At 37.1% G+C, this 144,179-nt stretch overlaps 1 protein-coding gene, 1 long non-coding RNA gene and 3 pseudogenes across 2 annotated transcripts; 3 read left to right on the forward strand and 2 right to left on the reverse strand.

Moving 5' to 3' along the window:
• The first annotated feature begins 6,971 nt into the window (after window positions 1–6,971).
• Window positions 6,972–75,720, forward strand: LOC149233176 (cytochrome P450 71AU50-like). Its single transcript, XM_089382117.1, has 2 exons — window positions 6,972–7,922; window positions 75,577–75,720. The coding sequence occupies exons 1-2, from the start codon at window positions 6,972–6,974 to the stop codon at window positions 75,718–75,720; spliced, it is 1,095 nt and encodes a 364-aa protein (XP_089238243.1).
• Window positions 75,721–75,897: 177 nt separating this feature from the next.
• On the forward strand, window positions 75,898–76,647 carry LOC149233177 (cytochrome P450 71A26 pseudogene; annotated as a pseudogene).
• Window positions 76,648–84,031: 7,384 nt separating this feature from the next.
• LOC149233178 (cytochrome P450 71AU50 pseudogene) lies at window positions 84,032–84,625 on the forward strand (annotated as a pseudogene).
• An 18,972-nt stretch (window positions 84,626–103,597) lies between these two features.
• Window positions 103,598–104,369, reverse strand: LOC149233179 (uncharacterized). The gene is made up of 3 exons (XR_016247603.1): window positions 104,242–104,369; window positions 104,047–104,116; window positions 103,598–103,965 (listed from the first exon to the last, which is right to left on the reverse strand). It is a non-coding gene; the product is annotated as an uncharacterized LOC149233179 (long non-coding RNA).
• Window positions 104,370–107,675: 3,306 nt separating this feature from the next.
• Window positions 107,676–115,423, reverse strand: LOC149233180 (cytochrome P450 71AU50 pseudogene; annotated as a pseudogene).
• Between the last annotated feature and the right edge of the window lie 28,756 nt (window positions 115,424–144,179).

A 144,179-nucleotide genomic window follows, 5' to 3' on the forward strand; every position in this document is an offset into this window, starting at 1 on the left:
AGCATTAAAGACTTATTGTCTCTATAAAGACATATTGTCTTTAATCCCAACTATTGTTTGTGGAGAGACAAAAATGAAATTGTCTCTAAGAGACAATAATATTTGTGTTATATATAGAAACAAATTGCTATGACTAATTTGCCTGCTTAAAGACAATATTTAAGACAATACACTTTGTCTCAAGTTAAAACAATTTACCTAAACATTGTCTCAAATATTATTTTTTAAACACCCATTGTGTAGTAGTGTACTCTTAACCAAAAAATACTTATTGCTTAAAAAAACATTAATTCTGATATGATAAAATAAAATATAAGATGTTTTATATTAATTTGTACTTTTCTTAAAAGGAAAATTTATCTAACTAATTTGGTAACAATTTATTTCTTTAATTGAGCAGGTTCAAGTATATGACACTTCTAAAATAGTTATATCCGATATAATGATGATAGTGATGTAGTTTGTCTAAATGGCATGGCGATGATCTGTTTGATGCGGTGAGGATAGTCTAAGTTCAAATATATGACATTTTTGAAATAATTATATATAATGAGATTAAGTATATAACATTTTTAAAATAGTTATATCTGATATAATAATTTTAATATATTTTAAAAATTACCCATTATTTTAATTCTGATTTCCATTAAAATAGGAAATCGTGATTTCCATACTTCATAAAGGTTGTGATATGATTCTGGGCAGAAAATGTTTTTAGATAAGAATTTGTATGCAGGGCACTGTTACTTTCTCAGCCTTCAACGCTCGAGGTTTCGAAAAGACTTTGAACGAAAAAATCCAAGTTCTAGAAGAGAAGAAATAGTTCAACACCCTCGATATGTTTTGTAATTTAGAGAATGGCAAAATTTCCATGATAATTATTATTTTAAGAACATTAATTCAGATGTTTTTATGTAAATTTGTGTTTTTTTTGTTCAGAGGACAATTTGGTTGAGTAGTTTGGTTATCATTAGTTTCTCTTTAGTTCAGTAAGTCAAAGAATATGGCATTTGTGAAATAATTATATTATATAATATGTAATAGTGACATAGTTTGTTTAAGTGGTTTGGGGTGATTTGTTCCTTCAATCCGGTAAGTATGACACTTTTGAAATAATTATAGCTGTAATATCGTGATTTCCATATTTCGTGAAGGTTGAGATATGATTCTGCGCAGATATTTGCAACCTTTTCAAGACATGCAGAGAGACCAGTGGCAGGATTAATGGAGGCCCAAAGTCTAGCTCGCGTGCAGAGAGAATCGTGGAAGGTGATTTCCGGGCCCCAACTGGACCATAATTTCACGTGTGTTGACTCTGACCATACCCCCATCCTGTAAGTAATGAGACCAGTGTTGGGAATTTTTTCAATGGGAAAATACCAAAACCTAACAAAATAAACATCACAGAGCCAATGCTATGTTCCATTTCTTCCAGGACCTTTGCACAGCGAAGCTATTAAAAACAAAATGACTCATAACAGTCCGTTACACAGCCATAAAACATTTCTATTGATTTAAAAACAAAACTGTTACAAACTTCATCCTCTGCGCAGAGAGAGATTCACTGGAGAAACTCTGTCTCCTCATTTCTGGTCTTCCACTGCTGTGGGTATTACAACAACAATTTCTTGCTGCTCCTATGTTTTACAATGGCGAATAAAACCATTACATCCCTCTTTTCTTTAACTTCTCGCATTGCTGTGCATTCAATACATTTCCATGAACAAAAAAAATTACAGTCCTATTCTAGTTGAGCCCTTGCACTCCTGTGCATTCTCCATATAAAGAAACGGGTTTATCACCGCGCGCAGGCATATATCACAATACATTTCCATAAAAAAATACAATGCACCATCGTGCGCAGCCACCATACATATACATAAAAACTAACTCACGTCGGCCTTTTTCTACAACATAAAAAAAACATATATAAAAAAACATATATTAAAACATGCCCATACCCATATTAAAAGGGCCTCCACCTAATCTACGTAAAACATTAAAGACCATTGAATTCCCTTCTCGGCGGTCAAAAAAAAAAAATCGAACACTCCACGCAAAATCTGATTTGACGTGGGCCGGAAAACTGTGCGTTAACGTCCTCGCACGTTGGGCAAAATCTCTGTCCGGTGACCTGATCCGACGTAATTCGCACACCATCTTCAGGCAAACCAATCAACCCTTAACGTCCGGGGAGCAAGCGGTAAAGCTGTTGTAAAGGGGACGCGTGGCGCGTCCTGATTGTGTCGGGGCCTCCTCTGCAGGTACAACCTTCTGCCAAAGGCGGTGCGGGGAGACCGGGCCGGTTTTCCAAAACCATTGTGCAGTTGGAATTAATATTCCAACACTCCCCTTTAATTTCCACTGCTGGGCATTAGGACATACCCAAACACTTCCTCTCGTAGAGGGATTCCTCAATACTGCTGTTACAAAGATATCATCCTCACATAGAGGGATTCACCAACTGCTTCTGATGCAGTTCACAAACAAACAAAGTTGTCTTCCTCTTAATAGAGGGATTAACCTGAAACTGTGCTTAAGATCACCTTCCTCATGACAGAGGGATTCACCATAACAATGTGCTGAAGAGCACCTTCCTCTTTAACAGAGGGATTCACCAAGAACTTCACTTCCTCTCACAGAGGGATTACTGCCAAACACTGCCTTAGATGCAGTTTCAAAACAATAAAAATTCATTGCACTGTTGTGCATACTCATTACATTGTTCTTTTATGCTGCTGCATATTCTCTGCTGCACTGTTGTGCCATCTTCTTTACTGTGTCTACCCCACACTGCTGTGTCTACACTTGCACTGCTTGTGCACTTTTCAAAGACAAAATACTCTGTCTTTTCTGGAACAATTACACTGTCCCAACTTACAAATTTACACTGCTGTGTGTAAATATTTCTTACATTCACTGCTGTTGCATATATTGCATTTCAATTCAATGAACAACACATTCATTACAGTTACATATACTGCTGTAAAGAAAAAAAAATTCTTTTACATGTGCTGCTGTCCATTACCTTTCATTTCTTCAACAAAACTTCATGCTGCTGCATTTTCTTATTTGCATTGCTGTGTGCTTCTCCTTCTTGCCATCATGCTGTTGTCCATAACTTCTTGCTGCTGCATTTTTCATATTCACTGCTGTCCATACCCATAACCATAGACTGTCATCCCTGGGTTTTTATTTGCTGTTGCGTTGCCTCTGCAATTTGCACTGTGGCTGCCTTTTGTTTCATCATACTGCTGTGTGCCCATACACTAACTCTTTACTCTCCATTACTTGCACATAGAGAGAAATCATCCTCACGCTGTTTTGCGCTGCATTCTCCACACAACAAAAAAAATTAACACGGGCTGCTGCCTTTTCTTTTTACACCCTTGCTTCACACAATCTTCATCTTCATTTTTTTTATTTTCATAATGCACTGTTGTGCAATTCCTTTCGATTTTCTGCTGCCACACACATTCTCATTCACCCATGTGCATTAAAAATCTGCTGTCCATGTTTTTCTTTAGGCATTTCTGTGCATGTTGCATTGCATACAAAAAAAATATTACATTTTTCACTGCTGTGTGAAAAATTTCATTGCATTATCAGCCACTGGGCATTTATGCTCTGCTACGTTTTTCCTTCTTCTCATTTTCTTCTCATTGCTTTGCATTTTCATTCCCAATACAAAACATTTCCATCTGCTGTGTATTATACGCACTTTGCTGTGAGTATATTCTCTCACATTACATAAAAGGAAAACTACATTCCATTGCTATGCATTTCAATGCATGTGCTCCAAAAAAAATTTCAAACTGCTGTTTTATGTTCTATCTTCCCACTGCTGTGAGGGTCTCCATGCTTTGCATACTTTTCTTATTGCACTGTTGCACTTCACATTTGAGCGCTACCCCTTTTTCTTCTCTGCTCTTATGGCAAATTTGATTTCATGTCTTTCCTTTATAAAAAGAAGTCTTCATTAAAGAATGACTATTAAGACAGTTCAGCAAAAAAAATTACAAGCTCCCCTTTAATGTATGCTTGTCTTCTTTTGGCAGACTCTTCTCAAAACAAATTTAGATCCACTAGGGAGTTCAAGGGGCTTTCAGATTGCCTTTCCTTTCTTCTCCATACTTTTGTAACTTTCTTCTTTTGCATGGGTCTAGCTTGTGTAAGAGACCATGTCAAGTTACAATCTCATGCCATATGCCCAATGTTATGACACTTGAAACATTCAACATTGTTCATGAATAACATTTCATGATTTCTTCTAGTGAAATTATTTCTTGGAGATTGTCGGGGACCACAACATCTATCTCCATGAAATGCTCTACAGTCTTTTGCCATATGACCAAAGTTTGAGCAAGCATAACAATAACCAAAAAATGAACTTTGGTACCTGGGAGATGGAGGTTTCCTTGATGCACTTCTGAAGCCTTGCTGCCTTGAGATCCTTTGATGATCACCATTGCCTCTTGCCTTCTTGCCATCAGCTACATTTCTTCTTGGAGCTGGATTTCTTCTATTGCTGCCTTCATTTTTCTCCTTGCCTTTGCTGGAACTAGGAGCATCACACCTTCTTTGTGGCTTCTTCACATCTCCTTTGCTTAAAGCATCCTCATGCTTGTTTGAGGGTTCACCTACATACCCAAGTCCTGATTTATCAGATGGAGATCTATGATAGCTAAGCATGTCATCCAAAGCTTGAGAGCTCTTCATGATCTTGTTCATCCCTTCAACCTTCTTCCTGAGGAGGACAATCTCTTCTTCTAACTTTTCACATTCATTATTTTTCTTTGCTAGTTGTCCCTCAGTTTCTTCCTTGCTACGAGTAGCTTCAGCTGCTACTATTTTGAAGGAGATAATATCTGTCTTCATTTTGGAGATTTCTGCTTGACTGCTCTCCATTTTCTTTTCAGCTTCTTGTGCCTGCTTCCTGGCTTCTTGTAGTTCAGACTTAAGGGAGGAGACCTCTACCTTGTACTGTCCAATCTCTTCCACAAGCTTATTCACTCTCTTGTGTCTTTGTTCAAGTTGACTTGTCAAGACATCTGCTTGCTTCTTTGCTCCATTCAGCTGATTTGTCATGGATATGATTTCTTCATGGTGTTTCTTCTTGCATTGGTCAAGCTCCTTCTTAAGGTTGGCAAGCTCTTCATCCCTTTCTCTTACTTGAAGCTTGATGAGGTCAAGCTTCTCATTCTCAGCTTCTATGATGGGTTCATAACTTTCTTCTTCACTCATGGTCATGGTCAGTGTTCCCTTTGCATGAAGGTCATGCAGTCTGTCCCATATATCCTTTGCTGATGTATATTTTCCAAGATTCCTCTTCATTGAATCAGGCAATCCATCCAAGATAGTCTTTGCTGCTTGTGCATCATACTCCATGGATTCTTTATCCATCTTGCTAACATCAATCACTGATTCCCAGATTTCACTCCCTTGAAACTGTAAGAAAGCCCTCATTTTTATTTCCCATACATTAAAGTTTCCATCAAACTTTGGAGCTTCAAATAGAATGTATTCAAATGGATTGCCTTCTAGTTTAGTAGAGGAGGGAGACACATTTTTAGCAGGTTTGGAGGCTTTCTTCTTTGACCTTGCCATTCTTAACTAGGCTTCAAATACTTGACTGTGTTTTTTTTTTTAAATCACTGACTGTTTCTTCAACAACAACACAGAAAAAAAACTTTGAGGAATACCTGGGTTCTTTTTCCTGAGACTTCACACTGCTAGAGAAGCTTTTTCCGCTGCAACAAGAGTCTTTCCTTCAGCTTCCTTGACACCTTTAAAGAGCCTGAACCAGCTCTGTCACCATCAAAGAGCCTGGACTAGCTTTGATACCACTGTTGGGAATTTTTGCAATGGGAAAATACCAAAACCAAACAAAATAAACATCATAGAGCCAATGCTCTGTTCCATTTCTTCCAGGACCTTTGCACAGCGAAGCTATTAAAAACAAAATGACTCATAACAGTCCATTACACAGCCATAAAACATTTCTATTGATTTAAAAACAAAACTGTTACAAACTTCATCCTCTGCGCAGAGAGGGATTCACTGGAGAAACTCTGTCTCCTCATTTCTGGTCTTCCACTGCTGTGGGTATTACAACAACAATTTCTTGCTGCTCCTATGTTTTACAATGGCGAATAAAACCATTACATCCCTGTTTTCTTTAACTTCTCGCACTGCTGTGCGTTCAATACATTTCCATGAACAAAAAAAATTACAGTCCTATTCTAGTTGAGCCCTTGCACTGCTGTGCATTCTCCATATAAAGAAACGGGTTTATCACCGCGCGCAGGCATATATCACAATACATTTCCAAAAAAAAATACAACGCACCACCGTGCGCAGCCACCATACATATACATAAAAACTAACTCACGCCGGCCTTTTTCTATAGCATAAAAAAAACATATATAAAAAAACATATATTAAAACATGCCCATACCCATATTAAAAGGGCCTCCACCTAATCTACGTAAAACATTAAAGACCATTGAATTCCCTTCTCGGCGGTCAACAAAAAAAATCGAACACTCCACGCAAAATCTGATTTGACGTGGGCCGGAAAACTGTGCGTTAACGTCCTCGCACGTTGGGCAAAATCTCTGTTCGGTGACCTGATCCGACGCAATTCGCACACCGTCTTCAGGCAAACCAATCGACCCTTAACGTCCGGGGAGCAAGCGGTAAAGCTGTTGTACAGGGGACGCGTGGCACGTCCTGATTGTGTCGGGGCCTCCTCCGCGGGTACAGCCTTCTGCCAAAGGCGGTGCGGGGAGACCGGGCCCGTTTTCCAAAACCGCTGTGCAGTTGGAATTAATATTCCAACAACCAGAATTCAGTTACCTGACGTTTATGCATGTTCGACCAGCCTATAAGTATTTCCACCACTCTACAGAAAAATATGTCCAGTAGTTCATTGTGTTGGAAGTAGTGAGCGTGCGCAGTTGAGATTGATCATGGCGATGGAGTTGGGTTTTCACCAGTTCCCAGTTTCGTGGAACGTAGGTAATTACTTTGATATTAAACTACTCAGTGCTTTTATCTTTGTATTGACAGTGGCGGCATGGAGTTTCCTTTTCAGGGGGAGGAATGGAAAATCTGGTAGCATGCCTAAGGGGAGGCTGCCTCCGGGGCCATTTCCGTTGCCCATCATCGGCAACCTTCACCTGCTGGGAGACCTTCCCCACCGCGCTCTGGCGGCGCTATCTAAGAAATACGGGCCTCTCATGTCTCTCCGCCTCGGCTCCGCCCTCACCTTGGTCGTCTCCTCTCCAGATATGGCCAAGGAGTTTCTCAAGACCAATGACCGCATTTTCGCCAGCAGGTCTCCATACGCCGCTGCAAAATACTTGACCTATAATTCGTCGGATGTGGTCTTTGCTCCGTTAGGGCCTTATTGGAGGCAGATGCGCAAGGTCCGTGTTTTACAGGTGCTCCACTCTAAGCGCATAGAATACTTCCGCTACATAAGAGAAGAGGAAGTCTCCGACATGATTCGCTCTCTTCTGAATTCAGTTCATCAACCTGTAAACATTACTGAGATGGTGTCGGGTCTGGTGACTGACATAATGTGCAGGATGGCCTTCGGTAGAAAATATAGTGACCATGACATAATTGGCAACATAGGGTTTGTATCAATGGTGAAAGAAATTGTTGCATTGTCTGGTTCTTTTAACATCGGAGACTACATACCATACTTGGCCTGGATGGATCTCCAAGGCTTCAGCCGTCGCTTCAAGAAAGTAAGGAAGTCGCAGGATGATTTCTTAGAGAAAGTAATTGATGATCACGCTGCGCAGAATGACGCCAACGCTCCACGAGATCTTGTGGATGTTTTAATTGCAGCCTCTGTCGATAAAAATGCAGAGTTCCAACCTTCACGAGATAATATTAAAGCCGTTCTTCTGGTAAGTATGTTTGGCTTGAAATTCATCTTCTCCCAGATTCATTCATCACATTGAGGTTAGGTTATATTTTACTTTTCCTTTTTTGGCAAAAATAATTGATGTTTGGAACCATATAGTGTGATTTATCATTTTATGGGTAAGATAAATATTATTGGAGATGAACAATAATAATAGGTAGTTAGAAATGTCAAAAAAATATTGGCAAAAATAATTTCAATGTAATGGACGGGAAGGGATGATATTAAAGTTGTTAGTGTGGTAAGTATGTTGGTTTGAAATTCTTTTTCATGATCTAGATTTATTATGGTTGGTTATTTTATTTCAAAGATAAATATATTAGTTGGTTTAAAGTAGTGACAAAAATAATTTTCATGTGTTAAAAGATAATATTAAAAATGTTATTTAGTAAATCTGTTGATTTGAAATTTTTTTCACAACCAGATTATTTTGCCCATGTTTCAAACCATTCAATGTGATTCATCATTTTAGTGTGATAGATTTAGAAAAGATAATATTAAAGTTGTTAAAGATAATATTAAAGTGGTTATTCTAGTAAATATGTTAGTATGAAATTCTTTCCCTGATCTAGATTATTTTGCCAATGTTTTGAACTATCTAGTATAATTCACCATTTTATTCCAAAAATAAACCATACTGGATGGTTCTTTGACAAAAATAATTTCAATGTGATAGATTCAAGAAAAAATAATATTAAAATTGTTATGATAAGTATGTTAATTTGAAATTTTTCTCCGTGATCTATCATATTGAGATTACTTTGTCAATTTCTCAAACCATCTAATACGATTCATTATTAATCATTTTATCTGGAAAATGAATCACACTTAAAGTTCAAGGTTCAGAATGTTTATCATATTGAGATTATTTTATCTATTTCTCAAACCATCTAATGCTATTCATTATTAATCATTTTATCTGGAAAATGAATCACACTTAAAGTTCAGGGTTCAGAATGTTGGGAAAAAAAGTTGTCAACTAAAATACTAATTTCAATATAATGAGCAGAACTATGTGCTAACTCTTCCTTCATTCTTAGGAATCACACAGGGAATATATATAGATGGCCAAGAAAATAAATTTCAAATGAATCCTAATCATATATATATATATATATATATATATATATATATATATACATATGAATTAATTCTACGAGGAACAAGAATTGAAGTAACTCCATTGAGATACTAAGGAAGGTGGTGTGGGAGGCTAGGGTTTTGAACAGGGAGCGACAGGTGCAAGCTCGCAACAAAGGAGGGGCACAAAGGGGGGAGCTCCACTCCCTCCTACAGTAATGTGGTATCAAACAGAAGAAAGGAGGCGAGTCTGAACAATTTCTGGAAACCAACGGAGGCAGAAACAAAGAAAACAAGCACTCAAAATTCGTAAAGAAGAAAATCCCATAAACAGGAAGGGATCCACAAGGAAGTCAGGAGAGAAACAGAATCAGGAAACAATAGTAAGAGAACTGAGAACACATCTACAAAGGGACCCTGTAAACCCAAGAAAAACATTAAACCTTGGGTGGTCCTAAATGACCCTGCACTACAGGTGCATAGAGATTACATGGTGACATACGCGGTCATATGTAATTTTATGGGCATATGGCCTATGGAGAAGGCTCTGTACACTTGGATAAGAAACAACTGGAAACCTAAGGGAGAAATAAATCTGCATCTTGGGTCCAAGGGTTTTTTCACAGTGGTTCTCACTAACCTAGAGGACAAAGAGAGAGTTTTGAAGGAGGACCCTACTTCTATGATGTTGATGGCCTTTACATGTGACCATGGGTCATGAACTTTGTCCCGAAGCGAGAAACACTTCCGTCCTGGTATGGGTTAGAGTATACTCCTTACCTTTAGATTATTAGCATCCTGAATCCTTAAAAGCTATCGGAAATAAACTAGGGCATTTTATAAAGATATCAGAGGTGACTCTCCGAGGTAAATATAACTCCTTCACCCACATATGTGTAGAGATGGACCTATCGGGAGCACTCCCTGATGAAGTCATCCTAGAGGATTATGATGAGGAATGGCTATAGGCAGTAGAATAAGAACATGTCCCATTCAGATGCCGTAAATGTCATGAACATGGGCACCTCTTCAGAGAGTGCCCACTCAAAAAAAGGGAGGACAATTTTAAAGTCAACACAGGAAAAGACCCTGAAGGTTTCACCAAAGTGGGAGGTAGAGGGAAAGGAGGGGGTAAAAAGTACCAAGAGAAACCTAGTGAGAACAAGCCACCAAGTCATAACAGTTTCAAGATTTTAGAAGAAGAAGGGGATGGGGGAAATGGAATGGACATGGAACCGAAGGACAATCATGCAGAGAAGGAAAAAGAGGATAACATGGAAATAATACATGGAAACAATGAACAAAAGGAGGAGCTACCAAGCACTATGGAACTCGGTAGGGACCATGAGATGACCCCAAGTTAAGGAGGCATGGAGGACCACGACCTTCAAGAGATTCTTGAAAGGGAGAATATTGATCTAGAAAAGTTTCTAGAGCAAGGAACCAACAAAGGGATTGACTCTCTACCACAAGAGGAGTTTGATAGAGTACAACAACTATTACTCTGAAGATCTCAAACTAAGGCTGTTGGAGTCAAAAGGAATCACGAGAGCTAGGAGAACAGAGGGGTTAAATCTATGGAGGTAACATTAGGACACTCCACCAAGAACCCAAGCAAGAAAAGAGGAAGGAAGAGAGGGAACGAATTGTTGATAAAGTGTGGGAAACTCATGATTAATTCAAGCAAGATGAAAGATCTTACCAGTTACTCTTTTACAAACCCATCATTATGAAGCTCATAACCTGGAACATGAGGGGACTAGGAAGTAAAAGGAAACAAAGAAATCTCAGTAATAGAATAAAAGAAGGAAAACCAGATATGGTGTTTATACAGGAAACAAAATGCTAAATAGATAAAATCAGAGAAATTCATAACAAATGTCCTATTAAATATGAGTACTTGGAAGTCAAAGCAAATAATACAACAGGAGGTATTCTCACTCTTTGGAATCCTTAGAAATTTGGTATCCTGGATGCTGAGGCATCTAGGAACCATCTTTCAATGGTTATCCAACCTTTGGGGGACAAGGAATGTTACATGATCACAAGCGTCTATGGTCCTCAAAAACTTGAAGACAAATTTAGTCTCCTCACCTCATTGGAGGAGCTTTTACAGGAGGGGACTTCAATATGATTAGATCTCTCATGGAAAAAAAAAGGAGGGACCAAAACACTAGGAAGAGACTCCATTGCCTTCCAGAACTCCTAATCAACATGAGGCTGGTAGACATGGAAACAATAAATGGCACCTTCACATGGAACAATAAGAGATGAGAAGCTTCTCAAGTTGCCTCGAAACTAGACAGGTTCATAATCTTGGAGGACCTCCTTCTCAATGGCCGTGTCCTAACTGCTTTTATCCTCCCTTTCAGAGGCTCGGACCACTGGCCTATTCAGCTAGAAGCTTCATGTATTGGCACTCTGAGGAACAGACCTTTCAGGTTTGAAAATGTCTGGCTTACTCACCCTGACTTCATCACTAACATTAGGAAATGGTGGGTGGAAGACATGCCCATACAAGGAACAAAAATGTTCCTCCTGCAATAGAAACTCGAACTCATCAAGGTAAGGCTTAAATAATGGAACAAAAATGAGTTTGGCAACATTTTTAAATCCAAAAGAGAAGTGGAAAAGAAATTACAGGAAACTAACCAAAGTCTCATCACAGAAGGCTTCACAGAGGAAAGGAAAATGCAAGCTAACTCTCTTCAACAAGAATGGGACGACAGATGCCAGCAGGAGGAAATCTTCTAGAGATAGAAATCAAGAGTGCAATGGATTAAAAAATGGGAAATAAGCACAAGGTTGTTTCACAAGTCTACCATGGAACACAAGGCACATAATCAGGTCACAAAACTCATAGATCCTCAAGGGAAAGAACTAAATACTCACAAAGAAATGGAGCCTGTACTGGTACAACATTTTCAAAGCATAGCAGAGGAGACTATCATAGAAATATCTCAATTTATTAATAGCTTCACTCAGCATATTCCAAAACTGGTAACCGGGGAAGATAAATTATAATCTTAATAGGCCAGTGACTGAAGAGGAGGTTACTGAATTAATCAAAGAGATGCACAATGGGAAAGCCCCAGGCCTGGATGGTTTCAATGTAGACTTCTTCAAAACATGTTGGGAAATAGTCAAAAATGATATTCTTGATGTGGTGGAGGATTCGAGAAAATCAAGAACAATTCTAAGAGTGCCTAATGCATCCTTCATAGCCTTAATCCCTAAGCAGGAAAAAGCCATGACACCAGACAGATTTAGACCCATAGGTCTATGCAATGTGGTGTACAAAATCATTTGTAAAATTATTGCTAACAGACTTAAACCCCTTCTTCCAACGCTCGTGTCAAAGGAGCAGACTGGATATGTGGAAGGTAGACAAATTCTCAATAATATCATTCAAGCTCACGAAGTGGTTCATTCTCTCAAGAATAATAAGCAAGTGGGCATGATCATACAACTTGATGTAGCAAAAGCTTATGATAAGCTTAGATGGTCTTACATCAGAGAGGTTCTAAAAGCGTATGTCTTTGACCACAACTGGATAAGATGGGTCATGGCCCTGGTTACCACAGTTGATTGTTCAATCCTTCTTAATTGCTCTCCATCCAGAACCTTTTGGCCTTCAAGAGGTCTCAGGCAAGGAGATCCACTTTCCCCTTTCCTCTTCATTCTCATGATGGAAGGATTAGGCAAAGTGATCAATTTAGAGAAGGCGGAAGGAAGAATGCAGGGACTCAAACTAACCCAGAATGGGGACACATTGACTCATCAACAATTTGTGGATGAAACCATGCTACAAGGCACACCCATAGTCAAGGAAGCCAAAGCTTTCAAACAAATCCTGTACGATTTTGCCATGGATGCTAGCACAGAGGTAAGCCACACAAAATATAAAGTTTTTTTTTTCAATACTAACATTTCTATTCAGAGAAATCTCTCAAGAATTCTAGGCTTTCAAAGAGATCATCTTCCCTCCAAATATCTGGGAATAGCTCTCACTGACAAACCTCTGAGTAAGGAAGTTTGGGAGCCAATGACTAATAAATTGAAGGACAAAGTCAGTAAATGGACAAGAAGATCTTTGAATTTAGCAGGTACGTTAGTTCTTACAAAGGTTGTCCTGCAAACCATTCCAATTTTCATGTTCTCAGCTCTCCCGGTCCCAAAAGTAGTTACTCATCAAGTCAAGAACATCCAAAGAGATTTTCTTTGGGGTAAAGGGGAAGAGAAAAGGAGATGGGCTCTAGTAGCTTGGGAAAAGCTATGCAAACCCAAAACCCATGGTGGTTTGGCCCTCCATGACTTGGATACTCTAAGCAAAGTTTTGGGGGCACAACTTTGGTGGATATGGATAAAGGAAATGAGAAAGCCCTGGGCTAAGCTCTAGAAACAGAAATATGCAAAGGACTGGCAAGAAAGGGACCACATTTGAATGATAGGACACATCGGGGGCTCCCACATTTGGAAAAATTCCTGGGAGAACAAAGCCTTAGTTCAGAATCATAGTTTTTGGGAAATCAGAAGTGGCAATCTAGCGTGGTTTTGGGAGGATAACTGGTAGCAGGAACCTAACCTATGTAGAGAAGGACTAGACATTATCAAATAGGATACCATCAATAAAGGACTGAAAAGGGTAAGTGACTTTTGGGATCAGACAAAGGACAATGGTAAATGGAGAATATGGAAGGTACCAGTGTACAATGAAGAGACCCCTTTGAAGGCCCAAGCTGAAGTTCTTGAAGCAATCCTGGAAAAGAGGAAAATTTTGGTTTCAACCTCAAATGACCAACTAATATGGGGGAGAAACAGTGAGCGCAACTTTAACCTCAAAGAAGCCAAAAGAATTGCCACCGGACTTAACTATCCAAGCCCTAATAAGATATGAAAGGAGCTATGGCAGAACCCACACTGGATGAAGATCAAAATGTTCATGTGGCCTGTAAAACAGAAGAAGATTCTGACTTGGGAAAATCTTAGAAAGAAAGGTTTTGTCGGCCCATCAAGGTGCCAGTTATGTGGTATGCAGGAAGAAACTATGGATCACCTTCTCAACCTTTTCTCATTCACCTCCACCTTATGGAACTGGGTGGCCTCAATATTCAGACGAACTGACAGGAACGAAAATGACATCACTGGAAATTTAAAGAATTGGAGCAAATACTTCTCAAATTATGAGACAGTCAACACAGCCTGGACTCTGATTCCAGGATTTTTGATCTGGGATGTTTGGAAAGAACGTAACAACAAGATTTTCAAGGATAAATCTGGCACAACCCAAAGCATCATTATGTAAATCTTAAAGCAAGTCAAAGAAACTATTAATGCTAAAGCATCCCCCCGAGAAACCCCCTTGTCACCAGGATGCTCACATTCTAGGATTGTTGGGGCTCCAGCTCCTTGCCCCTTAAGGCATGAACAAGACCGCAAGACTGACTACAGAGGGAAAGCCTTTCTGGCAACCCCCTCCCCATGGCTTTTTGAAATTCAATATAGATGGAGCCTCAAAAGGGAACCCTGGGGATGTTGGTTATGGAGGAGTCATAAGAGATGAAAATGGTAAAATAAAGTCATATTTCATAATCATTTGGGGAATGCCACCAATGATATGGTGGAACTCATGGTCATGGAGCAATGCTTAGAAATTCTGATTGATTTCAATTTACAGAACACAATCATAGAGGCAGACTTTGAATTAACAATTAATTCGGTCAAAAAGATAAGCACTGGCACAACACTAGATAAAGTTTCAAACCACTGGAGACTTCTGCAGGTCTATCATTGCATTCAATCTCACCTAAGATTCCTTAGAACTCTTAGATTTTTTCATGTTCGCAGAAACGCCAATATATTGGTGAATCGGCTGGCAAATGAAGGGGTGCTTTGTATAAGAGACAACAAGAGTTCATGGGAGTCGATTCCCTTAGGGAAACTATGTGAGGATTGCTACACTTTGGCAAACGCAGACAGGGAGCACTATCAGTGTAGGAAGGAGAAGAAGCCAATTGAAAATCAAGTAGATGGACGATAAGGGTTCATCAAGCAGAAGACCCAAAAAGCAGAGTAAATGGAAGAGCATGAAGCAAAACCACCGCAAAAAGAGTTTTGCTATAGTTAAAGTGGTTTTCGAGCGTCCTAATTACCCTAAGTGGTTTAATAGGAACGCGCCCGATGCTAAATACCTTCAGCATGTGGCTCACGGAGGAGAGAGAATATCGCCCTTATCGAGCGGGTATTCCTCATACTTCTTGTCAGCCCGATATTCGTTATAGCCGCTGGATCTAGTAGAAGCATACCAACGGCTGAGGTTCGTTGTGCAAGTTGGAGGGCCCGAGTTATCTTCCTCATTCGTTTCTCCTCAAGGTTGGGATCAGTGGAATTAGGGTTGACAACTTGCTCGATGATTATCCCCATAGCAGACCTAAATTCTTTTCATTGCGGTCTCTATTTCATCATCGGGTCCGCTTGAAGACTTTTTGAGTTTACTTTTTTTCGTTTTGTTAGAGATCCCCATCCGTCAACTCTCAGAAGACGGATCGAACGGTTTAGGCGGTTTGTTTTGTTTTGTGGGCTCTTGACCCGGTTTTCGAGCTGTTGGCTCAGTACCCAAAGTTCAGGGTGCTAGTTAACTCTTAGACCCTCTTGAGCTTTGGGTTGGTTATATTATATATAAACTATTTTTTAGCTAAAAGTGAATAGAAAAAACGACTCTTACTTCAACAATATATATATATATATATATGAAATATAATTCAATTTCTAATAAAAAAATATAATTCAATTTCCAATGCCAAAATATAGATATCTTTATTAGAGTTATATATTTTTTTTGACTACATAAGAAATCCTATGATTTAAATTAAAAAGATATATACATATATAAATTTTTAATTAAAATCTCAAATTTCAATATGCCTTTAAAAATATGATTTAAATATTTTACATTAAATTAAATTAAAAAATAAAAATCATATTTTACTTTCCTTATTTGTGTCAAAATGATTGTAAATTTGATTGATAGCAAAGCCGGCGTAAAAAGATATTTTATCAATCCCCTTTCAACAAAAAATTAATGGTCATTTCATTAATTTTGAATTTTAAATATTAAAATTTAATTTTCTTTCACGATTTTCATTCAAAATAATATTTTCATAAAGCTTGGTAAACATTATGGAAAATTTTGCAAGTTGATAGAAGTCAAAATCACACTTTCAATCCCTAAGTTATTTCCCATGCAGCCAGGAACAAATAATGGAACGTGATCGAAGAATTATATGAGACAAAATGCATCATCTTTTGGTTCCCATGATAGTTTCACGATGGATTATGTTTCTCGTTTGAATTGGCGATAATTATCAAAGTTCAAATTTTGTTTGTGTAAGTTAAAATTAAAAAAACAGAAATTAATAATAATAATAATAATATAAATTATAAAAAAAATTGCACTCAAAGAAATTGGATTCCTTTCGACTAATATTAAATCAGTATTTAAGATGGATTTATGCTAGTCTTATTTTCAATATTAACCATTTAAATCTATTTAAGATAATCTTAAAAAATGAAAGATAGAAAATGAGAAAACATGTAAGTAATATTTTTTAATATGAATAACAAAATCCTAAAACTCAAGTGTAAGGTAAAAAATGAGATAATAGATATCAATAAGCTTCAAGTGATCTCCATATACCAAAAAATTTATATGTTAATCATTATTCTTTTTCAATCTAAATTTATTCATCAATAAATATGTCTAAATTAATCCTTATAATAGATCACAGAAAAAATCTTTTAATTGAATTCCAAACAAATTATCATTAAATTAACAACTATTCTCCAACAAACCAATTTCTATTCTTGGCTGAGAATAACAACGGGGACAATGTGAAGTCCGACTAGAAAAGGGAAGTGCGCTCGCTGCCAACTTCAACTAATTTCATAAATCAAAATCTCGTACCATATTGAAATCAACGTATTAGGTTGCGAACCGAATCAACCTATTAGGTTGGGTATCAACGAATCTTGGTAACTATGGATTGAAGACGTTGAAATATTGACCAAACGAAATTCAAAATCTTGAAAAATTTCAACTATACTACAAATTTTTAATTATTTAATCAAAATCTTAAAAAATTATTCATTTTTATTATTATGGGAATAAAAATAGTGGTAACCCAAACTAGTAGTTGAGACTAGAGAAAAATGGAGTTGTTTTAGTGGGATTTTTTCATTTTTCAGTGTTTGAATCATGTCTAAAAATTTAAGGTGAAATCTTGATTTGTGTTATTTAAATTTATTTGTTGACTATATATAGATTTAGCACCTTTAAAAATCTCTAGATATCTTCCATTGTGGGGGTGTTACCCATCAAACTTATGATTTCAATAAATTCCTGTCAAATTTTACAGAAATTAGACAAAAAAACCCATCTGAAAAATTTCAAAAAATTCTCACTAAAAACAACTTAAAAACACACCACTTAACATTGACTCTAATGGATTCTGGGTCAGAAAGCATCATTGATTGTCTTATAATTGAACCTGAAAATGACACGTATTCTTGTCATGATCTTACATGTGTTCAATAATTTTGACTGGCTACCAAAAAAATCCAATGCCCGTGAGGACGTGCTGGTCGACTAGGGTTCCAGCAACACTTCGACTGAGGAAAACGCACGATCACGAAACACAATTGCAGCGTGAGCAGGCACATGACCGATGCGAAGATCTGATGACGCCGGGGACCATTAGAAAATAACAAGAGTAGATGTACGTTCATCAAAGATCATTAAACAGATTATCATTCTCTCCTCTAAAATTAAATAAATAGTCTCAAGTTAGAATGGAACCATAATTAAATAAAAGTAATATAGTAGTTATTATTTTCGATTTAGTTTAAATAGAGTTTAATAAAATAAAAAATAATAAAGATAAAAATTTCATCACAAAAAATAAAATTATTAATAAAATATTGTATTGTTGAATATCATCACCAAAAATTAAAAAATTGATTAATTAATGTTGTTTATATTAAGATACATATTTATTTTTATTGATATATCTAATTGTTTATAATTAAATTTATTAAAATATGTTTTTAATATAATAATAAATTATTTTAAATTGAAAATATTGTGAAAAAATTAAAGAAAAATAAATAAAATTAGTAATTAATAGAAATAGATGTTACTAAATAATCCATGATAAAACTTTAACAAATCACTTTACAAATAAATAAATTTAAATAATGATAAAAATAACAAAAATTAAATTCACCATATTAAATTATGGATAAACAACATAAAATTTTAATCTCACACTAATACCTAAAAAACTAAATACCTGCAACAAATATAATAAATAATCTCAGATCATAATGCTTAATTAAAACCAGTAACACGTTAGTTAGAATGGAACGCCGCTGTTTAGATTACAAGGTAGGATTGGAACGTCATTTCTGCTATCAGATTCGTATCTACGTATGTAATGATAAAAAGTTTGTGACATTTGCATTTATTTATTTAGATTTATTAATTTAAAATTTATAAACTTTTAAAGGAATTTTATTATTATAAAAGTTTTACATCTACCATACCAAAGAATTCATCGTAGTTTTGTATTGTGAGACCCATTCATCAAAATCAAATTTGAAAATGACTTGACACGTGAAAAATAATAATAAAAAGAGAAAAATCAAATTTGAAAATGACTTGACACGTGAAAAATAATATGAAAAATAATAATAAAAAGAGAAAAATTGAGAAAAGAGGATGTTATGGCTTCGTGACTCTGATCCATGGGCAGGAGAATTTAAACATAGATTATAATAGATCAACCAATAACAATGAACAAATACTCTTAACTCATCTCCTCAATTAAGGCTTCTAAAACATCATATATTGGTTCAATGTATGTTTAGTATTGTGGGCAATTTTGGTATGAGTGTTAGTGTTTGATTGAATGTCATTCAAGTTGCTAGTTGAGTTGTTTGATTGAATGTCTTTGAAGTTGCTAGTTGAGTTTATGTCTTGCCTTGGATATTCCGGAGGAAATAATTGAATTTGTGCTTTAGTTTGGACTTTTTTATTATTGAAGATTAGTTTATGTTTAGGTTGAGTGTAATTCAAATTTTGTTTGTTAGTTTAAATTGTCATGGATGAGTTTGGTTTTAATAGGATAATTGTTTCAAAATATTATTGTATAAGTTATTTTTGAGTGGATTCTTAGGTAAATTTTGCAAGAAAAAAGAGATTCAAATATTTTCTCGGCACAAGCCTAAGCCTTAATCTCTCTTAAAATATTTAGATGCACTTATGTACCTACAAATTTAAAGGGAGAGGTTTGATCCCCTAACCTCTTCCTACCTCACCCTTTTTCACTTGGAAATTTCCATAAAACAAATCAAATTAGAGGAAGGGTTCAAACCGGTTACCTCTTCCCCCTCAAATTTTGGTATTGAACTATAATGAAAACCCCGTTATTCGAGGATTAGGGGTGGAAATATGTGATTGCTCGTGACATGAAAACCTCCTTCAGTGATGGTTTCTACAACCCATTGCTTACCCACCACTCATCAACCATCATTTCCACTTCTCTATCAGTTATTGCAATGCAGAGGGGTTAGGGGAATATCTTACCACTTGTGTGAGGCCATCATAACTACTCTTGTCCACCACCAAGGATTTAAGTTTTTGTTTATTTAATATGTAGTTTATTTTTTTATTCATGTTAATTTTTTATTTTTTAATATATATATATATATATATATATATATATATATATATATATATATATATATATATATATATTCCTAAGGAATATATATATATATATATATATATATATATATTGCTTAGGAATATATATATATATATATATATTCCTAAGGAAAATTCGTAATTTTATTAATGAAAACTAAATTACATGTTACAGATGCTTGAAAGCATTCCATCATCTAGTCAATGACTGATGATCATAAATTCATAAAAAATAATAAACTAGTCGAATGAAGAGAATATATTAAATTTTTCTGCATTTCCTTTTTTCACCCTTTCGCCATTCTCCTTGAGATGGCGATGGGGAGACGATGGCTAGCTGATTTCCTTCTTCTATTCTTGGATTTCCTTATCTGAATCAAGATTATCTAATGTGTGATGACATTTATATCCACTAGAATCCTTTGCTTCTGATATCCTGGCTAGCTATGTCGCAGTGACCTGTAAATCAGTTGGTTCTTGGGATACTTCCCCCTTTCCTTCATTGTCTTGTGATTTCTGATTTTCCACATTGGGAGTGGGTACTTTTTCTGTTGTTCCCTCTTCCTCATCTATCTCATTTGGTCGAAATTTCCATCCTTTGGGTTTCTTCCTTGGTTTCTTCTTCCTTCATGACTATTTCTTGGCTTCAGGGCACAAGTTTTCTAGATGTCCTATTTGTCGGCATATTCAACATCTAAGGTTGTGTTCTATAAATATAGGAGATGAGTCCAATTCTACTTGTTGTGTATCAATTGTATGCAATCCCGCATGCCTTTACTGAGGTCCAATTATACGCATATTTGAGAAAAAGTGTAGATTTGTTCCTCGATTCTTTTTGTATCTATATTTATGTATCGTCCTAAAATATTCACAATGCCTTCTATCACTTGGTCATGCCAGAAGTGTAGGGGGAGGTTATGAAGTCTAACCTCAATGGAATTTTTTATACAGTCACGGCGTTTGCATCAAATTTTTGGAACCATGGGGTAATGAAAAGCCCCATAGATCCCCAAAACCATGGGCCTTCCTAATCCTCTGATGATGCAAACTTTACGATGAAGAATCCTTTACAACAAAGATGTATTTCATATCTTTTTGTCCAATTTGTGAAGATCCACTGGAATAGATCCATTGGTTTTGGCCAGAAACTATTAAATCTGCAGATGATGGCTTGGGCTTCATAAGTTGTGCATAGAATGATTTTTTCTAAAATATGTATGACCAATTATGGAACGTAATTCACTTGTTCCACTGTGTATGGACTTGGAGTGTCAGGAATTTTTCCTGGCCATGTTGTAGTTGTTGGATCTCCTTGTTGATCCAAGTGGATATTGGTGGCCACCCGCCAATTCCACTTGGACCCTCACCATTGTTTCTTTCAGTTTTTCAGTTTCCTTATTTGTAGCACAACTTACTATTTTTGGCAGTTTTTTGGGTCATGAACTCTTGGAGCCATTTTGAGGCCCTAAACGACGTTTTTTGGGAAACTAGGAGCAACATGGGTGAATGGATCGATGATTTTCATCCAAAAGTTGTAGTCCTCGGATAAATATTTCTAACGAGGTATTGTGCGCATCAAACGAAGATAGTATGAAAAAGTTATGACCTTGGGAAGTTGATGTACCAATTTATCTAAAACGGGACCCATAGTTTGGTGCTTCATCTCCTAGGGTTAGGGTTTTGGATGTTTAGGGCTTTCCATGGTTTCTCAACAATAAATAGGCATTCGAGCTGTAGGTTTTAACCCCGTACAGAAATTACCTACATATGAATTCTAAAACACAAAGAATAAACAATGTGAGAGCATAGCACATAAAACAAATATATATAGAGATTTTCCCCTAGATCCCAAAACCTAGACTACTAGCTCGATTTTTCATTATATTCCCTTCAATGTCACAATACATATATATACATGCTGAAGCGTCCAATACCATGGACCAAAAAGCATCGCGTCCAAAACCATGTGTGAAAACCATTCACAAAACCATAGGTAGGTCTGCCCAACCTAATATAAGGTCCAAAAAAAAATTCCCAGGGGTGCTGCCTTGAACCCCGTAGAGGGGGGATTCTCGGCCCTCTCAAACCCCCTATGACCCCCCCGTTGTGCAATTCGCGCAACGAAGAGGGGGCTTTGCCCCCCATCTAACCCCCAGATTAACTCGGGAGGCTAGTCATGGAAAAAATATAACACAACCCAGCACGAGCCTCATTGTAAGACAGTTCAAAGGCATGTAGCCGCCACATCTCTTCTCAGAGATAAGATACCATCGCCCTACCGAGTTTATTTCCATATCTGTTTGTAAGCATATTTCAGTATTTCACATTAAATAAATGAAGTATTATTTCCGTTGCATCTTTGTATTTATGGTTAAATCTGTAATTTGTTTCATTCCTGTTTAAATCTAGATCACTTGTAGAATGTTTTTGTAGAAGAGACCACCCTTGATATGTTCCTTGTATGGTTTTCTACGCTTGGGTAAACATGATCCGAAAACCTCACTTGCTGGCTTTGACTTACTTCCAACAACCTTCCATTGTCGCATATCACCAACTCCTCAGATGCTCTGTTATTGTAGATCATTGCCATCACAGATCTATTTTTGATATCTTCCTATCTTAATTCAATTCTCTTTGTTGTTGCCTTATATATGTGTATGTGTGTGTACGTGTGCATGTGTGTGTGTGTGTGTGTGTGTGTGTGTGTGTGTATGAATTTAATAAATAAAAAAAATTGTATATATACTTGAAAATCTATATTAAAAATTCATTTTTTCTTGCATCCTCAAGGTTATTGGGCAAAGTAATATTATATTTTCCAAAGGTGGTTTTTTTACCATGTTCAGGAAATCACACAAAAGCATTGAAGGCATCTACAACCATATTACTTAGTAATTCAACCTATATTCTCATAAAAAATTCAAGAGTTATATGGGCAATAAATTGCTCCTTGAGGTAGGTGTTAGAAGGGGGCATAATTGGATGCCTCCATGAACAAATTTCACCAAATCAAAAGGAATCTATTTCAGTTATATTGTAGCAACATATCAATTCTAGAATTTGTTTCAAACTTTTGGTTTAATTTAGAATCCTGCGAATCCCCACCTAGATTGGCCTTTCAATTATTCTTCTGCGTAACTTTTATAAGCCCATATCTCACTCATCATAAGTTGATTTGGCGCGAAGGGAAACGCACATGGGAGATGGTGTGAAACAATACAACATGAAGGCAACACTTAGGTCTCCATAAGTTCGACAACACCTGAGTCAAATGAAAAGGCTTCATAACACTATGACTAAGTGATCATTTAGTCTCTTCACATCATGGCTTTATTTCTTAACCTTGAGTTTAGTGGGAAGGAAAAATTGGCACTCTTTTTAGTATATATATTACTTATTTTTCACTTTTTTCTCTTCCTAAAGGGCCGCACCTACTAAAAAAAAAGAAAAACGCAAAAAACCCCAAAAACATTAAAAGCAAGAGGTTGGGATCCATCCAATGAGAGAAAACAAAAATATCTAGTTATTGTATTTGCATATATACATATATGTTATATGTGAGTCTATGCATGAAGTTGGGTTACACTTTTTGGCAAGAAAGGGCACATTTTGGGTGTAAAACAACAACTCGATCAAGCCATTTTAAGTACTTGATTGAGCAATCTTTCAACCTTCGATCGAGTTGTTTCAGGGCCTAAATATAGCTTGATCAAGCATTAAAACAAACCCTCGATCGAGCTCTTGTGTAACCTGAGGTTATCTAGGAGCTTGATAAAGCCTTAAAGCTAGATTGAGCATCCGTTTAACCCCATTAAGGGCTCCATCAAGGTTTTCCTAAACCCTTAATCGAGCTATTTGAATTTTATAACTCAAGTTCTTGATAGAATGTTTTAAGTGCTTGATTGAGCTCCTGTGGTCCCTAAAAATCACAATTTTAATAGCCCTTTTGTATATTTCTCTGCAACACCATTTTTTACCCTAACGGACTTAGGGTGGAATTTGTAATTAAGTTGAGGAGTTGATCATGTTGGATTCGTGAAGGAATCCTCTATCTAATGACATATGAGTTTCACATTTTTAAATTCACGTGATATTTTTCATCTATTTTCTTTTAAAAATAATCTTTGAAAATTTTTGGATATTTTCAAAGGGGTTGAATAAAAAATCAATAACATAAAATATACATAATGAAAAAATTCCAAAAGATACTAATATCTCGTTTACAAGTCCTTTTCAAAAGGGTACTCTTGGTTTTTCAATTTATTTAAATAGTTGAAAAAAACTTACTTGAACAACAACAACATAATTCTTTACAAATTTTCTTTCTACCCCGAATCAAAATTCATACCTCTTGTAAGAATTTTGAAGGTTTCAATTTGAGAAAATAGTAAAATTTTGAAATTTCATTGCCACATTTAGCCCATAAGTGTAAACTTATATTCATGAATTCACCCATTAATTAGATACATTTAAATTTTAGTTTTTTTAACAAAGAGACATGATTGTAAGAGCAATGCATGATCTTACCACATGGATGGTTTTCTATTTTCATTTATGCATCAACAAACTTTTAGAATACTAACAATTAAAGCCAGGGAATTCTCATGAGGGGTCCCTTGAAAAATTGTCTTTCCTATATGAATTGAGTGAGTTCTTGATTCAAATTGGTTTTACTATATATTTTCAATCCTTTGAACTCTGAATAGTTTAATCCAAATTAGAATACTACACTACTTAGGTAATATCAACCAAAATCCCTTGTGGTGGCCTTGAGCCCCTTCCTTCGCACATGTATCCTATTTTCATCTATGAAACTTTAAGATCCTGAAAGAGTTAGTGATGAGAAAGGACCAACCCCTCCTTTAAATTGTATGGAGAACTCACTGTTCCCTTAAAGTGGTGTATGCCAACTCACTCAACTTATACTAGTTACATGATAAAAGATATGTGCCTACTCAAAATGACCTTCATAACCAGGTGGTAGCTTGCTTGCTTAATTATCTAGATTGAAATCATAAAACAACACATAGTTAAAATACCAAAACTTGCATTAGTCCACCCAACATCTTGATAATCTTATTTTGGAAGCCAATTACCCTTTTTCCATAGCTATAATAGCTTATTGAGTGGATGGAATTGAGATTTGAAACCCAATTTTTATACACAACTACCCATATCATTTTCTTAGTGATTTTGATTATTTTTAGGGTAGCTTAAATCCATTTGAATTGAAAACACTTTCTATTCACAATCTCTAGTCATGTTAAATCGTGTTTCTATAGCTTTCCTAGGTATTTTTTAATCTCGAGTTTGATAATTTCACACAAGCCATTTACTATTTAATTGGTTTCAAATTCAATAATTGACCTCAATAATATGTTTAGACTATCTTTCCAATGTCACATGTGAACATATTTTTTTTTACTTATTTTAGTTCACAGGTTTGAAAATCAACAAGCTCATTCTCACAACTCCTTCCCAAAAAAAAATCATATTGTCCTTTTTGGCAAACTAAGCAGCTAAGGGAGGACAATATCTATGTTGGGCGGTCCTAATAGGGCATGCACACAAGTCCTCCACCTCTCTTTCTTCCCCTTTTCGTCACCTTAAACACAATACCATCTAAGGTATATGTAGCTGATCTGAGTTGTGCTAAGTTACCAAAGAGATTGTAATTGGCCTCACTACAAGATAAGTGGAATTTGTCTCAATAGATGATTTTTTGTTATAACAAACACTAAGGGATTTATTAGTACTTCCACATTTTAAGTATTTTATAAAGCTACATCATTCTACCTATTCATATAAGAATTCTAGTAGTGAAAATTCCACAAGAAATTCAAGAAAAGCCTAATGATACAAAAAATTAATTGATTTATCCATACGTAACAAACCAAATAAAAAATACAAGAGGATAAATGAAAAGAGGACTATGGGAGATATGAGAAGCTTGATAATCCTTGGATAAGGTCTTCTATTATACCTAATTTCTTGAAGGTAAAAATTCTTATTCACTACAAAATTTATAAAAAAAGGTTTGAGGGCATTTATGAATGACACTTTTATAGATATTTTTTTATTTATTCATTTTTCAAATATATATTAAAAACTATACGAGCACAAATTTTATTTTATTTTAATTTCTTAAATAGTATGTTTTTTTATTATTTTGAGTTTGTAGTTTTGAAGTTTTAAATCTCAATTTTTTTTTTTCTACGCACTCTTTTTTATTGAACTTTTTGAATTAAACAACTTATTTTATTGAAAAACATATTACTAAAAATCAATTCGATATGCATTCTAATAAAATTATCTCTTAAATATTATTATTTATTTTATTTTATTTTATTATTTATTTATTTATTTATTTTTTTCAGCAGGAGAAAAACCATCTGTTTTATATTATGATTAAAACAATACATATGTATGATGGACGAAATGTTAAAATTAGAAACTAGGGCCAAAATCAATGTGGGTCATCTTATTCATAGCCGATAATATTTTTGTTAGATTCCTCTCGTCAAGAGGTGTAGGATTGATCTAAGGATCATCCAATTCCGATAAGTATTTATGGAGATATGAATTTATTTTGATTAAGGAACAATTATCGAGCCGACCAGCGACTCATGTAGGCTCAAAAGCCCAACAGACGCATCTATTCATCATCAACATTTGCATATAAATACAGGAGGTCTTTTCCTCATTTGGACACTCACTCTCATCACATCTCTCTCTCTCTCTCTCTTGCACAGAAAAGAGGCTCTTCTCCTACTGCGCAGAGAGAGACTCTTCTCTCACACGTGTGGAAGGAAGGACACATAATTTAGGGCTGCAACTGCAGATCAAAAGTTTTACCAGCATTGACCATCAGACTCTCTCTCAGAACTATGTTGTAGGTGGAACTGACTCTCCTCAAAAGGCCACATTGTTTGGTGAAGGAATCAAGCTGATCTGATAGTCGGTTTGCAAGATATTGTCTGCCCTAGTTTAGGGCTGATCTAGGGTTTGTTGCTGCTGATGTAAATCGGATTTATGTAATATTTCTCTCTACTGAATTATTGAAGATAAAGGAAGATTTGATCAAAGGGTTTCCCCATATTGAGGTTTGTCCCTAGCTAGCTGCCACATCTTGTGTCTCTTGTCTTGGCTTGTTTTCTGTCGATCATTTAATTTTCTATCTGCACTTTACTTATTGTACATGTGATTTCTAATCTATGGATAATAATAATAAAAAGAAGTAAACTGCTCTAAGCATAGAACATACCATAACTTAACATGGTATCAGAGCTGAGGTGAAGACAAAACCCGAGCAAGAGCAAGAGCAATCACCGAAGAGAAGATTGGCAAGGCTATCCTAAAAGAGCTATGGGGTCCTCAACACTCTTCCCTGCGGAAGACAAGCTTTGTGAGAAGTCTGACTATCACGGATGGAAGATGTCTCTTGATCTAACCTTAGAAGATCAAGGAGCGTTGGACCATGTGAGAGGCAATATTGTTGAGCCTTCATCAAACACGCCTGCTACTGCCAAGAACAAATGGAAAACCGGTGAAGTCAAAACAAAGAATATCATCCGGGACTCTATCAACAAGTGCTTGGTGGCCTACATCTCCGACCTAAACACCTCCAAGGAAATCTATGATAGACTGGTGAGTTTATTCAAAGTATAATGATGCAAATCAAGTCTTGTTTCTTAGAAATAGGCTGAAGGAAATTAAGAAGGGAAAAGATGATAATATGCAAGCATACTTCCTAAGAATCACCAAGATCAATAATGATCTCCTATCTATTAGGGAGATTATTACTGATACAGAAATGACACTCATGACTCTTGAAGGATTACCATCCAAATGGTACGTGTTTAGGACTACTCTTCTCAACAATAACATAATTCCTGGATTCGACGAATTAATGGCAAGATGTATGCAAGAAGAAACAAGGATAGAAGAGAAAGAAATGCCCATGCCTAAAGGTCCTCATGCGGCCTTTTCTTCTCATGCTAAGAAAAGAAATAATTCTGGAACTAAATCAAAAAGAAAGGTTGGACCTAAGGGTGGAAGAAAAGGATTATGTTACATTTGCGATAAAGCAGTTCACTATGCAAGGGAATGCCCTGATAGAAGGAACTCTCACCAGGATGACGATCAAAATCCCTATCATGGCAATCAAAGGAATGGAAAATCTAATAGCAGAGGTAAAAGGAGTTTTGGAAATCAAGGACGAGGACAACCATTCGAGAAGGCTAGAAATTCCAGGTATGAATCTAACATTGTTGATAAATAGGAGGAATATTATCTACTAGCTGCTTTATCTACCTCTGCTCCTCCAGACTTGCTGGGAAATTGGCTTATTGATAGTGGTGCCTCAAGGCATTTCACTGGTCACAAAGAAGTTCTCCATAATCTGATAGAGAAAGAAAATAACCTGGAAATTTTCCTTGGAGATAATATGAAATATCCCGTGAAAGGTGTAGGCAATGTCTCTCTTAAATTGAATCAAGGTAATATGATCCAATTACAGTATGTTTATATGTACTTGACCTCAAAAAGAACCTAGTGTTCATCTCGGCAATGGAAGATAAAGGCTACAAGGTGACCTTCGGCAATGGCAAGGTACGTGTATGGAAAAACAATGTTAAAGATGCCTTTACTCTTGGGTTTCGAGTTGATTCACTATATCAGGTCGGTGGAAGTCTGCTAGGTGTCATGTCTTGTGACACATCTCTTCAGTCCAAACTTTGGCATCAGAGGTTTTCCCACCTTCATTATAAATTTCTACCTGATGTAAGACAAATGGCGACAGGGATGCCCGAATTCCGGGTAGAGAAAGAAGGTGTATGTCTGGGATGTGCTGAAGGAAAGCTCAAAAGGGGACCATTCCCCTCAAGCCAAAGCAAGACCTCCGATATATTACAGTTGGCTCACTCAGACATATCTGGTATGATGCCTGTGAATTCCTTGGGAGGATATTCATATTACCTTACTTTTACCGATGACTATTCTCGAAAGACTTGGATATACTTCTTGAAAAAGAAGGATGAAGTGTTCTCTTGGTTTCGACACTTCAAAGCCTTGATTGAGAATCAAACTAAAAAGAAGATCAAGATCTTAAGGATTGATAATGGGACTGAATACGAATCTAATGAGTTTCATGACTTTTGTAAAGAGGCTGGCATTAAGAGGGAGACTACTACACCATATACTCCTTAACAGAATGGTGTGGGGGAAAGAAAGAATCGTACGATTGTGGAAGTTGTCCGTGCCATGCTCCATGATCAAAGACTTCCAAAGTTTCTATGGGCCAAAGCTGCAAACACTGCCGTATATGTACAAAACTGATGCCCTCATCAAGCATTGGGTTCCAAGACTCCTGAAGAAATGTTCAACGGTAAGAAACCTAACGTATCTCATTTTAGTATTTTTGGAAGCCCTGTATATTTTCATGTGCCGAAAGAGAAAGGAATACATTGGGTGCATCTGGAAAGAAAGGAATCTTCGTGGGCTATGTTGAAAATACTAAGGGCTATAGAATCTATGTAGCCAGTCAAAGGGAAGCCATGACTAGTCATGATGTCACCTTTGATGAAGATATGGCTCTCAGCAAGGTGAACAATCTTCCTACTTTAAGGAGCTCTCAAGAAGTTGACACCAGGAAACCAAAAGAAAAAGGTGATGTAACAATGTTCGATGTGGATGAACCCATGGATCCTATTGATCCACCTTAGCCTTCCTCTTCTAGGAAGATGCCCTCTTGGCCTAGGGGGGCTACTCGATGATGCTGAAGGACACATTGCACCCTAAGGAACCTTCTGTGAAAGTAAGAAATCTAACACGTATTAGGGATACCTAACCATCATGAGCACGATCATACAAAATGAGCCTTCATCATTCTCAGATGCTGTCAAGCATAAAGTATGGAAGGATGCTATGACCGAAGAATATGAGTCTATTATGAAGAATGATGTCTAGGAAGTAGTTTCCAAACCCCAGGACAAGATAGTTGTCACTTCTAAGTGGCTTTACAAGATAAAGCATGCAACAGATGGAAGTATGGAAAAGTATAAGGCTTGTTTTGTTGCTCGTGGCTTCTCCCAAAAGGAAGGTATAGAATATGATGAGATATTTGCACCTGTTGCTAGATATACCACCATCCACTCAATCATAGCCCTTGCAGCTACACAAGGATGGAATCTACATCAGATGGATGAAAAGACCACATTCCTTCATGGTTCGATCAAAGAAGAGGTCTATGTGGAGCAACTCGAAGGATTTGAGATTCATGATTGAGAATCTCGTGTGTGCAGGTTGAAGAAGGCCCTCTATGAGCTGAAGCAAGCACCTCAAGCATGGTATGAGAGGATCGATAGCTACATGATGAAGCTAGGATTCACTAGGAGTGAAGCCGATCCTAACCTTTACTTTAAGGTTGTAGATGAAAAACCTCTCATACTGGTGCTATATGTTGACGACCTCTTCCTAACAAGTGCAGACCCTCTCATTCACAAATGTAAAAGCGAGTTGGATTCTAAATTTGAAATGAAGGACCTAGGACTGATGCACTATTTCCTAGGACTTGAAGTTTGGCAGAAGCCAGGGGAAATTTTCCTATCTCAAGGAAAATATGTGGTGAAGATTCTAGAAAGATTCGGTATGGTGGACTGCAAGCCTGTAACTATGTTGATGAAGCTTGACTTCAAAAAGTTAAGCGGTAGTGTTGCTGGACCTGTTTTACGAAATGCCACCGAGTATCGGCAACTCATCGGAGCATTAATGTTCTTAGTGAACTCCCGTCCAGATATATGCTTTGCAGTCAACATATGGTTGAACCTCACCACATACATTGGATTGGTGCCAAGAATCTATTAAGGTATCTTCGTGGCACAATTACTTATGGGTTGAGATACACTACTGGAGATGTGAGACTACTTGGATACACTGATGTTGATTGGGCAGGCAATGTGGTGGATCGTAAGAGCACTTCTGGGTGCTATTTCTCCTTGGGATTTGCTTCGATATCCTGGATGAGCAGGAAGCAGAAGTCGGTGGCTTTGAGCACCGCCGAAGTAGAGTATATTGTTGCTAGCATGGCCTCCTGTGAGGCAGTCAGGTTGTGAAAGCTCTTCAGTGAGATGTTTGGATTTACATTGGATACCACCATGATCCTATGTGACAACTAGAGTGGGATTCATTTGTCAAAGAATCCCGTATTTCATGATTTCTCCAAGCATATCGATATCAGGTACCACTATATTTGAGGTATGGTGCAGCGAGGAGCAATAAGGCTCCAACATATCGATATAGATGAACGGGTCGCTGACATTCTGACAAAGCCCCTAGGGAAGGTCAAATTCCTGACTTTCCGAGAACGACTTGGTGTCATTCAAAGACCCTTTGATGAGGGTCCTGTATGATGTATTTAGCTCTAGGAGCTCTGGGAGAGGCACGAGGTACTTCTTGGAGCGACATATGACCACAAGGTGACACACCATCCCCTGGTGGTACACCTTGTGCAAGGTAAAAGGATCAAAGTTTCCCTGTGACACCTCGTGGCGACTGTGGAATAGGATGATTAGTTCTCCTGTGGGCCTGGATGATATGTTCTCCATGGTGATTGTGGACAAGATGATTCGTTCTCTTGTGGGACAGGATGATTCACTCTCCTATGGACATGATGATTCGCTCTCTTGTGGACAAGATGATTCGCTCTCTTATGGGACAGGATGATTCACTCTCCTATGGACAGGATGATTTGCTCTCCTGTGGACAAGATGATTCGCTCTCTTGTGGGACAAGATGATTCGCTCTCTTGTGGGACAAGATGATTTGCTCTCCTGTGGATAGGATGATTCGCTCTCATGTGGACAAGATGATTCACTCTCTTGTAAGAAAAGATGATCCGTTCTTGTGGCAGAGGATGATTCGCTCTCTTGTGGATAGGATTGATTAGTTCTCCTATCGAGGCATCCTACCCATGCAGTCTGGGACTCATAAGAAGTACCTCTCATTTGATCAATGAGCAGGGAAATGAGGATAGGGACCATAGTAGTACCTATGGATGCATCACTGTATCTACCATACTCCCTATGCTAGGATGACCTTCATTGATCTGGGATCAATGATATTGATCTGGGACCATTGGTAGGAGTTGTACCCACTATGACACTGACTTCAGGTCGGTTAAGGACTGGTCTAGGACCAGTGGTACACACTTTGAGACTAACTTTGAGTCAGTGGAAGATGGTATGATACATCCTCGATCATTTCTTCTTCTTCATAATTCGAACAAAGCAGAGCAGAGCAAAGAAAAACAGAGCATAGCAGAGTAGATTAGAATAGGGCAGAACAGAATAGAGCAGAGCAGGTAGAATAGAGAATAGTAGAGCAAGGGTCAAGCTATACAGGGCAGTCCATTTGATGGATGAATAGTAGCGACCGACAGATGAATTGCAGATGGAGTTCTCCCTGGTTGAGAGGGAGTGTTAAAATTGGAAAATAGGGCCAAACTCAATGTGGATCATATTATTCATGGTTGATAATATTTTTATTAGATTCCTCTCCTTGAGAGGTGTAGGATTGATCTAAGGATCATCCGATTCCGATAAGTATTTATGGAGATATGAATTTATTTTGATTATGGAATAATTATCAAGCCGACCAGCAGCTCATGTAGGCTCAGAAGCCCAAAAGACGCATCTATTCATCATCAACATTTGTATATAAATACAGGAGGTATTTTCCTCATTTGGACACTCACTCTCATCACATCTCTCTCTCTCTCTTGCGCAAAAAAGAGGCTCTTCTCCTACTGGGCAACAAGGGACTCTTCTCTCACACGTGTGGAAGGAAGGATGCAGAATTTAGGGCTGCAACTGCAGATCAGAAGTTTGACCAAAATTGACCATCAAACTCTCTCTCAGAACTACGTTGTAGGTGGAATTGACTCTCCTCAGAAGGCCGCATTTTTTGGTGAAGGAATCAAGCCAATCTGACGGTCGGTTTGCAAGAAATTGTCTGCCTTAGTTTAGGTTTGATCTAGGGTTTGTTGCTGCTGATGTAAATCAGATTTAAGTACTATTTCTCTCTATTGAATTATTGAAGATAAAGGAAGATTTGATCAAAGGGTTTCCCCATATTGAGGTTTGTCCCTGGCTAGCCGCTACATCTTGTGTCTCTTGTCTTGGATTGTTTTCTGTCGATCGTTTAATGTTCTATCTGCACTTTACTTACTGTACATGTGATTGCTAATCTGTGGATAATAATAATAAAAAGAAGTAAACTACTCTAAGCATAGAACATACCATAACTTAACACGGAACGTCATCATAAATATGATATTGTATCCACAATATGACTACACAGGGAATTATAATTCTCAACATTCACAAGCTATAGCTATATGCTAATAAGCAACAGAGAAATAGTTTCTACAACTAATCTTCCCCTTCCAAATATTTCTTTGATTCACACAATGGGAACGAGAAGGCTTAAATTCACATCTAGTCTCTAACATGTTCTACATATAGCTACATATAAGTGATCTTTTTTCTGTTTTTTTATACAAGACCATATACAAAACTTTTACAAAAAATGGTACAAAAAGTTCTAAGGTACTTAAATGTGCAGACATTCTTATCCTTTTTGTTGATCTTCAAAAATCTATCCCAACAACTTGACATTTCCTACTTTTGTCACAGCTGATCCCATTTTTATCTGGATATGCATACCTTCTTCTGTGGCTAGTAATCCTTTCTTCAACATTTCATCCGCTTTCCTTTTGTGTACCCTGCCAATGTGTTGAATGGAAGATTGATCAAGAGTGTTCCATAAGCTTTGTATATGTCTCAACCAGCCTTGCAGATAATTTTGTTGAATATTATTCTTCCCCAAAATGTGATCAATCATACCTCTCGAATCTCCATATATTTGCATTTGTGGGATATCCAAAAATTTGATAAACCATAGTAATCCCCACAAGGCTATTTCTTCTGCTTGCATACGTGTTCCCTCTCACACATTCCAGTGAATCATGTACTCTTGTTCTTCTTATACTTTTAGCCAAATTCCACACCCACATCTCCCTCCTTGTGCTGCCCCATCAAAAAAGCATGCCGAGTATTTGGTAACCTGTACCCTCCCCTTTTCTGCCTTCTCTTTTTGCTTGGTGCCGTCTCTCTGATCTGATATAAACCACCGTTCTATGAATTTGCAAATTACATTCTCTCTCCATCTATTGGATCCAAAAATCAATTGATTTCGACCTTTCCAGATCTCCCAGAAGACAACCAAGGCGAGCGTTCGCCAACTTTTGCTTTGTGTACTCCACCTTTTTAAACATTCCTCAATTGTATTAAAATGTATGTATGAGATCTACATCTTGGTGGTGAAGTGCTTCAAGATGCTTATATATCTTGGACAGTGTAAGAATAAGTGGCAATTATCCTCACCATGTTTTCTGCATAGATAACAAATTCCAGGACCATGATGATTCTTCTTTTGTAAGTTTTCCCATGTAAGATTCTTATTCTGCGAAGTTAACCAAAGGAAAATGATGATCTTTATAGGGATATTAATTTTCCAGAACTTGTAAAACCAAAAATATTCCTCATCACGAAGCCCCTTCAAACATAACTTGAGATAGAAGTTTTCCACCTCAATCTCTCTGGATTTCTTCTTTCTACCAGCCCATGTGATGCAATCCCCTTTTCTGTCATAACATATCCCTACATCTTTTAGTGATTTTACAAGCTCAAACCAATCCAATTCATACAGTCCTATAAGGTTCAATTGGATGGAGTCACGCCAAATTGGAATATTACCATTCCTGTCATGGATCATCTGACTTAGGACGAATATGCCCTTTCTATTCAGGTGGTTTATTAGTTCCACTGTACCAAGTGGAATCTCACTAGATCCTATTATGTTGTCTTTACCCAAAATAATACTATTACCGGATCCAAAAATCCACGAGATGTTCTGGAGTAGGATATTCTTGACCCTGTTAAAACTGTTCCATATCTGAGAACCATATTTTTTCCCAATTACACCATGTCCCATCCAAAAGGAAAAATCCTTATTCTTCATGTACTTAAACCAAATCAAATTTCCCCATATGTCAATACTATTGATGCCCCATCATAATGATTTTAAAATCAACGCCCATCCAAAAATTTTAAGATTTAAAGCACCCCATCCACCAAACTTTTTTGGTCTAGTAATCTTCTCCAACTTAACCAAGTGATATTTGCAGCTCCTTCTTTCTCCTGACCAAATATAGTTTTCCATTATGCGATTCAGTAGTTTTATTATCATCTGCGGGATGTGGAACAAGTGTGCCCAATATATCCCAAACTGCGTGAGAAATGAATGTATGAGGGTGATACGACCTCCCATTGATAAACATCTATGTCCCCACCCCTTAATCTTGGAGTGGAATCTTTCCACCAACCACATCCAATCAGCATTTTTGTAGTTTCCTAGCTTTAGGCGGTACCCCAGATATTTCATTCCATTATCTAAATTTACTACATTTACCCCAAAGCACCTCTGGATATAGCTGATATCGTCATGGTTACATGATCCATATAATATGATGGATTTGTGTTCATTTTGAACAAGACCAGTAGCTTTTCTAAACTTCTTTAGAATTAATGAAAGTTCATACCACTTAAGTCTGTTTAACATACCCATCAACAAGATATCATCAACAAAGAAACCGTGAGAGATAGAAATATGACTGTTGACTTTTAGCACTTCAAATTGACCTGTGTTCATAGATTTTTTAATTTTCAAGCTTAGTCCATACATCGCCAGTATGAAAATAAGGGGGGATAAAGCACATCCCTGTCTAAGTCCCCTGCCTGCAACAAAAAACTTTGATGCGTATCCATTAATTATCACATCATAACGTATTATTGTTACACATCCCATAATCCATTCTGCCATGTTTGTTTTTATTCAAAATTTATGAAGGACCAGAACTCCAATCTAAGCAGTCATAACAGTTCCAAAAACATTCCTGCTCTTTGTAAGGAGAATACAGATTAAGGATGTGTGTTCTTCCTTGGATATCTCTAATGTTACCAACCAAAAAAATACTCGCCGAGTATTTTTCCCACCTTGGGTCCCAGAAAGCTGCTAAACCCCCAGATCTTGTTGTGACATCAGTTGCCACAATATACCATGTCGGAAACATCCTCCTAAAATAATTGATTTTTTGTGATGTAGAGTGCATTGGTTCTTGGATGAGAATAATTTTGGAATGAGATGTGAAAAAAAGGTCTCTTAATGCGAGGAATTTTTGAAGGGCCCCCAAACCCCTTATATTCAGTGAAAGGATGGAGTTCATTTGAGCCTGTAGGGATGGGAGAGGAAATGGGGATATCAATGAGAGATGACGAGTTTGTCAAGGTTGTATGGCTTTGACATGAGCAACCTCTGAAGTGTCTGGTGCCTATGTTGTTTATACGTCTCACAGTGATATTCCCTGTCGAGGAGGGACTTATTTGGCTTATGAATAGTGAACGATTTGAGGTCAAGGGTTTTCCTTTGAAGAAGGAAGTTGAGATCGTTGTCCACAAAGTTATTTGGTGATGAGACCAGAGATATTTGAGCAACTGATTTAGCAATGGGAGAATTTGGTTTTGTGGCAAGAGAATGGAGCCTTTGGGCTTGAGTATACGTGGCATATGAGGTAGATGGAATATCTACCATAGTGTGTTGTGACAGCACTGATGGCGGAGGCAAGACTGGAGTGGAAAGAAGCTGGTGATGCTCCCGATATGGAGATTTGGCAGCAATATGAGAGCCAGACTGTTATGACGTCAGGGAGGAGGAGTGAACATGAATAGGAGTAGGAGCAAATACATTTTTTATAGAGCAAGGAGAGGGCTCAAAACAATCCACATTTTCCTCCTCATTAAACATTGTAGGGTATTCATTTACTGCCCCCACCTGTGAGTCTGCTTCCTCCACTTCCATTCTTTTATATGCCTTTTTGAAATATGAAACCGCCAAGGTTGTAATTTCCAATTGTTTCTTATAACAGTTCCCTTCACCATCACTCATCTGCCAAATCATATTTTGTTTCCTTCTGTGATTGGCAAAGTGATGAAATAACTTGGTATTTTTATCCCCTTCACTAATCCAGATGGTTGTTCTTTCAATCTCCATGTCATCTCTCTTACTTGAAGAATCTTCTTCTTTTCTACTTCGAGTGCATGGATCCTCTCCCTTAATTTAGTAGGAAGGGAATGGGCGGCCATTTGGCTATGCATGGTCTTTAAGGCCTCCTCAATATCTATCATCTCCCTTCTCAATTTGCATTCTTCTTCCATTCCCATTTTTTACCTTTGTTTTAAGAATTCGAAGCCTACTCATAAACCTTTCAGTATACGAGAGGTCTTCCTCTGTATCTCTTCTTTCTAGCCAAAATGATCCGATAAGAGAATCAATATCTATGTCTTCAAGCCAGACTATATTAAACTTAAAAGGCAAGCAGCTCTTATATCAGTGTTGCACAAGAAGAGAGTGATTGGGCGATGATCTGATACATAGTTTTCAATAATGTGAGATCTTACATCCCGCATCTTTTCCACCATATTTTATTGTATAGGGAATCTATCAAGTCTCTTTGATATATAGCTATTTCCACTTCTTCCATTATCCCAGGTAGGAGCATTATTTGGTAGACAAATATCTATTAAGTTGTATGAAAAAATAATATCCCTTAGCTTTTGTGCCATCTTATCCACCACCCTAGATTGTCCCCACAGCTCCTCAACCCCTAGGGTATAATTGAGATCCCCAACTAAAATCAAAGAGGATGAACGAAGGATCCCAGTTGCCTCCATTGTATCCAAAAAACATTCCCGCTCTTTGTAAGGAGCATACAGATTAATGATGTGCATTCTTCCCTGGATACCTCTGATGTTACCAACCAGAAAAATACCCATCGTGTAGGAAAATGCCTTCAATTTTGCCCACCTTGGATCCTAGAAAGCTGCTAAACCTCGAGTTCTTCCTGTGGCATCAGTTGCCACCATATACCATGTCGGAAACATCCTCCTAAAATAATCAATTTTTTGTGATGCAGAGTGCATCGATTCCTGGATGAGAATAATGTTGGAATGAGATGTGATAAACAAGTCTTTTAATGCAAGGAATTTTTGAAGGGCCCCAAAACCCCTTATATTCAGTAAAAGGATGGAGCTCATTTGAGCCTATTAGAGGGCATACATGCTCTAAGTACCTTGGGAGAGATGGGAGAGGAAATGGCGATATCAATGAGAGACGGCGAGTTTGTCAGGGTTGTATGGGTTTGACGTGAGTGACCTTTGAAGTGTCTACTACCTCTGTTGTTTGTACATCTCACAGTGATATTCCCTACTGAGGAGGGACTTATTACAGGATAACCAGATCCCTTTGGCTTATGAATAGTGAGCGATTTAAGGTCAAGTGTTTTCCTTTGAAGAAGGAAGTCGAGATCGCTGTCCACAGTGTTATTTGGTGATGAGACCAGAGATATTTGAGCAGGAGATTTAGCAATGGGAAAATTTGGTTGTGCAGCGAGAGAATGGAGACTTTGGGCTTCAGTATATGTGGCATATGAGGTAGATGGAATATCTGCCATAGTGTGTTGTGATAGTATTGACGGCTGAGGCAAGACTGGAGTTGAAAGAAGCTGGTGATGCTCCCAATATGGAGAGTTGGCAGCAATATGAGAACCAGACTGTTTTGACGTTGGGGAGGAGGAGTGAACATGAATAGGAATAGGAGCAAATACATTTTTTATAGAGTGAGGAGAGGGCTCAGAAAAACCTGATTAGTGTGAAAGGAGTTACCTGAGCCCGAAATATTTCCAATATGTTTCGTGGCATATCCATGATGTGGAGAGGGGAATTCCAACTTGTTCTCCTTTTGTAGCCTTTGATGAGTCCCTTTACATTCCCACGAAGGCCGCCACCCTCCTCTTGCTTTGGGACAATTAGCTATTAAATGTCCAGTTTGATGACAATTGAAGCACCATAATGGAATTCCCCAAAAATCCAAGCGTTGTGTGAGATTTATGTCCTCCCACCTTAGATCAATGTGATACAAAAAGGCCTCGCTAAAATATTTTTCTATAAGGACCCTTGTTATCCTTTTATCCCTAGCTCCCAAACATCGAGGATCAACGTATATGAATTTACCAATGGCATTGCCAATATCAGTAAATACTTCCTTCGTCCAAAATTATAAAGGTAATCCGGGAAATTTAACACAGATAAGCTTGTTTTCAAGCATTTTCTTCAACAGATTGAAGCCTACGTACCATGCATACATTGCCAAAAATCCATGGTCCTTGACCCATGGCATTGCAACGATTTCTCTGACATCCTCTTCACTCAGAAAATGAAAGTTGTACTAGCCTCACCACCATGCGGACATAACCAAACAAGATTTTCCATTTTTTTGCCAGCCACTGCCTCATCTCAGCTTCTTCTATCTTTGTAAAAGACCACCTTCCTACGAACGCCCTCTTTTGGAGACTCGTTACTCTATCGAGGAGAACATCATGGCCGAAAGAATGTATAGGTGCATGTGCTGTTATCTTGATAGCACATTGTTTTTTGCCACCTTGCCTTTCACCACTGTTTTTCCCTTCCAAATTATTCTGAAGCTGGAAGTAGGCATCTGCCCACATGTGTCTTCCGTCACCCACGGTTGTCAGCCGAGGGGAGCGTGCCGCATTCCATTTCACGTCTAGGTTTGTGTGGCATTGTGACTCAGCCGCCAATGTGGCTTGGATGAATGCTTCGTTTAAGGATGTTTCAGACTCAAAAGGGTACATCAACATATATGGAATAAATGGGACTTCCTTCAGGACTTAATGACGTCCCTCCTACCAAGACAAGTTATAAAAGTCGCGATAGTTCCCACGTCCCAACCCCCCTGGAGACCACCTCCAAAGAGAATGTCAACGTTGCCAGGTAGGCTAACCGTAAGGATAGGTACATCCCCTTGGAAAATTTATATTCCCAACTATAGGCTATGCCATGGCAGACAATAAAGATCACCTGATCGCATGCAGTCGTGACAATTCCCACTTCTCAACCCTCCTGGAACTCGCCGCTAGATCGAATGCCTGAATTTGGAAGATATCACCTCGATAACGTAGACTGTCCGAAAACAGTAATTTTACATGTATGAGGGACAGGGGCAGATGTCAGGAAGGGTGTGATAAGTGTAGGGGCAGGGAAACTCCTCACCTCCAACGGGCGCCAACAATTGGATCCAATTATAGTTTTAAAAACTCCCCCGGAATTTCCAGTGTCGGAATCCGGTAACAACACATTCCCGGAATAACTAGTAAGTGTGAAAACTGACTTCTGAGCCGATTCAAGACTCAGGACCCTCACAACAGTAGAAGCATTACCAACCCTGTCAAAACCACCACCTATAACAAATTCGAATGGCAAAGATGTTGCAAGGAAGTGATACAAAGAAAATGTTAATCCACTTATACCAACATGTGTTTAGGGGATGAGACTGTAAACATGAAGTATCTATTTGGAGAAAGGAAGGGAATGAGGGAGCTATAGGTTAATTGCAGGCTATCATTTGGACTGTGAGAGGAATGAAAGGATCATATCTAATGAATGCCTTTCAGAATGGCCCTAGCGAAGAGAATAAGAGTGAGATATCATTATAAAACCATTATAACCGGACACAGACATACGATAACCAGATACGGGGGGGTTTTAAAAAAATACTACACAGGATTTTTACTTCATTTAATTGTAAACCACCCTCAAGAAAACATACATACAAAAGCTACACTATGTCCTATTTTTTGCATACAAGCGAGATTTAATTCCTAATTAACAAGAAAACTCCAGGTTCAAATAATTCATCCCACACCCATTAATACAACATAACTTTGCACTATAATTTCTAGAAGACATACCTTTTCCTTTTTGCGCAGTGACTATGTTGTTCTTGGCCTGTTTCAAGTTCTCATCACCAACAAACCAATGTGTATTTCAGGACAAAGCGGTATTTAGTTCCGTCACGACCTTTAAACGTTGATTACCACCACTGTTGTTGGAATTTAATTCCAACTGCAACAATGAACAGCTGGATTTGCAGTAAATACTCCAGCCTGCTCAATGCCTTAAAGTCAAACCCGATATTTTTTCACATTAATATGCATTAAAGTTTCAATTGAATTCCCCTGCAGACAGCCGACTTGTTTTTTGATAGAAGCATCATCGCCTTGCTGCATTAAATTCAGAGATAGGCATTAGAAGATATTTTGTAATTCTTTATTGTTTAAATCAGATATGTTTTAGCATATATATACAACACACAGCAGTTTTGTTTTAAGGTGAGCAGCAGATTGACAGAGATCAGAGGAGAGCACGCAACAGCGTGAAGAAAATACTTGCCAGATAGTGAAACGCACAGCAGTGCACAACAGAGTAGACGCAACAGCGTAGCAGAGAACAGCAAGGGAAAAATGCACAGCAGTGCAGATATCTTGAATGTAATTTTGTTTTGTGGTTGTTTGCTGTGAGAGAAGGACAAACCTATAACAGTTAGTTTTATTTTTAATAAATACAAGTTATTTTTCCTGTTGCTGTTACACCGTCACCGTTGCTGTTACACCAGTTACAGCGTTGCTGCAACACCAAACTACGTTGCTGCAACACCATTTCTAGAGAACGAATTTTTCTGTTTTCTGAGTTAAAAACAAAGTATTTTTCTATGTCAAAAACAGAGTGTTATTCACCGTTGCTGCAACACCAATCTACATTGCTGCAACACCAAACTGTGTTGTTGCAACACAATTTCCAGAAAACAATTTTCAGTTTTTCTGTGCAAAAACAGAGCAATTTTTTATCTGTCTGTTATGGAATTTATCAGAAAATTCCAACATGGTATCAGAGCTAGTCTAGGCACTCAGTGAGTCAAAAACAAAGCTTGTTTTTCACTGTAGGAGCTGTAAGAAGCTTGTTGAGTAGATTTTTCCAGCAGAGAAAGTTTTTGCTTGTTTTCAAAATACAGTCAGTATCTTTTCTTTACCAATACAAGTTAAGATGGCGGATGCTGGAACAGGTTTGACAAATTCCCAACTACCACAGTTTAATGGGAAAAATCACAGTTATTGGTCCATAACAATGAAAGCATTGTTTGTTTCTCAAGGACTATGGGAGCTGGTTGAAACTGGCTATGCTGAACCTGCAGATGCAACAACACTGGCTGCTTTGACAGTAGCAGAAAGAGACCAGTTGAAGGGCGACAGAAAGAAGGATGCCAAAGCCCTCTTTTTCCTCTTCCAATCAGTACATGAAAGTGTTTTTCCGCAGATTGCAGTAGCAACAAAATCTAAGGAGGCATGGGATATTCTCAAAACTGCCTACCAAGGCATGGAGAAGGTGAAGACTGCAAAGTTGCAGATGTTGAGAAGAGACTTTGAAAATCTCAGCATGAAGGAATCTGATACAATAGATTCATTCTTCACTCAGGTTATTGGTTTGATAACCCAGATAAGATCTCATGGTGAGATTCTTGAAGATAGAAGGATTGTAGAGAAAACCTTGAGATGTTTACCCTCAAGGTTTGAATCTATTGTGGTAGCAATAGAAGAAACAAAAGATCTCTCACAGTTCACGGTAGATGAGCTGAGTGCTTCACTTTTGTCTCATGAACACAAATTGACTAGAGGAACAGATTCCTCATTTGAGCAAGCATTCAAGACTCAGATGTCTTTTGGCCAAAGAAGAGGTCGAGGCAGAGCAAATAACAAAGGACATGGAAGAAGCCAAAACAGAGGCAGAAATTATCCTGCTAGCACAAGCGGAAGGAGCTGCGATCAGAACCAAGCTGAAGGTTCAAGCAAACAGCAAGCTCATGGACAAAGGTATGACAAATCCCAAGTCCAATGTCATTATTGTAAGAAATATGGGCACTATGTGTTACACTAAAAAATGTCACCATGACCACTTACAGTTAGTATGGCTCAAATCAACAGTCATGCTACCCTCTTAGGCAAGTCTTATGCCTCTGTTATCCATCTCAAACTCAAAGAAGAGAGAAAGTCTTGTAAAAAATATGTTTATCTCTGGGGTCGCAGGTTCTCTCTAGCCTTACCTGCGGGGACGCTGACCATGTTCACAAAAGGTGCGTCTTTGGACGCTCTGTATGTTAAGGGACAGGTGCGTCCTTCTGTAAAAGGCAAAATGCGCGAGTTTCATCTTAAAAAAGTTACTTGTGGTTACTTCTAGAACTTTCTAGAGGTCGGTTTGATGAATTGGATGCGCCTCCAGTTGGTTCATGTATCTCTATTAAGGGGGAACTTATCCCATCAATAAGGGAGCTATCCCACCCAAAGAGGGGGATTATCCCATTGATGGTGGACCTGAATAACCTCTTTACAACACTATAAATAAAGACATTGAGCCAGAGGGAGAAGAGGTTGGAGCTATACATTTTCTTTGGGTAAATGCTGCAGGAATTAGGACTCCCATTTAGAACCTTGTGAGGAGAGATTGTCTTTGCTTGATTCTACTTGGAAGTGGGTGAGCTTTGTCAAAGTAGAGGAAAACCCTTGATGGACCCTGGGAGGAACTTGCACAACACCAAGGCCAGGTTGTAAGAGTTTCTTTGTTTCGTTATTAATACAAACTGGTTTATTTTTCTCAATAGCTTGTGTTAATGAGTTATTTCATGTGTTCCTTGGTCTGCATGTTAAATATATGTTTTATTATATGAAATGCAAGTGCTTGGTAATTGTTTGATTGTTTGTGGTTGCAGGAATTGACTTGAAGGAGGAGCTCATCCGGATTGGCAAGGACGGACTACAACAACCGCGTTTTGGAATAAGGTAAGCCTAAACACTTGTAGTTTTCATGTTTTAAAAGGTATATTTAGAGAAAGATCACTCCATTTTGTCTTGTTTGTCGCTAGAGAGTTTAGACTCCTAGAGAGGTCAGTTGTGTCCGCACAAACGACTTTTTCCGCCACGACAAATTGGCGACTCCGCTAGGGAATCCATTAATGAGAGAGTCTTTTCCTTTGTGTGAACTTTGCTCTGTGAAAATCACTTTTATTTTCTGGTTTTTGACTGTGAGAATTAGTATTTGGGTGGCTTAGCTTCAGATTTAGTTAGATTTGGTTTTTCTCAACTTTTCCAGAAGGACGCACCCTCTGAGTACTGCACAGTGCGTCTTTGGACGCGCTGTTGCCGTTTGCACAGAGCGGGCCCGCACCTGTTATAACGGGTTGCCTGCGTCTTCCTGTAAAATTTAGGAAAAGTCCATTTTTTGCTTTAATTGCTTTTAGATTTTGATTTTTCTTAGTGTTTTCTACCCAGATCCTTTAGTACCCTGTCAAGAATTTTCACCTAGACTTGTTTTGTGAGCTTTGAGTGTTTTAGTGGATTTCAACGAAGTTTAGGCCTAGGGTTTGATTTTTCAATAGGTCCTGTAGTGACTTTGACGGTAGAAAGTTGTCCAGCCTTAGATCTCTCTGGTTAGTCAGCCTTCTTAGAAGTCGGGCCTGTCGTAAAGTCTCCTTGTGTGAGCAGCTTGCCATTTAAGTTGTTTTGGGTCAAATTTCGAATTACTTGTTTATAAAGTGTTGATTTCCATTTTACAAAAGAACAAAAAGATTAGAGTTTTGTTTTGACTAGTTTTTGGTTCTGCAATAAGCTAGTCCTTGATTTGATTGTGATCAAGTAAAACACCTTAGAATAATCATTGTTGGTTTTGGCCTCGTTAAGATTGCTTAGAGTAAATTTACCTTTTAGTTTGCTTATGAGTGCATTTTCATAGATTTTAATAGGTTGTTAAGATTGATTTTTGGTTATATTAGATTTATTTGCTTTATTAAAAGAAAAATACAAAAACATCTTCTTTAAAAGTCTTGTTTCAAGTAGCTTTTTGTTTTTGAAAGAGAAAAAGAGTTTTTTCGTGCATGTAAAGAGCGGTCATGTTTTTTATGCTTGGAAAAGACAAACGAATTGTTTCTTTGATTGTCTTCAATTAAGAAGTTGCTTTTATAAAGATTGCATTCTCTCAACTTTTTAGTTAAGCAATTCATCGAAAAAGTAAAGTAGTGGGTAAATCATCCTAGGTGCATTTTGTAGTGGTTTCGAGTCGAGTCAACACACCACTGGTTTCACTTCCATCACCTTTTGACTTAAGAAACAACCTTAAAAGTAACGCTTAAATTAAAATCAATCTAGTAATTTTTATTTTTCTAGGGCTCTGAAACACCAACATAGCTTAGGCTAGGGTCTTGGAGTAGGTGAGTACTTAACTCTCCAAGACTACAAAACCAAACAGATAGTTTATCTTGAGTAGATTAAATCCAATTGTTTCAGTTATACTCTGGGAAAGCTCCTCTTAAAGGAGAAGCACGAGCTCGTGTCCGAACCAGTGAGGGGATCATTCCTCCCTCGTTGGGAACGACGCCAGACAGTACGTATTACAAACGGTAAACCTCGGATTAACCATTGTCGAGGAGCCAGGGGTCACTTATCGGTAAACCTTGGATTGTTGTCAAGGAGCCGGTAAGGGGATTGGAGCTTGTTACTCTGCCCTTGCGTGCTGTCGGAGTTTAGACTGTTCCCCCAGGTGTAATTGTTGTGATTGGTAACTTTAGTGACCATAATCTTTAGGGTTCTACCGAGGTGACGGTGGAGGGAAGGTCCCACTGTACCTGGAGCAGACGTCGGTTATACTCACTTGGATTTTCCGGGGGGTTCACTTCACTTCGAGACGGTTAAAGTGGAGGAACTTGTGCCGGTCTATTCATTAAGCAGGTTGCCGGGGTAACTGTTCCACCCGCCATTTCTGTACTGAATCCTGCGAGGTTGGGCCTAATCACCAACTAGCGCTTTTGGTCCGGAAGACTACTGTTTGTGTGTGGTTTGACGCTCTAGATTATTTAGGCGTGTGCTTCAAATTTGTTTGCTTCTTTAGAAGACTTTAGGTGGTTTGATTTGAAATTTTTACTTTGTTTTCGTGTGTTGTAGTTAAAAATCTTTAATTGTGGCGGAATTACCGAGACAGTCCCGTAGACTCCGGGGCCAGTCTCCTGAAGTTGTTTCTGTGGCCGAATTGTTGAGAAGATCCCGTAGACTTAGGGGATCCCCTCCTCGAGACGACCCGGGTAATTTAGAAGGGTTAAAGGTCCTTGTAACTCCTCCTCGTGACAGTAGAGTAGGTTCACCTGAAGAAGGAGAATCTTCCTTGGTAGTCCATCCAGATTACCAAAGTTTAGAAACAGGTTACAATCCCGAAACTGTTACAGTTTCCGAGCTTGCTGGTAGTTTTTCATCTGCCAGTGAAACAGGCGAAGAACCTGAAATTTCCGAACCTGTTACTCCAACTTCTAGTGTCCCTGATTCACCGAGAATAGAAAGAATTATCACCGAAAATCTACCTTCTGGTTTGATTGCTATAGAAGAACTTGCTCCAGAAGAAGATATAGGTGTCTCTCACCTTGAAGGTCAACTTACTATTGATCTAAGGGAGCGTGAATCCATCTTTTACAGTCCTCCTAGAAGTACTTCTTGGTACCTTGCGTTAACCAATTTTTTAGACAACTCAGTCGGTTTTTCCACACCTCGTACTCCTTTTCCACCTGGAGGTATTCATACTCCTGTAAATATGTCTGGTCAGTCGTCCGTGTTTACACAAAGTCCTGAATCTTTTTTACACGGCGGTCCTTCTGTTCCCACTGGGTATCAGTCACTTTCTGGTACCTTTGCGGGGGCATCTCCTCAACCCATTGATCATGGGTTATTTGCTGGAAACAGTGGTAATATACCATTGGGTGTAGGAGACATTTACATGATGTCAGGTTCAGTTCCCGTTTCCCAACCTCAAGGTGGCCAATTACCGCCTGGGGGGCAACCGCAGTTAACGCCTGGGGGACAACCTCAAGGTACACAAATTGTGTCTGGGGGGCAACCTCAAAGTCAGTATGTACCTATGGTGCAATACTTACCTCAAGGTCAACCTCAGCCTCAATATGTACCCCAAGGTCAACCTCAGTATCAATATCAACCTCAAGGATGGCAACCTCAAGGATGGCAACCTCAAGGGTATCAACCCCAAAGTTATCAACCTCAAGGGTACCAACCTCAAGGTCAAGGTCAACCCCAGTATCAGTATTTACCTCAAGGTTATCAACCCCAAGGTCAATACTCAAGTCAAGGTTATCAACCGCCTCAAGGTCAGTCATATGTTCCAAGTATGGGAACTGCACCTTACAATTATCAATCCTACCCTCAATCTGGTTATGGATCTCAGTACCCTCAACCTGTTACGGGTCAGTACCCTGGAATGTTAGTGTGGGATCCCTCACAGGGTCAACAGGTGTTGCAGCCAAGTGTACAAATGCTTCCTCAAGCTGGACAACCCGTAGTTTCTGGTCCAACCCAGCAACCGCAACCTGTCCAGCCCAATGTTCAAGCTTCTGTAGCTTCGGTAGTTACTCAGCCGCAATTGCACCTAGTACTCCATCTCAAACGGCTGCTGCAACTACTGCTACATCTACCATACTTACTTCTGGAGTATCGACGGCTCCAGTTTCTACTGTCCCTGTTACCGCACCTCAGACATCTTTACCGTTGTCTGGATCTACGATTCAAACCACGGTCCAGATGCCTGTAGGTCAGCCTGGTATAAGTACGGTTGTAACTACTCAACCTCAATTTGTTCAACCTCCGTACCAGGGACAGTACCAACCTGGGCAAGCTGTCCAACAACCGGTTTACCAGTATCAACCGTATCCTGGGTACACTTATCAACAACCTCAACAACCCCAGTACGGTCCGGTTAATCCTGGTTTTCCAGGAGGATATAATATCCCAAATGCGACTCCTGTTCCTAGTTATCCTGGATATCCTCCTCCTGGGGCTGGTATTGTGACCCAGAGTTTTAGAGATCCTAACCGGCAGTTACCGTTTATTGCAACTTTAGATTTACCCGACTTGACGCGCCTAACGAACGATCCAATTCAATATCTTCAGTTCTGGCCGCCAATGCCAAATAAGTTGCCCAGTGATATACCCAAGTTCGAAGGTAAGTCTGGAGAGGATCCGTCCAATCATGTGATGACTTACCACCTCTGGTGTGCTTCGAATTCTATCTCAGATGATTCCATCCGCTTACGTCTTTTCCAGCGTACACTCATTGGTCTCGCGGCCAAGTGGTACATTGAGTTACCACGGGCCTCTTTTTACAACTTTAGCCAGTTAGCTACCTCGTTCTTAACTCACTTTCAGTTGCCGGTCAGATACGATAACGGCACGGAGTTATTAACTTCACTAAAACAATCGACGTCCACGTATATTTCTGATCACATTCATGAGTGGAGACGTCGAAGGCGATTAGTGAAAGTTTTTATCCCGGACCAAATCTTAGCTGAATGGTTTGTCAAATCATTATTACCGAAGATTACTGAAGATGTCGCTAAGGCCGGAGTAGTTACTGAGGAGCAAGTCATTGCTCAGGCACAATACCTTGACTTAGTTTACACTCAGTCGGGTACGTTACACGAGAAGATTCCGGATCTTCCAAAGTCAAATCAAATCGCTGCTGCTCCTTCGGGATCTCATGCCGCTGATGGTATGATTGGTATCGTGACTACGAAGAGTAAGAAGAAGTCTTCCAAGGCCTCCAATACTCCAATAATCACTTTGCCAGATTCTCCGACAGGAGAGTCTTCTCCTCCTGAACTTACCGCCGACATTCACGCTGTAGAGTCATCTACGGCCAAATCAAAAAACGGTGGAAAGAAGAAAGGAAAGAAGAAGGCTAAAGCAGACAAGGCTCCAAAGGAGAAAACTGAAAAGTCGGAAACCAATGACGAAAAACGCAAACCTCGATATCCTTGTCTTATTTGTGAAGAGGATCATTTTACGCGAGATTGCCCTCATCGGGCCGAGGTTGTAAAAATAGTCAAAGGTTCTCCCACTCCTGCTGTGTTAAAGAATCCATTTCCAGAGCAGGAGAATAAGATGATAGGTTCTTCTTCGAATGCCAGTGAAGAACCCATTTTGATGATGTCTCATGTGAGGATTGCGACTCGATCGCAAGATTATGGTAGTAAGGCTCCTGTTGATGGTAAGGAAGCAGAATCTTCTCACTCTAACCCATCAACCTCAGCTCCTGGTTCCGATCCACTACAGATCGAAAAACCTAACCCAGACTTAGTGATTAAGCCGCCCGCCAAGGGTGTACTTCGAAGGTCTGCTTTCAATCCACATGCGAGAGCAGCCCAGAATTACAACATTGTTGAGGACTTAGCTGTTTCACCTTCAGCAATGTCGGCACTCGAAGTGCTGCAATCATGCCCAGCACAACGAAAATTGCTTTTGTCGGCTATCGGAGCTGTCGATGTTCAGGACCCGAACCTAATGATCTTTGATCTAGAAAATAGTACACCACGTCTCCCCCATCAAATGGCTTTCCAAATTCCAGTGATAGTCAAAAACAGGCCTATTCATCGGACTGTGATTGATGAGGGAGCTTCTACGTGTATTATGTCGATTCAATGTTGGAGATCGCTTGGTTCTCCTTCGTTGAACCAATCCCCCACCATCCTTAAGGCCTTTGATGGCCGTGGGTTCCGTCCGTTTGGTATTCTACAAGAATTGCCTATAGGGGTTGAAGGTAAAACCGTTAGTCTGGATGTGGAAGTGGTTGATGCCCCTCTAGACTACAACCTTCTTTTGGGTCGAAGTTGGTCATATGCTATGACAGCGGTCGTTTCATCGGTCTTCAGAGTAATTAAATTTCCACATAACGGTAAGATCGTGACTATTGATCAGCTGACATACTTTTCATCCGATCCAGCCTCTTCAGAGAGTATCCAGCATGTTGGTAAAACGACAATCCCTTATAGGGATGTTGGTGTAGGTTTAGTTAAGGATTCCGGTTTACTGGGAACTTTTCCTCTCCCTCCACTCAGCGCAGATCCTTCGTTTGCAACCATTCATATGATTACTTCAGAAAACATTATTTATGATGATCCTTGGTTCGTCCCATCTGACTCTGAGATAGACTCACTCGGTGATGTTATGCCTTTGAGTCCATATGAAATTGCTTATGAAGCTCTCATGTCTTTTACTGACTTTCATTCAACCGAAGTCGACCAAATGAATGTGGTCAGTGAAGAGTCACTTTTCACCTCACCCTTAGAACGGATAACGTTTCCCGAAGTCGTGTCATCTGACGAACAACTTCGCGAAATCCTAAGTGTAGACGATCTACCATGGGAAGATCTCCATCACAGATCTTCGTTTTTACCTAAGGATGATGCATTTGAAAATGATTTTTCATCTATCTTTACCGCTGAATATGTCAAAGACGCTCAGGATCCAACGAAACATTCTGATTCAGAGCTGAATTTAGGGAATATTTCTCGTACTATTCCCATTGATATTTCAGTGAAGCCCGGAATCGAGGAAAACATTCATATAGGTGCCGCATGTACTGAAGAAATCCGAACTTACAAGGCCCTATTCCAAGAATTCCGCGACGTGTTTGCCTGGTCTTACGAGGAAATGCCGGGAATTGATCCTGCCATTGTTATTCATGAAATAAAGACCTACCCGGATGCTAAACCCGTCCGGCAACGGTTGCGTCAAATTCACCCTCGAAAAGCGGCTGCGATTAAAGCAGAAGTCGAAAAGCTGTTGAAAGCAGGTTTCATTTATCCGATCCCGTTAACGGATTGGGTATCGAATATTGTTCCGGTCAACAAGAAACAAGGAACAATAAGAATCTGTATCGACTATAGGGATATAAATCGAGCTTGTCCAAAAGACAACTATCCTACGCCTTATATCGATCAAATTATTGATGATTGTGCCGGAAGTGAAATGTTTTCCTTCATGGATGGTTTTTCGGGCTATAATCAAATCAATATTCTACCTGCCGACCAACCAAAAACGGCATTCATTTGTCCATGGGGGACATTTGCTTATTGCAAGTTACCTTTTGGGCTTAAGAATGCCGGAGCCACTTTTCAACGGGCGATGTCTTATGCATTTCATGATATCAAGCACATTGTGCAACCCTATCTCGATGATTTGCCTGCTCATTCTTTACATCGAGCTGATCACCTTGTCCACCTACGAGCAATCTTTATGAGGTGTAGGCATTATCGAATTCGGTTGAATCCCCACAAGTGTGTTTTCTGTATAGAAACAGGTCGATTGCTGGGATTTGTTGTTTCAAAAGCCGGCATTCGCGTCGATCCCTCGAAAGTCGAGGCTATCATCAAATTGCCTCCTCCTTCGAGTTTGCGCCAACTCCAAAGTTTGCAAGGGAAAGCGAACTTTTTACGCCGATTCATCCCAAACTACGCCGAGGTCACTAAAGGTTTTACACGGTTGTTGAAACAGAACGCACAATTCTTTTGGGACGAGATTGCCCAACAATCTTTTGATGCACTTAAACACGCGTTGACCCATGCACCGTTATTGCATCCTCCCAACTACAACCAAGACTACTTCTTATACCTCGCAGCTTCGCATTCCACCATTGGAATGGTGTTAGTTCAAGAAGATGAATTCGGAGCGGAGCATGTGATATATTATCTTAGTAGGACCTTGAATCCAACTGAGCTAAAATATTCGCATGTGGAGAAATTGGCCCTGGCAGCCGTTCAAGCTGTCCAGCGTTTCCGTCACTACATTCTTCTCCGCAAAACTACAGTTATTTCGGATTGCAACCCTATGATTTATATTTTGACAAAACAACTGCTAGGGGGCAAGTACTCTAAATGGATTGTTATCCTGCAAGAGTTCGACTTGGAGTTCGAGAAGTCCAAGTCTAAGAAATCCTTAGTTTTTGCGGAATTGATGTGTGATTTCCCGAGTGCTGACACAGAGACTGTGGCAGAGGAGTCCATTGCGGACGAATCTTTGTTTCTTATCAGTACTGTAGATCCGTGGTACGGGGATATAATCATTTATCTCCAAACCCAAACCTTTCGGCCTGAAGCTTCCAAAGCGGAACGTCGAAAAATTCGGTTTCAATCCCAGCCATACAAAATTATTGGAGATACACTTTATCGCCGGGGGGCAGACTTAGTTTTTCGACGTTGTTTAACTCACGAAGAGGCTGAGAGGGTTTTGAATGATTGTCACTCTGGAGCATGTGGCGGTCATATGTCTGGGTATGCCACAGCTCAGAAGGTGTTGCGCGCTGGTTATTTCTGGCCGTCTATGTTTAAAGATTGTATCATTGCAGTCAGGAAGTGCCACAACTGTCAAGTGTTTGATCGCAAGATGCGCGCTCCACCTGCTCCTCTCCACCCTATAATTGCCGTTGGTCCATTCGCCAAATGGGGTATCGACTTTATTACTTGTAACCCTCACTCGGCCGGGGGGCATGCGTATATCATCCTTGCGGTTGATTATTTTACTAAGTGGGCCGAGGCGATGCCTACATTCGACGCAAGCGGCAAAACAGCTGCAGTTTTCGTATTCAATCATATCATAACTAGGTTTGGTGTCCCACAAGCAATCATTACTGACCATGGGAGCCATTTTCGAAATGTCATGATGACTGAGCTTACAAGCCAGCTTGGTTTGCGCCACGATAGCTCTACTCCTTATTATCCGCAAGCCAACGGTTTGGTTGAGTCTATCAACAAAGTTCTAGTTACCATGATCCGACGAACCATTGGTGTTCATCGGTCGAATTGGCACAACATGTTATTTTCAGCACTATGGGCATACCGAACCTCAGTGAAAAATTCAACAGGGTTCACTCCTTTCCAGCTAGTTTATGGCTTAGAAGCTGTGTTACCCATTGAATGCGAAATCCCATCACTTCAAATGGCTGTCGAATTACTTCCAGCTACTTCCGAAGAGGAGACACGTTTATTGTACTTGGCTAAATTAGATGAGACTCGACGTGACGCTACATTGGCAATCGAGACTCACGCGAAACGAATGAAAGCTCAGTATGATAGAAATGTAACCCCTCGAAGTTTTTTGGAAGGAGACCTAGTACTATTATATGATCAAGCTAACGATAAGCTAGGTGCCGGAAAATTCGTTCCCATGTGGCATGGGCCCTACATTGTAAAGCGAAAGCTAGCAAAAGGGGCTTATGAGCTAGTTGACTTTGATGGGGACTCTTTGGGTAAACCCAGAAATGGACTTTACCTAAAGAGGTATTATGCTTAAATGAGGGGAATGGAGAAATTTTTAGATAGGTTAGATTTTCTTTCTAGCTAGCAAGTGTGTTAGTTTAGTCAGTGTGCTTAGCTTAGAGAGTGTGGTTTTTTCGTCGTTATTCTGGCTTATCTTGGTTTTACTCTTGATATTGCAGATGTCGACGCCTCTCCAAACATATATTGGATTTGCTGATGGTGCTTGTCGTAGTACACGGAACATCTCTTCCGCAGCTTGGGTTATCTATTCGCCCTCTGACGAGTTAGTTTCTATGCATGGGGTAAGCCTCGGTCAAACAACGAACAACATTGCAGAATACAGTGCAGTGATTGAATTATTATCCGAATCTATTTCATTTGGAATTCGACGTTTGACAGTGAGGTTAGATTCTGAACTTGTTGTATTACAGCTTAATAGAGTTTATGCCATTAGGAATCCTGTGTTATTAAGGTTGTTTTTGAGAGTGCGTCTCTTGGAACGTGAATTTGATTACATTGAATATCAACATATTCCAAGGTCTTTGAATACATTAGCAGATGCAATTGCTTCTCGAATGTTGGACAGACATTTACGATAATCATGCAAGTAAATTTAAAAACATTTCATCACATATGTTAAACAAGATAAGCCGGTAATAGTGATATATATAGATAGAAGTGTGTCAAAAAATATATACATCGTCTTCGATCATAGGTTGAAAACACCTTATGATCGGCAAAATGATAGTACAAAAAGTCAAAATGTCACATGTGACTACAAAAGTGACTAGTCAATCACTGGTGGTGCTCTCTGTATGACACCACTGCGCGGGCTACCTTACGCAAAAATCTCCTAAACGGTCCAGGGACCGCGACTACAAAACGCTGAAGCCTGATAGGAATGTCGTCCATAGTAGTCTCAGGTATGTCTGCCGTGAGACGCTCTAGATCATGCTCCAACTCAGCTAGTACGTCTGCAGCCGCGTCCTGTGGGGCCGGTACCGGTGCAGCTGGATGTAGTCTATCAAAAGGCCGGAGGTTGGCTGGACGCTGTGGACCAACATCTGCATTTTGAAAATTTTACTGTTAGTTTTGAGACGATATATATGAAAAATAAAAAATACATAATTAGAAAACTTGTGAAAATAAAAGTACCTCTGTCGTCCCATTGTTCTCCCTGTGGAAGAACCATGTCCGGATCACCTCTGAAATCCATTCCGGCATACGGAAAGTCCTGTATCGAAAAAACCTGGTCCTCTAACCAGTGAAAGTAACTATCTGAGAATCGAACCACTGTCGCACCCTCGTCAGGATGCCGGGCCATCACCGCAACCCATCGTATCAGCTTTGGCTGCCGAGGACCCAAGATATCAACAGTGAGTTGCTGAGGGATCAACATTGGAACTCTCTCCAAGGCAAAGCTCACGACTATAGGCCCATATCCAAAAGTCTTTAGTCGTCCGTTCTTTGCCTTGGTCAGTTGGCTCTTCATATGAGCCGACACAGCTTCACACCAGTTGAAAATGGTGCCTTGGTAACAATCAATTGCCATCCGCATTTGGGATCCGGAAGCAATGTGTAAAGCGGCCGCGCCGCAAATTCTGGTAACCGTGAACGCTATGACTTTGAGTTCCGGTAGAGTGATGTGTTTTATCTCTATGCCTTTTGAATGGTGAGCCCCACGTGTGCACCAATCCTCGCGGAGACTATCAAGGGATTGGCCACCCGGCCTAGTCCCCGCAAGACTGAGTTGCTCACCTCTGTTCGGCAAGCCAGTGAGAAAGTATACATCCGAGGGCTCTATCTCGAGCTGGTGCCCTCCTATGTAAAAGCATTGTTCTTGAACGTTCCATCGCTCAACCAGCCATTCCAAGAATCTTACCTGGCCCGTCATGCCCGGTATGGTCCAATATTTGTATAATCCGCATGCTCTTAGGGCATCCAGAGAAGGTTGGTGATTTATTGCAGCTTCATCTTCCTCTACATGCTCTCTTTCTCTCCAGTCTAACATGATTAATGCCCTGCATATCAAAAATAGCAATTAGAAATTGATTTGGGAATTTTTGGTGGTTTTTTGAGGGAGTTGGGGTTTTGAAATGCGCACTTCTCGGAAGACGCACCCCGGCTTTGTAGCACAGGGCGCCCGGACGCAGCTGGCCTGAAGGCGGGCTGCGTCTTCCGACCGTTTTCCCGTATGAGAAAAAGTCGGGGGACGCAGGTCACCCGAAGGGCACCTGCGTCCGCCGAGAGGCGCATTCCAAAACCAAAACCCCCCCAAAAAATGAAACTAAGACCTAAAAATTAATTCTAAACGGATAGAAATGCAGAGTAGGATGTGTAAAATACCTGGATGAGACGGCGTTCGATTCCGACGGTCAGATTTTCCGCAGCGACCACGGGAAGTTTCTTGTCAAAAGCTCCTTTTTCAACCTCCAAGTCAAACGGTAAAAATGACATGGTAAAAGGTCTTTTTATAGGTTTTTTGGGTGAATTAGTTCATTTTTTACCATGAAAAGATGTTTTTCGATGTATTTTTGCCTATTTTAAACAGGTATGAGTAATGTGTCGCTTTTGTGCAGGACAAAGGGATTTCGAGGGAAATTGTAATTTTTTCACAAATAAAATATCAGAGTCATCTTTTAAGCCCTTTTCTGACTCCTAAAAAATGAAAAGATCGCCGAGCGTTTCTTTTACACTCGTTAAAACGGAATTAAAAGACGGTCCCCTTTTAGCTCTTTTCTGACCGTAAAATCAGGAAAAGATTGCCGGGTTTTTGTCGTTTCAAACTCGATAAGGAAATAAAACGACGTGTCCTTGATCGCTTTTTACTTTTCAGGTCGACGACACTATTATGAAAGTACTCCTTGGTCGCAAGATCAAGCCGTTCCCCCAGGTATTATTTTATACTTTTTCGGGCTTGAGGGACACAAATTTACGAAAAAGTTCAACGTGGAGTTTCCTTAAGTTTTTCAGACTCTCTAAAATTGAAAAACGCCGAGTTTCTCCTATACTGGGCTCGTTAAACTTTTACAGTAAAGGACCTGTTCAATTACAAACAGGAACGAACCACTCCTTCCTAGGGTTCGAATTTAAACTAGGTTGGACTCGTCCGAAGGATGAGCTTATAATCAAGCATATGTTATCCTCCTCAAGCTTGTTAAAAATAAAGAGGTACTTGCCAGAAATGGTGGGGGAAAAGAGAGAAGAATGAGCCTATTTGTTACCTTTTATCTCAAAAGAAACTTTATTACCACTCTTGAACACGACACTTTTCATTCACCTGGGTTGGGAAATCTTTTACCTCACAGTTGACCAAACCACTTTGAAAGTCTTTAACCGGGTTTCGGGGATTAACTTTGAGTTATTCGTCACCAAGCCATCTGTCATGTCGTTATGTGTTCAAGAGGTCTGCAAGCAAAAACTTTCATCTGCAAAATACTTGTCATCCATTTGACCATCCCTGAGTCAGTCCTTACAGCAACATTTCTTCAACTTGAACAATGATTTCGTGTTGCGGGCTTGCCTGCAACGGGTCGCTTTCTATCGACATCGACACATTATCTAGAAAGATGACTTAGGAATCGACAGCACCTTGAAGTCTGCATGCATCAATGGTAGGTTTCTCGCCTTTGACGTCAGTTTACATCATTGACTTTCGATCAAAGGATTCCGTGAAGTGTTCGACATCAAAACATCTATTCACATTTCACGGGTTGTGCTTGGTACTTTGAGAACCATTGACATTACTGGTGGTTTCTCTCACGCTTGTTAACAGTTTACATCATCGACTGGTAATCAAGTGGTTTCTAACATGTTCGACATCGAATCATTTAATCACATGGCTAGAATCGTACCAATTCGGGAAGTAGAAGTGAAGACCCTGGATCTAGTTTCTACCATCCAGGCTGCGAGGAGTTTTGTATTCATTATCTATGTAGACTAATCATAAACAGATGGCTGCGTCCATACTGTGTCTACAAAAGTCTATAAAAATGATGTACTGCAAGATCATTCCTGTATCAGAATAGTTAGTCCATTAGTTAAAATTTTGAATCTGAGTATGGGAATGCCTACCTCAGTGATGATATAATCTTATCCATGTATTTTGTGTTGAAAATTGCAGGTTCCAACCAGGCCATCCACAAGACAATCCTTGAAATGATAAAGCGCTTCACCCTTCCTAGAATTACAAAACCCTAAATCTATTCCAGGCTTCGCACTTTAGGGGGCAATCTGTTACACTAAAAAATGTCACCATGACCACTTACAGTTAGTATGGCTCAAATCAACAGTCATGCTACCCTCTTAGGCAAGTCTTATGCCTCTGTTATCCATCTCAAACTCAAAGAAGAGAGAAAGTCTTGTAAAAAATATGTTTATCTCTGGGGTCGCAGGTTCTCTCTAGCCTTACCTGCGGGGACGCTGACCATGTTCACAAAAGGTGCGTCTTTGGACGCTCTGTATGTTAAGGGACAGGTGCGTCCTTCTGTAAAAGGCAAAATGCGCGAGTTTCATCTTAAAAAGTTACTTGTGGTTACTTCTAGAACTTTCTAGAGGTCGGTTTGATGAATTGGATGCGCCTCCAGTTGGTTCATGTATCTCTATTAAGGGGGAACTTATCCCATCAATAAGGGAGCTATCCCACCCAAAGAGGGGGATTATCCCATTGATGGTGGACCTGAATAACCTCTTTACAACACTATAAATAAAGACATTGAGCCAGAGGGAGAAGAGGTTGGAGCTATACATTTTCTTTGGGTAAATGTTGCAGGAATTAGGACTCCCATTTAGAACCTTGTGAGGAGAGATTGTCTTTGCTTGATTCTACTTGGAAGTGGGTGAGCTTTGTCAAAGTAGAGGAAAACCCTTGATGGACCCTGGGAGGAACTTGCACAACACCAAGGCCAGGTTGTAAGAGTTTCTTTGTTTCGTTATTAATACAAACTGGTTTATTTTTCTCAATAGCTTGTGTTAATGAGTTATTTCATGTGTTCCTTGGTCTGCATGTTAAATATATGTTTTATTATATGAAATGCAAGTGCTTGGTAATTGTTTGATTGTTTGTGGTTGCAGGAATTGACTTGAAGGAGGAGCTCATCCGGATTGGCAAGGACGGACTACAACAACCGCGTTTTGGAATAAGGTAAGCCTAAACACTTGTAGTTTTCATGTTTTAAAAGGTATATTTAGAGAAAGATCACTCCATTTTGTCTTGTTTGTCGCTAGAGAGTTTAGACTCCTAGGGAGGTCAGTTGTGTCCGCACAAATGACTTTTTCCGCCACGACACTATGCCAATGAATGTAGGAAAAAGCAAAGTGACATGAATAATAGGTAGAATGCTAATTTTGCAAATGAAGAAGATAAGAACCCAAAGAACGTGCTGTTAACATGTAACATAGCACAAGACAAACAAGAAGATTTTTGGTTCTTAGACTCAGGTTGTAGTAATCACATGACTGGAAATATTGCAATGTTTGCCAATCTGGATGAAAATATTAAATCTGAGATAACAACAGGGACTGATGATAAGATATCTGTCAAGGGAAAGGGCAGAGTCAGTATTTGAGCAAAAAATGGAGAACATATGATTGTGCCAGAGGTATATTATGTACCTGGTCTGAAATGTAATCTTTTGAGCATTGGACAGCTCATTGACAAAGGTTACAACGTGTTCTTGAATGATGATTTGTGTACTATCAGAGACATACCTCCAAGTAAGAAGTTCATTGCACAAGTGCAAATGACCAGCAATAGAATGTTTCCTCTCAAACTCATGGCAGATTTGAAGGAAGGAAGAACTATTGCGGCTATAACACAAGAAGTCTTTCAGGAACAGGTGAAGGATGTGAATTGGTTTCTGCATTTGAGATTTGGACATCTCAATTTCGGAGGCCTGAATCTGTTGCACAGAAAGGGAATGGTAAAGGGATTGCCGTTGATTGAGAAACCGGATAGCCTTTGTGAAGGCTGCATTTTGGGCAAGCAACACAAAGAAAGCTTTCCAGCAGGAAAGAGTATAAGGGCAAAAGCACCCTTGGAAATTGTTCACTCTGATGTGTGCGGATCGATGCAAATACCATCATTTTCCGGAAATAAATATGTTTTAACCTTCATTGATGATTACACCAGAAAGACATGGGTGTATATCCTGAAACAGAAGAGTGAAGTGTTTGAGAAATTCCGCCACTTCAAAACTCTTGTTGAAAAGTAGAGTGGACATTATATCAAAGTGCTCAGAACAGATAGAGGAGGAGAGTACATCTCCCAAGACTTTCTTCGTTTTTGCAGAGAGAATGGCATACAAAAGCAGTTCACCACAAGATATACACCTCAGCAAAACGGTGTTGCTGAAAGAAAGAATAGGACCATTCTTGACATGGTCAGAAGTATGCTAAAGGCAAAACACTTGCCGCATGAGTATTGGGCAGAAGTTGTTACTTGCGCAGTTTACATCTTGAATAGATGCCCAACTAAAGATGTCATGAACAAAATACCAGAAGAGGCATGGAGTGGTCAAAAACAAACTGTCACTCACATGAGAGTATTCGGTTGTGTAGCATATGCACATGTACCGGATTAGCTAAGGAAAAAGCTTGATAGTAAGGGGGAGAAGTGTGTCTTTATTGGCTATTGTGATGAGTCAAAAGCATACAAACTCTATAATCCATCCACCAAGAAATTAATAGTAAGCAGAGATGTGCAATTCATTGAAGATGAAGCTTGGGATGGAAGCTTGGAAAAAACAGTGAATGTGAAGACAATTGTGTCTCATGAAGAACAAGAGGAAGGGACAGCAGCAAATAATCCTTCCTTGGTGGCTCCTCCTCCACCACAGCAAGTACAAAAAACCACACCACAAGCTGGAATTCGAACAGCCTTAAGAAGTCAAGGAAGTGCTTCTCCAAGCACACCACAGGGATCAGATATACCCTCAAGTTCGGATGGAACTCCAAGCACACCCAAAAGACCAAGATTCAGAAATCTGAATGAGATTTATGAACAAGGAGAGGTAAGTAACAATACCGGTCTGAATTCATTATTCGCTTTGTACTGTCATGTTGATGACCCAATTCATTTTGAAGATGCTGTAAATGAAGATAAATGGATTGAAGCAATGAATGAAGAAATTGGTGCAATTGAGAAGAGTAAAACATGGGAGTTAGTGGACCTCCCTAAAGGCAAGGATGCCATTGGAGTTAAGTGGGTCTATAAGACCAAAAGCAATGCTGAAGGCAAGATTGACAAGCACAAAGCAAGGCTTGTTGTGAAAGGCTACAAGCAGCAGCAAGGCAAAGACTATGATGAAACCTTTGCACCAGTAGCAAGGATGGAAACAGTGAGAACAATGTTTTCTATTACAGCACAACACAAATGGAAGATTTATCAAATGGATGTTAAATTTGCATTCCTAAATGGAGTGTTAAAAGAAGAGGTTTATGTTGATCAACCTCCGGGCTATGAAGTTGAAGGCCAAGAGCATAAAGTTTGTAAACTGAAGAAGGCTCTTTATGGGCTGAAGCAAGCTCCAAGAGCATGGTACAGCAGAATTGATGCTTATCTGATTGAGAATGGGTTTGATAAGTGTGATGGTGAACCCACACTCTACATAAAACAGAATGACGATAAGATTATTATTCTTGTTTTATATGTAGATGATCTGATTTTTACTAGCAATGATGCTTCTTTCATTGCTGATTTTAAAGCAGTCATGAAAAGTGAATTTGAAATGACTGACTTGGGCTTCTTAAGATATTTTCTTGGAATTGAAGTAGACCAAAGTGAAAATGGTGTTTTCATTTCTCAAGATAAATATGTAGAAGCAGTGTTGAAGAGATTTAACATGCAGAACAGCAAAGCAGCTGTGACTCCAACTGTAGTGGGGTTGAAATTGACCAAAGAAGACAACAACAAATATTTTGATCCAAAACTGTACAAAAGCATAGTTGGCAGCCTTATGTACTTGACTGCAACTAGGCTGGACATTATGCATGCTGTGAGTTTAATTTCCAGATTTATGGAAAGACCGAAAGAGACTCATTGGCAGGCAGCCAAGAGGATTCTAAGGTATGTGAATGGAACGAAGGGGTTTAGTATTTTATACTCCTCTTCTGAAAGTTTCATGTTGACAGGTTACACTGACAGTGATTGGGCTGGAAGTGTTGATGATAGGAAAATCACATCAGGATATGTGTTTCATATGGGATCGGGAGCCATCTCATGGGCTTCCAAGAAGTAACCAGTTGTGTCTTTGTCAACAGCAGAGGCAGGGTACGTGGCAGCAACAACAGCAGCATGCCAAGGAGTATGGCTGAGAAGAGTTCTCAAAGATTTGTGTCATGAACGAGAAAATGGCACAACCATTTACTGTGACAATAGCTCAACAATAGCATTGTCTAAAAACTCTGTTTTTCATAAAAGAACAAAGCACATAGACACCAAATTTCACTTCATACGTGAATTGGTTAACAATGGTGAGATTGTTTTGCAGCACTGCAGAACAGAGGATCAGCTTGCTGACATCTTGACAAAACCATTAGCAAAGAAAGGTTTTGATCATTTCAGGAAATGTCTGGGTATGCAGCAGTTGAAATTAAGGGGGAGTGTTGGAATTTAATTCCAACTGCAACAATGAATAGTTGGATTTGTAGTAAATACTCCAGCCTGTTCAATGCCTTAAAGTCAAGCCCGATATTTTTTCACATTAATATGCATTAAAGTTTCAATTGAATTCCCCTATAGACAGCCGACTTGTTTTTTGATAGAAGCATCACCGCCTTGCTGCATTAAATTCGGAGATAGGCATTAGAAGATATTTTGTAATTCTTTATTGTTTAAATCAGATATGTTTTAGCATATATATACAACACACAACAGTTCTGTTTTAAGGTGAGCAGCAGATTGATAGAGAGCAGAGGAGAGCACGCAGCAGCGTGAAGAAAATACTTGCCAGATAGTGAAACGCACAGCAGTGCACAGCAGAGTAGACGCAACAGCGTAGCAGAGAACAACAAGGGAAAAATGCACAGCAATGCAGATATCTTGAATGTAATTTTGTTTTATGGTTGTTTGCTGTGAGAGAAGGACAAACCTGTAACAGTTAGTTTTATTTTTAATAAATACAAGTTATTTTTCCTGTTGCTGTTACACCGTCACCATTGTTGTTACACCAGTTATAGCGTTGCTGCAACACCAAACTACATTGCTGCAACACCATTTCTAGAGAACGAACTTTTCTGTTTTCTGAGTTAAAAACAGAGTATTTTTCTGTGTCAAAAACAGAGTGCTATTCACCGTTGCTGCAACACCAATCTACGTTGCTGCAACACCAAACTGTGTTGCTGCAACACAATTTCCAGAAAACGATTTTCAGTTTTTCTGTGCAAAAACAGAGTGCAAAAACAGAGCAATTTTTTATCTATCTGTTATGGAATTTATCAGAAAATTCCAACAACTGTGTGATCTAAAATCAAATAACTAATACCAATTCATGAAATCACCATTAGGTGAGGAGACAAAGTGGTATTGTTTTGTGGAAATTACCGTCAATCCTAACCAAGGACATTGATAAGCTCAGTGGCAAGCTTAAAGACGTGGATATTGTTCATCTGATAAGCTTGGAGAATTCCGAGAAGAAATTTTCAATTGATGCTTTCTTTTTGTTGGTTCAAAAAAATTGTTGATACTTTCTATTGGTTCGTTCAAACAAATTGTACATTCGCTTGACATCTTCATATGGTGAACATGTTGATAGATTTGTAAGTGAAGTAAAGGATATTTTTAACTCACTTTGGATGGAAGATGGAGAAATAATCAATCCTGTTAACTCACTACATGCATAACCTAGTTAATGTCTTCGGTTCAATAATGAAGGTATAATGGTGGTCATCCGCATTTCTGATGGCATCCAAACAAACAACCAATGCGAGAATAACGATCTCCTGATATCCTCAACACCAAAGCTTCATTGCCTGTACCATATTCTGCATGAAAAATATTTTCAAATGTTTGGTTGTCATAATGACATACATTGAACTCTTATACTTGATTTAAGCTATCTGTATACCCAGATTTTTAATCATTACTCAAACCAACTATAACTCGCGATTCAGTAGGAATCCCATTGTCTCTTAAATATTTATATGGCTTACCCTTTCATGTTTTCTTTTTAATAAATTTTTAGAAATTTTAGTTGAATGTATAATCTTTTTATTTAGAACCAATAATTCTTGATATTACTCTTTTGTGTATAAAATCAAATTATGGATATTTTATAAATTTTCATTTCCATTAGATAATCATCCCAATTTGACTTAAAGAGATACCACTTAGCTATAAAATTAATTTTATATAAATATAGTATGAAAATGAAATTCAATTCAATTTTTAATAGATAAATATATATCTTTGGTTAGAATTATAGATTTATATTGACTGCATAACAAAATATATGGTAATAGAATGACTTCACTAACACTATCAACACACATACAAAATAACACATACAAAATAAAGAAATATTGAAAATACATAATTGACCTACTTATATAGAATTTTTAAATGTAACTCTGAGATTTCAATATGCTTTTGATTGAAACTCTGAAATTCCAATATGCTTTGAAGATAATGTTTTGAGTATTTTCCACTAAATTAAATTATAAAAATAAGAAATATATTTAGATTTCAATTATTAAATAAATATTTATGTCAAATTGATTATAGAGAATAAATTTAATGAATAAAAAATCATTAATAAAAAGAAATACTTTTTATTTTATTTTGTTAAGTAACTATTTACTATAATATAATTATTATATTTTATATTTGTATGTCTATTATTGATAAAAATGATAATAGGTAAATAAAATTAAAACATTTATACAAAAATTCAATATTTAATATTTAATATAGTTTTATACATCATTTTATCATAAACCTATTTAATATATTATTTGGGATGTTGATAAAATTTTTATTTTTTATTAAATTTTAATTTGTAAAACAACTATTAATATATATCTGAGATACATAACATTTACTCTTATTTGAAACCCTCTTAAAAAAGAAAAAGACACACATAAATTCTCATCATAACTTTTTATTAAAGAAAAGGAAATATTAAGTTACATAGTAGCCAAACAATTTAAAGATGATATATAATCATAATAATAACATAAAAACAAGATAATTTTCAATTGTTTATGTAAACTATACTCTCAATGAGGCACAAATTTTAGTTTACGGAGGCAGAGGAATTGCTTGGATGGTCAAAAAAATTCAAAAAACCTTGTAGATGTAGTGTTTGAATATGTTTTTGATAGTGGAAATATATTCAGCACCATTAAAAACATTTAAAGCACCTAAAATTATGAATTTTGACAACTTTTACTTAGATTTACAAAAATCCTTGCTAGATTTTTTCAACATATAACTGAAAATTTTATAACTTTCGAAACAAAAAACATAATTTTTAAACTAAAACTTAGCTTACTCGTGAAAGCATTTCCATTTGAATAGCTTTCATTTGATTTTATCAACATCTTGCATTAAAATATCAATTTTTTTCTCAATTATAACATTGAAATTGGGCATGGCCCTTGACCTAGATCTTTTAGTCTCATCACTATGCGTATCTCCCTCCACGTTATCATTCCTTTTGGACGTCAATGTTTCTTCCTTGCTAGCTCATTGTCTAGGAGACTTTCTTCCCTAGTAACTAAAACATTGAAGGCATAATTCAAGTGGAAGGGAATAATTCATCAACATTTCAAGTGGATAAGCGCAAAAAATTAACAACTATTTTTTAAAAGTATTAAATTAAAATTTAATCTTAAACATATACTTATTCAATCTTGAAAGTAAAATGAAAAAGAAATGCCTATCATATGAATGCTCTTAATAATCCAATGCTCATTTGCTAGTTAATAATTATTATGCGTTTGGAAGTTTGAAAGATAGATTAATGGATAATCTTACACATTTAATGCTTAATTCATGCGGCATGTGAAAATTTGTTAAGGACTCCATTACCCGATAAATTAGGCATTGAACTACAATCTTTGATGCTTCGTGGAGAAGAATCATCCCCATTTAGAGCTCGATGTTACAACAATAATTGATTTTACACAATTAATGATTATATATTAAGGGAATTGTCTTCATATGAGGATATTATCAGGATTATTGTTAAAGTTCAATTAAATTCTAGTTTAAATATTATTATGATTATTGTTAAAGTTCGGTTAAATTCTAGTTTAAAATTCATTTTTGGTAATATCTGTGAAAGGAGATAAAAGTTTGATTAAGTTTAAAGAATTATTTTTGACTAATCATAAATATATATGTAGAAATTTTAAATATGGTGAATAAAAAAACATAAAATAATTGTTGAAATTAAAGTAAGTGTATGTTAAAATAATTCATGAATATATAATTTGAGTGGACTTAATGATTAAGAGCATGTGTTTGTTAGAGGTTACAAGTTCAAAATCACAAAGGGGTAGAGTATGTATGTGTTCATAGACTTAGTAGTCAATTTGATAGACTTAATAGTCAATTTGATACCAATTTGATATCTGGCTTAGTAGTCAATTTGATATATGGTAGTCAAATCTCTGCACAAACAAAGAGGTCTCCTACACCAATTTGATATCTGACTTAGTAGTACCAATATGTGCACAAACAAAGAGGTCTCATACACCAATCTCTGCACAAACAAAGAGGTCTCATACACCAATTTGATATTTGGCTTAGTAGTCAATTTGATATTTCGTAGGCAAACCTTTGCACAAACAAAGAGGTCTCATACACTAATTTGATATCTAGCGTAGTAGTCAATTTGATATCTAGTAGTCAAATCTTTGTACAAACAAAGAGGTCTCATACACCAACTTGATATAAATCCATATCTGGTAGTCAAATCTCTGCAAAAACAAAAAGGTCTCATACAACAATTTGATATCTGGGTTAATAGTCAATTTGATGTCTGGTAGTCAAATCTCTGGGCAAACAAAGATGTCTCATACACCAATTTGATATATGAATTAGTGGTCAATTTGATATCTGGTAGTCAAATCTTTGTACAAACAAAAAAATTTCATACACCAATTCGATATAGTTTGATATTTTGTAATCAAATCTCTGCACAAACAATAAAATTCTATATATCAATTTAATATCTAACTTTAACCGTAACCATAAAATCAAATAATAATAATAAATAATTAAAAAATAAAAGCTAAATGACATAATTTAAAGCTCGCTACCTCATGCTTTGTAAATCCCGTATCCAATTTACATGAAATTTCGTAGTAATTGTGTTATATGAGATACCATTGATGGTATACTCAAACCTAGATTTCTACGACCCTACGCTGATCACTGTCTACCATTTGTTCTTCAAAATCGCCCCCCCTCAAAACCAATTTTCTGCAACAAAATTAATGAAAAAATACCAGTCATATCAGAAAAAATACAACTACAGCAATGTTGAAATTTTGGAGGTTTAAGATGATCTGAGTGTCACTTCTCAAACTTTGATGATTATTTGAAAACTTTTATAAGTAGTCCACTGTCCTCAAGGTGTACAAATTTAACAAAATAACAGATTAAATTTTCATTCTGTTTAAACTTTGATTTAGTTAAATATATTTTAAATTTGATTTTTTTAAATGGTAAATATCTTTATGGTTTAGACTTTCATTTAGTTAAAATTATTTTAAATTTGATTTTTTTGAATTTTATATATATATAGATTTTGTTAAATTTATTTTACATTTGATTTTTTAAATAATAAATCATTTTTTTTTCCGTTATATTTAAAATAATAGCTTAAATTTTCAATTTTGATTTAGATTTTAAATTTGATTTTTTAAATGGTATATATATTATTTATTTATTTTTGATTTATATTTATTTAAAATTTGATAGTTAAATTTATTTTAAATTTGATTTTTTAAATTGTATATATATTATTTATTTATTTTTTACTTATGTTTATTTAAAATTTGATAGATTGTAAATATATATTTTTAGAAAATAATTGGTGCATAAAAAATTGTCAAAGAGAGGTGTACTTTTTTTTTCAAATTTTCATTTTACATTAAATATGGATCTATGTTAGTTATTAATATGTCACTTGTCAACTCTATGTTTATTACAAAAAATATTACACTTCTATATCATGCTAATTAACAGTTCATTTAAATGTATTAGCTACCATGCATTGTGAGGGATTAAGTTCTTAATTCTACAAACCTTTCCTCAAATTTTGATCTTTCTTTATGTGTGATGAATCTAGAGTTAACATAGATTTAAGTTGATTCTTAAAATGTTATATGTAAACTTCATATTATTTATAAACATAATTATACATCTCCCTTATTTATATTAAGCAACACATTATTCGAATATTTTATATTTTAACTATAAGAATCTCTATTGTATATTTAAAAAGATAATTTAATTTACTTCACATATCTATGTTATCTTCTTAAAAATTACTAATAAATCCCTTAATATAATGTGATTTTTTAAACAATAATAATAAATCAACAATAAAAAACATGAAGTAATACCATTGATAATCACTTTAATAATTAAAAGTCAAACTATAATAATTATTATAGCTATTCAAAAATTGTAAATTTATTAAAAAGTTAGAAATGTGAAATATAAAATTAAGCATATTACCAAAGTTTACCTCATGGACTTTTAAATGATTAGTGACTAATTTAGTAGCCACATGCCAAACAACCTAGTGACTAATATTTTTATAATGTGATTATTCTTAATATAATCATTTAAACCAACTTGTTTATTGTTGAAAACATTTGTCTATTTACGATTTTAGTTATTTATTGATTTTATTTTAATTAAGTTGTCAATTTCTTTTTACATAAGAGACAAATACAAACCATCAACACTCCATATTACACTTGTTTTCTTATTGATTTAGATACCATATTTGAATTACACTTGTTTTCTTAAATACCATTTTTGAAATGTTTCTACTACCCAATAGCTAGAAATCCCTTAATAAAGATTTTTTTATTACATATTTCAATTTTCCTATAGGAAATTTTTATTGGTGAATTTATTACTAGAAAATTTTATCATTCCTCAACTCACACTACTTCTTCTAACATTTCTTTCTCAACTTTCAATGTATTGTTTTATAATGAGATATAATAATGAATATACTATTGATGACACACTCTTAGAGTTTATCTTAGGATATCATAGTCCGAATTGGTAAGATATGCCAAATATTTATCCAATGCCATCCATGATCAATTTGCCTAGTTTTATTCACTAAAATATTTTAGTTATCAATCTTACTTGATTTATTTGATTATGTATTACCAATTTTCTAATTTTGAGCATTTAGGGTTGTACACAATTTATTAGCATGGTAAACCTTTTTTGGTTTTAGAGTGGACAAGGATTGTTCCAAAACCAAGGTTAAAAAAAGGATTTTGAATATTTTATAGATGATATCATATTTATTGTTTGTACATGTGTACACTATGAGTACACACTAAGATTATATTTAGAATGACAACATTTGTTTCAATTGAATCTTGATTTTAGAGTAAGAGAGTAGTTGGTTTAGAGATCAACCACCCCTGCTTCAAGTTTTCATAATTCTTAATTTTTTTCTTTGGAGTATATTAAGCAAATATTAAACTCATTCTTTGTTATTTTGCTACAAAAATTTAAAATATTATTTTTTCTTACTTACTAAAGTTTTCTCTTTTGTGATTAGAATAAAATATGCTCTACCCATGGTGGAGAAAATTATGAAATCTTTTAATTTATACAAGGGAAGGGTTAGACTTGTCATACATATAAGGTTACTGTTGAAAAAGGCAACAAGAAATGCTAAAAATAGAAATTCTATAAATAGCATTTCAGGTACCAATGTTGGATATAGCAACAAGGAATGATAAAATAAAAATGCTAAAAATAGTATTGCTATAAATAGCATTTCGGGATAGATTCCAATTTTAGTTAATCCTTGAACTAAAATTGAGAATTAAAATCGAATTTGATCTTAACAGTTGTTTGTAAAATAATTAATTAATTCATCTTGAATTAATTATTGTAGAAAATCAAACATGAAGTTTATGTGAAGACATGCAACAGTTTCCCCGTTGATTAAGGAAGTTATCCCTTGATTAAAGGAGATCAGGATGAGTTGTACTTTGAGTAGTAATTAGTTAGCTGAGTTAACTGAGTTAAGTCCAATTAGATTAGTTCCAACAATTTGTGGAATTGATTGTGAGTTCAATTAGTTAATGCATGCATGCATGTAACTGCTGCACTTCATATATTTTAATATTCTCTCATAAATAACTCATGCATGTCAGTTCAGTCAAAGACCCAGTTGATATTAAAGGAAGGGAAAATGTACTATCAGTTGGAGGAATTTTCTTCTAAAGGAATCTCATCCATGCAGAAGGAATTCACTCATTCAGGATTGTGCAGTTATTTAAAAGGCGAGAGCAGTGAGTGAGGGATTATTACACACAGGTGGCAGCTTGAGGACCCAAGAGAAACTGCGCAAGGAAATACGAGGCTTGCAGGACTTAAGGAAGGCATATGTCTTGTCTATTCTGTCTATGAGCAGCAATGAGGGATTGTACTGAGAGCTAGATAGCATGTGAGGTAAAGCTTTGTGTAATCCTAAGATATTTCCACTTGTATGATAATACAGATAGCCGGATTTTAGCTGAGGCTTTCCCCAGAGTATTCTTTTGTGTTTCATGTGTATGATTTCTTCTTCTCTGTTATATGTGTTCCTATTTGATCTTGCTCAAAACTGATTAAGCTTTTGCAAGTTTGTTTGTATAAGTAGATCAAGTATTTTTCTTTAGGATATTGCATTATCAGGTGATCTATAGTGAGAAATTCTACAGTTACTTCTAACTTGAGAGTTTTCATTATCTTCGCGCTTTATATTCATCATGCTAATATGAAAATAGGGATATTATCAAATAAGAAGAGCTTGTTAGAATTTCAAGAGGTTCTACAAACTCATCACGTTATATCAAATGTATGACAAGCTAATTAAAAAGAACTAGCCCATAAGAAGTAGATATTGAATGGGATTATTTCAATCAATGATGACCATCCTTCAAGCATAGTAAGTTAAATAGTGAGTTCTATTGCAACAATGGTATTGGATCCATATAATGGGACAACAATGAAAGATATGGATTATATCATGGAGACTACAAGGAAAGTGTAAGTACTTAGGAAAAATATACAAGAGTATGATGCAATGGAGCAATATAAAAGTGATTCAACATAAAAAAGAATGAGAATAAATTCAAATTTAGAATTAAGGGAATACTCACATAAACAAATTATTGAGAAGTAGAAAGAAAACAAGAAAAATGTTGGTGGACTGATTCTTCGAAAGTCTATGATTTCAATTTATTCAGACTCCATCTATTAGTATGATTTGAATTTGAATAGGAATGCAACAAATTACACATATAACCATAAATATAGAGATGCAGCAGAAATAAGACTATCTCTCATTAATATCTAATAATGAAATATGCTTACAAACAGAATGGAAATGAGACTAGCTCGGGCGATGATAGCTTATCTCTGAGAAGAGATGTGGCAGCTACATGTCTCTGAACTGAGTTACAATGAGGATAAAGGGCCTTTTTATTATTGAACAATAAGAAAAACCCTAAACAACCAAAACCATAACCCGAGGAGATGTAACATCAAGAGTTTATGGGCCCCGTTGGGGTTAGTTGGGCAGACAACTGCCCAGGGTCGTAACTTGGTCATATTATCTTCATTTGATGTGCATGATACCTTATTGGAAATATCTCTTAGATGAATACATCTTAAAATTCAATTTCATTAAAATTTCTTCGAGAGATCTTTCCAAAAAAAACGTCATTTAGGGCCTCAAAACAACTCCAAAAGTTTAGGACCCGAAAAACTACCAAAAATAGTAAATTGTGCTACAATTAAGGAAACTAAAAAACTAAAGAAGCAATGGTAGGGGTCCACGTGGAATAGGTGGGTGGCCACCAATATCCACCTAGATCGTTCCTCGCCCCTTAGGAAGCAATGGTCTCCTTTGCGTTGAGTTCCTCCATGAGATGAGGAAACCTCTGTTGACCTTGGTCCCTAGTGAGCCATTTTCCTTGGTGCAAGAGTTGGTTGGATTTGACAACTCAATACAGTTGGATCTTCTGTTCGCGAGTGTTCTTGATCTACGTGTCCATGATCTGATCAGTTGCAACTAGCCATATAGATATTATTCTCTTTATTGGCTTTATATATCATATCAAAGTCATATCCATCTAACCATAAAGCCCATCTTAAAATTATGGAATTACCTTGTTCAAGCAATCTTTTGTTTTGCAACATTCCTTTCATGTGCCTGAGGTCTGTCTTAGCAATGGAGTGGACGCTTTTAAGGAATAATCTGATTTTTTTTATAACTTTCTTTACTGGTAGAATTTATTTATGGGAAGAAGGATAATTTTTTTTAGTGTCTAAGAATGTGCTTGAGGCATATGCACACACTTCTTCCTTTTTTCCATATTTCTGCAATAAGATTTTTTCCCAACAGTAATCTTACGCATCTGTTTCAAGAATGAATGGTAGGTCATTGTGGCGAAGAGCCAAATGTGGTAGTTGTTTGATTTTCTAATTTATATTTCTTATGCCTTTGGTCATCTAGTCATTCCAGTTGCTTCCCTTTTTTAGCCTTTGTTGCAGAAGCATTATATCTATGGCTTGCTCTAGATAAAATTGCTTGATAAAGAATTCAACACATGTGGTTGTAATTATATTATGCCTTGGGATATGATTAAACCCAAGTACTCATTCCATGTTTATGCAATAATGAACTTATCTAGAGAGGCAGAAAGAACTAGACCATGCTTGAAAACAACTTGATAAAATATCTCTAAGTGTTTTTTATGTTCACTAATATCCTTGCTGAAAATTAACAAATCATCTATGTAGACAATGATAAAAGAATAGTCTCAAAAAAGATCTTCCATTCTCTTTTGGAATTCGGATGGGGAATTCTTCAAACCAAATGGCATAATTTTCCATTGAAATTGTCCTCCAGATAGCAAAATTTTGTTTTATATCTGTCTTGAGGATTAATGCCAATTTTCCAAAACCCACTTTTAAGATCAAACTTACTGAATGCATTTTCTTTGGTGATCTTTGATAACAACATTTCTTTATTAGGTGAAGGATATTTAATGGGCACAAGAGCTTCATTCAGAGCTTTGTAGTTGATAACTAACCTCCTTTTTCCACATTTTTTTCTCTGAGTGCTTATTGACATACAAAGCTGGACATGCCCAAGAACTCTTGCATGGTTCTATTAGTTTTCTCTTTATCAAGTCATTAATTTCTGCTTTAAAAAGCTCATGTTCATACGACCTCATGCGATTTGCTGATGGCTTTTTGTCTTTGACATAGCCTTCTATCTGAAATGGAAGTGAGACAAAATATTTTTCCCTGAACTAGAATGCATCAGGGTGTTTGATTGTACAATCATTTTTCAACTTATTTACAATATCAAATAGAACAGTAGGGCCATGGATTTCTGCATGCTTGACAATTTTCTGTATCTTGGAAAGATCTGTTACTGCTTCATCGAAATTGCTTACCTCATTAGGTTTTTCTCTGAGTGTGTATTTACTATTAGCAGGGACTTGCACCTTTTCGTCTTGAGTGCTGAAAATTATCATGTCCTTTTCAATGCTAATTGGCATGATTTTTTTCATAAAATCATGTCCAAGCAACATATCAGCACTAGTATCATTATTATATAAAGTGACATATGCTTCTTGTGATCCTAATAATATTAGAAAGTCTAGAGCAATATATGGAATTTTTATTAGTTGTTTGTTAACTACCCTAAACTGGACTTGAGTGGGTTTCCAATAGTAAGCAGGAATGGCCTTGAATTAGCAATAGTTTCTCACAGCTTCAGTATCAATCTAAGCATCAAGAATGTATTCTTTGTAACCTGGCACTTTTATTTTTACATGGATGACCGTCCTATCATCAATACCACTGATGTGATGAATGTTTTCATTACTGTGTTGATTAGCCAATAGTAATGGAGTTTGATACGAAAGGAAAGTAGAAGAAACAAACTGTGAGTTCAAACTATCAAGTTCTTACATGTTGCCTTGAATCCTTTATGCAAGCTCCTTCATCTCATTTCTGTCTCTTTGGAGATCTTCTTCTACCCTTTTAATCTTATCCAATAATTTTTCTGCAATATTACCAGTGGATCCTTGTGATGCTTCTGTTGTTATATGCCAATCTAAAATCTCAAAGTCCTGTCCATCAGTTATCTTGTGAGGAATAGAAGCCTGCAAATGGTCAATCTTTTCTTGGAGGCGTCTTCGAGGAATAATTAGTCTAGGATGAAGAGAGGCCTTTTTTCTCTAGATTTCTTCAATTTGATGTTGGAGATCATAAAGAAAACATGAAACAATTGGATAAATATGTACACTCACTACTGTCACTATTATTCTCTAAAAGAGAAACCTTTTGGAAATTTTCATCAATGTCATAGCTATTATCTGAATGAGTATTATGTACAGAAAAACATTCAAAATCAAGATCTGTCTGAGAAACTAAATCCCAATCAGCTGGATCATAAGAGGATTTAAAAACTTCAACAATCTTTTATGGATTCCTTTCTTTCCTTTGTTGGGACATCTGTTGGTCCAATGACCAGTCTGACCACAAAATAAAGCATTTAGACTGTTTTGTTAGTTTAGACCTTTTCTTGAAAACAAATTGTGATCTTCTGGCTATAGAAGATCTTGACCTATATTTGTTTTTCTTAATAGTAAGAGGTCAAGACCTACAAGAACACTTAACACTTTGGTATTTTTTAGAACCCTTTCTGAAGTGGTTCTTATAACATCCAAAATGATATGTTTTAGTAAAGGAGTCACAGATGGTGGGGCTGAAATGCGACCGCTTTTTGACATTCTTACGAGATTTGTTGGCGGCACATTCATTCTTCAGAATGGTAAGAATGTGTTGGCGAAGCGCGGATAGAGACCATGTATCTATGGAAATGTGTTGTGAAGATAGTGGTTGTTGAAATAATTCAGGTATTTTACCTGGCATGGAGGCTATGTAGCGTGGGAGATAAGCCACATTATGGTGATCAGGGATTTTATAATAAATATTTTTCATTGTTCCTTAAAAGTGCCCACTTCATTGTTAAGATAAGGAGAAACATATATGTTGTAAGCAAAATCCGAAGGTGTCTACCGCGATAAGTGCCATTGTTGTTGAGGAAAGGTGTTGTTGGGCATAGGACATGACCCATGATTACAAATATGCAATTTTTCAAGTGCTTTTAATCCTTTTATCTTCATCATTATGGATGCTAGGAGAAGTTTTAATTTCTCTAATGAATCTCATGAAGCAACACATGAGAAAAAATGGGTATGGCTTACAAAGATTTTGAACAAAAGCAATAGAAATGTTTTGTTTGATATTAGAGTCGTAGAGCAGGAATTTAATCCACAACCTAATTGGGAACTACCAAATGTTGAGATGGAAAAGATATATAAACTCCCAATTTTTTAGTTCCATGCTACTACACTATTTAGATTTTCCTCTGTAAATGTTCTTGTTTCTGTTGGTCAAAGTGTATATCAAATTCCTCTCATAGAAAGGAAGATGTAGAATGGGGTCTGAGTCATGATTACAAATACATACATATTGGACTCATACAATTTGGGATTAATCCTCTTGTATGACCAGAGTTAGATAACTCATGTCTAACTTGTGTTCTTGTTGCCAAACACAATAAGTTTGAAGACTCATTGATAGGAGGATTCCAAATTCCCTTAAATAATTGGTCATGGTAGTTTGAAGACCCATTGATAGGAGGATTCCAAATCCCCTAAATAATGGTCATGTTTGGTCTTCAGTCAGTGTCTTGAGCTGAGGCTAATGCTTCCTTATATAGGAGGAGCCCTCTGAGTGATAATCAAGCTTTTTATTCTTTCCCATTCCCAAAGTAAAGTATCATATCCCACAAAAGCTTCATGATATGATACAAAGTGGAGATTCCAACTGGAGGAACCCACGAAAGCCATAATGTATGTACTAAAAAGTTATATAGAGTAGATATTCATTTACAAAAGATATCATATATGTACCTTTTATCTTCATCAGTATGGATGTTAGGCAAAGTTTTAATTTCTCTAATGAATCTCGTAAAAAAGCACATGAGAAAAAATGGGCATGGCTTACAAAGCTTTTTTTAACAAAATCAATACACATGTTTTGTTTGATACTAGAGTCGTAGACCAGGAATTTAATCCACAACCTAATTGGGAAATACCAAACATTGAGATGGAAAAGATATATAAACTCCCAGTTTTTCAGTTCCCCGCTGCTACACTGTTCTGATGTAACAGTGACATAGTTTGTTTAAGCGGTTTGGGGATGATTTGTTCCTTCAATCGGGTAAGTATGACACCTTTGAAATAATTATAGCTGTAATAGTGATAATCTATCTTTAGAAATTACCGATTATCTTAGTTCTGATTTCCAACCAAAAAATATCGTGATTTACATCTTCCATATTTCGTAAAGGTTGAGATACGATTCTGCGCAGATATTTGCAACCTTTACAAGTCATGCAGAGAGACCAGTGGCAAGATTAATGGAGGCCCAAAGTCTACCTCGTGTGCAGAGAGAATCGTGGAAGGTGATTTCCGGGCTCCAACTGGACCATAATTTCACGTGTGTTGACTATGGCCATACCCCCATCCTGTAAGTAATGAGAGCCAAATTATTTTACCTGACGTCTATGCATGTTCGACCAGCCTATAAGTATTTCCCCTACTCTACAGAAAAATATTTCCAGTAATTCATTGGGTTGGAAGTAGTGAGCGTGCACAGCTTAGATTGATCATGGCGACGAAGTTGGGTTTTCACCAGTTCCCAGTTTCGCGGAACGTAGGTAATCACTTTGATATTAAACTACTCAGTGCTTTTATCTTTGTATTGACAGTGGCGGCATGGAGTTTCTTTTACAGGGGGAGGAATGGAAAATCTGGTAGCATGCCTAAGGGGAGGCTGCCCCCGGGGTCGTTTCCGTTGCCCATCATCGGGAACCTTCACCTGCTGGGAGACCTTCCCCACTGCGCTCTGGCGGCGCTATCTAAGAAATACGAGCCTCTCATGTCTCTCCGCCTCGGCTCCGCCCTCACCTTGGTCGTCTCCTCTCCAGATATGGCCAAGGAGTTTCTCAAGACCAATGACCGCATTTTTGCCACCAGGTCTCCATCCGCCGCTGCAAAATACTTGACCTATAATTCCTCGAATGTGGTCTTTGCTCCGTTAGGCCCTTACTGGAGGCAGATGTGCAAGGTTTGTGTTTTACAGGCGCTCCACTCTAAGCGCATAGAATACTTCCGCTACATAAGAGAAGAGGAAGTCTCCGCCATGATTCACTCTCTTCTGAATTCAGTTCATCAGCCTGTGAACATTACCAAGATCGTGTCGGGTCTGGTGACTGATATAATGTGCAGGATGGCCTTCGGTAGAAAATATAGTGACCAGGACATAATTGGCAACATAGAGTTGGTATCAATGGTGAAAGAAATTGTTGCATTGTCTGGTTCTTTTAACATTGGAGACTACATACCATACTTGGCCTAGATGGATCTCCAAGGCTTCAGCTGTGCTTCAAGAAAGTAAGGAAGTCGCAGGACGATTTCTTAGAGAAAGTAATTGATGATCACGCTGCGCAGAATGACGCCAACTCGCAGAATGACGCCAACGCAGCACGTAAACTATATTTATGTCAACGTATATAAAAACATATATATATATAAAAATATAAAACATATTAAAACGTGCCCATACCCATATTAAAAGAGCCACCTAAATCTACGTAGCAACATTAACTTCCATGACTCTTTCACCTACGACGGTCAACACAAAACAACAAAAATTTGATGTGACACGGGGAGACAGCACCTACGGGAAATCGACGGCTGAGATAGCGCGCCCAGCTGATCCGACGAGGTTCGGGAGCCAACTTCTGACAAAACAAACGGACTTTAGCGTCCGGGGAGAGCGGATTTGGTGTTGTACAGGGGACGCGTGGCGCGTCCTGATTGTGTCGAGTCCCCTCCGGCGGATACAGCCTTTTTCCAAAGGCGGTGCGGGGAGACCGGGGCGGTTTTCAAAAACCACCACGCTGTTGAAATTACAAATTTAACACTCCCCTTTAATTTTAACAGCCGCACGTTCGGTCATTCCCAAGCATTTTCTCAAAAATTCGAAACTCTTCTGAACTAGTGGCTTTGTTAAGATGTCTGCAACCTGTTCTTGAGTCCTGCAATGTTCTAGGACAATTTCTCCATTGTTCACTAATTCTCTGATGTAGTGAAACCTTGTATCAATGTGTTTCGTTCTCTTATGAAACACTGAATTCTTTGACAAAGCAATAGCGGAGCTATTGTCACAAAAAACCACTGTCGCTTTTGCCTGTTCTTGGCCTAAGCTTCTCAACATTCTTCTCATCCATACTGCTTGACATGCTGCTGCTGTCGCTGCCACATATTCAGCCTCTGTTGTAGACAATGCTACTATGGACTGCTTCTTAGAAGCCGATGAAATGGCTCCTGAACCCATATTAAAAACATAACTGGAAGTGCTCTTCCGATCATCTACACTTCCAGCCCAATCGCTATCTGTGTATCCAACCAAATCTGAATGTTCTGAGGCATGATATAGAATTCCAAACATTTTGGTACCTTTAACATACCTCAAAATTCTCTTTGCTGCCTGCCAATGTACCTCCTTTGGCCTCTCCATGAATCTGGAAATTAAACTAACAGCATACATAATATCAGGCCTAGTTGCTGTTAAATACATAAGGCTGCCCACAATGCTTTTATACAAACTAGGATCAAAATCCTTGCTGCTGTCCTCTCTGCTGAGCTTTAATGCCATTACTGTGGGAGTGATGGTTGCCTTGCATTCTTGCATGTTAAATCTACCCAAAACTTGATTTACATATCTTGCTTGAGATATAAAAATTCCTTTTTCATTTTGATCTACTTCTATGCCTAAGAAGTATCTCAACAAACCCATGTCAGTCATTTCAAATTCATCCTTCATGACTGATTTAAAATTTTCAATAAGATAAATATCATTTCCAGTGAAAATAACATCATCTACATACAAGACAACAATTAAAATTTTACCATCCTTTTCCTTGATGTAGACTGTGGGTTCTCCTTCACCTTTTTCAAATTCATTCTCCAATAGATATGAATCTATCCTGCTGTACCATGCTCTTGGCGCTTGCTTCAGCCCATAAAGAGCTTTCTTCAATTTGCACACTTTGTGCTCTTCACCTTTCTTCTCATATCCAAGAGGCTGTTCCACATAGACCTCTTCCATTAACACTCCATTTAGGAATTCTGATTTCACATCCATTTGGTAGACTTTCCATTTGTTTTGAGTTGCTATGGACAGCACTGCTCTCACGGTTTCCATTCTTGCAACCGGGGCGAAAGTCTCCTCATAATCTCTCCCATACTGCTGCTTGTAGCCTTTGACAACCAGCCTTGCTTTATGCCTTTCAATCTTGCCTTCAGCATTGCTCTTGGTCTTGTAGACCCATTTCACACCAATGACTTCTTTGCCTTTTGGTAATTCAACCAAATCCCATGTTTTGTTTCTCTCTATGGCATTCATCTCCTCATCCATAGCTTCTATCCATTTTCTATCTTTAATAGCTTCTTCAAAATGAATAGGATCATCAACATGACAAAACAAGGCAAATAAGGAATTCATTCCTTCTTCATAAATGTCACTTAGATTTCTAAACTTCTTACCTCGTTCACTTGGTGTGCAAGTGCTTGAAGACGCACTTGAATTTCCTCCTTGTGGTGTGCTTGGAGAAGCACTCTCATTGATCCTCAATGGTGTTCCTTGCTGTCCTTGTGTTGGTGCTGCTGTTTGGGGATTCATTTCAGCCACCTCCTCTTCATCCTCATCATGAGACAAACAGTTTTTAACATTCACTGTTTTCTCTATGCTTCCATCCCAAGCTTCCTCTTCAATGAATTGAACATCCCTGCTGACAAAGAACTTCTTGGTAGATGGAATGTATAGCCTGTAGGCTTTGGATTCATCACTGTATCCAATGAAGATGCATTTCTCCCCTTTGTTGTCCAACTTCCTCCTTAGCTGATCTGGAATGTGTGCATAGGCCACACATCCAAAGACTCTCATGTGGGTGACTCCTTGCTTTCTCCCACTCCATGCCTCTTCTGGCACTTTGTTCATGACTGCTTTTGTAGGACACCTATTCAGTATATAAACTGCACAATGTACAGCTTCAGCCCAATACTCATTTGGCAAATGCTTTGCCTTCAACATGCTCCTTGCCATCTCCATGATGGTTCTGTTCTTCCTTTCAGCAACTCCATTTTGCTGTGGGGTGTACCGAGTTGTGAACTGTTTATGTATTCCATTTTCTCTACAAAACTTTAGGAATTCATTGGAGATATACTCACCTCCTCTATCAGTTCTCAATACTTTTATGTGCAGCCCACTTTGGTTCTCCACAAGTGCTTTGAAGTTTTGGAATTTCTCAAAGACTTCACTTTTGTTCTTGAGGAAATATATCCAAGTCTTTCTTGTAAAATCATCAATGAATGTCAAGAAATATAGACTGCCAGCTAATGATGGAGCTTGCATTGGTCCACACAAATCTGAGTGGATAATCTCTAAGGGTCCCTTTGCCCTTATACTTTTCCCTGATGGAAAACTCTCTCTATGTTGTTTGCCCAATATACAACCTTCACAAAGGTTGTCCAGCTTCTCTATCAATGGTAATCCCTTTACCATTCCTTTTCTGCTCAATAAGTTTAGACCTCCAAAATTTAGATGCCCGAATCTCAAGTGCCATAACCAGTTCTCATCCTTTGGCACGCTTTGGAAGGCCTCTTGGGTGACTGCTGCCATTTCCCTTTTGTTCTTCTTGTCTGCCCTGATCCGGAGAGGGAACATCATGTTCCTTGTCATCTTCACTTCAGCAATGCATCTTTTGCTGGGTGGTATGTCCTTGATGGTGCACACATCATTTACAAAGTAAACATTGTAACCCTTTTGGATACGCTGTCCAACACTCAATAGGTTACATCTCATTCCGGGGACATAGTAGACATCTGCTATGGTTTTCCTTTCTCCTTGCTTTGTAAATATTTTTACCTCCCCTTTTCCCATAACAGACACTTTACTATCAGTTCCTAGTGTGACCTCTGATTTCAAATTCTGATTTAAGGCTGAAAAGAGGGCTATATTCCCTGTCATATGGTTGTTGCAACCTGAGTCTAAAAACCATATGTCCTCACTATGTGTTTCAGCCATGTTACAAGCTAACAGGACATTTTCTTGACTGCTGTTTTCTCTTGTAACATTTGCATTTTGTCTACTATTCATATCATGCTGTTTCTTTCTACAATCACTAGCATAATGTCCATACTTTTTGCAATAATAGCATTGAACATTAGATTTATCATACCTTTGTCCTTGAGCCTGATACTGATCTCTTTGTTGGCTGCTGCCTTGACCTTGGTTCTGATTTGGATTGCTGCCTCTTCCTTGTGCATTTGATGGGCTGTTCCTTCCACCTCTGTTCTGGCTTCTGCCTCTTCCTCTTCGGTTTCCTCTTCCTTGACCTCTTCCTCTTCCAAAGGACATCTGGGTCTTGAAAGCTTGCTCAAGGGATGAGTTTTCATTCCTACTCAACCTCTGCTCATGAGTTATCAGTGATGCATGTAGCTCATCAACTGAGTAGTTTGAGAGATCCTTTGTCTCTTCAATGGTGGTGACTATGGCACCGAACCTTGAGGGTAAGACCCTCAATATTTTCTCCACTATTCTTCTATCTTCAATTGTTTCTCCATGAGTTCTCATTTGTGTGATTACACCAATCACATGAGTGAAGAATGAGTCAATGTTATCTGACTCCTTCATGTTCAAGTTTTCAAAATCCTTTCTCAGCATTTGCAATTTTGCTGTCTTCACTCTCTCCATGCCTTGATAGGCAGTTTTTAGGGTTTGCCATGCATTGTGTGATGTTGTAGCTGCTGCTATCCTTGGGAATATACTCTGGTCCACTGCTTGATACAACAAGACAATGGCCTTTGCATCCTTCTTCCTATTGAGCTTCAATAGGTCCTTCTCTCCCTGAGTTAGGTTATTAAATGCTGTTTCATCTGCTGGTTCCTCAAACCCATATTCTACTAGTTCCCATATATCTTGAGAGATGAACAAAGCTCTCATGGTTATAGACCAGTAGTCATAGTTCTTCCCATTAAAGTGTGGGAGCTAGGTGTTGAACATACCCATGCTTGTGCTTGCCATTCCTTGCATCTTGAACTATGGTTTTAAATCCTTGACTGTGATTTTTTTTTTTAAAAACTGGCTATCTTCAGCAATAACAAGAGAAATGCTTTTGGGGAATACCTGAATCCTTCGCTGTCTGAGTCTTCTGTCTGCCTGAGAAGTTTTGCTGCAGCAACAACCTTCTCCCTTCAGCTTCTTTAACTTCTTTAAAGAGCCTGAGCCTGCTCTGATACCACTGTTGGGTATTTTTCAATGGAGAAAATACCAAAAACCAATAAAATTTTCACCACAGAGACGATGCTCTGTTTACTCTGTCCAGGATCTTTTGCAGAGAACCTCTTTAAAAAAAAATTAATTCAAAACACAGTCCATTACACAGTCACAATAAACACTTCTATTGACTTAAAACAAAAAGACTGATACATATTTCATCCTCTGTGCAGAGAGGGATTTACAAACAAACTCTGTGTCGCTCACTTCTGATTTTCCACTGCTGTGGATATTACATAAACAGTTTCATACTATTCCTGTGTTTTACAATGACCAAAAATTACATGCCTCCCCTGTTCCATATCTCGCACTGCTGTGCGTTCAATACATGTTCTATATAAACCACCGCGCGCAGACACCATATACATTAAAAAAAAACTACAGCACGTAAACTATATTTATGTCAACGTATATAAAAACATATATATAAAAAAATATAAAACATATTAAAACGTGCCCATACCCATATTAAAAGGGCCACCTAAATCTACGTAGCAACATTAACTTCCATGACTCTTTCACCTACGGCGGTCAACACAAAACGACAAAAAATTGATGTGACACGGGCAGACAACACCTACGGGAAATCGACGGCTGAGATCGCGCACCCAGCTGATCCGACGAGGTTCGGGAGCCAACTTCCGACAAAACAAACGGACTTTAGCGTCCGGGGAGAGCGGATTTGGTGTTGTACAGGGGACGCGTGGCGCGTCCTGATTGTGTCGGGTCCCCTCCGGCGGATAGAGCCTTTTGCCAAAGGCGGTGCGGGGAGACCGGGGCGGTTTTCAAAAACCACCACGCTGTTGAAATTACAAATTTAACATTTTTGTAATCTATAATGTAGATAAGTGTTTTTAGGAGTAATCATATTTTCAGGATTGGGTCTATCTTTTGAACCAATTAATGTGGTTCATATTCAATTTTGAAGATATGATTAATCCAAAAAACATTTATCTATATATTGGATAGTTTTAAATGTCAAAAAATATTGACAAAAATAATTGAAAATAAATGATGTTTGGAACTATACAGTGTGATTTATCATTTTATGGGTAAGATAAACATTATTGAAGATGAACCATAATATATAGTTAGAAATGTCAAAAAAATAGTGGCAAAAATAATTTCAATGTGATGGATGGGAAGGGATAATATTAAAGTTGTTATTGTGGTAAGTATGTTGATTTGAAATTCTTCTTCATGATCCAGATTTATTGTGGTTTGTCATTTTATCCCAAAGATGAACCATACTAGTTGGTTTAAAATATTGACAAAAATAATTTTCATGTGTTAAAGATATTATTAAAGAAGATATTCTAATAAATATGTTGATTTGAAATTCTTCTTCCCCAACCAGATTATTTTGCCGATTTTTCAAATCATCCACTGTGATTCATAATTTTAGTGTGATGGATTTAGAAGAGATAATATTAAAACTGTTAAAGATAATATTAAAGTCGTTATTCTAGTAAATATGTTGGTTTGAAATTCTTCTTCCTAATCCAGATTATTTGGGTAATATTTTGAACCATCTAATATAATTCATCATTTTATCCCAAAAATGAACCATACTAAATAGTTCTTTGACAAAAATAATTCCAATGTGATAGATCGAGAAGAAATAATATTAAAATTGTTATGGTAAGTATGTTAATTTGAAATTTATCTCCCGGATCTATCCTATTGAATTTTATTTTTTTCAATTTACAACATTTTATCCCAAAAAATGAACAATACTAGATAGTTAGTTTTCTGAAAAAAAAAAAAACAAAAACAAAAACAATTGCAATGTAATAAATTCAGAAAAAATAATATGAAAACTGTTATGTTAAGTATTTTTTTCAATTTACAACATTTTATCCCAAAAATGAACAATACTAGATAGTTTTTTGACAAAAATAATTGCAATGTAATAAATTTAGAAAAAGTAATATTAAAACTGTTATGGTAAGTATGTTAATATGAAATTTATCGCCTTCCATCATATTGAGATTATTTCGTCAATTTCTCAAACCATCTAATACGATTCATTATTAATCATTTTATCTGGAAAATGAATCACACTAACAGGTTTAGGGTTTAGAATGTTTCAAAAAAAAATGTCAGCTAAAATAATAATTTCAATATGATGAGCAAAACTATGCACTAAGTCTTCCTTGATTCTTAAGAATAACACAGAGAGTATATATAATATGATGGACAAGAAAATAAATTTCAAATGAATCCTAATCACAAAGAAACCTTCATTCTAAAGTATGTTGATTTCGGATATATTATTTCATCAATTATTCCAATGGTTTCCGATAATTCAATAATTGTGACCCCGAACTTATGTTTACAATGGTGACAGGATATGTTGGCCGGTGGCACAGACACGTCTTCTACAAGCTTAGACTGCACAATGGCCGAACTAGTGAAGAACCCTCCAGTGATGAAGAAGCTTCAGGAGGAGTTGGAACGTGTAGTTGGATTCAATCGCATGGTAAGCGAGTCTGACCTGCCTAGTCTCGTTTACTTACAAGCTGTGGTGAAAGAAACACTTAGACTCCATCCAGCGGGGCCGTTTGGGGTTCCCCACGCTTCTGTGGAGGACTGCACTATATTGGGTTATCAAATACCCAAGGGAACTCGCGTTCTGGTGAACCTTTGGGATATTGCAACGAATCCGGAGTCATGGGGGGAGGATGCAGATACTTTCAATCCAGAGAGATTTATGAAAGCTGGCTCCATAGATTCTAGAATTCAGAACTTTGAGTGGCTTCTGTTCGGAGGAGGCAGGAGGGGATGTCCAGGACAGCAACTGGCAACTCTTGTTGTCGAGTTTGCGGTGGCCCAACTCGTGCACTGTTTCAATTGGAAGCTTCCTGAGGGCATGGATGTGAAGGACCTAGACATGACCGAAAAGTATGAATTTACGATGCCCAGATCCCACAAACTCTTTGCGGTTCCAACTACTCGAAACTCTTTGCGGTTCCAACTACTCGATTTGCCGTAGCAGTGTAATTACGTATTGTGGGTTGAGTATCTAATCTCTTGAGCCTTGTAACAACTTAGGGTCCCTGGAGATAGTCGATTGAGATAGGATCCCTAAATCCCTATAACAGCTTGGGTCCCTAAAGGCTATGGGTTGAGACAAAGGTATTTGGATCCCTATAGCAGCTTAGGTCTCTAGAGACTATGGGTTGGGATGGAATCTTTGGAGCCCTGTAACAACTTGAGTCCCCTAGAGGCTGTGGGTTGAGATAGCAGACTGTTGAGCCATTTAACAACTTTGGAAGAGACCATCCTAGAGTAGTAGTAGAGGAAGACTAGATTGAATACTTATGGTTACTGCCCTGATCGAACAATGGATTTTGGACTCATTAGAAGGGGGAGAATCACTATGTGTGTAATTGGGGCTGAGGTTGGGAGCCTCTGGACTCCTCGTGTCTACCAAGCAAGTATTTATCAGTTAGTGGGATTGAGGAAGGAAGTCCTACGAGGTCCCTGATTCAGTGGCAGTTGATGTCCTAGTCGTAGAAGTAAGCAACCCCCCAGACTCTAGAATTTGGCTTGGGGGTGACGACTGCAAGTAACTGTGGTTGCAACTGTCTATGGTTGGGTGGAGAGTCCTTGTCCTAGACTCAGTTTCCCATCAAGTTCAAAGATAAGTATCTTTGTATGTCATTTATCTTCTAATGAATCATGTCGAAGTATTATAGATGATGGTTCTAGATTCAGGGACTACACTATGTTGATTATGCTTGCATATGTAGTACATTTTCCTTGGGGATATGTTATTTATATGTATATACATATATGTGTTGATCATATAGATGCATGTGTGTGTGAAAGATGAAAGCAAGAATGCGTGAAATGATTGTGAATGATGGTCACAAAACATATGATGTATAATAGGCATAAAAAACTACATGATAACAAAGGCTAAGCCACAACACTGAGCTGAGCCTAGACCTACATACATGTATAATAAGGTGGAAAGTAGCACATACATAACTTATTAAGGAAGAGATAGAAATCGTTACATGTCATGACCGAGCTATGAGAGCTTGGATTAATAGTTGAAAAATAGTGGGTTCTGAGACCCCTTTTATCAATATGTAGATTACATGGAAGACCCTCTGCATACTAGGGCTTGTATTCACTTATATGTCATTTGTTGTCCAGTTACAAGTTGTTGTGTTGGATGGCAAACAATGCATTAATGACAATGAGAGTTTTCCCCTAGAACCAATTGAGCCGCCAGCTTTGCTTGAATGTCTTTTAGCCTGACATTTTCAGCAGGTTAGATACCTATTGTTGGAATCATTGGGTGGTTGTTGAGGCGCCCGAAGGCTCCATGTAGTGTCATGTAACTTCTCGTAGGCTCGACACAGGGTCCACTACCATTGGTGTGTGGTAGAAGAGGTAGGAACCTCTCAAGACTACATACAAATCCCGTGGTAGGTAATTGACGTAGGAGCACCTATGTCACCTTGGGTAGCATTCCCTCCCAGTGGGAAGGGAAGAATTGTGGGCCAAGTACCCAATGGAGAATCTATCAACTAAGCTCAAGCATGATAATGTTGTAGACAACCCTAAGAAACCAATGACATCATCATGAAACCATGAAGCACATCTGTAGTCCACCATATTCCTAAAATAGATCCATTTTCACCAAGACTGACTCAAGGAAGCCTGTGCGGTGGTAGAGCGGGTAGTCGAGGATGTTGCAGATATCTTTGTCTAAGACACTATGTGATACAGAGTCGAGTTCCCTTGAATGATTCATGGCAAGAATGAGGAGGAAGGCCTTGTTGTGGTGTAGAGGAGCGAGGCCATGAACTTATAGGTAAAGTGTGAGCTAACCTTATCCTTTGCTCGGTCAAAACTCTAGTCAAGGGAGGGTTTCAATTGGTAGAACCATATTCCCCCTCACATGATTGGTCAGAATGACGAGGCAAAAAATATGTAGAGCCAATGCCCAAAAGATAATTTAATTTGAAGTCAGGGACTTGAGGGTAAAGGGCACCAAAGTTCTATCAAGTGTTGGTGACGAAAACTTCTTCCTTCACTCGAATCCATTAGGCAGGGAAGCTACTAGAGGTGGCCACCCCAGAAGCCGAGAAGGTTGGAACCCTGGAGTGTTGTTAGATGGATTTCTTAAGGGGCTCCGGGTTCAAGGGTTCTCGTTTACTTAGCAAAACCAAGTGTCAACCTAGTCATTGGGGAATCCCTCACTTTCCTTAAATAAGGCAAATGACGACTTATCGTCAAGGTTGAAATGACATCAACATGACACTATGAAGGACACGTCATAATCATTTTGGGAGTGTTTGGTAACCAAAGCAGCCACACAAGGGTGACATGTGGACCTCTTGCAAAACGACACAGTGTGGATGATGTTGACATGATGTCTTCCGAGCGATGGTGAGACCCTAGAGGTCAGAAACCTTGTAATTATGGATGGATGAAGGTCCTGAGAACCGTAGGTAGCAGGGATTTTCAGTTGAAAGTGCACTGGTTGACAGATAAATTCTCTGTCACTTGGGACCATTAACCCAAAAGTATTCTAATAAGGGCATCAGGGTTGTGGAGCCCACAGGGGCACTAGTGGATAGTGTGTGGATGGTTGCGTGGTAGCTAGAATATTGGAAGTCCTTAACCATTACAGAAAATAATATTGAAAGTGTCAGGGTAACAAGATGGATAGAGTATGGGTGGTCAGACCCACACCAACATGGCAGGTCATTGATGGGAAAGAAGGTCATCATCGTAGAGTAGTGGTCTGTCAATCGAAAGGTAAAATTTGGGGGGGAACCTCAACTTTAGAGTTCAAGACACGCTGAGCATCCTAGAGTCGTCACATGCCAGCCAAAAGATCGAGATTTCGAAGGCGACTCTGGATTGCAATTTCAAGGTGTGTTGAGGACCCAAAGCTGCATCGAATTAGTTAGTGAATATATATATATATATATATATATATATATATATATATATATATATATATATATATATATAATATATATATATATATACCCCCATTCCTTAAATGCAAAATGAAGGGATCAAGTACATTACAATATTTTATTTTAGAATTTATTATAGGTCAAAATTCGTATTCATTACAAAATATTTAAGGGGAAAGTCTAAGGGCACCTATAAATGGTCACATTCCAAAACATTATTTTATTTATGGATTTTTCAAATATATATTAGAAAAATATTACATCATTGTAAATATTTTTCTTTTAAAATTTTTAAATAAATTTATTTTTCTTCTGAGTTTGTAGTTTTTAAATGGAAAACTCAATTTTTTCTTTGGCATATTCTTTTTTTTGGAAAATTTTGAGTTAAATTACTTATTTGGCATTTTTTTTTCTAGACAAAATAAATTAAATGACTTATTTTGCAAAAAAAAAATCATTAATTTGATAAATTTAAATGAAATTATATATGCTTTAATCAATTTCAGGTTTTTTAAAATAATTTTTTATAAAAATTTCAGTTTTAAAAATTATCTTTTACAAAACTAAAAATAGTTAATCTTTTTAGATTTTTATTTTAATTATTTATTAGAACGATTATAAATTTTACTCTTTTGGGATAAAATCAAATTAAGAATATCTAAATATATAAAAACATTTAACCATTTCCATTTTACAAAAATTCTAATACTCCCTCATACAATTTGTAATCAACAAATGAAATACATGCGAAATTTTCTATAATCAACATATTAAATACATATATATACTCATACAATTTGTAATCAACAAATGAAATAAATGCGAAACTTTCTATAGTCAATATATTAAATACATATAAGAAATATAATTCAATTTCTAATAGAAAAATATAATAATTCAATTTACAATGGAAAAATATAATTCTATTTTTAATGGAAAATATAAATATCGTAAATAGAATTATATATTTTTGTTGACTACATTGAAAATCTTATGATTTATGGAAATTTATATATATATATATATATATAATTTTAATTAAAATCCCAAATTTCACTTTGCTTTTAAAAACTTGATTTAAATATTTTAAATAAAAAATTAAAAATAAAAAATATTTTACTTTCCTTATTTCTGTCAAAATGACTATGAATACTAAATTTGATTAATAGCCAAGCATGAGTAAAGGGGTATTTCATCAATCCCCTTTTACCAAAAAAAAAATTAATTGTCATTTCATTAATTTTGAATTCTAAATATTTAAATATTAAAATTTATTTATTTTTTAATAAAATTTTCATTAAAAATTATATTTTTATAAAGCTGGGTAAACATTATGCAAAATTTTAGAAGTCAAAATCACACTTTCAATCCCAAGTTATTTCGAACAAATAATGGAACGTGATCGAAATATTATATGAGACAAAACATATCATCTTATGATTCTCATGATAGTTTGATGACGGATCATGTTTTTGGTTTGAATTAGTCACTATTTTTTTCTCGTTAAGACTAATTCTATTAAGCAGTAAAATATTGTACAAGAGGATACATTCTAGAGAAGCAAGAAACCGGCAACCGGAAATGATAGGATTATCAACCTCGGTTCTGGGAAAAGAGTGAGGCAAGCAGGGAGCTACAACTAGACACTAAAGCATGAGAAGCAATGAGTGTTATCCTAAAAGAGTAGGGGATTCAACACGAAGCTTTTTCCCTTTCCTTTTTTTAACTTCAACCCAGCCACTTTGGGGTGGATGGGCGATTACAACTTGCAGATTGGGGTCCTCCACGGGGGGGCTCTCCTTTTCTGAGTCCGAGGAAGAGGACAAATGGACACGTTTCTAAGCAATAGCTGTATCAGGAGAAGGTTCCCGGCCATCGGTGGAAGGGGCCACAGAGTGAGGGGCCTGAAACAATTCTTCATCGCTATCTTCATCTTCAGAACTGGAGGAAGCAGAATCCCCGACTGGAGGGGGAGAGCATGGAGCCCATCGTTTGGACTTGGGCTTGGATTCGTTGGCCTTGTTCTTTTTTGCCGGGCGAGATGGACAAGTATTCTGCAAATGCCCAGATTGTTGGCAATGTCTACACCGAAATGCAGTGTTCTCGTAATCCAGCGTCTGGGTCCAGACAAAGTCATTTATCTTGAGATTGATTTGTTCTGGAAGACCTTTGCTTAGGTCTAACTCCACACACACTCTAGCAAATGAGTAGAGACCTTTGGATTGCCGCCACAAATCTCCATGGATGAAGCTGCCCAATGTGTCTCCAATAGCTCTGAAGACCCGAGTATTCCATAGATGAGCAGGTAAGTTTGGAAGCCGAATCCATACTGGTGTCTTGGTAATGACCGCCATGGCTGGATCAAAATCTGGGAACCAGGGAGTCAAAAAAATCCCTACAGTTCCCATGAACCAAGGACCCTCTTCTAAAGCCTTTTCATAGTGCTTAATGTTATCAAAGAGAACAATGAAATAACCCTTCGAGCAAAAAAAGATCTTACAGTGATGTGTCCAGTTTGCATGGATCCATGCATAGAGATCCTGAGATCGAGGCCACAGACCATTAAATCTGCAAATGATGGCTCTTTCTGCAAAATCTTGATGCTGGGAAGCCAGCTCTTCATGCATGAGTTCAATAGTGGGAACTTCTTCAGCTTTTTCAACCAAGAAGGCCTTAGATTTAAGGGCTTCCGGGGGTTTGGGGATCTCGGAGTGGACTGCGTCCTTGTATGAGAAAGGCTTAGTGGAAGAAGATTGTCCCGCAGCACCTCCTCGCAAACGAAGGGTAGCCACCACCGAGCTGTTCCTGGAAATGCTGTAAGTAGAGAGGGGTAGAGGGTTTTCAAGTTGTTTACCTTGAAAGATAAGCCGCAGAAGGCTAGAAGGGATCCCTATTCTGCTCTCTACATTTAGAATGAGGTCCTGCACCAGGTCTGAAGGGCAAACCCAATGCATGATGGTCCTACCTACAGGCTGCGTTATCTGGATCTGAAAGGATTCAGATAAGGGCTTTGACCCCATGCGAGGCTCTGGATCTAGCCACAGCACAGGATCTGGCAGATCTGATTCCGATCTGAAACAGAGACTGTGATTCAGATAGCTTAAGGGTTCTGCATGGTCATCCTTGGCCGCTGCGCCGTCATTCTGAAGAGGGCCATAAAAGCTCGTTGTGGAAGCAGGGGGTCGAGGCCCTGCTACCCTAGATTTCGCGGCAAAGAGATCTGCATACGCCTTCGTTTCTGCGGCGCTGGCGTTCATGGTGTGGCCCTTTTGCGAACCTGCATAGGGGAGAAAGCTCCTTATCCCTCGCCTGAAACTCTCGAACCCATCCGCTGCAGGAACGCGCAAAGACCTGACGGCGGCCGAGGGCATGGATGTGGCAGTGCTAGGGTTCATCGTGCTCTCCTCCCGTAACAATGAGGGTCCTCTTGAATTAGCCACTATTATCAAAGTTGATATTTTTTTTTCATGTAAATCAAAATAAAATAAAATAAAAATCTAAAAATAAAAAAATATATATATAAACTTGTAAAAAAAATAACACGTGAAAAATTGGATCCTTCTCAGCTCATATTATAAGATGGATCTATGCTAGTCTTCTTTTCAATATTAATCATTTATGTTTATTTAAGATAATCTTAAAAAATGAAAAATAGAAAATGGAAAAAACATGCAAGTAAAATCTAATAATATGAATGACAAAACCCTAAAACTCAAATGTAATGTAAAAAATGAACTACTAGATATTACTAGGCTTCAAGTGATCTCCATATACCAAGAAATTTATAGGTTAATCATTGTTCTCCTTCCATCTAAATTTATTCAACAATAAATATGTCTAAATTAATCCTTATAATAGATCACAAAAAATAAATCTTTTAAATGAATTCCAAACAAATTATCATCATTATAATAATAACTATTCTCCAACTAACCAATTGCTATTATCAAATTAAATTATAACAATGAAAAAATATATCTTTTAAAATTTTTACAAATTTTTAAATATAAAGGTTAACCTCCTATGTAATTTTTTAATACAAAAATTCCAATTTTTATGAAAACTTACCAAAAAGGAAAAAAAATGTATTGTAAATCTTCGTCAGCCGTAGATGGATGCATGCTACTAAAAAAGAAAAAAGAGAATTATAAGTTGTTTGAGAGTATCTTGATTGGAATAAAATGAGTGCAATATAAAAAAATGAGTGTAATATAAAAATGAAGTTGTTTTTAGTGTGATTTTTCAGATTTTTTAGTCTTTGAATTTTAATGGAAAAATTTGAGGTGAAATCTTGATTTGTCTTATTTAAATTCAAAATTTGAGGTGAAATCTTGATTTGTGTTATTTAAATTCATTTTTTTGACTGTATATATAGATTTAACACCCTTAAAGCAATTTTATCATGCTAGGTTACCCATCAAACTTATGATTTCAATAAATTCCTACCGAATTTTACAAAAATTAAATCAGAAAAACTGACCTAAAAAATTTCGGGAAAAAACAACTTGAGAAAAATTACGTGTCCACACCACTTAACATTGACGCTAATGAATTCTCGGTCATAAAGCATCAATGATGTTCTTATAATTGAACCTGAGAATTAACGTATTGCTGTCATGATCTTGCATGTGTTCAATAATTTTGACTGGCTACCAAAAAATTCCAATGCCCGTGAGGACGTGCTGGTCGATTAGGGTTCCAGCAACACTTCGACTGAGGAAAACGCACGACCAAGAAACACAATTGCAGCGTGAGCAGTCACATGACCGATGCGAAGGTCTGATGACGCCGGGCACCATTAGAAAAAAACAAGAGTAGATCTGAAGAGTCTCTGTGGCAAGAATGCATGTACGTTCATCAAAGATCATTAAACAGATTATCATTCTCTCTCCTAAATGTAAATAAATACTCTTTTCAAAGTAGTGTTAAATAGAGTCAATAACAAGTTAGAATCGAACAATAATTAAAAAAAGACTATATAGTAGTCAGTACTTGCGATTTAGTTTAAATAGAGTTTAATAAATAAAAAAATAAGAAGTTAGAATCCAACAATAATTAAAAAAAGACTATATAGTAGTGTACTTGCGATTTAGTTCAAATAGAGTTTAATAAATAAAAAAATAACAAAGACAAAAATTTCATCACAAAATAAAACTACTAATAAAATATTGTATTGTTGAATGTCATCACCAAAAATTAAAAAAATTAATTAACTAATATTGTTTATATTAAGATACATATTTATTTTTACTGATATATCTTATTGTTTATAATTAAATTTCTTAAAATATGTTTTTAATATAATAATAAGTTACTTTAGATTGAAAATATTGAGAAAAATTTATAATGTATGAAAAAAAAAATTTAAAGAAGAAAGAAATAAAATTAGTCACTAATAAAAATGGAAGGCATTTTTGCTATCAATTCCTTATTTGTAATGATAAAAAAGATCATGACATTTAAATTTATTAATTTAAAATTTATAAACTTTTAAAGAAATTTTATGATTATAAAAGTTTTACATCTACAAGGACACAGAATTCATCATAGTTTGTTATTGTAAGACCCATTCATCAAAATCAAATTTGAAAATGACATGACACGTGAAAAATAATAATAAAAACAGAAAAGTTGAGAAAAGAGGATGTTATGGCTTCGTGACTCTGATTCATGGGTAGGAGAGTTTCAACATAGATTATACTAATCGACCAATAACAACGAACAAATACCCTTAACTCATCTCCTCAATAAGGCTTCTAAAACATCATATATTGGTTCAATGTATGTTTAGTATTGTGGGCAATTTTGGTATGAGTGTTAGTGTTTGATTGAATGTCTTTGAAGTTGCTAGTTGAGTTTATGTCTTGGGTCGGATATCTACGAGAAAATAATTGAATTTGTGCTTCAGTTTAGATTTTTTTCAATTTTATGTTTAGGTTGAGTGTAATTTAGATTTGGTTGGTTAGTTTAAATGGCCATGGATGAGTTTGGTTTTGATAGAATAATTGTTTCAAAATATTATTGTTGTTTATAAGTTATTTTTGAGTCAAATCTTGGGAAATTTTGCAAGAAAAAAGAGATTCAAATATCTTTTGGGTACAAGCCTAAGCATTAATCTCTCTTAAAAATTTTAAATGCACTTATGTACCTATAAATTTAAAGGGAGGGGGTTTGATCCCCTGACCTCTTCCTTCCTCACCCTTTTTGAATTGGAAATTTCCATACAAACAAATCAAATTAGAGGAAGGGTTCAAACCGGTGACCTCTTCCACCTCAAATTTTGGTATTGAACTATAATGAAAATCTCGTTATTCGAGGATGAGGGGTGGAAATATATATATATATATATATATATATATATATATATATATATATATATATGGGGCTTTCCACTCCTCATTCGCAAATAGTGCATGCAACTAACCACCATCAAACAACTTGAAGCACCTACCTCCCAACCCCTCTAAATGGTCCTATCATGCAAGAATATCATTGCTCACAACATGAAAACCTCCTTCAGTGATGGTTTCTACCATTTCTTACCTACCACTCATCAATCATCACTGTCACTTCTCTATCATTTTTTGCAATGGAGAGGAATTAGGGGCATATCTTACCACTTGTGTGGAGCCATCATAACTACTCTTGTCCACCACCAAGGGTTTTGGTTTTTGTTTATTTAATATGTAGTTTCTTATTTTATTTATGCTAATTTTTTATTTTTTTACCATATATATATATTCCCAAGGAAAATTCATGATTTTATTAATGAAAACAAAATTACGTGTTGCACATGCTTGAAAGCATTCCATCATCTAGTCAATGATTGATGATCATAAATTCATAAAAAATAATCAACTAGTCAGATGAAGAGAATAGATTAAACTTTTCTCCATTCATTTTTTCAACCTTTCGCCATTCTCCTTGAGATGGCAATGGGGAGACGATGGCTAGTTACTTTCCTTCTTCTATTCTTGGATTTCCTTGTCTGAATTAGAATTATGTGATGTGTGATGATGTTTGTATCCACTAGAATCCTTTGCTTCTAATATCCTGGTTAGCTGTGTCACAGTGACCTGTAAATCAATTGGTTCTTGAGATACTTCCCCCTTTCCTTCATTGTCTTGTGATTTCTAATTTTCCACATTGGCAGTGGATACATTTTCTACTTCGTCCTCTTCCTCATCTAGCTCATTTGGTCGAAATTCCCATCCTTTGGGCTACTTCTGTGGTTTATTCTTCCTTTGTGGTTCTTTCTTGGCTTCAGGGCACAAGTTTTGTAGATGTCCTATTTGTCAGCATATTTGACATATAAAGGTTGTGTTCTCGAAATATAGGAGTTGAGTCCAGTTCTACTTGTTGTGTATCAATTGTATGTGATCCTGTAGGCCTTTACTGAGGTCCACTTATACGCATATTCGAGAAAAAGTGTAGATTTGTTCCTCCATTCTTTGTGTATCTATATTTATGTATCGTCCTAAAATATTCACAATGCCTTCTAGCACTTGGTCATGCCAGAAGTGTAGGGGGAGGTTATGAATTCTAACCACGATGACATTTTTTATACAGTCATGGTGTTTGCATCAAATTTTGGGAACCATGGGGTAATGAAAAGCCCCGTAGATCCCCAAAACCATGGGCCTTCCTAAAGTACAATTTCTTAATCCTCCGATGATACTTTACGATGAAGAATCCTTTAGAGCAAAGATGTATTTCATATTTTGTTGTCCATTTTGTGAAGATCCACTGGAATAGACCCATTGGTTTTGGCCATAAACTATTAAATCTGCAAATTATGGTTTGGGCTTCATAAGTTGTGCATAGATTGATTGTTTCTAAAATATCTATGACTAGTTCTGGAGCGTAATTCACTTGTTCCACTATGTATGGACTAAGAGTGTTAGGAATTTGTTCTGGCCATGTTGTAGTTGTTATATCCCCTAGTAGAAAGTTTTTGCAGAAGAGACACCCTTGATAAGTTCCTTGTTTGTTTTTGTACCCTTGGATAAACTTGATCCAACAACCTCACTTACTGCCTTTGACTCACTTGAACCCACAGCTCCACCTCTCAGTCTCAGATTTTGGATGATGGTGGCCGCAAGATGAATGTTGTAATCTTGTAGAATGTGATAATCTTGCAGAGATCTGTCACCATAGATCAGGTTTTGTAGATGCTTCAATAGCCCAGATTGATCATGATGTTCTACTTCAGTTGAGAAACCTTGTCCAATGTTTGTACCGAAACTTATGATAATTTTCGAGCAGCGTTTTAAAAAAAAAATGTATTGTATTATGTTCTACCAATTCTTCCTGATCCAGGGGGACATATGTTACAGTTTTAGTATCAGTGATATATGTCACCTCGGAAGCCTCCAATGAACTCTTCGTTGTGGGCATAATCCATATCGTGTTACGTTTTCTAACAAAATAGGGTCGAGCCGCATAAAAGGGTTCTAGTGGGCATAGATTTGATTCTGATTCGACCTAGCTGAGAGAGAGAAATTTTGGATCTAAAATGGACAAATCTAGCATAGATCGACTTTGCATTGTACTAGTTATCTACATTCCCGGTGGTGCCTCGAAGAAATAGATAACCTCTTCGACAGAGATAAAAATCTGAGTAAGTTGATAAGATATCTTAGCAGGTGCAATCACAGATGCAAATATCCAAAACTAGGCAGTGCAAAGGGTAGATCTAAGTGTGCATTGACGCGTCTCTACATGTGTGTATCGAACCCAGAACAATAAGTCAATTAGAAGATAGAAAATTTCATCCCTTTCGTAGATAGGAACCAAATCAGATATGTTGTCTGTAAGAAATGGGAGGGAGTTCTCATGGCTTACCGATCTATCCAGCTCAATACAAAGGTTCTAGATATTTCCATCTGCATACTGGGCAGGAGATGCAATCCCAATCTCAACAATCTCCTAAACTATAGAGATCTTTCAAACCCTAGCTTTCTTCATCCTTTGAAGGTAAGCATAGTTTCGATTCGCATCATGGTGGAGGAGGGAGTTGTAGACGCTCATTCTCTTGATAGATCCTCCGTCGCAAATCTTCACCTTTGTCTCAAGCCTTCCATTGCCGCAGATCACCAACTCCTCAGATGCTCTGTTGTTGCAGATCTTCACCATCACAGATCTATTTTTGATATCTACCTATCTTAATTTAATTCTCTTTTTTTTTTCCTTATATATATGTATATGAATTTAATAAATAAAAAAATTGTATATATACTTGAAACGCTATATTAAAAATTCATTTTTCTTGCATCCTTAAGGTTATTGGGCAAACTAATATTATATATTCCTCATGCGAAGGTGGTTTTTTTACCATGTTCAGGAAATCACACAAAAGCATTGAACGCATCTACAACCATAATACTTAGTAATTCAACCTATATTCTCATAAAAAAATCAAGAGTTATATGGGCGCTAAATTTCTCCTTGAGGTAGGTGTTAGAAGGGGGCATAATTGGATGCCTCCATGAACAAATTTCACCAAATCAAAAGGAATCTATTTCAGTTATATTGTAGCAACATATCAATTCTAGAATTTGTTTCAATTTTTTGGTTTAATTTAGAATCCCCCAAATTCCCACCTATATTGGCCTTTCAATTATTCGTTTGCATAACTTTTATAAGCCCATATCTCACTTATCATAAGTTGAATTGGTGCCAAGGGAAAGGCACATGGAATATGGTGTGAAACAATATAACATGAAGGCAAAATTTAGGTCTCCATAAGTTCCACAACACCTGAGTCAAAGGAAGAGGCTTCATAACACTATGACTAAGTGATCATTCAGTCTCTTCGCATCATGGCTATTGTGCTTAACCTTGAGTTTAGTGGGATGGATGAATTTGCACTCATTTTAGTATATATATCACTTATTTTTCACTTGTTTTTCCTCCTAAAGGGCCCCACATACCAAAAAAGGCCCAAAAAAACCCCAAAAACATTAAAAAACAAGAGGTAGGGATCCATCCAACAAGAGAAAACAAAAATATCTAGTTTTTGTACTTGCATATATACACATGTGTTATATGTGAGTCTATGCATGAAGCTGGGTTACACTTTTTGGCAAGAAAGGGCGCATTTTGGGTGTAAAACAACAACTCAATCAAGCCATTTTAAGTGCTTTATTGAGCAAGCTTTCAACCATTGATCGAGTTGTTTGAGGGCCTAAATATAGCTCGATCAAGCATTAAAACAAACCCTTGATCAAGCTCTTGTGTAACCCGAGGTTATTTAGGAGCTTGATCAAGTCTTAAAGGTAGATTGAGCATCCGTTTAACCACATTAAGGGCTCCATCAAGGTTTTCTTAAACCCTTAATCGAGTTATTTGAATTTTATAACTCAAGTGCTTGATCGAATGTTTTAAGTGCTTGATTGAGCTCTTGTGGTCATAAAAATCACAATTTTAGTATCCCTTTTGTAGATTTCTATGCAACACCATCTTTTACCCTAATGGACTTAGGGCGGAATTTGTCCTTAAGTTGAGGAGTTGATCATGTTGGATTCGTGAAGGAATCCTCTATCCAATGACATATGAGTTTCACATTTTTGAATTCACGTGATATTTTTCATGTAATTTCTTTTAACAATAATGTTTGAAATTTTTTGGATAGTTTCCAAGGGGTTGAATAAAAAATCAATAACATAAAATATACACAATGAAAAATTTTCAAAAAATACTAATATCTCATTTACGAGGCCTTTTCAAAAGGGTATTCTTGGTTTTTCAATTTATTTGAATAGTTGAAAATAAACATACGTGAACATGTGTCTGAAAAATGCAATTGAAATATTACTTCGCCAAGTTTGAAAAACAATAAAAAATATATTTTTGCATAACTTAGTTCTTTCTGTGTAGATCATATATATATATATATATATATATATATATATATATATATACACATTTTAGACTAAGTTATGCAAAAAGAATACACACATACCTCTTAAGATGTGCGAAGATTTGCAAGGAAAAACATTTCATTTAATGAAAAATTGACAAATCATCCGACACTAAATTCATTTTGCAAAAAATATCATTAGGGCAACATCATAATTCTTTACAAATTTCCTTTCTACCCCGAATCAAAATTCATAACTCTTATTGAATTTGAAGGAGCTTCAATTTGAGAAAAGAGTAACATTTTGAAATTTGATCACAACATTTAGCCCATAAGTGTAACTTATATTCATAAATTCACCAATTAATTAGATATATTTCAATTTTAGTTTTTCTAACAAAGAGACATGATTGTAAAAGCAATACATGATCTTACCTCATGGATGGTTCGGTATTTTCATTTATGCATTGACAAAATTTTAGAATACTAACAATTAAAGCCAAGGAATTCTCATGAGGGGCCCCTTGAAAAGTTGTCTTTCCCATATGAATTGAGTGAGTTCTTGATTCACATTGGTTTTACTATATATTTTCAATCCTTTGAATTGTGAATAGTTTAACCGAAATTAGAATACTACACTACTTAGGTAATCTCAACCAAAATCCCTTGTGGTGGCCTTGGGCCCCTCCCTTTCAACATGTATCCTATTGTCATATATGCAACTTTAATATCTTGAAAGAGTTAGTGATCAGAAAGGGCCAACCCCTCCTTTAAACTGCATGGAGCACTCGTTGTTCCATTAAAGTGGTGTATGCCAACTCACTCAACTTATACTATTTACAAGATAAAAGATATGTTCCTACTCAAAAGGACCTTCATAACCGAGTGGTAGCTTGCTTGCTTAATTATCTAGATTGAAATCTTAAACCAATACATAGTTAAAATAACAAAACTTGCATTAGTCCACCCAACATCTCGATAATATTATTTTGGAAACCAATTACCCTTTTTCCATAGCTATAATAGCTTACTGAGGGGATGGAATTGAGACTTGAAACCCCATTTTTATACACAACTACCCAAATCATTTTCTTAGTGATTTTGATTAGTTTTAGGGTAGTTTTAAATCCATTTGAGGTGAAAACATTTTGTATTCACAATGTCTAGTCATGTTAAATCGTGTTGCTATAGCTTTCCTAAGTATATTGTAATCCTAAATTTGATAATTTTACACAAGTTATTCACTATTTAATTGGTTTCAAACTCAATAATTGAACTCAGTAATAAGTTTAGACTATCTTTCCAATGTCACAAGGAAGTGAACATCTTTTTGTTCACTTATTTTAGTTCACAAGTTTGAAAATCAACAAGCTCATTCTTGCAACTCCTTCCCAAAAAAAACATATTGTCCTTTTTGGCAAACTAAGCAGCTAAGGGAGGACAATATCTATGCTGGGCGGTCCTAATAGGGCTTGCACACAAGTCCTCCACCTCTCTTTCTTCCCCTTTTCATCACCTTAAAGACAATACCATCTAAGGTATATGTAGCTTATGCCTTGTGCTAAGTTACCAAAGAGATTGTAATTGGCCTCACTACAAGATAAGTGGGATTTGTCTCAATAAATAATTTTTTATTATAACAAGCACTAAGGGATTTATTAGTACTTCCACATTTTAAGTATTTTATAAAGCTAACATCATTCTACCTATTCATATAAGAATCCTAGTAATGAAAACTCCACCAGAAATTCAAGAAAAACCTAATGATACACAAAATTAATCAATTTATACCTATGTAACAAACCAAATAACAAAATACAATAGGAAAAATGAAAAGAGGACTATGGAAGATATGAGAAGCTTGATAATCCTTAGATAAAGTCTTATATTATATAAAATTTGTTGAAGGTAAAAATTCTTATTCACTACAAAATTTATTAAAAAAAATAAAGTTTGAGGACATTTATGAATGACATTTTCCTAAATATGTTTTATTTATTTATTTAAAATATATATTAAAAATTATTATAATTTCTTAAATAATATGTTTTTTTATTGTTTTGAGTTTGTGGTTTTGAAATCTTAAATCTCAATTTTGTTTTTGTATGCACTCTTTTTTCTTGAATTTTTGAATAAAATAACTTATTTTATGGAAAAGCTCATTACTAAAAATCAATTCTATATGCATTTTAATAAAATTGTCTCTTAAATATTTATATGGCTTACCATTTCAGGTTTTCTTTTTAATAAATTTTTAGAAATTTCAGTTGAATGTATAATCTTTTATTTAGAACCAATAATTCTTAATATTACTCTTTTGAATATAAAATCAAATTATGGATATTTTAACATATAAATGGATATAAATTTTCATTTACCATTAGATAATCATCCCAATTTGACTTACACGGATACCACTTGGTGGTAAAATTAATTTTATATAGATATAATATGAAAATGAAATTCAATTCAAATTTTAGTGGATAAATATATATGTTTTTATTGGAATTATAGATTTATATTTACTGCCTAACAAAATATATGGTAATAGAATGACTTCACAAACGGTAATAGAATGACTTCACAAACGTTATTATCATACATATGAAGTAAAGAAATATACATATGAAGTAAAGAAATATTGGAAAGACATAATTGATCTATTTATATATAAATTTTAATTGTAACTCTCAAATTTCAATATGTTTTTGATTGAAATTCTGAAATTTCAATATGCTTTGAAGATAATGTTTTGAGTATTTTTTACTAAATTGAGTTATAAAAATAAAAAAATATATTTAGATTTTAATTATTAAATAGATATTTATGTGAAAATAATTATAGAGAATAAATTTAATGAATAAAAAATCATTAATTAAAAGAAATATTTTTTTTAAATTAACCATTTACTATTATATAATTATTATATTATTATTGATCGAAATTATAATAAGTAAATAAAATTAAAAGATTTATATTATTATTGTTGAAAATTTAATATTTAATATAGTTTTATACATCATTTTATCATAAACGTATTTAACATATTATTTGGCATGTTGATAATTTATTTATTTATTTATTAAATTTCAATTTGTAAAACAACTATTGACATATATCTCAAACACATAACATTTACTATTATTTGAAATCCTATTTAAATAAAAACACACACACACACACATTTCTCATCATAAATTTTTATTAAATTTCAATTGGTAAAACAACTATTAACATATATCTCAAATACATAACATTTACTATTATTTGAAACTAATTGTAACTCTCAAATTTCAATATGTTTTTGATTGAAATTCTGAAATTTCAATATGCTTTGAAGATAATGTTTTGAGTACTTTCTACTAAATAAAGTTATAAAAATAAAAAAATATATTTAGATTTTAATTATTAAATAGATATTTATGTGAAAATAATTATAGAGAATAAATTTTATGAATAAAAAATCATTAATCAAAAGGAATAATTTTTTTTGATTTTTTAAATTAACCATTTACTATTATATAATTATTATATTTTATATTGATATGTCTATTATTGATCAAAAATTACAATAAGTAAATAAAATTGAAACATTTGTATTATTATTGTTGAAAATTCAATATTTAATATAGTTTTATACATATTTTATCATAAACCTATTTAATATATTATTTGGCATATTGATAATTTATTTATTTATTTATTAAATTTCAATTTGTAAAACAACTATTGACATATATCTCAAACACATAACATTTACTATTATTTGAAACCCTATTTAAAAAAAAAAAAAAAACAAAACAAAACAAAACAAAAAACAAAAAACAAACGCGCTGTAACATCCCTTGTGAAAAGTTAATGTTGGTAAATAGTAAAGTAACTATGAACAAGGACTTTATTTGAAAAGTATATAGCTTTGTTGTTAGTATTATGATAATTAAAAATTGTGTTAGTACTGTTTGATTTGAGTATATGATTAATCATGGTTAGTAACTGTGGAGGCAGTTAAAAATAGAACCCTAACTACCTTCAGGAGGTAGTTGAGCCCCAGAGGAAAAAGGGGAAAGATTGCCAAGTCTAGTTAGGATCAGATGGCAGAGAAAGAGAAAAAAGAAAGAAACTATGCTATGTCTGGTAGTGATCAGATGGCATAGGAAAAAGGGAAGAAATTTTCCTGTATGCGCTATGTCTGGTTAGGACCAGATAGCGAGGTCTGGCAAAGCCAGTGAAATTGCAGTCAAGAGGGTCTGCAAGTGCTTGGGGGTGGAAGATCGAGAAGAATTCTTCCTACGGACGGGTGGATTGACAAGCATTCCATACAGGTTTGCGGCTAAACAGGTATGGCCTATTAAGTTAATTAACTGAGAAAAGACTTTATTAATCTGTGGTGAGTAAATAGAACAGAGAAAGACACTCTGCTTATTTTATTAAAAACACTCTCTCTGTGCTCGGTAATGACCGTGTCTTAAATTCAATTCAAGAAAGCAAGCGTTGTATTTATATATGCAAAGCAAAGAACTCGTATCACAGTCGGTCAAACAAGTATTAAACAGATAGGATTGGTTATTCCTAAGTTGTAATTTCTAGAGCAGGTAGTATTTATAGTAACCGGAAAAGAACGAGCAGTAACAGCAAAGATATGTCTTCTATTCTGGATTTAAGTAGCAATAAACAGAGGAAAACTTAAACTATTACACCAGCATGAGCGGCCGAATAACTCGAAAGCCGTTAGAAGAAAACTCTGGTGTGATAACAGTATCACTGCCAATGCGCAAGTAAAACACCTGTCTGAAGCTATATACAGCACATATATATACAAATATAACAAGTAAATCATCTCTCTGAAGCTATATACCGCATATATGTAAATACAACAAGTTAAACATCTGCCTGAAGCTATATTCATGCATTAACAAATATAACTTACAGGTTAAAAGATTCCTGTTCGTATAATAAAGGAAAGAACAACATATTAAACATGTGTGGAGATATTTGCAAAGATTCAAGCCTTGGGATATCACCGCTGCAGGGCGTAAGCGTATGCTTAGCCGGCAGGGCACCATGGCCGGAGACAAAACCAAGATCTAACCTCTGCAAATAATCAAAATAACTGACAAGAATTCGAGTGCGACTCGTATGGAAAATGAGTTCAATAAAGCCTGTGGAGACAGCGGTGCATACCGTGAATAATCTTAATACATAAGTCTTAGCTGTATCAAAACGCCGTAACACAAAACAAGTTTGCAGCCGAAACAATAAAGGATTAACATTATGAAACCATAACAGTATTTGACAAAAAGAAATGTCCGTAAACCGGCGAGTACCAGATTAAGACTGTACATATATACAGTTAACCGGCAAACTGTGCCTGTAAGGAGAACCGCTTGAATCTGAACTTTAAAAAAAACAAAAGAACTAGATATAATAACCATTAAACTAATAACAATGGATCGTGCAATTTCTCAGTAAGAAAACCCTGGACGCATGGCAGAGGAATGAATTATGAGAACAAGAGCCTCAGCATCCCTGTTCAGTGGAACAGAGGTTTAGCCATTGCCCTGAGAAAAGAATCGAAAGCAGAACCTATGGGAAATCACCCACTCTTACCTATGGCAGGGCGGCTGAAGACGGTAGAGCCAGACCTTGTTCCAATGTCGGCTGGTCGCCGAAGCGCTCCCTAAAACATTAAGTCAGTTAACGGTGAACCTTATTGAAATGACTGAGAACAATTGCAAAAAAAAACAAATAACAATGGAAATAGTTAGGCTGGAAATCATGAGGACTAACTTGAAACTACTTTACCTGAACCGAAAGGAGTGGCCGCCGTAGGTCATCATGCTCTGACTGAGGTTGTAACCCTGATATGGCAAAGAGCTATCCAAGACTTTAGCAGAACGCAGTCGTGCCAAGGACCTCGGCAGCATACAGTCGCTCCGGGATGGAAACAATAACAAGTCGATAATGAACTGGGCCTTAAATACTTAGAGCAAAACCCTGCCTCGTGGCATAGTCTCGACCATCGATCTGACTGAGTTTTCCTTCCACCGTCTGATCGGTAAGAAGGACCCGAAAGCAATATGAGCGCGAAATGGGAATACCGAGGTACTCGGCCTCATAACCTTTGGAGTCTGGAGTCACGCCACCGCACATGGCAGTGCAAAGGCTGGCCATAGATCTCGCCAGGTGGACGACATTCAACAAGTAAGCGCTGTAAGCGATAGGACACCACCGCACCCGCGTTTCAAAAGGCAACTTGGTGCATCCCAAGGTAAAGGCCATAAAGGTCGCATTTAAGAAGATGGCAGATCATAGTACTCGGGGCTTACCGAGGCTTCGAAACCGTTGACCGCTTCACTTTAAAACTAATATAAGTGTATACCTTTTAATAAACGGGTATGGGGTATCGATTAACAATGTATGCATGTAACCAGAGTATGACCATTACAATAAGTTGAATGGAGTTGTATTCGTGCTTGTTAGAATGTGTGTGCTGGTATATTAGATACACATATATGTCGAAAGCATGGAGAAAATTAATATAAGGTGTTATATGCATGTTATTATGTTATTAAGTGCACATATATGTCAAATATACGGAGAACATCAATACAAGGGATATATGCATGTTTTAATGTAAGTTGGTGAATAAATATATACCAAAAAAAAAATTACCTTTGTGATAGAGTGTGACACGCGCACACACACATAAATTTCTCATCATAACTTTTTATTAAATTTCAATTGGTAAAACAATTATTAAGATATATCTCAAATACATAACATTTACTATTATTTGAAACCCTATAAAAAAACAAACACATACATACATTTCAACTAAAGTAAAGGAAATATTAAGTTAACTAGTAGCGAAACAATTTAAAGATGATATATAATCATAATAATAAGCTAAAAACAAATAATTTTCAATTGTTTATGTAAACTAGACCCTCAATGGGGCACAAATTTTAGCTTACTTGTTGGAACATTTCCATTTTAATAGCTCTGGTTTGATTTTAGCAACATCTTGCATTTTGCATTAGAATATCAAGCTTTCTCTCAATTATAGCATTGATATTGGGCATGGTCTTGATCTAGATCTTTGAGTCTCATCATTATACATATCTCCATTCACATTATCATTCCTTTTGGGACGTCAATGCTTCTTCCTTGCTAGTTCATTGTCTAAGAGACTTTCTTCCATAAAAACTAAAACATTGAAGACATGAGTGCTAAAACATTTAAGACATAATTCTCTAAAGTCAATTCCTTATTTCTCATTGAATTTAAATGATCAATTTTCCAATATTATAGACCCGCAACTTCCATAAAAGTATAATCATTTAGATTGAAGGAAATAATTCATCAACATTTCAAGTGGATAAGCGCAAAAGAATAAAGTAACACCTAATTTTTAAAGGATATTAAATTAAAATCTAATCTTAAACGCATACTTATTCAATCCTGAAAGTAAAATGAAAAATAAATTCCTATCATATCAATGCTCTTAATAATTCAATGCTCATTTATTAGTTAATAATTATTATGCGTTTGGAAGTTTGAGAGATAGATTAATGGATAATCACAAACATTTGATGCTTAATTCATGTAGCATGTGAAAATTTGTTAAGAGCTCCATTACCCAATAAATTAGCCATTGAACTTCAATCTTTGATGCTTCCTGGAGAAGAATCATCACCATTTAAAGCTCAATGTTACAACTATAATTGATTTTACACCATTAATGATTATATATTAATGGAATTGTCTTTTTAGGAGGATATTATTATGATTATGGTTAAAGTTCAGTGAAATTTTAATTTAAATATTATTATAATTATTTGTTGGAATGAGGTTTCTGTGATCCATATTAAGTATGAAAAAATTTTCTATGTAAATCACATTATAAAATATTTGTTCACATGTTTCGAACTAACGAGAGTGTGGTTCAACAAGTTGAAGAATCAGATCATGGCTGCATTTTAATAGGGAGAACAAATCTTCCAACAGCTATTTTAATAGGGAGAGCAAATCTTCCAACAGCTAAGATTGACTAGGAAATAGCTACAAGCCACTGATGATTATATTTGACTTAGTAACAGCTAACTTTGACTAGACAATTAGACTAGACATGGCCTAAGGGATAAAGACATAGAAAAATATTTATATATTATTAAAATATATTTTGGGTTCTGAATGTTAAATTAATGATTTTATGAATATTTCATTTTAATATTATAATGCTTAACTAACTTATATTAAGAATAGTTATAGGAATGTTAATAAATAAGTAAAAAGTTACTATATTTAAGTTAAAATGTTTAATAGTGATTAATATCAATAATAGTGTGTATCTATTACCCTAATATCACTATAACTGTAATACTAATATTATAGATTTAAAATTATATTATTATTATCTAATAGTTAATAATAGTATTATCCTAATGTTACTAGTGAATTGTATAACCTATCAGTAGAGCCCAATAATTAAACATGTATATTTAATTTATCTAATAAATTTTAGATTAATAATCATTTATAATCCCATTATGATAGTCATAAAAGGGGTCATCAAATAAATCTAAGGGAAAGGAACGGATGGAAAATTATAACAAGACTAGTAGGACAAAAACAAAAATTATGGACTTATAACTCCTAAAACTTTGACATTGATATTATAACTTTAATTATTATAATATTCTTACTTAATAGTTAATAATAGTAATGTTCTTCTTGATATTAATATTGTATAACTTATTAATAGAGCCTATTAAATAAAACTCAAATCATTCTAATAAACTCAAAAGACTGGTAAAAAGACGAGAAAAAAACCAATTAGGAGGAGAGGGGAGCGATCCAACAACAGTTGATCTTCGACCAGTTATGTCTATTGAGATTGTTTGGTATTTTTTCAATCTCAATTGCTTCTCTAAACTTCGAGCAGTGAAAATGCAAAACCTTCGCAATAACTTAAGCCTCTTCAATACTTCTCTAAACTTCCAGTAGTGAAAATGCAAAACCTTCGCAATAACTTAAGCCTCTTCAACAACCATGATACTTAGTTGTCTCAGCCAGGCCAGAGCAAAAGACCGGGTCCTCCCCTGTTTTAGGTCCGAAAACATGCATGGCTTCGAGAGATCTATTATTTCAACACGACATTAACCTAAACCAAACACGATAAACATGTGTCTATTTTATTGAAACCAAGGGAGACCGTTCGGAACGTCAACATAAAATCAGAGTACAGAGAGTCGAGGAGTCGGAACAGCCACGAGTTCATAAGCCCGGGGCAGTGTCAGTCCATTAAACCTTTCACTCATATCCAACTCCTGCCCATTCATCTTCCCCGGGAGCCTCCAGTTGAAACAGTGCAACAGCTGCCCCATCCCAAACTCTACAACCAACATTCCCAATTGTTGTCCGGGGCATCCTCTCCGTCCCGCTCCAAATGGAATCCAGTCAAAGTTCTGAACATTTACATCCACCTCTTCCGCCCCAGTTTTTTCTTGCATGAACCTCTCTAGCTTGAAACTTTCTACATCCTCCCACGACTTTGGATTCCTCCCAATCGCCCAAAGGTTGAGCAGAACGCAAGTGCTGTTGGGGATTTTTCTGTCAAAATCCCAAAAACAAAATCACAGAGACAATGCTCTGTTTCAAACGCACGGGATCTTTAACACCGCGGAAACTAAAAAAAATTACTTGCAGCTTACAGACAGAGTTTACACACACCATATATTTCTACTCATTAATAAAATCAACTGCTATTACAAACATCTTCCTCTCTCTTAGAGGGATTCACAAAACACTGCTTCAGATGCAGTTCCAAGAATAAAACATTCAAATTGTTACAGAACAACCAAACCCTTTTTAGCACTGCTGTGCATTCCTTTTTCTTTGTTATACTACGCTGCTGCGTATTACATACATACACCTGTGCTGCTGCACTTATATTTTACTTCGCACTGCTGTGCATTCACTAATTCAATTACATTACATCGCACTGCTGTGCATTACCATTCCTCTTCTACAATACACGAAAAAAAAACATTACATATATATATATATATGGCAATAAAACAAAAGGACTTACATACGTTTCCACTTGCCATGCTTCCGTAAAATGAATTAAATGTTTTTACCAGCATTTACGAGTTCCCATACTCCCGCTGAAATGAAATTAAAAACTTCACCAAAAACTTACCAACCCACAGTAAATAGCATTTACTTTTTTACTGACATTTACTGGCGGCAAGTAAAAATACTTTTACTTCACGTAAAATTTCATTTAATGTTGGTCCATACTTCACCCATTGACTTTATTTAAATCGCATCGCAGAATCCCATTTGGTCGGAACACAAAATTTGGGGCACACACAAATGATGCGATCTGCGATATGCGATCGGATCGCATCGCATCATTCCGGAGGACTTAACGCACAGAAGTTTGAATTTGCGATCTGCGATCTGCGATGGATCGCATCGCAAATAAAATGAAGTTTCAGTTGAAATTACAATTTCAACACTCCCCTTTAATTTCAACTGCTGGGCATTCAATCATACCCAGACATTTCCTCAAAAATTCAAAGCTCTTCTGATCCAGTGGCTTGGTCAGAATATCCGCAACCTGTTCCTGAGTGCTGCAATGTTGTAAAACAATTTCTCCATTGTTCACCAATTCTCTGATGTAATGGAACCTTGTATCAATGTGTTTCGTTCGCTTGTGAAACACAGAATTCTTGGACAACGCAATAGCTGAGCTATTGTCACAAAAAATAACTGTTGCTTTTTCCTGCTCTTGGCCTAAGCTCCTCAACATTCTTCTCATCCAAACTGCTTGACACGCTGATGCTGTAGCTGCCACGTACTCTGCTTCTGCTATAGATAACGCCACAATTGGCTGTTTCTTGGAAGCCCATGAAATGGCTCCTGAACCCATATGAAAAACATAACCGGAAGTGCTTTTCCGATCATCTACACTTCCAGCCCAATCACTATCAGTGTATCCAACCAAATCTGAATGTTCTGAGACATTATATAAAATTCCAAACATTTTGGTACCTTTGACATACATTAAAATTCTTTTTGCTTCCTGCCAATGTGCATCCTTTGGCCTCTCCATGAACCTGGAAATTAAACTAACAGCATACATTAAATCAGGCCTAGTTGCTGTTAAATACATAAGGCTGCCCACAATGCTTTTATACAAACTAGGATCAAAATCCTTGCTGCTGTCCTCTCTGCTGAGTTTTAATCCCATTACCGTGGGAGTGATTGCTGCTTTGCACTCTTGCATATTAAACCTGCTCAGCACTTCATTTACATATCTTGTTTGAGAGATAAAAATTCCATTTTCATTTTGATCTACTTCTATTCCTAAGAAGTATCTCAACAAACCCATGTCAGTCATCTCAAATTCCTCTTTCATGACTGATTTGAAGTTTTCAATGAGGTAGTCATCATTACCTGTAAAAATTACATCATCAACATACAAGACAACAATTAAAATCTTTCCATCCTTTTCTTTGATGTAGACGGTGGGTTCTCCCTCACATTTGTCAAATTCATTTTCCAGTAGATAGGAGTCTATTCTACTGTACCACGCTCTTGGTGCTTGCTTCAGCCCATAAAGAGCTTTCTTCAATCTGCACACTTTGTGCTCTTGGCCTTTCTTCTCATAGCCGAGAGGCTGTTCAATGTACACCTCTTCTTTTAACACCATTTAGGAATGCTGACTTCACGTCCATTTGGTAGACTTTCCATTTGTTTTGAGCTGCTATGGACAACACTGCTCTCACGGTTTCCATTCTTGCAACCGGTGCGAAAGTCTCCTCATAGTCTCTCCCATACTGCTGTTTGTACCCTTTGACAACCAATCTTGCCTTGTGTCTTTCAATTTTGCCTTCAGCATTGCACTTGGTCTTATAGACCCATTTTACTCCAATGACTTCTTTACCTTTTGGTAGCTCAACCAAATCCCATGTCTTGTTTCTTTCTATGGCAATGATCTCCTCATCCATAGCTTCTATCCATTTCTTATCTTTAATTGCATCTTCGAAATGAATAGGATCAACAACATGACAATACAAGGCAAATAAGGAATTCATTCCTTCATTATAAATGTCACTTAAGTTTCCGAATTTCTTACCTCTTTCACTTGGTGTGCAAGTGCTTGAAGATGCACTTGAATTTCCTCCTTGTGGTGTGCTTGGAGAAGCACTCTCATTTCTCCTCAAGGGTGTTCTTTGTTGTCCTTGTGTTGGCGCTGCTGTTTGGGGATGCAGTTCAGCCACTTCCTCTTCATCTTCATCATGAGACAAACAGTTTTTAACATTAACTGTTTTCTCTATGCTTCCATCCCAAGCTTCCTCCTCAATGAATTGAACATCTCTGCTGACAAAAAACTTCTTGGTAGATGGGATATACAACTTGTAGGCTTTGGATTCCTCACTGTATCCAATGAAGATGCATTTCTCCCCTTTGCTATCCAACTTCCTCCTTAGCTGATCTGGTATGTGTGCATAGGCCACACATCCAAAAACTTTCATGTGGGTGACTCCTTGCTTTCTCCCACTCCATGCTTCTTCCGGCACTTTGTTCATCATAGCTTTTGTAGGACACCTATTCAAAATATATGTTGCACAGTTCACAGCTTCAGCCCAATAATCATTTGGCAAATGCTTTGCCTTCAACATGCTCCTCGCCATATCCATAATGGTTCTGTTCTTCTTTTCAGCAACTCCATTTTGCTGTGGAGTGTACCTTGCTGTAAACTTCTTGTGAATTCCATTTTCCTTGCAAAAACATAAAAATTCTTTGGAGATATACTCACCTCCTCTGTCAGTTCTCAAAACTTTAATGCGCAGCCCACTTTGATTTTCCACAAGTGCTTTGAAATTTCGGAATTTTTCAAACACTTCTGATTTGTTCTTCAAGAAATAAATCCAAGTCTTTCTTGTAAAATCATCAATGAATGTTAGAAAATATTGGCTGCCTGCTAGTGATGAATTTTGCATTGGTCCACACAAATCTGAGTGGACAATTTCTAAGGGTGTTTTTGCCCTTATGTTTTTTCCGCTTGGAAAACTTTCTCTGTGTTGTTTCCCCAATATGCAACCTTCACAAAGGCTGTACGGTTTCTCTATCAATGGTAATCCTCTTACCATCCCTTTTCTGCTCAACAAGTTAAGACCTCCAAAGTTGAGATGTCCAAATCTCAAGTGCCACAACCAATTTTCATCCTTTGGCACACTTTGGAGAGCCTCTTGGGAAACTACTGCCATTACATCTTTGTTTTTCAAATCTGCCCTTATTCTGAGAGGGAACATTATGTTCCTCGTCATCTTCACTTCAGCAATGCATCGCTTGCTGGGTGGAATATCCATGATGGTGCATACATCATTTTGAAAGAAAACATTGTAACCCTTTTGAACAAGCTGTCCAATACTTAAGAGGTTACATCTCATTCCGGGGACATAGTAGACATCTGCTATGGTTTTCTTTTCACTTTGCTTTGTAAATATTTTAACTTCTCCTTTACCCATAACAGAAATTTTGCTATCAGTCCCAAGTGTGACTTGTGACTTCACACTTTGATCTAAAGCAGAAAACAAAGCTATGTTTCCTGTCATATGGTTGCTGCAACCAGAATCTAGAAACCATATATCTTCACTATTTGTTTCAGCCATGTTACAAGATAACAATACATTATCTTGGCTGACATTTTCTCTAGTAATATTTGCACTAGAGCTATTATTCACATCATGCTGCTTCTTTCTACATTCACTGGCATAATGCCCATATTTTTTACAGTAATAACATTGGACATTGGATTTTTCATACCTTTGTCCTTGAGCATGATGTTGTCCTCCTTGTTGGCTGCTGCCTTGGCCTTGGTTCTGATTTGGATTGCTACCTCTTCCTTGAGCATTCGCTGGACTGTTCCTTCCACCTCTGTTCTGGCTTCTGCCTCTTCCTCTCTTGTTTCCTCTGCCTTGACCTCTTCCTCTTCCAAAGGACATTTGGGTCTTGAAGGCCTGCTCTAGAGATGAGTTTTCATTTCTACTCAACCTCTGTTCATGTGTAATCAGTGATGCATGAAGCTCATCAACTGAAAAGTTTGAGAGATCCTTTGTCTCTTCTATGGTGGTGACAATCACATGGAACCTTGAGGGTAGGCACCTCAATAGTTTCTCCACAATCCTCCTTTCTTCAAGTATCTCTCCATGAGATCTTATTTGTGTGACCAAACCAATTACATGTGTGAAGAATGAGTCAATGTTGTCTGACTCCTTCATGCACAGATTCTCAAAATCTTTTCTCAGCAATTGTAGTTTTGCTGTCTTCACTCTCTCCATGCCTTGATAGGCTATCTTGAGAGTTTGCCATGCATCTTTGGATGTCTTAGCTTCTGCTAACCTTGGAAACACGCTTCCATGCACTGCTTGATACAAGAAGAAGAGGGCTTTTGAGTCCTTCTTCTTGTGGCTCTTTAACAGATCCTTCTCTCCCTGAGTTAATGCATTAAACTCATTTTCATCTGCTGGTTGTTCAAAACCATCCTCAACTATTTCCCATAAGTCTTGGGAAGCAAACAAGGCTTTCATTGTTATTGCCCAATAGTCATAGTTTTTACCATCAAATAATGGGAGCTGCATGCCCATGCTATTGCTGGTGCTTGTGCCAGCCATTTTTGCACTCTCAACTATGCTTCAAAATACAGTCAAGTATTTAAGAGAAATACCTTGGATTCTCTTGCCTGAGTCTTCACACTGCTGGAGAAGTTGCTGCAATAAGAATCCTTCCTTCAGCTTCTTTGAACCCTTCAAAGAGCCTAGACTAGCTCTGATACCACTGTTGGGGATTTTTCTGTCAAAATCCCAAAAACAAAATCACAGAACACAGAGACAATGCTCTGTTTCAAACGCACAGGATCTTTAACACAGCGGAAATTAAAAAAAATTACTTGCAGCTTACAGACAGAGTTTACACACACCATAGATTTCTATTCATTAATAAAAGCAACTGCTATTACAAACATCTTCCTCTCTCTCAGAGGGATTCACAAAAGACTGCTTCAGATGCAGTTCCAAGAATAAAACATTCAAATTGTTACAGAACAACCAGAACCCTTTTTAGCACTGTTGTGCATTCCTTTTTCTTTGTTATACTACGCTGCTGCGTATTACATACATACACCTGCGCTGCTGCACTTCTATTTTACTTCGCACTGCTGTGCATTCACTAATTCAATTACATTACATCGCACTGCTGTGCATTACCATTCCTCTTCTACAATACACGAAAAAAAACATTACATATATATATATATATGGCAGTAAAAAAAAAGGACTTACATACGTTTCCACTTGCCATGCTTCCGTAAAATGAATTAAATGTTTTTACCAGCATTTACGAGTGCCCATACTCCTGCTGAAATGAAATTAAAAACTTCACCAAAAACTTACCAACCCACAGTAAATAGCATTTACTGTTTTACTGACATTTACTGGCAGCAAGTAAAAATACTTTTACTTCACGTAAAATTTCATTTAATGTTGGTCCATACTTCACCCATTGACTTTATTTAAATCGCATCGCAGAATCCCATTTGGTCGGAACACAAAATTTGGGGCACACACAATGATGCGATCTGCGATCTGCGATGGATCGCATCGCAAATAAAATGAAGTTTCAGTTGAAATTACAATTTCAACAAGTGCCACCAGGGATTTCATAGCCCGATACACTGCAATCCTCCAAAGATAAATAGAGAATGGCAAGAGGCCGTGGTGGGTGGAGTCTAAGCGTTTCTTTCACCACAGCTTGTAAATTAACGAGACAAGGCAGATCATATTCTTGTACCATACGCTCCATTCCAACCACGCGCTCCTCCTGAAGGTTCTTCAGCCATGGCGGGTTTCTCAGCACTTCGGACATTCCCCACTCTATCGCAGTCGATGACGTGTCCGTTCCCGCGGCGAACATATCCTGCAAAGACAACGTACACCAATCTCTACTTTTTAAAAGTCATTGAAATTGAATGTTTTATTGTGAAAAAACATTTGACTTACAGCAATGACGCCTTTCATATGTTTTCGTTTAATTTGGAATTCCGTATCATTATCTGCACAGATTGCAAGCAAAACGTCCACAAGATCAGGGGTGACGTTGGGTCATTCCGCGCAACGTGTTCCTCTAGCACATTGTTGAAGAAATGGTCTACCGTCTTGTGTATTCTCTTAAATCGCCGTCCCAAACCTTGCAAATCCAGCCACGCCAAGTATGGTATATAATCTGCGATATTGAAAGTACCGGCTAAAAGAAAGCTTTCTTTGATGCTCCCAGTTGACCGTTGGTCCGAATACTTTCTGCCGAAGGCCATCCTGCAGATAATAGAAGTCGCAAGTGTTGACACAGCTTTGCTAATGCTTACAGGAACATGAGAGCCCTCGCTTCTGCAATAATAGAACGAATCATAGCCTGACACTTCCTCTTCTCTTATGAAGCGGAAGGACTCCAAGCGTTTGGAGCTGAGCAACTGTAAAACGCAGATCTTAGGCATTTGTCTCTAGTAAGGACCATACGGAGCATAGCCCACGTTAGAGAAATTATTCGACAAATACTTAGCAGCCATGGATTGAGGTCTTCCAGCGAAAAGGCGATCATTATTCTTGAGAAATTCCTTGGCCATATCTGCGGAGGAGACGACTAGGGTGAGTGCAGAGGACCCCAGGCGCAGAGACATGAGAGGCCCGCATTTGAGAGAGAGAGTTGCTAGGGCTTGGTGTGGAAGGTGTCCGAGCAGGAGGTGTAGGTTTCCAAAGATAGGCAACGGAAACGGCCCCGGTGGCAACCTCCGTTTTCTCACTTGGAACAAGAATGCGCGTGACACCGCCAATGCAAGTAGGATAGGAAAGGAAAATTTTATACAAAACTCAGCACATTCCAGCACTGGCCGCTCAGAATACAACAAATTCGCCATTGCTAGCAAATTAGCCACCCACAACGAATGAGGTACTCCGCAGGCTCGTCACATATATACATAACGAGAATTGGATCTGGCACTGGCACTCCTAAGGTGAGTTGTCTTCCGAGCCTGAAGAATTGTCGGCCTCAAAAAAATCTTGTAAAAGTAGTAGTTTTTGAATGGTGTTTTTGATAGTTATAAAAAATTCAGCACCATAAAAAAAAGTTTAAAATACATTTTAAAATTTAACAACTATAAATTAGATTTACAAAAATCTTTATCGAATATTACTACAAAAATTTCCATAAATTTCTAGCTATTCCTGAAGTAGACTACGGCCTCCTGAGTTTATGTTCGAAAGTATATTGTAAAATGATGTGATTGACCGTAACTCTGCACCTGTAAACCAGCCGGAGGAACCGCATTTTCAAATAAATAAATTAATGTAACTAACTTCGTAAGTTTCATACGCACACACTGCCTAATAGAAAGGTATGACGACCTTCATAAAATTAAAGATATTTTGTTCACTAATACCGCCACATTGTCGACATTTTCAATCTGCCACGAAACTGACAAGAATTCTTGTCGCCCTTTTATAAGACAAGAATCTCGGGAGTAGATGTCCTCTTTTGCTGAAAGTTGATTAATATATGGAAGTGGGGTAATTGTTTTAACAGTTAAAAGTAGCTGGAATTTAGGTAAAAAATTTCAAAAAATCTTGAAGATGTCGTGTTTGAATCATGTTTTTGATAGTAGAAATAGATTCAGCGCCATCAAAAACATTTTGGACACCTAAAATTATGAATTTTGACAGTGTTTAATTGAATTTACAAAAATCCCTGCGAAATTTTTTCAAAATATGGCCGAAATTTCCCCAACTTTTCAGGGCAAAATGCATAATTTGTAGACTACAGCCAAAGGTAAAGTTTCCAAGGAAAGAAGAAAATCAATGGTATCTAATAAGTATGGTTTGTCAAGTATGTTTTACTTAATATATATATGATTTTACGGTCAATTCATAATATAAAGATGATTAGAACATAATAAAAAAATTGATATGGGAAATGTTTTTATTTTTTATTATTACTATTTTTACATAGTTAAAAAAATTATTATAATTTAGTTGCCAAATAAGTAATAGGGATATTTTTATTACTATTATTTAAGGTAAATTACATTACCGATAATTATTAGCTAGTAGTCTGTAAACTTTGAAACGGGAACTCTTGCCAAAATACCTTGAAAAAACATCAAAACTAGTGCTAAAAACCAAAAGTGTGTATACTGGAATGATGGTTTTTTTAGGCTCAATTTTGAACATGTTTTAAAAATGGTAGTGAAAACGAATTTTTCATGCAAAAGACACTCTGAAATCGAAAAGTGTTGATACTGGAACAATGGTTTTTTTTACCGTCAATTTTCAACATTTTTAAAAAATTCCAATAAAACAGAATTTTTATGTGCAAAAAAAATAGTTGTTTTTGACAGAAAAAAGCACACTAATGTTTTTGGTAGAATAACATTTTTTTTCCTAAGTATAAATTCAAAATGTTTTAGTAATGCCGATAAAGATAAAATAATGGGATCTGAAATGCATTAAAATTCTATTAGTTTTCATCCATGTTGTTAAACATATAATAACATCACACTAAAGATCACTAAAATTCTAATTATTTTCAACCATAACATTAAAGATACAAAAAATTTGGAAAATTTTCAACCATAAAATTAAAAAACCATGACATTATGAACAAATTACATGACTAAATTAATCAAAATGTCATTATTTGTAGATTGAATGAAACATACATTATATCTCTAATTTATTGTTTCATTGTAGATATTCTAAACAATAAAAATCATCATAATTGAAACATATAATCCAACAACATAAAAATGACTCATAACTTCTGATTTAACACCATATGGAAATCAATTTTTTTATTTCAAGATATGATGCAAACATCAGTTATATAAACTGTCTTAGACAATTATTCAAAATCACTCATATTTTCTTGCACGCCATCAGAATTCACATCTTCAAATGAATGACTGGATGCAAACGAAGATGTCCCATATTCTTTTCTTTCATCAGCTAGTGCCCCATCTGAGTCCATATGCATGCCCACCATTTCAGGTTTCAAAATTTTTTGAGATCTACGACTGGTTTCAGCAGACTCCCATCTCAACATTGTTCCTTCTAGTAACAACCTTTTCAGAATCTCTATCGTCTTGAAGTGAATAGTTCCTCTCTTAGTTAATTGAAGTCATAAACATGTATGTAAACATCCTCCAATTTTAAGAGGTCTGTGCGGCGACAATTTATATTTGTACCCTTTATTTTTCTCTTTCCACCAATTTTTTTTATCAACTACCATCTTTGTCTTTTACACACCATTGAATGGGTGTGTATTTGTGGAATACCAATGTACTTCAACACCTGTAACATCTTCACTTTCTATAAAGACCTTTATAACCTTAGCAACCCAGAATGGATAGCCATTGAGATCTCCATCTGCTAGCACTACGATCATGTAACCCTCCTTAATATCATGTACTGAACCCCTATAAATGTCTTCCATGGCTTCATGTTGTACATGAGACATTTTGGAACCAATATACATCTCTCTTTCCTCTGACTGTTAAGAATTAATAATACCTTGAGATTTTTGTTGTTCAACAATGTTTCTTTCCTCATGTTCTTTTGACACAATTTGTGGCCAAATAAATGGATTTTTCAGAGGTACATCTTCATTTGTTGTTCTTGAAATGATATCACTTTGATTATTGAAAAATGACTCCCACCAAACTATATCAGCGATGTCAAAGTACTCATATGTATATCTAATACATTTTTTAATTTCTTCTAGGCAATCAGAATAATTTATATCTCTATTCTATCTGCGTGCATTATGAACTTCACCAACTGATTGTAATAAAAATATTTTTGATGCAAATATTGGATGATTTGGAATGAACTTCAAAGATTCCAAACCTGATGACAGTGCCCATTCTACAGTAGTTGAATACTTCTTTCCCATATTAGTGTTTTCCCATCAATTTTTTTGATACGAAATTGATGTTGGAAGTTGTTGTCATTAATTTTTTCAATGCATTTCTCCTCACCATGCGATTCCAGAATAAACCTTCGCATGTGAATAGTTTCTTCCAACACATCAAAAGTAGGCTGGCATGTATGATTTCTTAATACATTCAATTAATGATGGCAAGCTCCTAGCTTCCTTCCTCCTCAACGTGACTGAAAAACGACTGAACATCTGATCAATATGGTCATGAGTGTGACCAACAAGAAGGAAACCAACCTTCAACAAGAAGGAAACCAACCTTTACTGCTGAAAAATTCTCAGTTCAACAAGCATATTTAGATATCCAAAAACAACTTGATTTTTGTTTTCACGGCAAGTATTGTCCAATTGTAGATACATAACTTCAGGAATATAACCAGAGCAATGAGAAAGCACATCATGAACTATGGTTATTGTTAGATTTTCATCATTATGAATATTTGGAGCTGTGAAGTACAGCCTTCGCAACATTTTCCCATTGAATACCATACAATCGACCAAGTGATATTGAATAAAATTTTCCTCCTGTAAATTTTTGGGTGTGCGAACAAAATGTGGTAAAAGTGTTTTCTTCTAGTCCATACCATCAATTATCAAACCCAAATATTTATTCGGATTATCATAACACTTCTTTCAATGCTTGTACAACTTTTTCCTTTCACTTGTTTGTTGTTTGTGATGCTCCTGAAGTTCTTTGACAGTGGAATATACACAACATAAAAGAAAGTTATTAAGAAATACGTTTTCATAGTTGATAGCTATACAATTTTAAAAGTTAAAGTTATGAATCCTTACCTCTTTCTAACCCTTCATATTTATCCCTTTTTTATTTAAGAGAAGCACGTATTGTTAGAAAATTATATATTATGGAGCAATGGAACACATAAAATATTGCAGAAATATAAACACAGAAAATGCACAAAACAAGAGAGACATAGATATACGTGGTTCATCCAGTTTGGGCTACGTCCACCCCGAACAGCCAGTCCTTCCATTCTATTATCCAGAAAAATGAAGAGACATAACCTACAGCAAATCCGCTGTAATATCCTCTGTTTTCTCTCACAAATTCACCTCTATGTTTCTCGCTCACAGAATACACCTCTATATCTCACCCTCCAATACAATGCCCTCATACAAAGAGAGGGGTTGCTTTCTAGGGCAAAAAAGCCTAAACTAAACATAAGTTCTACCGCCAGATCATCCGCCTAATGAATGGCCCAGATTGACTAGAAATTATTATACTTTTACAAGGCAATTTTACATTTTTTTTTAGCTTCGGGGGCGCTACCCCCGAGCCCCTGCCGGGGAACCGCTGGTCCCCAGACCCCCCAGCCGGGGGGGATCGGCCCTCCCGGACCCTCGCGGGGGGGACAAGTCCCCCCCGCACCCCCCCGCGTGGAGGGGTGTACAAACTTCCTGGAGTATACATCCGGCTGAAACAAAGACCTCTTAACAATCATGCTCCACACACAACACGTATACTACAAATCCCCGTCCTTGTATTCTTAGGAATATGGACATTGTTGAGTTCTTTCTTCTACACCTTCACAAAATATTGATATGTAATAAATCGACCATGTCCCTTAGAATCTTCTGCATATTCTTTGTACAAGTTGTAGATTTCTTGTCCTGAAAAATTATCTGGAATCTGTATTGTCTCTCTATTTGGCATACACTCTCCATGCTTTGAAAAGAAATGTTTCATCCATGACATTGTAGTATTTGATAATGGCCCAAACTGTCGTTTATGACATACTTTTGAATAAAATGTGGGATCCTTTTCCAAATTTTCTTGGATTCTTGAGAGACGAAAATTACCCATCGAATGAAACATTTTGAAGTCCTCTCTATAGATAAATAAAGACCCAATATGATAATCATAACCTGACAATGTAGATTGCGTGCACCCAACTAAATATGAATTTTACATGCTTTTATTCATTGACAAAAATATCTTCCTTTTCTCTAATGCAAATTTTAAATCCATATGTTTTAAGCAATATTTTTGACAACATTCACTTGAAATGAGAATGTTGATAGAACTTTTTCTCGTCAGACATTCTGCTCTACCCCTTGTATAACTAGAACATCTTGGATTGATACGAAAATGATTGCTCCTACTCCTCGACACAATATTTCCTGGCAACATCTTCATAACTGGATCATCATTCGTATAAGCATTTTCATCATCATTCTAAGGAATTTTATCCTCACTATGATCAAGTGTGCTTTTGAAATACTGACTTGGAGGATATTATTCATCTTTCCCTTTTTTAGTGCTACTGTCATAGTCCTTAGAATTAGGACTCAATGGAAAATTTGACTCGATGTTTATTGGATATTCTTCCTCATGTGCATTGTGAGTGCTACTCTCATAGTCCATAGAATTAGGATGACGTCGAAAATGTGACTGTTTATTTACCGAAAAATCTACATCATGTTCTTTGTCACTGCTACTCTCATAGTCCTTAGGATTAGGACTAAGTGCTTCATCTTATCCTTCATCACTACTGCTCTCATAGTCCTTAGGATTAGGACTAATTGGAAACTGTGACTCTTTATTTATTTGAAAATATTCATCACTATTACTCTCATAGTCCATATGACTAGGGCTAAGTGGACACCATGACACTCTATTCATTTGAAATTCTTCATCGTGTTCTTCATCAATGTTGCTTTCATAGTCCATAGGATTAAGACTAAGTGGACATTGTGACACTCTATTCATTTGAAATTCTTCAACATTGCTGCTCTAATAGTCCATAGGATTAGGACTAAGTGGACACCGTGACAGTTATTTATTTTGAAATTCTTCATCATGTTCTTCATCACTGTTGCTTTCATAGTCCATAGGATTAGGACTAAGTGGACACTGTGACACTCTATTCAGTTGAAATTCTTCATCATGCTCTTCATCATTGTTGCTCTCATAGTCCATAGGATTAGGACTAAGTGAACACTGTGACAATCCATTCTTTTGAAATTCTTCATCATGATCTTCATCGGTGCTGCTCTCATATTCCATAGGATTATGACTAAGTGGACACTATGACACTTCATTCTTTTGAGATTCATCATCATGCTCTTCAACACTGTTGCTCTCATAGTTGATAGGATTAGGACTAAGTGGACACCGTGACACTCCATTCTTTTCAAATTCATCATCATGCTCTTCATCACTACTACTCTCATAGTCCATAGGATTAGGACTAAGTGGACACCGTGACACTCCATTCTTTTGAAATCCTTCATCATGCTCTTCATCATTGTTGCTCTCATAATCCATAAAATAAAGACTAAGTGGAAACTGTGACTCTTTATCTATTTGAAATTCTTCATCTCATCTTTCATTAGTGCTTCTCTCATAGTACTTAGGATTAGGACTAAGTGGAAGAATTGACTCTCTATTCATAGTGGAAGAATTTTCGTTATATTCATCAATATGAATAGAGTTGTTACGCGACGAAGATGTTGATGCTTCACAAAGCGAAACTTTACTATCAAAAGAATCCATCCCTTTCAAATAGAAGAGGTTGAATGATACAAATACAGACTCTCCTGATGACAATATATAGCTTAAAGAATGAAAATTTCCCTCTAAAACTTTTCACCAAAATTTTTCCCTTCAAAAATTTCATTTCATCTATTTCCCTCCATATTTTCTTCTACAATTTATTGAAAAATTTTAATTAATTTTTTTTATGAAATAAATCTTTAAAATTAAAATTGTAAACCAAATCTTCTACCTAAATTAATTTATTACTTAAACTATATAATATTTACTAAACAATTGAATGTTTTTTTAAATTTTTATTATACCTTCTAAAAAAATTAATCTCACATTCACCGTGTTGTAAAACAATTCTGTAATGTTCGCTTTATCATAGTTTCCTATTTCACCATAACAAAATTAGCATGTTAAAATTTATAAAAACAAATTAATCCCACATTAACCATACAGTAAAACAATTTCGTAATTTCCCCTATATAATAAATTTCATTATCACTATTCATCACATCACATCAAGTTTTTCCAAGGTTCGTTAAAAGACTTGGAGTGAATTTGTGGAGCAGCTACATTGCTATCAACAACATATTCAATAGAGGATTATCGCATTTGAAAGGTTAGTTAATTTTTCTGTTGTGCAAATTTTAAAATTAAATAAGTTTAATGATTTTTTTTTTAGAAGTCAAAAATTTTCGTGGGACAAATTTACCCACTATGTCTGCAGTGGGCATGGTGGGCCTGATCATGCTCCTGGCGGCCCAATGGGCCCGTGACTTAGGGGCAGGGGGGCTGGCAGCCAGCCCACCGCAGCAAATCCGCCCGCCACCCCAGCAGGTCGTTGGGCCACCAAGGGCGAAGGCTGACGGTTAGCCTCTACACCACCTGGGCAACCCAACGACTCGCCAAGGTGGCAGACCAATTTTGAGAATTGGGTTGTACCACCGGGGTGGGGAAAAGGGTTGCGGCCAGCCCTCCGCCCCACCTCGGCAGCCCAACGATGCATCGGGGTGGCGGGCAATTGGGCCACATGGGTGGTGCAGGGGGGATGGCGCCGCAGGGGTTGGGTGGGGTTGGGGAGGAGGCGAGTGCGATTGGGGTGGGGAAGGGGGGCAGTTGTTGGGCCACCAGGGTGGGGTAGGGGGGCTAGGCCCAATTGCCAGCCCGGGTGGCCAGCCGATTTCTGGGGTGGGGTGGCAGGGTGTTGTATTTTTTAAATTTCTTATTTTTTTTTTTAAATGGTTATGTTTTACAAAATTAATTATCATTTATCATTTTGTTTTTTAATTTAAGTTATTATTTTTTTGTAATTTACTGATTTATATGTGTCTTTTTTAAGGAAAATGGCATCAAACAAGATTTCTGTGAATCTTTCTATACCAAAAATTGTTAAAGGTGGATCTTCAAAAAACATTGTTGAACGAACTAAACCTGAGCTGATATCTACAAATCTTTCAAGTGCCTCAAATGATAAGAAGATGATTTCATACTATAAGAAATCAAAAGAAGTGAAACTTCCAGCAAATGTCTGGTATGTGAAAGAAAGAGAAAGCCAAGATGTGTAGAGATATCTATATGTTATATACCTAACGATAATGGAATTTATGACGTGTTGGGAAAGGCCATATACATGTGTTCGGTACCAAACAGTGAAGTTGTTTACATACTTACAAAATTGCCCAAGTCACATGAAATGATTAAATACCAGTTATCATATTCATTGTATGACGCGATAGAGGTATCTACAAAGTTGGGTAAACAAATCATAAATGAGATGAAACAAAATATCGTAAGTATTGTTATTTATATTTGTGTTTTGCATTCTTGTAACTGCCTCATTATATTTTTATAACTTTTTTTTCATTGACATATGATATTTTGTTTGGCATAATTCTGTTGAAAGTTATTCAATTATGTTGGGAGGCATCCCTTTCATAGAGCATGAAATTATGAAAGTTGTCAATAGTTTCTACTCAGTGTCAGAAGAAGAGATGGCAAACAAGAAAAATGTAGTAATTCATGATGCTACAGAACTACATCAAGGGATCAGAAAATAAATAAATAAATAAAATAAAAAATAAAAATGCCTCTAGTGGATAAATATAGCAAAGGTAGATAGGTTACTTTTGAATATGAGGAAGTTGAAACTGACACTGAAGAATATGTTGTCATTACTGAGGATGACATTAGAACTGATGTCAAAAAGGAGAAGATCTGTAAAAGACCAAAAGTAACAATGCCCAAGAATAAATCTGTTCTAGTTAATGATGAGAATGTTATGGGGAAGAAAAGTAAAGTTGAACATTCTAAAGTAGTCATTACCAACAGTCAAGATCCTAGTGAAACTTCAAGAGAAAGCAGAGAAATCATTACACCAAAAGCTGATTTAGAGGATGGCATTATTAAAACAAAACAAAATGCCATTTGACAGAACTTGATAAAGAGAAACTTAATTGAGGGTGGTCGTACCTTTCAGCTTAATGTGAGACAAATCTATAAGGCAAGTGGAGAACAATGTAAATATAAAATCGAAAAGCCACACCACCTACATGTTCACAACTTGAAGACATTGATGAGGTGCAATCCATATGCTCATGTGGTTAATTATGTGCTTCTTGTTGATTTAGTTCAACTTCCCAACAAAGAAGAATTTGATAAGTAAAAATGTTTTGAATACAATTATTATGTGCTTGGGGAGAACCATTCTGTAGAAGCTCAAAGACAATTGATGGAGGAATATCCCAATAACCCACGTTTTGAAACAATGAAATGTATCGTTTATGCTGGTTTATTAGATACAGAAGAAAAGTTAGTTGCATGAGATCATAATTCAGATAATGAATATAGGATGTCTATGACTTTCATGCAAAGCGTTAGATTTATTCATAGTGAATTTGAAGAAAAATGTGGTGGGGATAAACTAAGTGTTACTGTAGATTTCCGAAAGGAATGTTGTATGGAAATAGGCTATCAAATTGATGAGAAAATCAATTCAAAAGGATTTATTCAGAGGTATTGATAACATTTTCCAGTTGGAAATTAGAACTGGAGAGATATGGGAATTGATTAATGAGATTTTTAGCATGTGGAAGAACATTGGCATTAAAAACCCGAAGATCAAAAGGTCTAAACCATTGATATGCAGCAACAGTAAATCGGGTCCTGAAATGAAGTAGCTTCCAGAAGATATGACTATCACACCTTGGAGAGCATTGCAATGAGTGAAGGATGAAAAACTTGTCAAAGAAATATTATCTCGTGTGAGGTGAGGGTAATTATCATTGGAGAAAATGTCTGAGGAATTTCAAAAGTAAGTTTGTTCAATTATTTTTACTTATTTTTAGATTACAATTTTCCTTTAAATATAACATATTCTTCTTGGTAGTATTTGTTACACACATCATTATATTAAATTTTTTTATTTTATCTATGCAGTCACAAAGTTTACATGAAAATACAAGAACAAATGGTTAAATTGTTGAATGAAGATAATCAGGATGATGTTGTACACAACTATCCAGATTCAAGTTCTACATCAACATTAAAAAAAAAAAATTATCTTGCATTTAAAAAAGTATGTTTATTTATACATTCAATTTTATTCATTTGTATACTATTTTTATTTTATAACTTATTTTAGATAATTTATATTAAAGTGAAAATGCTGACCTAAAATATCAAATTTATTTAAACTTTCTCCCTATCACATTCAATTTATTATTAGTATTATTAAAATGTTTGTTACACTATTTAATTATAATATATTTTTTCATATTATAAATTTCTAATGGTGAAAAAAAAACTAAGCTTTTTATTTTTATTTTTTAATCTAATTATAATTATGTGATTTAATTTTAGAAAAAAAAAATATTAAAAGAAAAAGATAAAAAAATATTTTAAAAATCATTATTAAATACTTTTATGTAATTGCCAACGTTAAAATAAATATTAAAAAGTCAATTAAATTAAAAAATAAATTATAATACATAATTTTAAAATTTAAAACTGTACATTCTAACTTTATTGATCATCCAAGTAAATAAAGGTTAATCATCCTACATTCTCGTTATTTTATTTTTTATATTAACCTACATAAGTGATGACGAAATTTTATATCAAACTTATCAAAATCTTTCCCTTTATCTTCATATTCTAATAAAAATATTCATATGTTATTAGTCCCTGCCATCTAGGCATGGGACTATAGTAATCGAGTCCATTAGTTAGCATTAGTACATTTTGATATTAATCCATAGTTTTTATAAACGTCACTTTTTTTATAAAATGAAAGTTGTTTTCAACTTATCAAATTTCCGTAATAATTTTGAAGACCACTCAGATAATTGGTGGTCTTATGTGGCCTCCTTTCAAGGCAGACATGCCATATCATTGATATTTTAGACCATATCATTGATATTTTTCATAGGATATCTCTCTTCAATGCATTTAGTTGATTAGTATTTGTTAAATTGAAACTAATGCTGGCATTAGTTTATAAACATTAAATGCTACCTTATAACCATGCAAACAAACACTCGTTGTTGAACTAGAAAAGGACTATTTATACAACCATATGGTTGTGTGTATGTTGATGTGGTGTGTGGTGTCAACTAATGGGACACTTGTTATTCTCCTCATAGAAAAATTAGAAAAATAAGTGATAACTTCAAACTTTGGACTGAGTTGCAGCTTCAAACTTCTTAGCAGTGCATCTTCAGACTTCTTAGCAGGCCATCGGGGAGGATGGTAAAACATGGCTCCTCTCAAACCGTCAATTCGTATGGAGACATCCTTACCATCTCTTCTCTAACCGTTAGCTCACATGGAGACCTCATTTCCATGAAGAAAAGAGAAGAAGAAATGTGAATCTAATTCCAACAACTTTTTATCTATTTGAATGGGCTCCTATTACACGTTGTTACAGGTTGTTTTAATGCCCTTTCCTATGACTAGTTTGTTATATAGACCCTATTCTTCTTGAGTTGTGGCTAAAGGAATTCATTCTCTGAAGTTACTTGCGTGTGGATTTCACTGAGCTTGCTATATTTGTACAGGGAAGAAAAACCATATTTGATGAGAAATGTAGCTCTGTTCAGATGTCCGCGCCTGCAACAAAAAATGGTAGGACATTTGTTGGTGTTGTAGATTTGTGTGGTTTAATGAATACATCATAAAATATGAATACAAAATTCAAATGTAAGTATATTACCTTTCTTTGTGGCTTTCGTAGTGTAGTACCTAGTCACAGGTAAAGACAACCTAGGCTACTGAAGGAAGCAAGTTAGAACAAGACCCACTACTAGTAGTTTCAGTCATGATCTAACATAACCTATTGCCTTCCCAGCCCGGTGAAGCATTGAGATTACCATTGACTGATGAATGCATTCTCATTTTACTAATACCGATGAATGAATTCTCTTTTGGCATGGTGTTGGCTGATTAGTTAGCGGTAGGGGACTGAACAAACTAATAGGTGTAATTTGGTTGGGTACATCTATCTTCTGTAAATCCTTTCAAACGTACCATAGCCATAAATCTTTGTCTTTATTAGCATACCTTCGATCTATGAATACATTTCCTTAAAAGTAGCTACAGAACATGAGTTGGGAGTCCTTACGGAGTGCTTAGGGGGTCTGAAACTCTTGCAACTCTCCAATCTTGCTTTCTTTTACGAATCCTTTATTCTTTGAATTCTCGTTCTCCCTAAATATGTTACAGTTGCTGATACGTTGGTTCTACAAACAAGAACTCGCATTTGCTTCTTATCTCCTTAGGCTTGCATTAATGGCTGCCCACTCATCATCTAAACAACTAGGAAAGGAAGGAAGGCATTTGGAATGAATGGTTGGCTTGAGGACGTGCTTAGGAAATCATTCTGGCTTGCTTGGCTTAGACAGGAAGGAAAAGTTGGCTTGTGCTTAAGTTACTTGAATGGATGGGTTGTAGTGTCGAGAACCCGTATCTATCAGTTTTAGAATCCGCATCTCAAAGGGATTACTGGTCATATGCGTACAGGGTTTCTGTCAAGCATTGATTTAGCAAGGGAGGAGAGTTTGCAGAGGTTCCCACTGGAGAAAGAAGTTGCAGGTAAACCAAGTGTCATTAAGAATGTAATGCATGAGGTAGCTCAAACACCGACGAAGTCTATGCATGAGAATAAATTGGAAGTGAGGCCTGCAGTGATGCATACGAGTAGTCATGGTCCTGGTATGGGTTCTGTTCCTAGGTCCCGGTCCGCTGATAGCAAACTTATCCTCAGCTTGGTGGTTGTCATGCCCCCAGGCCAGCGGTAGTCTTTCAACCGCACTTGGCGAGTTGCAGCACCATCAAACACTTTCTTTTCACCAATACTTATGTTCGTGGACTATGCCTAACCACTTATCCTACTTAGTTTTTGTTTCACAACCAAGTATTATTAATGTTTCCTTTATACCAATGAATACCCATACACATTCATTATCAATAGCAATTATACAAGAGAACACAATCGCACAGTATAAAGGGAGGGCAACTCCCTGAACAATGAGTCTGCCCGAATAATATATTATACAGTGTTTCAATATTACAAAGCTTTACAAGTATACTTGGAAACACCAAGTTTCATACTTAGCCAAATTTACAACATCATCACACCTCCGTGTGATAGCCAAGATTTCCTTGCCCAAGTTGGGCGGGCGCGCCCTCACACGAGCTGCCAACCAAACTTCACAACCGAACCTTGTCGACGGGCGGGCGACCTCACCCGAGTCACCCTTCATTCACCTTCGCACAGTGGGCGGGCGACCTCACCCGAGTCACCAAGACACCCACGCGTTTACCTTCACACGACAGGGGGGCTCTCACCCGAGATGCCCAAGAACCCGTGCACAACTGCACAACCGGGCGCCCATGCCTTCACCCATGCACGCCTTCGTTCGACCGGCGGGTGCTCCTCACCCTACACCGTTCACTCGATACACCTTCATGCATTAACTTGTGCAGCCTTGCCCAAGACTTGGGCGCATCCAGCTACACTCCAACCTGCACCTTGTATCTTATGCGAACCACGCCTTCCTTCTTGATTGAAGGTTGAAGTGCGATGTCCAAATGAGCTCCTCGCTATGTTTATTTATACCGTGCATTGTGCGAGGTCTTGGCTACCCAGTTGACCTACCCATGCCCTATACTCCATTGCAAACGCCCTCCAAACATCTGTCGGCCTTCGTTCTAACGATCATAAGTATAGGTCGGCTCGTTCAAGTTTGTAAGTTGGCCCGTGGGTTGAGCCCACGCTCCCCATGCTATAAACATGACTCGCTCCACTCCTCGTGTGTGCATTATCACATGACTCCTCTATACATTAAGTCTGAGCTCGTACTTTGTCAACTCGCGCACCCGGTGGTTGAACCAACTCGTCGCACTTGTATCGGTGGGCATGCCAAGGACCGCAGGTCCTTACATCCTCCTCCACCTGAAATAATTTTCGTCCTCAACAACATACCATCTTGCTAGCCATTCACGAAGATCAATATTTTCATATCCGAACAGTCGTATCCATGATATCAAATCCTCCACATACTGCAAACATCCCTGCAACATATGTAGAACTACCATCTCCATCATGTGTCGTCCCTCCGTAGGCTGCCTATCAAGATACTCCACTTGATACGGACATTTGTCTGCACACTGGTACCCCTCATGACTCGAACTAGTTGGGTGGCTAATCCAACCATATGCCCAAACCACAAGAATGCACATCCTTATGCCATCATCAGTCTTTCCCTAACTTCTGATACATCTCGAACTCATCAAAGTCTACTCACAATCCCATGCTCAGGTCCATGGAAACTCCATCCCATCTGCAACATGTTTGGTCCATGGTCTTGTTGTACAAGGAGTGTACAACCTCTCCATCGGATCATACAAAACACTTCCATGTTACATCAGCATCTGCACAACATCCTTTGCTTCGGCATTCCCCATAGGATGTCCATGAGTGACACCTCTATCCATGCTCTTGCATCATGTCCTTGCATACCGGTCATGCTCCACATCTCCAACTTGATGTCCATGACTCTAGTTTTCCATGATGTCCAACCCATGTAGACTCCATCTCAACATCTGGCCATCTGCATCCAAGTCTGCAATATGTCATAAAGAAGCCTTCTCCCAAAGCCCCTTGTTAAGTTGGTGTAGCCCCTCCCAAACAAGGTTCCTACACCAACCCATCTCCAAGGTTGTTTATAGAGAAAGGAGGGCCAGGAAGTTTCCTCCCTGACTCTCATTCACCCATGTATCAGATTGATACTGTGTCCTCAAATATCTATGCACAGCCTCAACCTCCTCACATGTACACCTAAGCTCTCTAAGCTTGTCCTTTTTCAGCTGAAAGTCATATATTCCCATAGCATACCTGCAAAAATCCACTATACCATCTGGATCTCTACCTTCATAATCCTCTCCAACCACTGCTTCTAAAGTAGTACTCGGACTTCCTTGTTTCGCAACTCCATTGTGAATATCATCAGTAGAAGATGTCTCTGTCAAGTGCTCCAAGGTTCATGGGATTGATCTCCCACTTACTTCATTCTTTCTCACTCTTGCAAAGAAGTCAATCAACTTCCCTTCCTTCGTTCTTTGAGTCATACTCCCAAGTCCTCTTTGCTCCACATCCTCATGCTTCACATTCGGATCTTTGGGATACAAGGTCATAGAATTCATCCTCGGTCTATATCCCAAACAACTCCTTCTATTCATCGGAACCAACATAGTTCTCCCTTCAGCTGTGATCAAGAGAATGTCCTAGTCCACCATCGGTATGGGTTGTGCAAGCTTCATGAAATCTTGCCCCAGCACCATAGAATGATCATCCATGTCCACGATCCTGAAGTCCAACTTTCCAAACCACGAGCCCACTCTCACCTGAGTGTTCTCCATCACACTAGTAACAGCTTTCATGGCAGAGTTGACTGCTTTGAAAACACTCCACTCCCTCTCCATTTCAGCTTTCTTCCCAAAAGACTTTGTTGCCTTCTGTTATAAAACTAGCTCAAGAAAAGATAGAAAAGATAGATCAATGCCTTAGAATTCAGCCTCTTTGAGGGGGCAACCTCCTTTACATTACATAAATGAACAATTCTTGGATGATTCAAATGACAAAACCTCCTTTCTATATATAGGAGTCTAAGGAGTCACAATATAATCCAGCCGACCTAACAATAATAATATAAAGCCACAAAAATAACAATAGAGGGATTCTATGGGGCACAGTAATAACAATATGGGGGAAATAGGGGCACAACAATATTAATAAGGGGTATAACTACAATAGTAATGGGGTAATCACTAGTATTATAGGGACCCAACATGCCCCTCTCCTTCAAAAAAGTGTTGTCCTCAACGCTTGAGTAGTTGTGGAATCTTCAGCGGATAAGTTCTTCCACTTGATAAGATACTCTGAAATTGATTAATTTCGTAGCTGTCAAGTTCTTGTTTTTGTGACTGCTTCTGGTTCCAATATAATTTTTCCTTCCTCGTCAAGTTCTGGCAATATTGTTTGAACTGGGAGATTGTCACCTATAACCTTCTTTAAACATGAAACATGGAAAACTGGGTGCAATCGAGAAGTTGCAGGAAGCTCCAATTTGTATGCCATAGTACCAATCTTTTGCAACACCTTGTACGGACCATAATACTTTGGTGATAATTTATTATCCTTCTTAGCTTGCTTGAGGGACATTTGCTTATATGGTTGTAGCCGTAGGAATACCCAATCACCTGCATTAAAACTTCTTTCACTTCGATGTTGATCTGCCTGTTGTTTCATTCTATTCTGTGCCAACACGAGGTTATCCTTTAAGAGTTGGAGGACTTGTTGTTGATGTTCAATGTGATGTTCCACTGCTTGAACCTTATAATTTTCTCTTAAATATGATGTGATGGATGGTGGTTGATACCCATAAAGTGCCATAAATGGGGTCATTTTTGTTGCTGTATGGAAGGAAGTGTTATACCACCATTCAGCCAGAGGCAACCATTTGACCCATTGTGTCTGTTTATCATATACAAAGAAACGAAGATATCCTTCCAAACATTTGTTTACTATCTCAGTTTGCCCATAAGAGTGAGGATGATAAGATGAGCTATGAGCTAACTGAGTGCATCACCCGATGCAATGAGTGCTAAGTGAACTATTCAAAAATCATGAGAAATTAGTCAGTTACGACTACCTCTCATGGAAATGGTCATACGTTTGAATGACTTACTTAACGCAGTTGAATCCCAAAAAATGATATCTAATATAATGCACTGCGTAAATCCCCCATACTTAAAAAGAAAATAATTCTGTCCAAAAATTTCCAGTGAAAATGGGATCTCTGTCACTTACAATAATCTTTGGGTTTGCATGTAGCTTTTGAATTGTTTCCATAAATGCAGTAGAAACTGTACTGGCTTTAAATGGATGTGATAATGCACAAAAGTGTGCATACTTGGTAAGTCTGTCAACTACCACCATGATGCCACTCTTTCCCTCAGACTTGGGTAAACCTGTGATAAAATCCATTGAAACCACCTCCCAACATTGGCTTGGAATGGATAAGGTTTTAATAGACCCAGTGTCTTAATTGTTTCAACTTTATTTTGTTGGAAAACCAAACATTCCGCCACAAACTTTTGAATATCTGATTTAAGGCCATCCCAAAAAAAATCCTTCTTAACCCTATGGTAAGTTTTTAAAAATCCTGAGTGCCCTCCTAAGGGAGAAGTGTGCAATTCCATAAGAATCTTTTGTTTTAGCTGGGAATTCTTACAGAGGTATAAGCGATCTTTGTACCATAACGAATCATTTTTCCAGCTAAGTGTATCAGACGTACTGGAATCTTGTTGTAACTTTCGAATAAGTGCCCACACTTCTTCGTCATTCTTCCATTCCTCCCTTGCTTCATTTATCCAATCTGGTTGGATAATAGAAATGGCGCACAACAATGCTTCCACATCCTCATCCTTTCTTGAGAGTGCATCTGCCACCACATTTTGCTTCCCTTTTTTGTAGATGATTTCAAAGTCATAACCCAACATTTTTGTGACCCACTTTTGTTACTCTTCAGAGGATACTCTTTGTTCTAAAAAGTTTTTAAGGCTATCATGATCCGTTTTTACCTTGAAGTGTCTTCCCATTAGGTAAGGTCGCCATTTCTTAAGTGCATGGAGTATTGCCAACATTTCCTTTTCATAAATAGCTTTGCCTAAAAACTTTCCCTTGATTGGACGACTTTCAAAAGCAATGGGTCTTTCATCTTGCATTAGAACAGCACCAATTCCATTTCCTGAAGCATCACATTCCACAATAAAGGTTTTTGTGAAGTCCGGTGTAGCTAAGACCGATGCTTGGCACATTGCCTCTTTAAGATGTTCAAAGGCCTTTGTTGCTTCCGGAGTCCATGAAAATGCATCTTTCTTCAATAATGTTGTTAGAGGTGCTGCTATTCTCCCATAATTCTTAACAAACTTGCGATAATATCCTGTCAACCCAAGAAATCCTCGCAGATGCTTTATGGATGTGGGGATTTTCCATTCCTTAATGGCTTTAATTTTGCTAGGGTCTACCTTAACTCCTTCATGAGATACAATATGACCTAGATATTCCACCTCCTGGACTCCAAAGAAACATTTGGATCTTTTCTCATATAATTGTTTCTCCTCCAATAGTTGTAGCACCCTGTCAACATGTTCAACATGATCCTTCCAAGACTTGTTGTAGATTAGTATATCATCAAAAAATACTAACACAAATTTTCTAAGGAATGGTTTGAAAATTGAATTCATCAAACCTTGAAATGTTGAAGGTGCATTGGTAAGGCCAAAAGGCATGACCAAAAATTCATAATGACCCTCATGAGTTCTAAATTTTGTTTTCGTAATGTCTTCAGTCTTCATTCTGATTTGATGATATCTTGAATGAAGATCCAACTTGGTGAAGTAAATTGATCCATGCAATTCATCCAGTAATTCATCAATGACAAGAATGGGGAACTTATCTTTAATAGTGAGCTTGTTGAGCTCCCTATAATCTAGACACATGCGCCATGATCCATCCTTCTTCTGCACCAATACTACTAGGGCAGAGAAAGAACTTTGACTCGATTGAATTATACCAGCCTCTAGCATTTCTGCAACCATACGTTCAATTTCACTCTTTTGGACATAGGGATATCTGTACGGCCTAATGTTTGGAGGAACACTTCCTGGAATCATATGAATAGCATGATCATGATCACGTATAGGTGGGAGACATTTGGGAGTCTCAAATACCTTGGAATGATTGTCCAGGACTTTTTGGAGATCTGGAGAAATAGATGATTCCGAGGTGGAAACATCTAGCGAACATAATTGTGCAATTACACCTCTTTGCTCCTTTTTTAGAAGCTTTGTCATACCATTAGAGCTAATTATATTTCCCGGTTTCCCTGCAATACCCCTTAATTCAACTTCCTTTCCTTTCGTAGAAAATTTGATGAAAAGTTCTTGAAAATTAAAAGCTATTGTACCCAAGGATTGTAGCCATTGGACTCCTAGTACAATCAGCACCTCTCATTGGAATGGAAAGCATTGGGCTAGTCAATACATATTCTCCCATGGATAGCTTGATATTATGGCACTTTCCAGAGCAATTTATTTTTCCTCCATTTGCAATCATCACTTGACACTCTGGTGCTGGATATAAGAAGCAATTCAATTCTTTTTCTACCTTACAATGAATAAAATTGTGGGTGCTTCCTGAATCAATCAACATTATTACCTTTTTCTTCTTGATTTTTCCTTCTATATTGATGGTTTGAGGAGTGGTAATTCCCACCAATGCATTACAAGATATGGTCGGATTGATTTGTTCTTCATCTAGGCTTTGTTCCTGGAGTATATCCTCTTCTTTTGACCTTTCTTGGTCCTTTTCTTCTTCCTCTTCACAATCTATGTAGAATAATTTCTTCTCAGCACACTTATGACCTTTAGTGTATTTGCTATCACAACTGTAACAAAGCCCTTTTTCTCTTTTTTCTTCCAATTGTTGTGGTGTCAACCTTATAGGTTGTGGAAGACTAGGGGCAACAACACTTCCGTCTTTATAGTTGTGAGTGGTATACTTCCTAGTTGCCATAATTTTGCTTTCCATTTTTCTTGCTAACCTGAATGCCTTCTCTAATGAATCAAGTTCCCAAAGGCGAACATCATGTTGGATATTATCATTTAAAGACCCTATGAACACATCAATCCTATGCTCCTCTGGAATATCTTTTACCCTTATATTCAATTTTTGGAACTCCTCAATGTGCTCCATTATTGAACCCTTTTGTTTGAGACTTATCAATTGGCTAAAAAAAGTGTTGCTTTTTGTATCCTCATAATGTGCTATCAATTCTTCCGTAAAAATTGTCCAAGTGATAAATTGTTTACGAGAGTAAAGCCATTGATACCATACAAACTGATTTGGTTCCAAATATAAAGTTGCCATACGTACCTTTTGTGTGTTTTGCACATTATTGAGATCGAAGAATTGCTCCATCTCTAATATCCATGTTGCGGGATCCTTGCCATCAAACTTCCTCATATCGATTTTTGCAATATGGTGGGTCTTCGATCCAACATTAGAGTCTATGGAATCATGATTAACATTTCTTTTGTTCTCATCATGAGTTTCCTTTACTACCCTTTCACCATTAGTAGCAACTTCTCCAATTCTTCCATGTCTGTCTTCAAATCTATCTTCAAATCGTCCATGTTAGCTTCTACGCCTTTCTTTAAACCATCCATCTTAGCTTCTACATCTTTCTTTAAACCATCCATCTTAGATTCTGTTCCTTTTTGTGCAAGTGACACTTGTTGCACTTGGTCTCGTAATTTTGCTATATCATGTTGCATTTCTTCCTCTTCTTCATAAGTCATGCTAGAGCTTTCAGGTTGCTTACTAGGTGTTTGCATTTCCTTTCCTCGGGGCATCAATTACCGATAATAATGCTTTACTATGCCCTTTGAATTCCTTCAAACCAAGCTTACGCAAAATTTTAAAAAAAGACTACACACCTTTTTTCACTTTGTAGAAGCCTGATATTGAATCTAATGTATCTCTGCAATTTCGAATCATCCAGTTCTGAAATTGTGACCTGTAGTAGCCTTCTGTGTCCTCTTTGAAATGCCACTAGTCTGATCCAAATTGGATTCTCCAAGAAAGAGTTATGCACAATCTCCCGCAGTGACTTGATTATAGACTAGTTCAGTAGAGCGAACTTGCATGAAGTTCCACGTGTCACTGTTTCGACCTTTGACTCTGAAAAATATATACAAGAAAACTAGAGTCCTTCCTATTTCTGTACCTTCTTACGAAATTTAAATCCGATGCTCAAAAAGAAAGTTATGATGATTTTCCCCAGGTCACCTGTTTGGAATGTAATTCAGGAGTCTGCAAAAAGACCAACTTCCTCAGATCATATCTCCGCAAATATAGCATGAAAAGCTCTGAAATTCGGACTCGAGGTTCAGCGCGATTTCTTCTCAAATAGTTTTTTTTTGCAACTTCTGAAACGTCGCAGAAAAAAAGGTATAGCGAAAATGCCACGATGACCTGTTTCGAGCAGCGAAACCCTAGAATCCAAAGCTCTGATACCAAATGTTATGAAACCAGCTCAAGAAAAGATAGAAAAGATAGATCAACGCCTTAGAATTCAGCCTCTTCGAGGGGGAAACCTCTTTTACATTACATAAATGAACAATTCTTGGATGATTCAAATGACAAAACCTCCTTTATATATATAGGAGTCTAAGGAGTCACAATATAATCCAGCCGACCTAACAATAATAATATAAAGCCACAAAAATAACAATAGAGGGATTCTATGGGGCACAGTAATAACAATATGGGGGAAATAGGGGCACAACAATATTAATAAGGGGTAAAACTACAATAGTAATGGGGTAATCACTAGTATTATAGGGACCCAACACCTTCTTACTTAAGAAGCTATGTGTAGCTCCAGTATCCACCAAAGCTACAAATCTCTTGCCCTTCACGGTTACCTACAAAAAACTCAACTTCGAGGCATCACCTCCTTCTGTCGACTTTATCTTGTGTCTCACATCAGCAACCTTCTTCAAAAACTCGACCTCAGAAGTGTCCATTGGTTTGTGCTCCAATTTGACATTCCTCCTAAGGTACTTCACTTCCTTGCTTGGCTCTTCTAAGCGACTCGATCCTGGTCTAGCTTGTCTTCCATCAAGCTTGTCCTCCATGGCATTCTTCTCAAGTGCACCAACCAGGTGTCGATTGACTACTTCCATAGAACTAAGCTTTCGAACATCCTTTGGATTGTCACAGTAGTGAGTTCCCCGCCTGTCAATGTAGTCGAGCTCTTCCTGCTCAATTACAACAACCTTCTTATCAAGAAGCTTCTTCTTTACTCCTCCTCAATTTGCTTGATTTCGGTCTCTATCATGGCACTTTCTTTCCTCTACTGGGCTCTTTCATCCAAGAGCTCTTGAATATCAAGTCCATTCTATTGGATGTCCTTCTCAAGTTCCTTGAGTTCATCATCCATCGTACTTCCGCATTGAAACTTGAGTTCTTCAAGTTCCTTCCTCAGCTTCAAACAGCTTTCCCAAACCCCCATATTCTCAGCCTTCATCAAAACCCAATCAGAACTCCATTGACTCACCTATTCCAACAATTTGTACCAGAAGACTTCACCTACATTATGGCTATACTCACCTGTCATAGGTTCATCCACCATCTTTGCCTTTCAGTCTTCTCCAAGTTCCCTGCAAAACATGAACCAGCTCTTGTTCCACTTGTAAGTGAAACTAGTTTCCTTCACCTGCAAGTACTTGCCGCCAATTTCCAAGCTTCAACCAGCTTCCTACGCTTTGTCATGAGCAACCCTGCTCTAACACCAGCTCCAACCGAGCTCTGATACCACCTGTCATGCCCCTAGGCTAGCGGTAGTCTTTCAACCGCGCTTGGCGAGGTGCGGCACCACCGAACACTTTCTTTTCACCAATACTTATGTTCGTGGACTACACCTAACCACTTATCCTAATTAGTTTTTGTTTCGCAACCAAGTATTATTAATGTTTCTTTTATACCAATGAATACCCATACACATTCGTTATCAACAGCAAATATACAAGAGAACACAATTGCACAATATAAAGGGAGGGGCAACTCCCTGAACAATGAGTCTTCCCGAATAATGTATTATACATTCTTTCAATATTACAAACTTTACAAGTATACTTGGAAACACCAAGTTTCATACTTAGCCAAATTTACAACATCATCACACCTCCGTGTGATAGCCAAGATTTCCTTGCCCAAGTCAGGTGGGCACGCCCTCACACGAGTTGCTAACCAAACTTCACAACCGAACCCTGTCAACGGGCGGGTGACCTCACCCAAGTCACCCTTCGTTCACCTTCGCACGCTGGGTGGGCAACCTCACTTGAGTCACCAAGACACCCATGCGTTTACCTTCACACGACGGGCGGGCGCTCACCCGAGCTGCCCAAGAACCCGTGCACAACTGCACAACTGGGCACCCACGCCTTCACCTGTGCACGCCTTCATTCGACTAGCAGGCGCTCCTCACCCTGCATCATTCACCCAATACACCTCTATGCATTAACTCGTTTAGCCTTGCCCAAGACTTGGGCGCATCCAGCTACACTCCAACCTGCACCTTGTATCTTATGTGAACCGCGCCTTCCTTCTTGATTGAAGGTCAAAGTGCGATTTCCAAATGAGCTCCTCGCTATGTTTATTTATACCGTGCGTTGGGCGAGATCTTGGCTACCCATCCGACCTACCCACGCCCTATACTCCATCACAAACGCCCTCCAAACATCCGTTGGCCTTCGTTCTAATGATCATAAGTATAGGTCAGCTCGTTCACGTTTGTAAGTCAGCTCATGGGTTGAGCCCACGCTCCCTAGGCTATAAACATGACTCGCTCCCCTCCTCATGTGCACATTATCACATGACTCCTCCACACATTAAGTCTGAGCTCGTACTTTGTCAAGTCACGTGCCCGGTGGTTGAACCAACTCGTTGCACTTGTGTTGGTGGGTGTACCAAGGACCGCAGGTCTTTACAGTGATGGTGGTGTAGGAACCATGATTCGAGATAAGACAAACAACACTGATGATCTGGTAGAGCATGTGCAGTATTGTAGGTTCAGGTCATGAAGGCTAAAGATCTCCCCGCCAAGGACATTGGTGGGAGTTGTGACCCCTAGACACTTACACATTGGAACTTGTAAATCCATACCTCCGACACCTGGGAAGCATGCTCTTGGCGTGGCAATGTCTCTTTTTAATTTAATTTAATTCACTTTATTATTTTTATTTTTTAACATTCTCATACATTCTTACATATGACAAAAAAAATTGTTTATTGAATGTATAGATCAGAAATTGTTTATTGAATCTACAGATTAGAGAGCAATATGTCTGTCACTGTTTTAACTCATTTGCCTACCTTAGTTCGATCAATAGGCCAAGCAGGGCCAAGCAGGGGATTTCTCTAGTCTCGTTTCTTTACAAAGCTGGAGACGAAGGAGCATTTTTCGATGCTCAGACTATGTGCATACCTCCACGGATGGTGACTTAGTGCAGTAAATCTCATTGAAAGGGATCAACAAAATCTTGATGTGGCAAAACATATTTATATTCACTGCTACCCTTGTACTCCCAGTTCTTCAAGGAATCAATGGATAACTAGTTCTTGCTTTAGTCCTTCCCAAAGGCTCCTAACCCTACAATATGAGGTACATCTTATACTGCTGACTTACATTTCTATACTTACTCTGAAATTTTTTCTAAAGCTTATCATAGTTATTCATAGAACCGTAGTTGAATCCAGCCCTTCTTCACGTGGAGAAAAACCATTCTCTGTGAACTCCATATGCCCGAGTCTATTAAAAATGAAGAAATGCATTAAAATTGTACAATCATCTTAAAACATCTTATAAGAAATTCAATGGAGAAGTCTTATCTTAGGGGCTTCATTTCTGAGAGCATCTAGGGCTTTTTTTAGAGCAATGGAAGGTGAAATGGGAATAGAGCCAGAGCCTCTGACATTCATAGAAAAAATAGGAGGGATTCAGTTTCCACAAAAGAGGATGTTACAGACAACAATGATAGCGAAGTTTTTTATTATCCCCTTTATGTGGATGAAGAAGATTGTCATGCCAGGGTAACTCCAGGTTGAGCGGGAGAAAAGAACTGATGATTTTATTCATTAACTAACTCATGTTTATATACAAAAATAAAACGGATCAGTTCATCTTCTAGATGACTGTCCAGTTCACCCATCCGTTTCAGATTAGGTGTCAACATTCTCCCCCTTAATCTGAAGGGATGTTGGTGAGTCCAAGCATCGTTCTGAATCTTTCAAGCTTTTCTCTTCCAAGCGCTTTGGTGAAGATGTCTGCAATTTGCTCGTTTGTGGAACAATGACGGAGATGGATTGTTTTGGCCTCAACATGATGTCGGATCAGATGATATTTAGTATTGATGTGCTTAGTACGATCATGGAACTTTGGGTTCTTGGCCAACTTTATTGCAGATGTGTTATCAATCATGAGTGGAGTTCATTGTATTTGTTTTACCTGCAAATCTTCAAGAATTTTCCTGAGCCACACAATTTCTTTCGTTGCTTCAGCTGCTGCCACATATTCTGCTTCTGTTGTGGAATCTGCTGGTACTGATTGTTTGCGTGATCTCCAGGAGACAGCTCCCGATCCAAGACTCATAGCATATCCTGAAGTAGATACCCCAGTTTCTTTGTCTCCATCGAAGTCTGAATCAGAGTATCCAATCAAGTTGAAGTCGTCCACCTGTGTATACTTGATTCCAAGGTCTTGAGTTCCCTTCAAGTACCTTAGAACTCTTTTTGCAGCAGACCAATGTCCCTCACAAGGCTTTTGCATAAACCTGGAGAGGGTTCCAACAGCAAATGAAATGTCTGGTCTGGTAGTAGTGAGGTAGATGAGACTTCCTACAAGCTGTCTATACATTGTTGCATCCTCAAATTCCTTTCCTTCAATAGATGTGAGCTTCAAGTTTTGTTCCATTGGAGTAGAAAGGGGATTGCACTCTGTCATGCCAAATCTGTTTAACAAATCTCCAATGTATTTCTTTTGAGAAAGAAATATGGACTTTGGATGTTGGGTTACTTCAATGCCAAGATAGTAATGAACATAGCCCAAATCAGTCATTTCAAAAAAATTTCCTAATTCTTTCTTTATGGATGCAATATAGCTTTCATTGTTCCCTGTCATTAAAAGATCATCTACATATACCACAAGATATATTCCTGTTTTGCCAACTTTCTTGACAAATAAAGTTGCATCATCAAGATCAAAATGATTGAAGTTGAGTTTCAGAAGATGCTCAGTTAGTTTTTCATACCAGGCTCGTGGTGCTTGTTTGAGGCCATACAAGGACTTCACAAGTTTGCATACTTTGTGTTCATGTCCTTTTATAGCAAATCCTTCAAGCTGGGACATAAAAACATTCTCTTTTAGATCTCCATTCAAGAATGCAGTTTTTACATCCATTTGATGGACTTTCCAACCGTTCTGAGCAGCTAGTGCAAAGAGTGTCCGGATGGTGGCCCATTTTGCTGTGGGAGCAAACGTTTCCTCATAATCGACCCCTTCCTTCTTTGCAAAACCTTTTGCCACAAGCCTAGCTTTGTGCTTGTCAAGTGAGCCATCAGCTTTGTACTTGTTCTTGTAGACCCACTTGCAGCCAATTGGTTTGGTTCCAAATGGAGGATCAACCAGCTTCCAAGTGCCATTCTTTATGAGGGCATCATACTCCTTCTGCATCGCTTCTTTCCATTCATCATGAGAAGCAGCTTCTTTGAAGGAAGTTGGTTCAAAATCTGTAGACAAGTTCAATTCACAATCATAAGTAACATCCATATCAACAGGTGAATTAGAGTTATCTACATCACCTCCATCTTGTCGGTTTGTATTTCTGGTTCCTGTTTTTCCAATTTCATCAGGATGAACACTTTCAAGTGTCTTTGTCAGCCACTTTGGGGGACCTTTCTGAGATGGTCCAGGCTGTTCTGTTGATTGAGTTGGGACTGAATCAAGATTAAGTCTCCCAATTCTATCAATTACATCACTTAAAGCATCATCCGTTGTCGGAGTGTCATGCAGGGGAGATTGTTCTTCAGAAGGAGATTCCACATGTTGATCTAGTATAGGAATCCCCCCTTCAAGATGTGGAATCTGATTATCAAACTCTTGGAATGATTTCGGTTTTGTGAATCTATCCAAGCGATCAAGTTGCCGCTCAACAACACTGTCAGATTTGGATGATTCAAGAAAAATGACATCTCTAGATAGAACAAACTTTTTATTTACTTCATCATAGAGGCAGTATGCTTTAGATGTGTTTGAATACCCCAGGAAGATACACTTACGACTTCTAGCACCAAGTTTGTTTCTATGTACCTTTGGTATTAAAGCATAACAGGTGGAACCAAAAATCCTGAGATGTTTTACCGAAGGAACATGTCCATACCACAATTCATAAGGAGTCTTGTTTCTTATAGCACTAGATGGACATCTATTCTTTATATATGCAGCACATAGAACAACATCAGCCCAAAACATTTTCTTTACATTTTTGAAGAAAAGCATGGATCGTACCATATTCAAAATTGTTCTGTTCATTCTTTCAGCTACACCATTCTGTTGAGGATTATAAGGCACAGTTGTTTGATGTTTAATCCCATGTTGGCGAAGATAGTGTTCAAATTCATTTGATGTATATTCTTTTCCATTATCAGTGCGAATAGACCCAATATGAGATTGTGCATCATTTTCAATCCATTTATGAAAATTCTTGAATGTTTGAAAAGCATCAGATTTGTTCTTCAAAAAATAAACCCAACACATTCTGGTGTAATCATCAATAAATATCATGATATATTTATTTCCATTTGCAGAAGGAACAGGCATTGGACCACATAAATCTGAATGAATAAGTTCAAGCTTCCTATGTGCTCTTGAACGTGAATCATGAAAAGACTGTTTGCTATGCTTTCCTAGAATGCAAGCATCACATCGTTTATGTTTTCTAGGAATGGTAGGCAAACCAGCAACACCATTTTTCTTCAACAAGCGGAGACTATCATAGTTTAAATGTCCAAATCTAGCATGCCATAATAAACTTGATGGAAGTGCACCTTCTTCATGATGAGAAATATATGAGAAATGTTGTGCATGAGCAGAGGTTCCTTGCAGTTTAAGAAGTCTTTCTTCTTCTATACCCCTCATGACAAGTGAGTGGTCAGATGCCTTTCTTACCTCAAGCTTGCCATCAAACATGTGAATGGAGTGACCTTGCTGGCGGATGTGGACCAGGGACAGCAAGTTTCTCTTGAGCTGTGGGAGATATAGAACATGATCCAGAAGAAAGTCTGGAAGACCAGGCAGTTTAAGCCTGATTGTGCCAAGCCCTGATGGCTTGATTTTTGACTGATCTGCAAAGTATACTGCTCCATCAACATTGTCAGTGAAATCTTCAAAGAAATCTTTCCTATGAGTCATATGACAGGTTGCTCCTGAATCAAGCAACCAGTCATTTTTCGAAGAAGCAAGTGAAGCATTAAACAAATCTTCATTTACTCCAATGTTACATTGTGCCTCAATATAGTGAGCGGATTCAGGTGCTTTACCTTTGTCTGTGTCATCAATTTTACCTTTCTGCTGATTTCTTCTCTGCTCAACTTTGTCCCATGGTAGCTTGCATGTAGAAGCATCATGTAATCCATTTCATTTGCAGCGAATGCAATGCAGATCTGCCTTTTCTGCTTGAGGATGTCTGCCCCCCCTGCCTCTGAAGTATCTTCCTCTTCCTCTTCGTCCACCTCTTCCTCTTGTGGAATCTTGAGCAGGATGCTTTTCTTTATGAGAAAGGCAAACAGTCTCTTCAGAAGATTCAGGGACTATTTTCTTTCCAAAGGCTTTCTCTCTTTCAACAAACTTTTTCACAAGAGAGTCAAAGGTTATATCTTTAAGATTTCCATTTGCTTGTAAAGACTCAAAGAGTAGGTAGGATAGAGTGCTTTGAGAAAGGAAATAAAAGAGATATCCAGCTCAACCTTAGTGGATTTAATATCATGCATTAT

Source organism: Pinus tabuliformis, chromosome J (assembly GCF_031772625.1).
Source record: "Pinus tabuliformis cultivar Carrire ecotype Pingquan chromosome J, CPIR1, whole genome shotgun sequence".
Lineage (NCBI taxonomy): Eukaryota > Viridiplantae > Streptophyta > Pinopsida > Pinales > Pinaceae > Pinus > Pinus tabuliformis.

Bases quoted from the DNA above. Each gene is read 5' to 3' on its own strand.
- LOC149233176 (XM_089382117.1), top strand. From the start codon at position 6,972: ATGGCGATGGAGTTGGGTTTTCACCAGTTCCCAGTTTCGTGGAACGTA. The intron at 7,923-75,576 runs GTAAGTATGTTT...TATTTCGTAAAG, and splicing joins ATATTAAAGCCGTTCTTCTG to GTTGAGATACGATTCTGCGC.